This window comes from Mustela nigripes, chromosome 17 (assembly GCF_022355385.1).
Source record: "Mustela nigripes isolate SB6536 chromosome 17, MUSNIG.SB6536, whole genome shotgun sequence".
Lineage (NCBI taxonomy): Eukaryota > Metazoa > Chordata > Mammalia > Carnivora > Mustelidae > Mustela > Mustela nigripes.
This window is the reverse complement of record NC_081573.1, coordinates 17,503,947-17,642,687: the sequence shown is the minus strand read 5'-3', so window position 1 is coordinate 17,642,687 and position 138,741 is coordinate 17,503,947. Positions and strand designations below refer to the sequence as shown.

The 138,741-nt window shown below is 49.5% G+C and overlaps 7 protein-coding genes, 1 long non-coding RNA gene and 1 pseudogene across 17 annotated transcripts; 3 read left to right on the top strand and 6 right to left on the bottom strand.

Moving 5' to 3' along the window:
* Positions 1–17,885: 17,885 nt before the first annotated feature.
* Positions 17,886–20,723, top strand: FFAR2 (free fatty acid receptor 2). Of its 4 annotated transcripts, none has more exons than XM_059382427.1 (2): positions 17,886–18,017; positions 18,986–20,723. In XM_059382427.1, exon 2 carries the CDS (start codon positions 18,993–18,995, stop codon positions 19,980–19,982), a length of 990 nt encoding a protein of 329 aa, XP_059238410.1. In that variant the 5' UTR covers positions 17,886–18,017; positions 18,986–18,992; the 3' UTR covers positions 19,983–20,723. The 4 variants fall into 4 exon arrangements, with proteins under 4 accessions (XP_059238410.1, XP_059238409.1, XP_059238411.1 ...); XM_059382426.1 differs by having other exon boundaries at positions 17,887–18,022; XM_059382428.1 differs by lacking the exon at positions 17,886–18,017 and adding an exon at positions 18,418–18,495.
* A 29,134-nt stretch (positions 20,724–49,857) lies between these two features.
* Positions 49,858–52,775, bottom strand: KRTDAP (keratinocyte differentiation associated protein). The gene is made up of 5 exons (XM_059381833.1): positions 52,689–52,775; positions 51,212–51,250; positions 50,859–50,903; positions 50,164–50,211; positions 49,858–49,896 (listed from the first exon to the last, which is right to left on the bottom strand). Exons 1-5 carry the CDS (start codon positions 52,773–52,775, stop codon positions 49,858–49,860), a joined length of 258 nt encoding a protein of 85 aa, XP_059237816.1.
* Positions 52,776–53,955: 1,180 nt separating this feature from the next.
* Positions 53,956–62,075, bottom strand: LOC132004950 (tigger transposable element-derived protein 1-like; annotated as a pseudogene).
* DMKN (dermokine) lies at positions 61,496–75,739 on the bottom strand. 5 transcript variants are annotated; one of them, XM_059381182.1, is made up of 21 exons: positions 75,247–75,739; positions 74,769–74,984; positions 74,597–74,653; positions 74,256–74,306; positions 73,886–74,095; positions 73,231–73,284; positions 72,783–72,848; positions 72,480–72,530; positions 70,638–70,682; positions 69,968–70,021; positions 68,974–69,024; positions 68,779–68,826; positions 68,518–68,565; positions 66,273–66,329; positions 65,939–65,986; positions 64,269–64,313; positions 64,108–64,149; positions 63,721–63,789; positions 62,660–62,683; positions 62,269–62,316; positions 61,496–61,770 (listed from the first exon to the last, which is right to left on the bottom strand). In XM_059381182.1, exons 1-20 carry the CDS (start codon positions 75,622–75,624, stop codon positions 62,269–62,271), a joined length of 1,662 nt encoding a protein of 553 aa, XP_059237165.1. In that variant the 5' UTR covers positions 75,625–75,739; the 3' UTR covers positions 61,496–61,770. The 5 variants fall into 5 exon arrangements, with proteins under 5 accessions (XP_059237165.1, XP_059237166.1, XP_059237167.1 ...); XM_059381183.1 differs by lacking the exon at positions 62,660–62,683; XM_059381184.1 differs by lacking the exon at positions 68,974–69,024.
* Positions 75,740–81,823: 6,084 nt separating this feature from the next.
* Positions 81,824–86,084, bottom strand: SBSN (suprabasin). 2 transcript variants are annotated; one of them, XM_059381576.1, is made up of 4 exons: positions 85,689–86,084; positions 82,882–82,947; positions 82,734–82,778; positions 81,824–81,923 (listed from the first exon to the last, which is right to left on the bottom strand). In XM_059381576.1, exons 1-4 carry the CDS (start codon positions 86,061–86,063, stop codon positions 81,900–81,902), a joined length of 510 nt encoding a protein of 169 aa, XP_059237559.1. In that variant the 5' UTR covers positions 86,064–86,084; the 3' UTR covers positions 81,824–81,899. The 2 variants fall into 2 exon arrangements, with proteins under 2 accessions (XP_059237559.1, XP_059237560.1); XM_059381577.1 differs by having other exon boundaries at positions 85,776–86,084.
* A 4,080-nt stretch (positions 86,085–90,164) lies between these two features.
* GAPDHS (glyceraldehyde-3-phosphate dehydrogenase, spermatogenic) lies at positions 90,165–99,667 on the top strand. Its single transcript, XM_059381574.1, has 11 exons — positions 90,165–90,231; positions 92,650–92,824; positions 93,529–93,625; positions 93,799–93,905; positions 96,618–96,708; positions 96,805–96,923; positions 97,260–97,341; positions 97,861–98,012; positions 98,173–98,335; positions 99,354–99,451; positions 99,535–99,667. Exons 1-11 carry the CDS (start codon positions 90,165–90,167, stop codon positions 99,605–99,607), a joined length of 1,224 nt encoding a protein of 407 aa, XP_059237557.1. The 3' UTR covers positions 99,608–99,667.
* On the bottom strand, positions 95,986–99,707 carry LOC132004930 (uncharacterized). 2 transcript variants are annotated; one of them, XR_009400689.1, is made up of 3 exons: positions 99,661–99,707; positions 97,393–97,645; positions 95,986–96,687 (listed from the first exon to the last, which is right to left on the bottom strand). It is a non-coding gene; the product is annotated as an uncharacterized LOC132004930 (long non-coding RNA). The 2 variants fall into 2 exon arrangements; XR_009400690.1 differs by lacking the exon at positions 99,661–99,707 and adding an exon at positions 97,839–97,941.
* A 239-nt stretch (positions 99,708–99,946) lies between these two features.
* On the top strand, positions 99,947–101,699 carry TMEM147 (transmembrane protein 147). Its single transcript, XM_059381575.1, has 7 exons — positions 99,947–100,118; positions 100,187–100,256; positions 100,698–100,757; positions 100,843–100,979; positions 101,126–101,210; positions 101,298–101,419; positions 101,500–101,699. Exons 1-7 carry the CDS (start codon positions 100,042–100,044, stop codon positions 101,621–101,623), a joined length of 675 nt encoding a protein of 224 aa, XP_059237558.1. The 5' UTR covers positions 99,947–100,041; the 3' UTR covers positions 101,624–101,699.
* A 2,220-nt stretch (positions 101,700–103,919) lies between these two features.
* ATP4A (ATPase H+/K+ transporting subunit alpha) lies at positions 103,920–116,358 on the bottom strand. The gene is made up of 22 exons (XM_059383703.1): positions 116,347–116,358; positions 116,111–116,251; positions 115,966–116,025; positions 115,348–115,551; positions 113,943–114,056; positions 113,451–113,703; positions 112,997–113,265; positions 112,164–112,362; positions 111,703–111,812; positions 111,489–111,623; positions 110,838–111,030; positions 109,906–110,081; positions 108,659–108,795; positions 108,428–108,578; positions 108,174–108,342; positions 107,908–108,062; positions 106,729–106,852; positions 106,216–106,361; positions 104,831–104,964; positions 104,478–104,579; positions 104,295–104,386; positions 103,920–104,123 (listed from the first exon to the last, which is right to left on the bottom strand). Exons 1-22 carry the CDS (start codon positions 116,356–116,358, stop codon positions 104,095–104,097), a joined length of 3,105 nt encoding a protein of 1,034 aa, XP_059239686.1. The 3' UTR covers positions 103,920–104,094.
* Positions 116,359–138,741: the final 22,383 nt, after the last annotated feature.

The window sequence follows — 138,741 nt, the reverse complement described above, 5'->3', positions numbered from 1 at the left end:
ACATTTTGAGGACCATGGAGTGGGAATGTGAAAGGCATCTTCCCCTCCTGGAGGGGAGAGCGGTTATGGGACTCTGGAGTCCGCATGGGGTGATTCTTCCTCAGGTGGAGAAGTAGAATGATGAGAGGGTCAGGTGGACGATTCAACAGAGATCTAGGGAGCTGGTCGGCCGTGAGGCACAGGATAGAAAACTCAGTGAATAGAGCAAATAGCAAATTAGATCAGAGGAAGTCAGGAGGAGCCTGTAAGATACAGAGCAGAGGACAGAACGCCAGGAACCAGGTTAGCATTCACTGAAATTATCGAAGAGCTCTACTGCAACATCCACACTGGCCACAGACCACCTGTGGTAGGATTTACTTACGGGTTTTCTACAAATCAACATGGTTCTCACATATTTAGCCTTATCCTAAAAAAAAGTAAAATAATAATAGTAACAGCAGCCAACACACGTGCTTGCGAGGTACCAGATGTTCATGTACATACATGCAGTATGTTTACACACAGATGCACACACACACACATACTTAAGTGCATACATGCGCACAGTCCTTTCAATCCTCATGGCAAGACTCCGAGGTCAGCCCTGTATCATTAGCCCCGTTCTACAAGTAAAGAAACGGATGTCTGGGAAAGCAACCCTACCCAAGGTTACACACACAACAAGCACGTGGCTGGGTCCAGAGTCCATGCTCTTAGCCCCCGAAATTAGGGCTTTAGTGGCCTAACTGTGGGTTAGGTAGTTCACCAAAGAACACAGAGCTAGCAACAGGACGGGAACAAGATGTGAGTGTGAATACGACTTAAACACCACAGTGTTAACTGCTGACACATCCCCACATGGGCTGTGGCTGGCGATGGTAATGAGGGGGTGCTGGGCTGGGCTGGCATCGTGGACCTTGGCCAGAATAAATCCTAGAGACGGCTCCCTCCTTTGAGTTGGGCTTGAGAGGCCCACCTGTCTCCTCAGTACCTCTCAACCTTTAGTAGAAATAACCCCAAAGCTGACTTTCACTCGTCTGTAGCATGAATCAACTTTTTCAATTTTGTTTTTCAAACCTGGAAGTATACACGATATGTTTTTTCAAAGTACTTAATCCAGTATTTAATCCAGCCCAACCCACACTCTCTCTCCCCAAACACCCGCCCCCCAAAACCTATGCTCTTCTAAGTCTAAGGGGGAAGTTCAGCCTCCCACACAGTGTCAGATGGACAGCTGGAACAGGCAGAAGGGAGACCAGCTGGGGGAAAGCAGGGCGTACTCAGCTTTGCCCCATTTGGTTCCTTCCAGACCAGAAACTCTCCCTCCTCTTCCGGCTTAACAAGACTTAACACCCCTCCCCATCCCCAGCAACCCTGGGGCAGCAAAGAGGTCTCAGCAGGGGGGTCTGAGGCTCATGGGAGTCCTGTGGCTTGACGTTTGTTCCAGAATGGAGATTCCTCAGTGACACTCAGAGGCTGCTGCCTCTGCTGTGGGGGCCAGGGCTGGCAGGAATGAAGGAGAGACAAGACTCAGGAGAAAAAAAGCGGGGCTCTCCCTTCCCAATGCCTCCGATGAGTTTGTGTCATTCACTCAAATCCAGAACATCATGAATATCTATGTAAAATGATGCAAAGGACGCTGGGCAAGAGACAACCGCAAGTGGTCTTGTCCCTTCTGCTCCTGCTAGTCTGGAAAGTGGGCTGGTATGGGAGAACAGCAAAGCCTGGACAGAGAGAATGGAGGGTTAAGAGGCAGATGCTAGGTCCCTGCAGAGACTCCTGAATCAAGAGACCTCCCTCACCTCCCCAAAAACCTGGGGAAGAAGGAAGCTCTGCCAGACAGAAACAAGACTCCCTTGTCCTCCAATAGGTAACCAGAGGGGTCCTCACATACCATAAATCAGATTTCACTTCTCTGTCCAAAACCCTTCCACAGTGTCCTATTACTTTGAACACAAAATCTGAATCTGCCCTTTGGGCTGCAGAGCCCTACATCAGGAGCTTTCCCTACTCAGTCACCTCTCTGACCTCATTTCCCATCACTCTCCCTCACACTCATTCTACCCCAGCCACACTGGCCTCCTTTTAGTTCTCCCACCACACCATGCTCTGTGCAGCCACGGGGCCTTTGCACAAACTGCCTTGCCTGCCCAAGTGCTCTTCCCTCAGCTCTTCACAGGGAGAGCTCCTTCAGGGCTCTGCTCCATGTCACCCCTCCAGGGAACCCTTCCCTGCCACTCAGAGTACCTCCCTCACACCCCAGGTGACTGTTACAGCATCCTATTTTGTTTCCTTAAAGGAATGTGCTATGACAATAAATTATCTTCTATATTCATGTAGATACTGTTCTATTCTCCTAGCATGTAAATTCCATGAAGGCAAAAGCCCTGTCTGTCTTGTTTGATGCTCTGTCCCCATTCATTCACAGAGAGATGAAATGCATGATCTGGTTGTCACCCTGCCCTCAGCTGCCTCATCCAAGAGACTTCCAGGAGTACCCGAGGACCCTACAGCTGTCCTGGGCCTGGAGAGCTCAGAGAGAGGTCACTGGAGAGGAGAGAGGAGGTTGCAGAGAACTCGGGGAAGAGAGATGTGTGGGAGCAACAGTGGAGCCTGATTCCTCAAACGGCCATGGACTTGTGAGGCCACGTAGCCTCAGACACACTTCCGGGCAACCTTGGGACCCCTGGAACTGAAAGCCAGGAGTGCCCCATTTCTACAAAATGTGCTCGCTGGCTAGGGAATGCCAAATGATGCAAAACCGGAGATGAATCTGCTTTGGCTGGACTCTGCCAGGAAGGGAACAGGAACTTGACAAACTTGACATTGTCCAGGGTGGGGGTGGAGAGGAAGAAAATGAAGACAGACAAGAAAGAAAGGGTGAAAAGCAGCTAACAACCGAAAGAAGCCTCCAAAAGAGAAAGTGTGGGCTGTATGATTGTGATTGGAAAGAGAGGCCTGGGAGAGCAGTCAGAACTTGAATTTGGAGACAGATGAATTAGATTTGCAGGGACAGAGACGTGGGGAGAAGCAGAGAGGGCCTGACTGACTCAGCAGCATTCAGTGAGGGCACTTCCCCTCTTGGATGTGACTCCTTGGACAGGAGAACTCTGTGGCCCTAGGAGAGAACAGCCACGAAGGTGGCTTACAGGCCTGTGTCCTCTCCCCGAAGACCTGAAACCTTCTCGGGGAGCACCATGGGAGCCATTCCCCCACCACTATTTGTGTCTGGGGAGGAGGGTGCTGGAGCACGTGCCACAGAAGGCCTGGGACTGTTGGGGGGCTAAGCTGAGGGTGCCACTCTTGGAAACAATGCGATACTGTCAGGGGTGATGAGGTCCGAAGGTGAACAAGGGCAGGTGTTTACCTGCACCGCTGCCCCGTCTTACTTCAGGAGCCCAGGTGTGCTGGTCCATCGCCAGCCAGGCCTGGAGCATCTCAGCTCATCCGGTTCTCTAACTCAACAGTTCTCCAAAGATGTGTTGAGACACACTGGTGTGTGGCAACCAGAGGCAAGAAATGCAGGTCAGTGGTTCATGGTAATACTGAAAGGACCAGAGTTTGTGAAGTTAAGTAAACAAAGAAATGATCAGATACAAGGGAAGCCCTTCAAATGTCACTGTCAGTTGTGAGCGTTCCATCAACCTTTCTAGAGCGAACAGAGAACAGAGAAAGGGGAACATCCCAGTGCAGACCAGAAATTGCTCTGGACATGGGCACAGCAGATCCTGACGCAGAACTGCTTCCCCGGGGGGCTTTGGGAATGTGCCTTTCCCCCCTCGCTTTCTGAGGTTTGAGCAGGGAGGACCTGAACCCTGGGACCTCTGGATGAGAGACGCTATCCATGCTGCCTGGTACCCTACGCCGGGCAGAATCATCTCACTGAGGAAAGAGTCTCCAAGCTCCTCCCTTCCCTTAAGCCACGTCCGCCCTTCTCAGAAGAGTTCGAGGGGCCTCTGGGGGAGTGACACAGAACAGGACACAGTTCGAAGGCGGTGATGCCTGTCACCTCTGCGTGCTCACGTGACGGGAGGGCACTTCTGAAACTTCAAACTCCTGTAAGAACACATCTTGTCCAGTGGGGGTAGAGGAGAAAAGTCTGAGGTGTCGAGGAGAGAAAGTGAAGAGTCAACCCTTCCTGAGACCCAGGATGGGGAATCTTTACCCATCCAGGACTCCCAGAACACTTCTATTAAGGGAGCGTGAATGGAGGCACCAACAGACGTTCCAAAAAAGCCAATGGCAGACAAATAAGCAAACAAAAAGCAGAAAGAGATGCATAAATACAGAGAACTAACAAACAAATGGCTGCCAGAGGGCAGGGGGAGGGGGAGGTACAGGTTTCCAGTTCTGGGACGAATGAGTCATGGGGATAAAAGGTACAGCCTGGGGAATCCGGTCAACAGTACTGTAACAGCGCTGTGTGGTGACAGAAGGGAGCCGTATTTGTGGGAAGCGGAGCATAACATACAGACTTGCCCAACCACTACACTGTATACCCAAAACTACTGTAACATTGTGTCAACCACCTTTCCATTATAAATAAATCGATAAGCACATGGTAGAAGCTCAGTCAGTTAAGCATGGGGAAAAGGAAAACAAAATCTGGAGGTGATGTATCCTAATTTTTCTTAACTCACTAAGAACATCCCAGACAGCCTCACCTGATTCCACACTTCTCTTCATCTGTGACAAGTCTAGCAACTTCCTTCCCGTCGCTGCCAGACAGCCGCTTCCACCCTTTCAAGGCAGCTGAGGCCATGGCCCCTGGGCCCTTTCAGCTGCCTCTGCACAAAGGAGAGCTTTGCCATCCGCTAGTCTCGCCTCTGCTTCCACAGCAGACTCTCTGGGACCCACAGCTCACAGCTGCTCAGGCACTGAGGGTTATGGCAGTACAGCTTTCCTGGCCAGCGGGTGCTCCCCCTCTGTCCTCCATGTGGGTGGCTGGGCTTCTGGCTCCTACCCCACAGCGCTGTGGCTGATTCTTTCACTGGGAGACAAATGGCGCTTGTGTCAAAGGAAACACAAATACAAGTAATCTAGAGCTGGCCCAGCCACAGCTGGCTGGGATGTTCATAGAATGCTCATGTCTGATTTTGTGTTCCTAACACAAAACTGACCTCCGCAACCAGGCTGAATTCTATTCATCCAACCCCAGGACCCACAGAACCAGACAAGTATGGCTGATGGCAACACTCCCCATGGTACCTTCTCCCCCACGTGCTGAGGTTTTCCCTAAGATGTGCTCTTCCCTGGGCATATGCCAGGCCTTTGGGGACTGGAGGACAGAGGGCTCATCCATACAAGTTGTACAAGTGCAATTTGGAAAAGACTACCAGTTTCTTCATTGAGTAAAAAAGTCTGTTTTTCGGGGCTCTTTAGAGAGACAGAGTGTGTGTGCGAGCAGGGAGGAGTAGAAGGGAGGAGGAAAGAGAGAATTTCGAGCAGGCTCCATGCCCAGCACGGAGCCTGACACAGGACCTAATCCAACAATCCTGAGATCAAGACCCGAGCCAAAACCAAGAGCCAGACACTCAACTGATTGAGCCACCTGATTGAGTCCCTCCAAAGTCTGATTTTTAATAATACACTGAACCCAGCTAAAAGGCTGTTTCCCAGCCTTCTTTACAGTTAGGTGTGGTCCTTTGCCTAAGTTCTTGCCACTGAGTTATTAGAAGCGTTGTGTGGAACTTCTAAGAAGTCTATTAAATTGAGAAGGGGTGAGCACTTCTTTTTCCTTTACTCTTATTCTGCTGACAGGAACACAGATGTGATGGCTGGTGCTTCAGCTTTTATACTGGGCCATGAGGACAAGGGCTACTCTAGGATTGGTACTAGAAGAGGATGGGTCTCTTAAGTCTTTCTGCAGCTGACAAAGACAATCCTGGCTACCTTGGACTACAAACCTTCAGGCTGCTCTTAGGCGACAGAGAAAGAGAATTCTGTCCTATTTATACAACTACTACCTAGAGTTGTTCTATTACACACAGTAGAATCCAGTCCTGACTAACTGGAGTTTCAGCTTGTATCAACTTTATAGCAAACTAAAATTTCTATTTTCAGTTTTTGATGACATTTTAAGAGGAAGTTTTTCAAACTGTAATTAGAGTAATTTAAGAGGCAAAGGAGAACAGCAATATTACAAAAGCAACCATTAATTTGGCCTTCTTCTTCCCTTTTGTTCCTCTCTATCCATCATGTTCTCCTTCCAAGATTTATGATGGTCAATATCCCTCTTCTAGTGGTAGAAGTTGGAATAGTGGTCATCTCAGAGGTGAAAAGTTTGCTCTCTGAGCAGGGGCATAGACAGTTCTTGCAGGACATTGAAAATGGTCTATATCTTGACCCATATGGTGGTTACACAAATACACATGTTAATAGTCATTAAGTTGTACCTCTAAGATTAGTATTCTTCATTGTATGGAAGTTACACTTCAATAAAAACAATTTATTAAAAAAATACTTTCTAAAGTCCCACATCTTTTTTTGGAGTTTTTAAAAAAATATTTATTTTTTATAAGTATTAACACAGTTGACAAACAGTGTCATATTAGTTTCAGGAGTATAACATAGTGATCTGACAATTCTATATATATTACTTAGTACTCACCACGGTAAGGATAGTCACCATCTGTCACCGTACAACATTATTACAATATTAACTATATTCCCTGTGCTGTACTTTTCATCTCTATGACTTGTTTATTTTATAACTGGAAGTTTGTACCTCTTAATCCATTTTACCTATTTTGTCCATTGGCCCCCCCACCCACCTCCCCTCTGGCAATAATCAGTTTGTTCTGAGTCTGTTTCTGTTTGCTTTTGTTTTTTAGATTCCATATATAAATGAAATCATATAATATTTTTCTCTGTCTGACTTATTTCACTTAGCATAATGCTTTCTAGGTTCATTCTTTTTGAATGCCTGAGTAACATTTCATTGTACACATATACCACACCTTTATCCATTCATCGTGACACTTGGGTTGCTTCCATATCTTGACTAGGGTAAATAATGCCTCAGTAAACATCAGCGTGCATGTATCTTTTTCAATTAGTGTTTTCAATTTTGGGGGGTAACTACCCAGAAAGGGAAATGCTGGATCATATGGTATTTCTATTCTTCATTTTTTTGGAGGAAACTCCATACTGTTTTCCATAGTGGTGGCTCCAATTTACACTCCCACCAATAGTGGATAAGGGCTCCCTTTTCTCCATATCCTCGCCAGTGCTTGTTTTTTTAATACCAGCCATTCTGACTGGTGTGAGGTGATATTTCATTGTGGTTTTGACTTGAATTTCTCTAATGATGAGTGATGTTGAGCATCTTTTCTTGTACCTCCTGGCCAGCTATATATCTTCTTTGGAAACCTGTCTGATCAGGTCTCTGCCCATTTTTTAATTGGATTCTTTGTTTTGTTTCTTTATGTATTTTGAAAATTAACCTTTTACCAAATATATCACTGCAAATATCTTCACCCATGCACTAAGTTGCCTTTTTGTTTTGTTGATGGTTTCCTTTGTTGTGCAAAAGTTTTTTATTTTGGTGTGGTCCCCACAGTTTATTTTTTTATTTTATTTATTTGACAGAGACAGAGATCACAAGTAGGCAGAGAGGCAGGCAGAGAGAGAGGGGGAAGAAGGCTCCCTGCCAAGCAGAAAGTGGCTTGATCCCAGGACCCTAAGATCATGACCTGAGCCAAAGGCAGAGGCTTAACCCACTGAGCCACCCAGGTGCCCCTCTAATAGTTATTTTTTTCTCTCTTCCCTGGCCCAGAGGGACATATCCACAAATGCTGTGAAGCGTCATGTCCAAGAGATTACTGCCTATGTTTTATTTTAGGAGTTTTATGGTTTCAGGTCTCACAGTCAAGTCTTTCAACCCATTTTGAATTTATTTTTGTGTATGGTGTAAGAAAGTGGTCCAGTTTCATTCTTCTGCATGTAGCTGTCTGTTTTCCCAGAACCATTTGTTGAAGAGACTGTCTTTTCCCCTTTGTATATTCTTGCCTCCTTTGTTCTAGGTTAACGAAGCATGTAAGTATGGATTTCTTTCTGGACTCTCCTGTTCCATTGATCCATTTGTCTTTTTTTGTGCCAGTGTCATACTATTCTGATTAGTACACCTTTGTAGCAGTCATGAAATATGGGATTGTGATACCTCCAACTTTTTCTTTTCTCAAGGTTACCTTAGTTATTCAGAGTCTTTTGCGGTTCCATACAAATTTTAGGACTATTTATTCTGTTCTGTGAAAAAATACTGTTGGTATTTTGATAGGGATTGCACTGAATCTGTAGATTGCTTTGTAAAATCTTACCCCTTTTTGTGGTCATCATAGATATTTTAGTTTTAGAATTACTTTTCCTCCATATGTGCTCTTCAAGATTTCTATAATTTTGGCATTCTCCCCTCCCTCCTTACCCAATTTTGTCAGGTTGGGAAAATGCCTGGTTAATAATCACTTTCCCAGACAGCCTTGTAGCCAGGAGTTGTCATGAGATACAAGACTAGTCAATAAGAAATGAGAAGTCTGCTGAATAGGGCTTCTAGAAAAGCTGTCATTATCTTGATTTATAAAGGGATAGATGTGGCTGATAATGATGTGTCAATTTCAGTTCATAGATAGTAACGAACATATCATTCTGGATGACGCAGGAGGCTATGTGTGCATGGGGTGTAAGAGAAATCTCTGTGCCTTCTGTGTAATCTTGCTGTGAACCTAAACCTGCTCTAAAAGCCTCTCAAGGTTTAGATTCAGCTCACATGCCGCTTTGCTCTTTCCACTCTCCACCCCATATTTTTCTGCTTAGAATGTAAATGCTTTGTAAGATCATGAAGCAGCAAGTCAAATCTAGGGATGGTGGAGAAGATAGCTAAAAGCCAGGGCTGCTGAGAGCTCCTTCTGAGAAGCTTCCCTGGCCCTGTCTCCTTCATGTGATGGACGAAAAGAAACCCGTGTATGTTTAAGCCCCTGTGGTTTGGGATTCTAGGCTCAGGTGAGATACAAGGCTTTTAGTTTTATATATGACAAAGACTTCTTGAGACACAAGGGGAGGCTAAGGTGTTAATTCACTGTGGCTTCCTATCATAGCAGAGCAAGGGCCCAGGGGAGAAGAGGGAAACCCCGAAAACCAAGACCCCATCTGCATGCTCCCAACCCGTTCTCTTCCCAACAGCCTCACTGCTTACTGAGGGACCTGAATTCCTCTGGAGAGGAATGGAAGGAGCTTAGGGTGGGTAGAGGGAGGGTGCTCAACATGCAGAAGATCTCAGTTCAAATAAACTTCTCTGAGAGCTAATAGTAAAGGATTACATCAACTGCATCACTGTTTCTCAATCTATTTTTAACCAATTTCCTCTTTTGATAAACAGAAATTCCACTTTCTACAGTTTGCATTAAGAAAACCAGGGCTTTCCCTTCTCCTGGGAAATTCCAACTATTAAACCACATGTACTACTGCTTTCCCCACCCAAGAGTTTCTGACACTTTCCCCCAAGCCTCTGGAGGATCAGTGGTGTAATCAGAGTTTTCCCGAGATTCTTCAAACTGGACGGAAACCCGGGCAGCTCCTGTGATGCCACATCTAGTAGGGGAAAGAGGAGTGGCCTATGTGACAGAGGCAGGCAAAGGGGAGGAAAGCAGAGGGAAGGCTGGGCTGGGAAAAGGAACATGGAGCATCCGTTTGGCCCCGAGTCAGCATAGGTTCTGCAAGATCAGCTACCACCAGATTGCAACCACATCCAGTTTTACAGAGGAAATCTGTACGACTTTCATTTCTGAAGACTCTCTGCTCTTCCTCCTTTGCTCAGGGCTAACACTGAAAGGCAGTCTGAGCCAGCTGCCTTCTGCTGTTTCGAAGGAGGCCTGTGCCCCTGAATGCTACCTGGTGTCTTGGCTAGAAGCTGTGTGGAGCCAAGGGGACAGAGGGTGGGGGGATTTTCAGTCCTGCTCTGGGTCTGAAGGTCAGTTTTGTAGGGACAGAGGATAGAGAAGGGGGCAGGGGGTCAGAACACCTCGTCAAGATTCCAGGAATAAAGGAACAGTCTCTTCCCAAGTTCTGAGTCCTATTTCACCATCAAATCCAGATCTTTATTAGTATTCATGCTCATAAGTGCTAGATGACACAGAAAATTAAGTAGAGAGCAACAGAAGATGCTCCCTCCCCTGTATTCTACTGCGTTTCCAAAGTGGTTAAAGGCAGGGAAGGAGGAATGGATGAAAGACGACCACATCTGACAGGGGCGCCTGGGTGGCTCAGTTGCTTGAGCATCTGACTTGCGACTTCCGCTCAGGTATGATCTCAGGGTCCTGGGACAGAGCCCCACATCAGGTTCTGTGCTCAGCAGGGGAATCTGACCCTCTATCCTGCTTTTGCTTTCTCTCTCTCAAATAAACAAATAAAATCTTGGGGGGAAAAAAAAGAGAGAGAGAGAGATGACAGCATCCAGGATCCGGGGTGAGAGCATGAACTAGATCATGTGACAGGTTGAGAGTTGCCAGGATCCTAGGAAACTGGTGTGGAAGGTCATTTCCTCATGGGTTCAGGCAAAGAGTGAAGGCCAAAAGCAAGAAGCCTGGAAACCATGCAGACATTCCTTGCAGGAAGCAGATGACATGATCTTACACCCTTGCCTATGTCCTTGTATCCTCCTGTGTGGGATCTATAGGACTTTCAGGGGTTGTTGGGGGAGCCATTTCTCACTTGGAACTCCCTCCCCTGGCACAAGGCAGAGCAGAGTCCAGTGGTGAAGATGGTCTGGCTCCCAATTTCATATTTCAGCTCTTCCATTTACCAGCTGACTTTAGGCAAATTATTTAACTCCATCACACCTCAGTTTTCTCATCTACAGAATGGGGATGAGTGTGCCAAACTCACAGAATTCTCTTTATTACCTATATTCCCTATGCTGCACCTTTCATCCCCGTGACTTATTTATTTTATAACCGCATGCTCCTACCCCTTAATCCCCTTCACCCATTTCATCCATCCCCACACATCCTCTCCCCTCCGGCAACCACTAGTTTGTTCTCTGTGTTCATGAGTCTGTTTCATAGAACGTCTTCAGGATTAAATGAGTTCATCTTTGTAAACCTCTTAGCACAGTACCTGATACACAGACTCACAGAATGAGCATAAAATGTTGGCTGGTGTGCCCATTTCCTATGTCCATTATAACACTTTATCACCAATGCAGTGGCTCAGCACAACATAAACTGAGCCTCTCATCGTTCTGGAGGCCAGATGTCCAAAACCAGTATCACTGGTCTGAGGAAGACCCATTCCTTGCCTCGTCCAACTCCTGGTGGCTGCTGACATTCCTTGCCTTGTGGCCACCTCATACCAGTCTCTGTCTGTTGATCATACCATCTTCCCCTCTGCTGTCCGAAATCCCCCTCTGCCTCCTTCTGGCAGAATATCTGTGATCACCTTTAAGGCCCACACAGATTATCCAGGAAAACCTCCCCATCAAAAGCTTCTTCATCACACTCAACAGATCTTTTTCACCATAAAGAGTGACAGTCACAGGTTCCAGAGATTAGGACGTGGATATCTTCTGGAGGGGGGGGGGGACAATTACCCAGCCACCACAGCTGGCATTATTGACCAGAAGTGGGATCTGGTGAACAGCAAACGGCTGGACAGAGTGAAAGAAGGAGAGGCCTCTGCAGAGGGAGGTTGGGGCACGTTACAAGCAGTGAGCCGCAAAACCCACGCTGCCCACTGAGAAGGCCAACAGGGATAGGCCTGAAGAACATTCCCAAGGAGCTAGGCCTGGGCTACTCCTCCTTGTTCCTCCTCCTCAGTGGTGCAACAACGCTGGGGATGCAGGTGGCAAGGGTGTAGAACTGGAGGCCACTACTGTTGACTGGAACTGTGGGCAAGGCTGGGCCAGTGGCAACTAAAAGAGGACACACAAGGGGGTGGTGGTCATCAGCTGTCACCTCCACACCTTCATTAGGCCACTGAAGGAGCTCAAAAAGGGTAACACACAAATGGAAGGACAGTGAACTCTGCTGGCCCAGGAGAGTAGAGACATCCGAGTCCACCTGGATGCAGACTACTGGTCTACAACCATCTCTCTCACTCCCCAGAAGAGTTCCCTGTCTCTCTGGCATCCTGTGCTCTTCATGCAGTGGCATTTATTTAAAGTTACAGATCCCAAATCCCAGCCGATCTTCTCTGCCTACATTGCCACATTCTCCTGAATCCATGCCATCATCAGTCCTCCCCTGGATGGTCGCAATGCATTTCTATTCTCTCTCTCTCTGCTTTCAACTTCTGGAGACCAGTCCTTCTGGAGACCACTCCCCACATCGTCCCAGTCTTCTCATATCATAAATCTCATCACGTCACTCTCCTCTTATGGCCCAGAAGGGGATTCTCATTGCTTACAGATGGAATCCCAAGTCCCTACTGAAACCCACCTAGTCTTCATGGTCACAGCCCTGGTTTACCACACTCCGGTCATACCTGCCTTTCTGTCCCCTTCCCCTCCCCCTCCAGAGGTGCTTTCTGCCTTCTTGCACACCTGCCAGCTCCACAGGCCAGATGACTCCTCTGCAGGAACTTCACAGTGGCCAGCCCCAGAATTCAGCCCAACCTCTCAGACGTCAGCTAACAGTAACCACCAAGATGACTTCTCCGATGCCTCTGGCCAAAGAAATCCCTGCCATGCGGTGACCACTCTCCCTGCCATTGCCTGGCTTCATTTCCTTCAATGTCTCTCTCTGCAAAATGACTCCCATCTGTGTATTTGCTCGCTTTTGCCCATCTTTCTCCATCAGCATATGCTGGTGAGTGTGAGACCATGTTTGTCTTTGTGACCCTGATATCCTGGTGCTTGGCACAGATCCCACCACTTTCAAGGGAATAGACACATATTTGTTGAACGAATGAATGAAACAATAGCTCTTTATTTACCATTAGTGCCACTACTGCTGAAGTCCTGCATTCCCCTTCACTTACGAATATTTTTTTATCCACAATGCCCTTGTACCTGCCAAGCAGGATCTAGGTCATAAAGGTATATTATCCTGATTTATCAATACTGGCGATGAGGGAAGATCCTGGCAGCTTCCTGCAAAAGTAGGAGTGTCTTAATCTACGAAAGAGCTCTCAAGTGATTCCTGCCTGGGTTTTCTTAGGACAGTCCCAAAAGACAATAAAATGAGGCAGCTGGAAACCAAGATCTCCGAGCTTTTGAAAATCGATTTCTCTCCATTACAATTCTTCCACTTATCCATCCACACATCATCCAGGAAATAATTATCAGGTGTCTAGTATGTGCCAGGCTCTCTGCCAGACCCTGGGAATACAATGGTGAGCAAAACAGCCATTTCCTCTGCCACCTTTGTGGAGAGCCTCCAAGGGAGATGCACATTAAGCAAATCCTCACACAATAAATGGATTATAACACTGCGATATGTGCTGTGAAGGAATTGTAAAAGATGCTACAATATAATAATTAGAAAACAAAATTTAAAAAAAAAAACTAAATCTGCAAGAGCACCAAAAATAAATTATTTAGGAATCAATGTAAGAAAAGATGTGTAAAAGCTCTCTCCTGCTGAGAGAAATTTAACACCTAAATCATGGAGCTATGTCATGTTCCCAGTCAGGAAGGCTCACTGTGATCCTGATGTCAACAGTTCCAAATTGATCTATGGATACAACACAATCCCAATCAAAATCCTAGCAGGCTTCTCTATAGAAACTGCTTTCTATGGCAATGCAAACGACCTGGAAGAGCCAAAGCAATCTTAGAAAAGAACAAAGCTAGAGAACTTACACCTTCTGATTTTGAGACATAAAACTACAGCTGTCAAGATGTGTGGAAATGAGGAAAGGAAAGACAAAGGATTGCTAGAACAGAACAGAAATTCAAGAAACAGTCCCACTAAGGGCACCTGGATGGCTCAGTTGATTAAGCGTCTGTCTTTAAGAGTTTGGGTCATGATCTCAGGGTCCTGGGATCAAGTCCTGCATCAGGCTCCTTGCTTGGTGGGGAGCCTGCTTCTCCCTCTCCTTCTGCCTGCCTGCCTGCCACTCCTCCTTCTTGTGCTCTCTTTCTCTGTCTCTCTGTGAAAAATAAATAAATAAATAAAATCTCTTAAAAAAAAAAAAAAAAGAAGAAGAAGAAGAAACAGATCCACTCAGATAAAATCAATTCATTTGTAGTAAACATATGAAGGTAATTCAGAAAGGAAAATAAAATCTGGAACTGGATAGGTAGGTAAAGATTTCTTAGGACATAAAAGCACAAAACATAAAAGGAAAACTAAATGAATTAGACTCTATCAAAGTTAGACTTCACCAAAATTCAAAATTTTTTTGTTCTTCAAGAAATAATTGAGAAAATGGAAACATAAGTCTTATAGTGGGAGAAAATAGAATACATATATCTAACAGATGAGCAGTACTCAGAACATAATAATGAACTTTCAGAGCTCAGTACTATGAAAATAATCTCATTTTTTAAAAATGGACAAAAGACTCAGTTCACAAAAGACACAGAGATGGCCAATAAGTACTTGAAAATACATTTAACATCAACAGTCATCAGGGAAATGCTAATGAAAACCACAATGAGGTACCATGCCACATGATAAGAATGCCAAAAACTCTAGACTAACAAATACCAAGCGTTGGCGACACTGTGGAGCAACTAGAAAGCTCATACACTGACGGAGGAATAAAAATGGCACAGCCACCTTGGAAAACAGGCAGTTTCTTTTAAAAAATAAGCAAAAAGATGACCATAGAGCCCAGCTAATATAGGTATTTTCCCAAGAGAACTGAATACAGCTATCTTCACAAAGACCTAAACAACAATGTATGTAGCAGCTTTGTTCACACTAGACAAAAACTGAAAAACAAAAACAAAAACAAAACCCCAAAAACCAACTGTCTATTAACAGGTGAATGGATAAATAAACTATAAAATGGCTATGGAACAGAAAACTATTCAGCAACAGTGCTCTGAGAACATCCAAGAAGAGAATCTAAGTGAACCTAGGAGGTCAGGGACAGCTTTCTTAAGGAGAAGGTGGGTATCTGAAGAAAGGCTGGGGCCTGCCCAGGGAGGTGGAGTAGGTAATGAGAAATAAAGAGCACTGCAGGCAGCGGCTTGGTCAGGAGTCCCTGGCAGAGGGAAGGTGGCACATTCACGGAAGCAAGAGATGGTCTAGCTTAGAGAGCAAGGAGAGAGAAGAGAGATAGGAGTTGAGGCATGGAAGGGCCATGCCAGGAAGCCCTTATAGGCCTTGTTAAGAGTTTTGATGTTTATCCACAAGGCTATAAGAAACATCAGAAAGGGTTCTAAACAAGAGGGTGATATAACTGGCTTGACATTTTTAAGCCCACTAGCTACAGTATGGAGAATTAGCTGTCAGGGTGTGAGTGGCTGGGAAGGAGACAGTCACGGCCCCTGACAACCTCCTGGTAACAGACTGTGGCTTATATTGGGATAGGTGAGCTAGGATGATGGAGATGGGCAGGAATGGATGCCTTCAATGGGCTCTGAGAACTATGTGGGACTGTACTGAGGGGATAAGGCAGAAGACAGTATTGGCACTGACTCCAAGGTTATGGCTCAGGGGATGGAATGGGAATAGTCCATGGCCCAACACACAGAATGCTAGAAGGAGACCTCATTTGATGGAGGTCTTAAGTCAGCTCTGAACGCGCTGAATTTCATGTGCCTGGCAGACATCCGAATGACAATGTCTACGAGGCATTTGGACACATGAATGTTCAAGTTCACAGGAGCCCAGAATAGATTCAAAACTGCGCTTTATGAAGATGGTAATTAACACAGCAGGAATGCATAAAACAGATTAGAGAGAACATAGGACCAGAATAAGAGACAACATGGAGCCAAGTCTTAAGGGACTCAAGCATTTAGAGAATGACCAGGGAAATGTGGGCTAGTGAAGGTCACTAAGAAGTGACTTGGGAAAAGGCTAGGAAACCAGAAGAACATAATATAGGAGAACTCATGGAAGAAGAGTGTTTTCAAGAAGGCTATGGAAACTGTGTTGAAGGCTAATAAGAGAGGAAGAAAATGTCCACTGAATTTAGGAGCATAGAGATCACTGCTAATCTTAGGAGGAAGAGATCCTATGGAAAAATAGGGATATAACCCAGATTAGAGTGGGCAGGGGACAAGAGCGTGAATAAGGAAGTAGAGAAAGTGATCATATATAATTTTAAATAATGGGCCCAACTTCCTATTTTAAAGCTGGGTTGTAATGATGATGATGAAAGAAAACAACTTGGACGAGATTGTGAAAGACATCGCCTTTGTGAAAGCTCAGCCCTTGAATTCAGCCCGAGAGGTTGCGTTTCCTTTTCCTGTGACATAGGTGGGTGTTGTGAGTCATGAGTTCAAAGTTTCCTTTATTATGTTACCTTCATAACTACCCCAAATGTGGAGGACGGGGTTCACTGGCCCCTTCAACACAGGTGACATGCCAGTGACAGGAGGAAGGCACAGAGCAGGGGAAGGACATACAGAAATAAAACAGTGGTCCTACTCCTCAGCACCTGTGTGCCAGAAGTTTCTGCTGGGCCATTCAATCCAGATCCTCAAGAATAGTTGCAGAAAATCATAAAGGCAAAATGACACAAATATTTTTGGTAGCAAGCAACAGAGAACGGTCTCTTCCTTAGTTCCCATTTATCTGGGAAGTGCACGTGTGTGCCGGGAGAAGGAGATAAATGCAAAGATCAAACTCCTTGGTTCTAGAGGAGGGTAGAGCTGAAGAGAAACAAAAGCTAAATATTAAGATCTCTGGACCCCAGGGTTCTAGGCTACAAAACTAATGACTGACTGAGGAAATGACTGAACAAACAACAGGGGCGAGTATAAGTGCTGGGGAAAGAATTCTGAGAGCAGGGGTCAAGCCACAGATGGCAAAACAGACAGCCATTCCCTAAATCAAGAGGAAAACGTGTTCTGACTTGGTTTCCTCAGATGTGTGTATTTGGACAGGAATTGAGGAGCTTCTAACCTGGATCTCCACAGAGGGGGAAAAGTAAGGAAGGAGCAAGGGTGGCTCAGAGGCTGGACCCAGCCTACAGGGAGAGGGAACACCTGGGGGAAAGACACGGGAGCCTGAGTCCAACTCCCCTGTAGAAAGCCACACAGGCACATCCCGCCTCCTGAATCCTTGACACTCCCCCAAGTCAGACAGCACATCAGTGCCCTCAACCTCTGGATATTTTAGCAAGTGGCTCATTCTCTCTAAGGCTGCCAGCAGGCTTCCAGTTACCGGCACCCACTAAGCACTCAGCGCTGGCCCATATGCTTCATACATGCTATCTCATCTACGCCTCACTGAAACCCTGGGAGGTAAGTATTCCCATCCTCACTTGACCGAAAAGGAAGCTAAAATTCAGAAAAGTCCTCTGCCCCAAGGCCCCAGGAAAGGGACTTGGATTTGAGCCCACACCTGCATGACTCTAAAACCCATGCTATTTCCACCAGAACAAGACTCAGGCTAGGCGAAACCCATCTGTCTCAATCAGGAGAGCAAAAGAAACCTGTTGGGGAGCAGAGGATAAGAGACCACATAAAAAAGAAAAAAACTGAAGACTAAAAGGGAAAGAGGAGACTTCTTTTCTGAAAATGAGAAGAATTACAAAAGATATTGCCTAGAAAAGAGAATATAAGATCATCTGACTTGAGAAATAGGAAAAATGCCTGGGAATGAAAAAATAGTTCAGGACCCAGAGACAGAGAAGCTGGGTTTGGAAGTCAGAGCGAGGATCTCTAGGGGGAGACTGAAGATGCTGGCGGGTGCCCCATCCTTCAGGTTTGAGAGAAGACAGCGTTCAATTACTGACCTTCCTCTCTCTGGTCACATGACTTGTGCTAGTATAAAAGCTTTCTACCAGCAGGTTCCTTACAATTTTTTCCTGTGTGAAATGGGCAGTAGCAGTGGCTAGAGCGCTATTCCTCTTTCCCAGAAGATTTCAGACTTCCCTTCAGGACTAACCCCAAGAAGCCATCTCTCTGGACTGAAGACAAGGCAAGGTGGCTGGCTCAGTGCTTGTGCTCTGGGAAGTGATGCTAGGATCTGGAGTGGAGGGGGAGGTACTGGGGGGGCTGCTGGAAGCCTGTGAGAAACTGGATGTGAGGCTCATACCTAGAGACAGGAGCCAGTGTAGGTGGGGTTGAGGAAACAGACGGGGACCTCAAGCCCAGAGAGAGGATGGAGGGGCCGGGCTGTGTTTGGGCAGCAAGGGTTACAAGCCAAGTGGAACCTGAGTGACCCTGTTAAGAGTTCTTCTGTTGAGAGTCAAAACACTGGACTTTCATGAATATGCTCTAAAGTCTCTGAGGGGACAAGCCCCAAAAGATAACACAGGTTCACCCTTCCTTCCCTCTGCCCCTCCCTTACACCTCCTTAGCTTCCTCTTTTCAGTACTAGTCCCAGAGTCTGGCATTGGTCAGGGGAGAAAAAGGCGGAGGAGAATCTGTGTTCTGCAAAAGGAGAGGAAGAGGAGGTAGGGGGATGGGTTGGGGGGGGCAAGGCACCTGCTTCCTGGGCATGTGGCAGGATCCGGTGGAGAGCTGGCACTGGGTCTCACAGCCTGGATTCTCCCGAGAGGTAGCTCACGGCCCTCCCCTCGTGAGATGAGGCTTGCCTTTTCTCTCTGCAGATCTCTAGTAAAGAACTTAAGGAAAGGTGGAAGCTGATAACTGTAGCTTCCTGTATCTGTGAGGAGAGGAGAAAGCCAAGGGTTGGTCCCCCCCAGAGACACATGATGGCAAACGTAATAACTACTGCTTAATATCCCGCCCCAGGCAAAGTCAATAATTGCTCTGGGCTGTTCTGGCAGGTGGTGTGAGCAAGCGGTGGTGGCAGCAGAAAGCTTTGGTCTGGGAAGGGAGAGCACCAGGGAGGATGTCTCCATCCTGAACCAGAGCTGGGAGAGGGGGACCGCAGGCTGGGAGTGGGACCTCCTGACCCTGCCCTTTTCCAACCTCTTCCAGAGCCATCATGACCTCCTGGCGCAACCCCCTCATCCTCACGGCCTACATCGTCATCTTCCTCACCGGTCTCCCGGCCAACCTTCTGGCCCTGCGGGCCTTCATTGGACGCGTCCGCCAGCCCCACCCTGCCCCCATCCACATCCTCCTGCTCAGCCTGACACTGGCGGACCTCCTGCTGCTGCTGCTGCTGCCCTTCAAGATGACTGAGGCCGCGTATAACTTCCGCTGGTATCTGCCCGAGTTGCTCTGTGCCCTCACGGGCTTCGGCTTCTACAGCAGCATCTACTGCAGCACATGGCTCCTGGCGGGCATTAGCATCGAGCGCTACCTGGGAGTGGCTTTCCCTGTGCAGTACAAGCTGTCCCGCAAGCCTGTGTATGGAGTGATTGCTGCCCTGGTGGCCTGGATCATGTCCTTTGGTCACTGTACCATTGTGATCATCGGTCAGTACTGGAACTCAACCCGGAATAGCACGAATGAGGACGGCATCACTTGCTACGAGGACTTCAACAGCTCTCAGCTGAATCTGGTGCTCCCAGTGCGGCTGGAGCTGTGCCTCTTCCTCTTCTTCGTCCCCATGGTGATCACCATCTTCTGCTACTGGCGCTTCGTGTGGATCATGCTCACCCAGCCGCATGTGGGGGCCCAGAGGCGGCGCAGAGCTGTAGGGCTGGCTGTCGTGACGCTCCTCAATTTCCTGGTGTGCTTCGGGCCTTACAACATATCTCACCTGGTGGGGTTTTTCACGAAGAAGAGCCCCCTGTGGAGGGCTGAAGCCGTGGTGCTCAGTTCCCTCAATGCCAGTCTGGACCCGCTGCTTTTCTATTTCTCTTCGTCAGCTGTGCGCAGAGCCTTTGGAAAGGGGCTGCAGATCCTGCGGCATCGGGGCTCTTCCCTGCTGGGACGCAGAGGCCAAGAGACAGCAGAGGGGACAAATGTGGACAGGGGTGTGAGTCAAGCAGAGGGAGCTCCGAGTTCTGACTTCACCACAGACTAAGGGTGCTCTAGACCTTTGGAGGCACTCTGGGTGACACAGGCATTGAACAGGCTAGGAGAGGGGGAAACAGCAGGGTTCCCGTCCCAGAGTCAGAAATCCACAGACCAAGCCACTGCTGGGGCTATAAAAAAAATCTCTCTCTGAGGCTTGGTATCCTTTTCTGACTGAAGTTTTCTTCCCAAAGGAGCACAGCTCCAGGACAAGAGGAGAAATGGTTGGGCCTAGAAGCACTCTCAGATTGGGGTTTCGGAAGCAATGTAGCTAACACAAAGGCAGTCCTTGTGAGATAGCTGGGAACTGAGGATGATCAGGCTGAAGCAGAGTCCTAAAGGAATCTTGCTACACACCTTGAAACACCACCCAGACACTGGTCTAGCTGTGGATAGTAGAAAGGAGACAACAGGGACGAGATGGATGAGAACACCAAATGAGGTCAAGGAAGACTCAGGAAGACTATGAGTCAAGAGGACTAAGCGGGAGGACTGAGGACTGTGCCTGCTAACGATCTAGGTTTGCACTGTATTGCTTTGACCTGCCGCTTTGTAAGTATGCTCCAGTCATCATGTGTATAGCTTGTCTCCCCGTATTAAACCTGCCTGAAGTCTGGGTCTCGTCTTCTCCCTCTGTGGCACCTCCACACAGGTCAGGACCCAGCCTGGCCAGTCAGAGGTCAACACAGACTAGCACAGGAGTAGACAAGCTGGACTGGCAGATTGAAAATAAAGATGGCAAAACGCTGAAGCAAGTGTTCACAATTTCTGTGCTTTTCTACAGGTTTGGGGAGGGTGAACATGCAAAGAAGAAGCCGACTCAGCAGCACAGGGGGAGGGTGATGCATGTGAAACCACAGAAGTATTTTAAGGTCAGGGTGTAATGAGTGGAGTTGGGGGGGGGGGGTGGAAGCCGGTTGCAGTGGGGGAAGAGGGGGGGGGTTTGGGGGGGGGGGGGGGGGGGGGTGGTGAATCCTAACTTAACATTATCAGGTGGACAGGGGCCTAACCACGTGATTCTCCCACTTAGAAACCTGCAATGTTTTCCTATTGTCCAAAGTTTTGGTCCCAGGAACTCTTATCCTATCATTCCATTGCCTACTTCTATCCAGTCTCCCCGCCCAATCCCATCTTCCATTTCTCCACAATAAGGACCCCTCGGACACTCTCTTGTTAACTGCCCCTAGCCCCAGTCTAGTGGTCTGCAAGAGAGGTCATACAGCAGAATTGCATGCAGACCTACAAAAATAGTAAAAAATAGTACACATGGCCCCCTACAATCTACTGGCTCTTTAAGGGTGGGACAGCAGATGAGCTTTGAAAAGCTTCCCAGTGAGTATGCTAGACAGCTCAGGAAAGGAATCACTGGCCCAGCTCGGAGGCCCAATCTGTCCAAGAAAGCATCCTTCAGAGAGACCCTTCCTGCTTCTAAGTCCCTCCCAGTGCAACCCCATACTCCCTCAACTTCTGCTTACTTTTTCCACTTTCATAAAACCCCACTCAATAGTCATTTTCTCCAGAAGGATTTTCTTTATTATTCCCACCCAACAGAGAGCTCACTTTCGCTGTTTTCCTTCCTCAAACACCACTGGACTTGTGCAAGAGCCCTGACTTCACTGTTGGTCCTGCTTCCTAGCTGGATGGCCTTGAGCAAGTCCCGACCTCCAGCCTCTATTTCCAAACCATAATCACGAGGATGACGGACGCCTCTCAGGGTTACTCTGCAGTGCCAGTCAGACTGTGTATTTAAAATTGCTGAAAAACTTTATAGTAACACTTAGCTTTAAGATAGCGACCCAAGTGAAATACAGTTATACCCCTGCTTAGAAAAAATATAGTAAGTAGAAATTTATTTTTTTAAGATTTATTTATTTGACAGAAAGAGATTGATCACAAGTAGGCAGAGAGGCAGGCAGAGAGAGGGGGAAGCAGGCTCCCCCTCTCTGAGCAAGAGAGCCCGATGTGGGGCTCGATCCCAGGACCCTGAGACCATGATCTGGGCCAAAGGCAGAGGCTTGAACAACTGAGCCACCCAGGCACCCCTATAGTAAGTAGAAATTAAAAATGATGGAAATCACATATTAGAGAGCCAACTATATAGGCTGCTTTAACTTAAAAATGTGTGAGAAAGAAATCTGGGATTTCCTGCTGACTATACATCTGGGATGTATTACACCTTCCAAAAAAGATAATTTGATTTTGGATGCCATTAAAAGAAATAGAGTCTAAACAAGTTGAAGATAATCCCACTTCACTAAGGTCTTAAATCAGTAGCATGTTCAGCATCTGAGCAGCACATTTTTAAAGAAGATTTATTTATTTATTTGGGGGGGCAAGTGGAGGTAGGGGCAAAGGGAGAGAATCTTTCAAGCAGACTCCTCACTGAGTGAGGAGTCCGAGGACCCCACATCCAATGAAATCACAACCTGGCTGAAACCAAGAGTCAGGCACCCAACCGACTGAGCCACTCAGGTGCCCCATGAGCAGCACATTTTTAAAAGACATTAACTCAGGGGTGCCTGGCCTGCTCAGTCAGTACAGCATGTGACTCTTGATCTCAGAGTTGTGAGTTTGAGCCCCATGTTGGGTGCAGACATAACTTAAAAATAAAATCTTTAAAAAAGAAAAAAGGACATTAATGCAAGGAATCAAGCCCAGAAGAATTAACCAAAATGTTTCGGATTTAAAACCATATAATGACAATGACGACTGATGACAGTGACATGTAATAAAAGCCAGACACTGTTCCAGAGAAGTAGCCTGAGATGATTAAGGGAGCTTCTCAAGGTCAGCAAGTGAGAAGAAGCATGAATCCAGGTCTGCCTTTCTCCAAAGTGCCTGCAATTTCCATTGACTCATGAGAAGCAAGTAAGAGAATTCTGGATATGTGGCTGAACCAAGATGAGGTCCATCACACGGAAGACATGTTCTAAGTAGCTCCATGGGGAAGAACAACAACCACCGGCAAAAGAAGCATGGAGCTGCCTCTCAAACAGTCAGGGCTGTTTAAAAGATTTTATTTATTTATTTGACAGAGAGAGAGAGAGATCACAAGTAGACAGACAGGCAGGCAGAGAGAGAGGGGGAAGCAGGCTCCCCGCTGAGCAGAGAGCCCAATGCAGGGCTTGATCCCAGGACCCTGGGACCATGACCTGAGCGGAAGGCAGAGGCTTAACCCACTGAGCCACCCAGGTGCACCCCCCTGCCCCTCCCCCCCCGTCAGGGCTGTTTAAATGGAACTGAGCTAACTCAACAAGGAAGTCATCCCCCAGTTCCAGCAATACTGAAATGGAAGATAGAAAACACCCATCTTGGGACATTGAGGAAACACACATCTGGTAAGAGTAGAACCAGTTAACTGCTAACCCCCTTCCAGCTCAGCAATTCCCAGGGTTTCAGAGACACAGCTGCTCTTCCCAATCATAAAAGTGAAAGAAAATTTCCTGACCTGGTTTGAGATTTTCTGGATTAAGTTTTTGCTACTCACTAACAAGTAGTTGGTCTGTAAAAAAGTCACTTGATATACAGCCCATTTCTGGTAAATTAATAATTCATTTGTTCGACAAATATATATTGGTACCTACTATGAGCCAGATACTTTTCCAAGGGCTAGGGATACAGTACATAACAGACAAGGGACCTGCCCTCTTGGGGCTTCCATTCCAGTATGAAAAAATTGTTAATAAGCAAGTAAAAAATAAGGTAATTTCAGAATATGCCAAATGGTATTTACAACTGGACTAAAATAGGAACATGGGAGAAAGTCTAACGAGAGGTTAAGGGAGTTTAGCAGATTCTCCTGAGTCAGTGATGTTCAGCAGAGAGCTGAATGATGAGAAGTTGCCATACAAAGGCCCACGGAAAGAGCATTCCAGAAACAGGAACTGCTGATGCAAAGGGAAGGAGGAGGGAGAAAACCGTAGCTTCCTAAAGGCTGACAGAAGGCTAGTGTGGGGCTCAAGCCATGGTCTACAAACTTGGGCATATATGAGGATCATGTGGAGAGTTCACATCCCTACAGTTTCAGAATGAGTAGGTCTGGGAAGGGACCCAAGAGACTATAGTTCCAACCATCCTAGGTGATACTGATGCTGGTGGCCATGACCACACTTAGAGAACCAGTGCGCTGGAACACAGTGACTTAGGCAGAGAGCTATGGAAGATGAGGTCAAGGAGGTCAGCACGGACCAGACCATGCAAACCTTTTAGGCCATATATAGAAGTCTGAATTTATTCTAAGAGCTTTGGAAGCCATTTAAAAGTTTTTAAGCAAGAAAGCAGAATGATCTAATTTCTGTCTTAAGTCAGTCACTCTGGTATCTGTGCCCACCACTGAATGGAGATGTTTATTAGGATCAAGGAGAGAATGTGCATGCCAGAGCTAAGAACCATACCACATCACAGCGAGCATGCAGGCTTTGCATCAGAGTGGTAGCTCCCTGACAGTAGGGACTGTTTCTCCTTCACTAGAATTGGCTGTCCAAGGACGAAACGGCCAAGAGGAGGCCCTTCTAAGTTATTATAAATCTATTTGATAAACAGATGTCCCTAGCGTGTGCTAGAAAATGTTTAACAACTAGGTTTCAGGATTGGTGGGGAGGGGTTTGGTAGAATGGGTAACAGCAGGGTGGGGGGTGGTGAAGCCCTGATTTGTAGCACTTGCCAATTTCCGTGGTCTATATACTCCCCTGAGGGCTGGTTTCTACCAACATCGAGATGCTGAATGTGGGTCTGGCAAGTGAGGTTTATTATCAGTTCTTGCAAGCCAGCATCACTGGACGTACCTCCCGGCACGTATGCTCAAGTGGCAGACGGAACACATCCTGTTTGAGAACATTTTCTCTCTCCCTGGCTACCTATAGTACAAGGCTCTGGCATAGGACTTTTGAGATAATAAACACTGGCTAAATGTGGCTCGCTGGGCCTGATCCAAGAGGATCTGGGTGGCTGTGTGATTGTGAGACTTCTCTGAATCCGCTGTAGGATGACAGATGGGTAAACAGAAATATTAGTGCCTGGTTAATGAATAACACAGACGGCAGCCTAGAGCCGCTACCAGGAAACAGGAGTGTAGGGAGCTGGCTTAGCCTGACTTGGGGGCCTGACCAGCAGGAAAGGGGAACCTGGCATTGACTATTTCACTTCCTCTTTCTGGAAAAGATGCTGTTGTGCCCCTTCCTCAGAAAGTCTCATCTGACCACACAGCCAGAGCTCTCCTATAGTAGTGTTGTGTGTGGCGATCGCTGTGGTTCAAGAAGGTGGGGGTGGGCAGGCTGGAGAGTGTCTGAAGGAAAACATACAGCCAAGATTCTAATCACTCCCTTAGACTTCCCTGCCCTTTACCTCCAGGTTTTTGTCAGTTCTCCCTCCCCTTTTTCTTTTTTCAGCTTTCTCTACCTTCTGCGGTTAAATACTTTGGCCCCATTTTTTTTTTTTCATTTTTTTTCTCTAGTCACAGGAAATGAGGACATTTCTCATCTACAAATTGCACATTCGACCAGGAAATTGGGCCAAAGATCTCTAAGTCCTCAGTACTGGCAGTCCAGTAACCTACTTGGCAAAGGTTTCAATGTCTAGTAAAGATGAAGATGGGAGGTCAGAGAGGGAAGGGGGTGTGGCGTGGGCAGCTGGCCACCAGCAGCTAACCCAAGGAGGGGCTGCCCCAAGCTCCAGTAAAATCTCAGGCTCCCTCTCCCCATAAGTTGTCCATTGCCATCTGGGAGGCCGCATTAGGATCAGCCTCAAAGAGACAGGGTTAGGAAAGTTAATATACTGCTCTCGGATCTAGATTTTTTTAAAAATATTTATTTATTTATTTATTTATTTGACAGAGATCACAAGTAGGCAGAGAGGCAGGCAGGGGCGGGGTGGCAGGGGGTAGGGGGAGTAGACTCTCTGTTGAGCAGAGAGCCTGATGCAGGGCTGGATCCCAGGACCCTGAGATCATGACCTGAGCCGAAAGCAGAGGCTTAACCCACTGAGCCACCCAGGCGCCCCTCAAATCTAGATGTTTTCAATAAAAAGCCAGTAAGCACGTACTGTAGTCTAGAGTCTCTAGTGTCACAGCAGACATTACATTGTTACATTACACTGTTCAATTCAACCTTCCACAGGTGTAAGCATTTGTTAACCCACAAAAGTTTGCTGAGACCTACTATGTGTCAGGCCCTGCTCCGGGTGCTAAAAACACAGCAGTGAAGAAGAAGATTCCTGCTCTCATGCAGCTCACACTCCAGTGGGAAAGTGGAACAGGAAGACTAATACAAAGATACTCTGAGGCAGGGCTAAGAGCTGTGAAGACACTAAGACAGATTCAGGGATAGAGAATGACCTCAGGAAAGGGAAGAGGTGGCTACTTTTGAATGAATGGCTTGGAAAGTCCTCTCCAAAGTGACCATCTGAATGCAACCAGAATGCCAAGAAGGGATCATGTATGCCAAGCACTGGCGTGGGAAGGTTGGGGAGGGGGGATGACGAATGCTCCAAAGTGTTCAACACAGTGCAAGGCTTGAATAAGCTGAACGTGCACAAAGAACACAAAGGCCAGGGTGACTGGGGCTTAGTGACTGCTAGAAGAGCCAGCAAGGGTCAGATCACAGGGATTCACAAAGGTTTTTGATTAAGCAGCGCCACAGGGGACCACGTGGGTGGCTCCGTCAGTTAAGCATCTGCTTTCGGCTCAGGTCATAATCTCGGGGTCCTGGGATGGAGCCCCGCATCGGGCTCCCTGCTCAGTGGGGAGCCTGCTTCTCCCTCTCCCTCTGCTTGTGCACTTTCTCTCTGTCAAATAAATAAAATCTTTAAGCAGCAGCAGCACAGCAGATGCCTTCTCCCTACTTCACAACAAGAAATGCTGAGGGCCAGAGGGGCTAAGTGTCATGTGTCAACCCCCATCGAGATGGGTGTTCTGACCCCAGCTCTAGGACCCCAGAAATGAGAAGCACACACTCTCTTTCATTCTCTCAATCTGTTACCCTACTGCGGAAGAGAAAGGTGGGCAGGACACACGATCCATGCCGTGGGCTTTTTGGGAGGAATAGAAAGTTGTGGAGGGAGGGAAAGACTGATTGGCAAGATTCTGAGCAAAGATAGGAAGCGGAGGCAGAACAGACACCTAAGTGTGAGAGCAGAGACCGGCATGGAGAGCCAGCTTCTGGGATGGAGCAGTGGCCAAGGAGAGGTGGGATCCCTGGGCTCTGAGGAAGAGATAGAGGTAAAGAGACATCCCATGCTGTCCTCATGTCTGCTGGCCTGGAACAGAAACAGCAGTGGGAGGACAGAATCATGACACCTTGGGGAATCGTAGAAAGCCTCCAGTCCAGTGATTTTCAACCCAGGCTGCACACTGGAGCCACCTGAGGAACATCTAAAAATGCCAGTGCATTTGGGTGTTTTATTTAGTTAAAGGTCCCCAGGTGCTCAGGAAGCTCAGAGGGTCACGAATCACCGTATCTGGCCCTGATGTTCTGCTGGACAAGCCAGCCGGCTTTCCAGGAAGGCAGCAGGGCACGTGACGGGGTCTGAATTCAGGCTTACACTGTGCACCTCAGCTTCTCCAGGCTGTAGTTTTCTAACTGAGAAGAGTGGGGCTCATAAGTTATTGCAATACCGCAAGGACTGAATGAGTTTAATGTTGTACATACAAAACAGTTTGAAAAGCGTCTGACAGATGTTCCCACAGTAGGTGTCCACACACGTTTATCTAAGGCCATCTTTTTAAAAGGTTAAGGCCATGTTTCTGCAGAGAAGGATGCTTCTGCCTCCAAATGCTTCTCCTGGCTCGAAGAATCAATCTCCAGCTCTCTCTACGGCCGGCAAGGCCCTGCAGGATGTGATACTCATCCATCTGCCCAAGCTCTTCTCCCTCTCCCATGCCCCCTCCCTCCCACTTCAGCTTTCTGGCTTCAGAGCCTTTGCAGGGATGTTCCCTTTTCCTGAGGTCCCCTTCCCCCAGTTCTCACAGTGGCAGAAACTTCATCTTTCAGGCTACCTGGGACTTACACTTCATTTACTCGCTGGATTTTTTCCCCAACCCACTCCAAAGGTGCCTCCCTCTGATAGATACCCTCACTCACATTATCCTGAGTTCCTGATTTTACTGCCTTTACCACAATCTAAGATCATCTATTTTTGTCTTACCCGCTACTTTCATGAAAGACACATGTACACTTACTTTAATGAGTCAAATGGTTTGCTATGAAAAACAGTATCCCTCACCCTCTTGCCTCTCCCAGGGCATCTACCCCTTCCTGGAGGCAAGGGCTTTCACCTCTTTTCAGCTAAAGACCTATCCTTTGTGTCTCTAAGAAAAACTTGCTTATGTTACTATACTTCTTCATTTTTTTCGTATCAGGTTTTATCTGTGAACTTCCCCTGATGGCAGATAAGGATTAGCACCTTTTAGCACATGCACATTTCTACTCGGTATCTCAGTTACGTCATAACTGTGTTAGAACAGGGCACCTGGGTGGCTCAGTCGGCTAAGTGTCCACCTCGTGATTTTGGCTAGGTCACGATCTCAGGGTCATGAGATTGAGCTCTGCATCAGGCTCCAGGCAAAGTCTGCTTGTTCCTTTCCCTCTGTTCCTTCCCCCGACCCCCACACTTGCTCTTTCTCAAATAAATAAATAAATTCTTTAAAAATAAACAACAACAAAGTAACTGCGTTAGAATATTCAATGCTTCTATTATTGTGACTACATAAATAGTGGAGCTCTACAAGACACCGGGATTACTCTTCTACCCCACACAACTTTTTCCCAACCCCTATAATTAATAATTACCTCATTTTTCATTTGCTTCCTTTTCTACATGCATATCACTAATTCTAACCAAATTCTTTGCCAAAACCTTCAGAGGTATTAGCAAGATATGGATTTCATTTTCCTGAAGAAATCTTTTCCAGAACTTTCTGACCTGCTCCTATGCAGACTGGCGGCTGTTTATGTCAGGTATACAGCTGGTCCCTGGATACTCTTGGAAAGGCTTTTTGCTTTACTGCTCTTCTTTCTCTTCCTTGGTTTATGCTCTCTAACAGCTTCTTTAAATAGTAAATGTTTTAGGGCTCTGCATGTCAGAAATTATTCTACCTTCATGCTTAATTGGTAAAGGCTACGTAAGGAATTCTAGATTGGAAATATTTTTGTTCAGAATTTTCAAGGCATCACGATATTGCCTTCTAGCTTCCGGTCCTGTGGATAATTCCCCAAACACTTTTGATTCCTTGTTTCTGTCCTTTTTCTCATTGGAAGCCTGTAGGTGCCTTATGTTTCTGACAACTATTTGAAAATTTCATCTTTTTGTGCTAGGCATTCAATGGGCTCTTTCCATCTGTAAAATAATACCCCTCAGTTTGGGGAATTTCTCTCAAAACATGTTGTCATTTTTTCCTTTCTTTCATTTTCTTTCTTCTCGCTTTCTGGAAGACCCATTATTTGGGGCATATTGGACCTCCTAGGCTGGCCTGCTAATTTTCCCTTCTCTCCTATTTTCCACCTCTCCACTTTTTTCTAGAGACAGAGTGAGTGTGTGTGAGAGGGCTGCAGATGGATAAAGAGAGACTCTCTTTCTCGGGCAGACTCCCTGTTGAGTGTGGAGCCCACTATAGGACTTGATCTCATGACCTGAGCCAAAATGAAAAGTCGGACACTTAAGTGGAGCCACCCAGGCACCCCAATCTCTCCACTTCTTTGCCCCACTTTCTGTGGGGGATGTCAAGTCTATCTTCCAAGCCGTTCCATATAATTTTTTCCTTTTTGCTACCCCTTTTCATTTCCAAGCACTCTCCTTTATTCTTGACCTTGTTTCATGGTTGTAATATCCACTCTGATCTTCCTGAGGAATTTTCATCTCCCTGCTCCAAGCTGCTTTTTTGGCATGGGTCTCTATTCCTTTATGTTAGAAGTTTTCATCAGGTATCTGGTAATTCTTGTTTGTCTATTCATCTTAAAGGGAAAGAAATCTTTTTTTAAGATTATTTATTTATTTGACAGAGAGAGAGAGATCACAAGGAGGCAGAGAGGCAGGCAGAGAGAGAGGGGGAAGCAGGCTCCCCACTGAGCAGAGAGCCTGATGCGGGGCTTGATCCCAGGACCCTGGGATCATGACCTGAGCCGAAGACAGAGGCTTAACCCACCGAGCCACCCAGGTGTCCCTAGGGAACTAATTTCTTTGAGGTATATAAAAAGCATAAAAAGGTAATAGGACATGATTCCATGGTTTACTTTAAAAGCAGAGAAAAAGAGAAGGAAAGAAAGGAAGTGAAGAAGCCAATATAGTAAAATCTCAATGACTCCTGAATCCAGGTGATGGATAAATTAGGTTCTATAGTATTATTCCCTGTACTTTCGATCATCTTTGAAAATATTCAAAGTAACAATGTGATTGTTGACAGGATTCAGTTCCTTGAAGGCTATTAAACTGAGGGCCTTAGTTCCTTACTGGCTGTGGCCTGGAGGCCTCCCTCAGTTCCATACCACGTGGGCCTCTCCACAGAGCTGACTTCCACCGTAGCAAATAAGCAAGAGTGGACAAGACAGAAAGCAGCCTTCTTATAAACCTAATCATCAGCATGCTCTTCCACCATTTTTTCTCAGCCCTTTCTGAAAGGGAGAAAGAATTACACAAGAGTGTGAATACTAGAAGGTGAGATCACTGGGGCCATCTTGGAGGCTGCCTTCCATAGATACAAAAAAATGAATGAAAGCTATGAGCACATGAATTAGGCTTCACCATAGGGTGATTCTACCGGGTCATCTAGGTGGGGAACCTCCAACATCAACACTAAGGGTTTTTACTCTTGGGCTGATCAAATTTCCCAGAAAAACAAAAAAATTAACAAATGAGTCTTCTAATCTCCGGCCTGGAGGATGAAAGTTGCACTACCAGTCAGTTAGGAGCAAGAGGAGAAGAGGGCTGGGGGTGTCAACATCCAGCATTCCTTTAATTTCCTTTTTACCTGCTGATCCCTCTTTCAATTGTCTGGTGTCCCATGTTCCAAAGACGCTCTGTGTTATCCTCTCCAGAGAATAAAATGTAGGTCTTTTCCTGGGTGAGGAGAACTGAGGAAGAAATCTGGGGATTTTTAAAAAATAAATTTTCAATGAATCTTTATGTTAGTTTTCAAGGTTTTGTTGCCATCCATTCATGAGCTTTATGTGGACCGTGTGGTAAAAATTTGGTTGAGTCCTGGCTTTTCCTGCCATTGGCTTAGGATTCCACTTCCATGGGTCTACTAAATCAGTTTCCACTTACCACTCATTCATCATCTTTCCAGCTTCCAAAATTTTGTTGGCATTGCATCCTATATTATTCTCCCTGTCCTTGTGGCTCTAGGGCCTTTTTTTTTTTTAATTTTTTAATTAGCATATAATGTATTATTTGCCCCAGGGGTACAGGTCTGTGAGTCATCAGGCTTACACATTTTATAGCATTCACCATAGCACATACCCTCACCAATGTCCATCACCCAACCACCTTCCCCATACCCCCTCCCCCTGGCAACCCTCAGTTTGTTTTGTGAGATTAAGAGTCTTTTATGGTTTGTCTCCCTCCCGATCCCATCTTGTTTCATTTTTTTCCTTCCCTACCCCCCAAACCCCAACTCTGCCTCTCAGATTCCTCATATCAGGGAGATCATGTGATAATTGTCTTTCTCTGATTGACTTATTTCACTCAGCATAATACTCTCTAGTTCCATCCACATCATTGCAAATGGCAAGATTTCATTTCTTTTGATGGCTGCATAGTTTTCCAGTGTGTGTGTATGTGTGTGTGTGTGTGTGTGTGTATCCCACATCTTCTTTATCCATTCATCTGTTGATGGACATCTAGGTTCTTTCCATAGTTTGGCTATTGTGGACATTGCTGCTATAAACATTCGGGTGCACGTGCCCCTTCAGATCACTCCATTTGTATCTTTAGGGTGAATACCCAGTACTGCAGTTGCTGGGTCATAGGGTAGCTCTATTTTCAACTCTTTGAGGAACCTCCATGCTGTTTTCCAGAATGGCTGCACCAGCTTGCACTCCCACCAACAACGTAGGAAGGCTCCCCTTTCTTCGCATCCTTGCCAGCATCTGCCGTTTCCTGACTTGTTAATTTTAGCCATTCTGACTGGTGTGAGGTGGTATCTCATTGTGGTTTTGATTTGTATTCTCTAGGGCCTTTCTAAAAAATATCTTTACTGTCATTGTAGTGTGATTTCAGGAGAGAGCCAAAGGACATGGATATGTTCAATCCACCATCATTAGCCTCAAGTATTTCTTCTTTATTATTATTTATCCACTTGTTTGTTGTCTGTCTCCCCTCTTGAATGTAAGTTCCAGGATACCTTATCTATTTCATTCACCTCTGCATCCCAAGAACCATTCATAACACAGGTAGATGTTCAACAAATGACTGAGCCAATTTGCCGAAGACAGAACCCTGCTACTCTCTATCAAAAAGCTGGCAGCAGACCCATGGCTCCTGCCTTCTGTCCAGTGCATTTCCTGCCACAGCATGTGTGGGATGTAGGTAATTTTGCTAACTAATGATACCTAACAGGTTATAAAGTGCTTTACATGTTACAAAGTGGTTTCAGAATGTTATCTCACTTGTTCTGGACAATAGCCCAAGAGCCAGATAGGAAAAGGATTATTACTGGCCCTAATATAGTTATAATCCTTGCCAAGAACTACCCTATGTCAAAGAAATCACCAACCTTGTTCCTTACTTTTAACCTCAGGCTTGTTGCCATTTGGCTTGGTCTCTCCCATAACTACCTCTGCAAATGGAAACTTTAAGGCCTGTCATCTCTCAAGGAAATAGTCCTCAAGGACCAGAACCAGCTCTCTCATAAAGAAGGAAACAGGTGCACACATGGGTAAATAATCCAAGGGCCTTGGGCAAAAAAGATGTCTGAGTTTTGTGACATGATTGGAGCAGGAAAAAAAAGAAAAGTGGGTCTCTCTCCATTTTAGTAGAGCATAGAGAAGAGGTTGGTCCTCCTTAGGTCCTGAAAGGAACGGGAATAAGTCCCAGAATTAATGAGCAGTATATGTACAGTGGGGAGAGAAGGGGAAGGAAATAACCATCTACCATAACCAGAGGACTCCCTTTTTAAAAAAAAGTAATGACAGGGGCGCCTGGGTGGCTCAGTGGGTTGGGCCTCTGCCTTCGGCTCAGATCATGATCCCAGGGTCCTGGGATGGAGCCCCGAATAGGGCTTTCTGCTCAGCGGGGAGCCTGCTCGCTCTCTCTCGCTCTCTCTCTCTCTCTGCCTTCTTGTGATCTCTGTCTGTCAAATAAATAAATAAATAAATAATCTTTTTTTAAAAAAGGCAATGACAAACTATAATATAACATAAAGCCATCAAAAAACACTCAAAGACAGCAGGTTTTATAAAACGATGACATGAAGATCTTGGGTTCTAAGACTAGCTTGGACTCTGGGGAATCTGAACTCTGTCTGAGGACCCCCAGGGAAAAGTAAAAGCAGGGTACAGGGACCCTTGATGGAAACAAGACGCAACCTCAGAAGTCACACTAAATCCCAAGGAAGGGCACAGGTCTCAAACCCCACACCTTCCCTGTTGTCCTCTCTTGGAATCTGCCTGCCACCTCCTGGGTAGATAATGTTATTACCTGCCTCCAGAGCCTGGTAGGCCCAGGCAGAACAGAGGGCGTGACCCCTGTTACTCATGTGCCGCCAGGAATCTCTCAGAAGGGATGAAGAATTGGAAGTCTGTACCAAATCAAGTCTTGAGTGGAAAGAGGTTCAAGACATCTTATTAAGCTACAAGAGCAGTTGCAGACGGGTGTAAAGAAAACAGTGTTATCTATAATATTAAAATAAATACAGAGGTATACCTCAGAGATGTTTTGGCCTTCGTTCCAGACCACTGCAATAAAGGAAGTCAATTGAATTTTTTGGCTTCCCAGCAGATATAGAAAGAATATTGTAGTTTATTAAGTGTGCAATAGCATTATGTTTAAAAAAGAAAAGCAGCAGCAATGTACATATCTTCATTCAAAAATACTGCATTGTTAACAAATGCTAATCATCATCTGAGCTTCCGGTGAGTCATAATCACTAATAACAGATTGCCATAACAAATATAATTATAAAAAGTTAACGAACCATGAGAAACTATGGATCCCAGGAAACAAACTGCGGGTTTCAGAGCGGAGGGGCGTCGGGGGATGGGGTTAACGGGGTGATGGGTACTAAGGACGGCCCATGTTGTAATGAGCACTGGATGTTATACACAACTCATGAATCATTGAACACTACATCAAAAACTAATGATGTACTAACACAATGGCTAACTGAACATAATAAAAAAAAAAGAAAAAGTTACAAATATTACAAGAATGACCAAAATGTGACACAGAGACACAAAGTGAGCAAATGGTGTTGGAAAATGGCGCTGAGAGATCTGCTTGACACAAGGTAGCCATAAACCTTGAATGTGTAAAAATAAATGCAGTTTATCTCCATGGCACAATAAAAAAGCAAAGAACAGATGAAGTATATGCCTGTATAGAGTAACAGCACCTACGTGTTCAGAGACCTTCATCCATGCGGACAGTGCTTCCACACACACCATTCAGCTACTCCTTACCAAAGCACAACACTGGTACTGCCTGACTTTTCCACTTACAGAAAGGGAAATTGAGACTTAAGAGTGAACATTAAATCACTTGCCCAGTATCTCACAGCAACTAAGTGGCATGGGTAAGACTAGAACCTGGGCCTGTGTGACTCGGGAATCTGAACTCTCAGCCATTATCTTACACCACCTCCTCAAACAGAGCGTGACCATACACACACATATGCGTGTGTATGTGGAATTCTGAAAGGTTCTGCAACAGTCAACAGTGGTTACTTAAAAAGTTAGGGGAAGAAGAAGTAGGTCAACTTGCATCTGCTACTTAACATAATTCTGCACTGTTTATATTTTTTCAGGGGACAGGCATTATTTTGTGATTAAAAATACAAAGACTTATTTTAAGTGATATTTCTTCTCCCCAAAAACACACAGAGAAGAAAATTCAAATTAGTCTAGCATTTAGGCCCTGTTTACTGAGCAGTTATCATGTCCTACACTGAGGGTTAAGGACTCCACATTTAAGACTTCACTGAATTCTCACAACTGTGTCTGCAAGGAGGTTATTATCGTTCACCCGCTTTACAGAAAAGGAACCTAAGGCTCAGGCATGTGAATTGACCTCACCAAGGTCACGTAACAACGCAGGGACTCAACTCAAGTCCGACTGGTTTTAGAGTCCATGCTTTCACCTACTAAGTATGCTAGTCTTGCAGGAATGATCACGATGAAAATAATAACACTTTAAGTGCTTACCATGGGCCAGACCCATGTTCTTCATGCATAATGTCATCAACCCTCCATGGTGGGGCACCTGGGTGGCACAGTTGGTTAGGCAGCTGAATCCTGGTTTCAGCTTAGGTCGTGATCTCAGAGTTGTGAGCTCAAGCCCCGAGTTAGGCTCCTTGCTTAGCTTGGAGTCTGCTTAGGGTTTTTTCTCCCTCTCCCTCTAACACCCGCCCCCCAATTCTCTCTCTCTCTCAAATAAATAAACCTTTAAAAAATCTCCATGGCAATCCCAATTTTATAGATGAGGAAACTGAGGCTCAACAGAGAAGAAGGCACCTATTTGCGCATGGCCACCCAACAGAATTGGGACCGGAATCCATATCACTGTACACATATCCACCAAGAAAAGAGAGAGTGCAAAAATAAAACAAATCACTTAGGGGTGCCTGGGTGACTCAGTCAGTTAAGCACCTATCTCTTGATTTCCACTCAGACCACGATCTCAGGGTCATGAGACAGAGACCCACAGCAGGCTCTGCACTCAGTTTGTTTGTTTGGGATTCTCTCTCTCCCTTGCCCCTCTCCCACCTTGTAGGCACGCATGTGCACACTCTCTCTCTTTCTGAAACAAACAAAAAACCAAAAACAACAAAAAAGCACTTATTTGCAATTCAGGGATCACAGATTTGGATAGCAACCAAAATTGTGTCCCTCTCCAGGGAACAAAAGTCAAGGGACTAATATATACAAGCATATATTGTTTACAAAAAATTTTGATTGGTTTTCATGACAAAAAACTAGCTGAACTGAATGTAATTGCTTGGTAAGGCTATCATTAAGCAAAGCCTCTTACTGTTGCAGGTGTTCAGGCTGTGTCCTTGCAATATTCGCTGTTTGACCCAATTCAGAATTTCACGGGTTTCACCAGTGGGAGTGCATAAGGCCCATCCATTTAATGGCTTCCCAGCTCCATCTTAAAGCCCCTTGACACAAGTGACCCCATGTCACTTCACCTTTCACACATGACACTGGTACCCACCCAGTTGCTCAGGCCCAAAACTCAGTAGTTATCCTTGACTCCTTCCTTTCCTTCCTTTCCCTCCCCATGTCCAATCCTCTACCTCCAGTTGGTTCTAGCTGCCAAGGTACAAGCTCACTTCTCACTATCCAGCTATTTCAGCCCCAGTGGAAGACACGACCAGCAATCATCTGGGCCACTGTGAAGACTCCCCACTGATCTCCATGCTTCCATTCCTTCCTCTCGGTCCCTATCCCATTTACCATCTATACTATGGTCAACATGGTCTTTTTCAACTCTCTTGATAAATATCCTCTCACGCAGCCTTTCTCAGGGTCTTAGAAGAGAATTAAGCCCCCCAGAGAATGGTATGAGTGACTGTTTTCTCAATTTTCCTAAGGATGATACTAGCTAATAGCCTTTTCTCTCTAATCTAATAGATGACCTACTTCATTGTGTGTAATGGATTCCTCAGAGTGTCAGGGTTTGATTCTCTGCAAGAACTGGGTGGAGAAGGCTGCAAAAGTTTCCTGTCACGTTTCAAATACCAATGGCTAGAGCCTACTGGGCCTTGATGACCTACAGGACACCACATTCCCACCTCTGCAGGCTCATCCTACTACTTTTTTCCTGCGAACGAGAGCTGTTTTCCATTTCTCACTTACAGAAGCCTCATTCCTGCTTCAGGGCTTTTGGAGATTCGGCTCCTTCTGGCTGGAGATCCTATGCCCCTGGTCTTCCAGGGTCAGCTCCTTCTGTTAGTCATTTAGGTCTCCGCTCAACTATTACCAGCTCAGAGAAGCCCTCCCTGACACCTTAAAGAGACACTGTCAGTCCTGGCTATTCCACTGCCCTTGTTTTCTTTCTTTTACAGCACTTAATTAATCATGATCAGAAAGTGCCTTCTTTCTGTAATCACTTTCCAATTGTGTGTCTCCCCAGTTAGAGCTGAGTGCCACAGGGCAGTTCTGTTTTCCTCAGGGCTGCATCCTCAATGACCACCAGAAAGCTTTTTCACAGGGGAGCAATCTGCAAAAAAAAAAAAAAAAAAATGCTCAGAGAATTTGTCAGACTTTCATTATGTGCCAGTCACTGGTCTAGGCGCTTTGCAATGTGTCCTATCAACCCAGCACTATCCAATGAAAATATAACGTAAGCTATTTTTAATTTTCTAGTAACCACCTTAAAAGAGAAAAGAAACAGAATTAATAATAACATATTTAATTTAATCTAACATGTTCAAAGTACAACCTGTAACAGACTACAAGAGAGAAAACATTTTTGGTACTCCTCCATCCCTCCTCTCTGCCTTTGGGGTCATGAGGAGTTCTGCGCTGTCTCAAAGTATGGGGACTCATAGGCTCCCTCTTCAGGACCGAACCCCCAGTGGCCCGCAGCCAAAAAACGGGGGCTCAGCTTTCCCGCCATTTTTGTACTTTTCCGTGTGCACTCACCCTTCAGGGCCTATATCCCGAGAAAGAGGGCAGGCAGTCCTCAAGTGAAGTCTGAAGACGCCTTCCCGTGGCAGATGCTAAACCCAGACCGGTACAAAACCCGGCCAGTGGAGAGCTCTGGGCCAGCAGCACTCTTAACCGGAAGTGGGCCTGAAGGACTGGGAGCAGGGACTCCAGAACCAGGGAGCATGCGCAGGATAGCTCCAACCGGAAGTGCACCAGGAAAGAAGGGAAGCATCCAGTGAGCTGACTGAAAGCTGTGGTGTTCCTCCCGACAAGAAGCGAATGGGCCCGCATGGCAAAGCTCAAGGCCCAGGCCAGCTAGCAGGGCGAGTGGAAGAGAAGGTAGTGGTGGTGTCCGAAGCCAAGTTGAAACGGGAAATTGACTTCTCCACAGGGGATAGAAGAACTGTAAGTTTGGGTCTTAATGGGAGGGAGCTGGACCTCAGGGATTCTCCGAGGTCGCGAGAGACCGGGGGTGGGGGGGGGGCATTTATATGGAGAAATGAAGCAATACCAAAGCAAAGTTTGTTAAAACATTGCGCCGTGTTTTAAAAGTTTACATGGAACGAATTACACAAAAGTGTATCTAGGGCAATACGATTGTGAAGTCGATTTTAGTTGTAAGAATTAACAAGGTGGCTTGGTGATGGGACATAGTTTTTATTTTTATTTTTTTAAATAATTTTTTAAAGATTTTATTTATTTATTTGAGAGAGACAGTGAGAGAGAGCATGAGCGAGGAGAAGGTCAGAGAGAGAAGCGGAATCCCCGTGCAGCTGGGAGCCCGATGCGGGGCTCGATTCCGGGACTCCGGGATCATGACCTGAGCCGAAGGCAGTTGTCCAACCAACTGAGCCACCCAGGCGTCCTGGGACATAGTTTTTAAGTAGTACAGTGATGAGATCCCGATCTCTCAATATGGTCAGCCTGCCTCTCAAAATAATCTCATCTGGAGATAATATAAGGCGTCAAAAGTTAGTCTTCCTGTCACTTGTTTGCTTCCAAAGGGGCGGGACCCCAGGTGTCCTGTTAGGAGTTCGTGAGGAGGTCTTTCCTGAGAATAAGATGTAAAGGGGAATCTGTGGCTGGTTGGAGCCCCTGAAGGGTCTTCTCATCAGGTTGCCAGGGCTGGACGGACATTGATCCCTGATGTTATGTTAGGAATGAGTGATGAGCACTGTGTGTGGAAGTGAGGTATGTCATGGTGAGAGAGGGTCTCCAAGACTGTCACAGTGACTCCGTGACCACATATCCTATCAGGAGTTTGGGACATCATGGGGGAGAGACACTCTGGAATTTTAAGGTAGAGATCCTTGCCTATTGGAGAGGGAGTGAGAGAATCATATGAAGGGAGGTTCTTGCTGTGGGAGATGTTTGAGCCCTTATTGTAGGGGCCAGGGTTGAGTGGTACCTTGGAGAGGGGCTCTCCGCAGGAACAGGTGAAGGGAAGTTACTGTTTGGCAGTCTGTTTGACAGAGGCTAGATTGCGTGTGCCCAGATATGGGCATAGGCTTGGACAATAGAGCCAGTCCATTCAATCCACAAGTGTTTTTGAGTGCCTGCTCTCCGCCAGGCACTATGTGCTGGGCATACAATGGGAAAGAATAGAGTTCCCATGAACTTCATGGGACTGATCTACTGGATCAGTAGATTTCCAGACTGATTTCCAGCTCTACTGGAAATGTAATGTGTGCCACATCAGTAATTTAAAATTTTCCTATAGCCAAATTTTGGAAAAGTAAGAAGAAACAGGTGAAATTAATTTGAAGTTTAATATATTTTATTGAACCTAATAGATCCGAAATATTATTTCAGTATATAATGCAAAAAATATTAGTGAGATACTTACATTCTTTCTTCTTTTTGTAATGTCTAGAATTTGGTGTGTGCATATTATACTCACACATATCTCAGTTATGGTTAGTCACATTTCAGGTGCTTAGTAGCCACATGTGGCTTGTTGCTGCTGCATTAGACAGTGAAACTCTAGAGTAATATAAAAATAACAAACTGTAGATGTTGTTAGTAATGGTAAATGTGCTGAAGGGGTAGCCTGAGGAGTGCTCTGTCAGCCACAGAATCCCCTCATGGCTGAAATGGCTTTGGGCAGGTTGAAATTAAAGTGTCTTTACTGTCATTGCTTTAAAATAATTGATTATGAGATACTTCATACATAGTAAAAATATGATAAACTGTACTGACAAAGCCTGGTGTACACATTACCTTTATCCATCATAACATTTTGCATAACCTATTTGCTTCAGATTGTTTTAAGAATTCAAACATTGCAGGGGTTCCTATCTGGCTCAGTGGGTAGGGCATCTGACTCTTGATCTTGGGGTTGTGAGTTTGAGCCCTGAGTTGGGCATAGAGATTACTTAAAAAATAAAATAAAATAAAATAAAATAAAATATTTAAGATTTTATTTATTTATTTAACTGACAGTGAGAGAGAGGGAACACAAACAGGGGAAGTGGGAGAGTGAGAAGCAGGCTTCCCACGGAGTAGGCAGCCCAATGCGGGGCTCCATCCCAGAACCCTGAGATCATGACCTGAGCCGAAGGCAGACACTTAATGACAGAGCCACCCAGGCACCCCTAAAATAAAACTTTTCCCAAAGATTTATTTATTTATATTGGGGAGAGAGAATATGCATGGAAGAGAGAAGCAGAGGAAGAGGGAGAATCCCAAGCACACTCTCCCTGCTGAGTACAAAGCCAGACACAGGGCTCCATCCCATGACCCTGAGATCATGACCTAAACCAAAATCAAGAGTCAGATGCCCAACTGACTGAACTATCCAGGTGCCCCAACTGTATCTCATTTTTACCTCTGAATACCTACCATCCCACTGGATGGATGTACCATATTTTAGTTTTCCATTCTCTTCTTGATGAACATTTAGGTGGTTTCCAACTTTAAGCTCCTATAAGCATTGCTACTGTGAGAATCATTATACCTACTTCTTTGTGTATACATGCAAGAGTTTCTAGCATATCACTAGGAGGATACTGGCGGCACATATCCACAACTTTGTGCCTCAGTCTTGGTTTCCTCATTCAGGACTCTGATGAGAAACTTCAGTGACAGCAAAGTAAACCCAGCCATGCTTTGCCCTTTGTTTTACTTTCCTTTGTGTAAAATGAACAAGATAATAGTACTTACTTCATAAAGTTGTAAGAATTAAATAAGAGCAAGAGGTAAAGTCCCTAACACAGTAGCTTACACTTGGTGGGCCCTCAATACCTGGGAGCTATTTATGTCTTATGGAGACAGGGGGTTAAAATGGTTAAAGGTCTGTGGCTTTGGAGTCTAACAACCTGGGTATAAAACTTGGCTCTGCTATGTCCTCCCAGGCTGTCCTGGGAAAGGCACTTCATTTTTCTGAGCTTCCTTTTCTTTATCTGTTGGAAGAAAGCAAATGAATATAGACATGAATATCAGTTCTGCAAGTATGAATCTGTCTGGGTCCTGATCTGACTGGAGATGTATAGCATAATAAGAATAGCTGCCGGGGTGCCTGAGTGGCTCAGTGGGTTAAAGCCTCTGCCTTCGGCTCAGGTCATGATCCCAGGGTCCTGGGATCAAGCCCCGCTTCTCCCTTCAGTTCTCTCTGCCTGCCTCCCTGCCTACTTGTGATCTCTGTCTGTCAAATAAATAAATAAAATCTTTGAAAAAAAAAAAAGAACAGCTGCCATTCGCTAATATGAATAAAGAATGAGTGTTTCTTAACTCCTATAAAGTATTATTCCCACATTACAAATGAAGAAACTGAGGGCCTTGACAGCATGGCCACACGGAAGTCACATAGCTAATAAAGTGGTAGGAATGGAATTTGAACCAGGTCTGACTGATTTTTTAAAAAGCAAACAAAATAAAAACAAAACAACAACAATGAAAAAAACCCAAACCCTGTAATTTAATCACTAGACAGTATTGCCTTAATGTTTTCAGCAGCTGCCTATCATTCATAGTGGCGATTTCCAAATCTTTTTTTAGGGATTGGAAGCATTTTGTCCAATAAATCTTATATGGAACCCTAGTAGGTAGAGCAAATGAAGTTAGAACTAGTGCAGTTAAAGTAGGGGTGATATTCTAGGCATGGGCGAGTTTAATCCTGACTCTGCCAGGTACTGCTGTGTGAGCCTAAGCAAATCATTTTATCTCTCTGAGATTCAGTTTCTTCATTTGTAAAATGGGGAAGTGATGCCAACCTACCAGCGTTGTTATGTGGATCAACTGAGATAATATATGCAAAACACTGGCATACAGTGCGGCTCATGATAATAGCCAAATAAGGGTGGCTATTGCAGTTGTGGCTGTGGCCATGACCACCTTCACTGACCACAGGATGGAGTGGAAATTTCTCAGCCTTGCATTCATGCCCTTCATCATCTGACCCAACCTGCATTTCTAGCCTTCAACACCTACACCATAGCCAAGCTGAATTACAACATCCCAGGCCAGGATCCTGTACTACCAGTTCTGTGTGTATAGCTTTGCCCATGAAGGGGGACCATCTTTTGTCTTTTGTCCTCTCCCTTGCTCCTAAAGTATGAAGATATGCTTTTTGTTTTAAATTTTTTTAAACTGTTATAAGGGAAATTTTCAAAATATTCAAAAGTTAGAAAAGCTAGTATAATGAACCCCCATGTATCCATCACTTAGCTTTAGTAGTTACCAACTTTATTTCCTGTATGTACCCCAGCCTACTCATCCCATCCAGATTAAATCCCAGTTTATCACTGTATCTGTAAATTCATCATTATGTTTCTCTAAGGTAAAGATTCTTTTTTAAAAATATAACTACAATACCATTTCACATCAGAGAATGATGAGTAATTTCTCAGTATCAACCCTATCAATGTTCAGTTTATCATTTCATAAATTTTTTGTAGTTGATTTGTTTAAATCAGGATACAAAATTTATACATTGCATTTACATGATTTCTCCTTAAATTTGTTTTTATTTTTAAGGTCCTTCCCCCTTTTCTCTTTTTTACTTACAATGTTTTTTGTTTTTGTTTTTTTTTAAGATTTTATTTATTTGCTAGAGATAGAGAGAGAGAGAGTACACACAGGCAGGCAGAGACGCAGGCAGAGGCAGTGAGAGAAGCACACTCCCTGCTGAGCAAGGAGCCCGATGCGGGACTTGATCCCAGGACCTTGGGATCATGACCTGAGCTGAAGGCAGCAGCTTAACCAACTGAGCCACCCAGGTGTCCCTACCTACAGTGTTTTTGTTAAGGAAACAGAGTTAGTAGGCCTCTAGAATTTCCCTTAGGAAATGCAGGCCTTGGGAGAGGAGAGGGTTTGCTAATTTCTCCCCAGAACCCTTTACCAGGTTCCTCTGTACCCTTTTCCCCCCTGCAAACCGGTGGTTAGATCTAGATTCCAGAGGTTTAATCAGTTTTGGGGTTGACTTGTGGCCAGAATACTTCACAATGGTAATCCATCCCTGCTCTTGTATCAGATCTGCAGAGACAGGTCTCCTCCTAAGTCTTAGTGTTGGGTGGCTCCATGGGTTCACAGAGGGTCAGCCTGACCCACCACTCTAAATGTCCCTGTCAGCCTTGTCAGCCTTGCCTCAGTCCATTATTTTATTAAGTCTTGCAGAAAATGATAGTATTATAATTCTGTTATTCCATCAGCATTTATTAGCTACAAATCCTTGTATAAAGAAAACTTGTTAGTTTGCCCTGAGGCACATTTACATAAGAAAGAGAATAAATGCTTGAGCCATTCCCTTTATTTATCAGTTCTCAAAATCATGAATTGGTTCCTGGCAACCTCTGAAGTTAACCAAAGAGGTTGTTGTTGTTATCATTTTTTAAAGTTTTTGTTAAATTCCAGTTTGTCAACATACTGGGTAGTATTAGTTGCAGGTGTACAATTAAGTGATTCAACACTTCCATGCAACACCTTTGCTTGTCACAAGTGCCCTCCTTAATCCCTGTCACCCATCCCACCCACCTCTATTCTCACTACCCTCAGTGTGTTCACTATAGCTAAGTCTGTTTCTTGGTTTGATTCTCTCTTTTTTTCCCCTATGATCATTTGTTTTGTTTCTTAAATTCCACAGATCATGAAATCATTGTTTTTTAGTCCTATTTTGAATACCTGGCTCAAAAGTTACTTCTCCTGGTGCTCTTACCCTGACTCAAGAGGGATTTCTCCCTTCTGCTGAAATTAAACACATCTTTTCTAGTGGCATCCACCACTCTCCATCTGTGTACTTCCTTTATCTTCAGCTGGATCATAAGCTCTTAGAAAGCATTTCTACACAGCACCAAACATAATGCCTCAGGCAGTGCTTCTCAAACTTCTCTGTGCATCTGAACCGTGGGAGGGGGCAAGTCTTGTTAAAATGCGCATTCTGATTCCTTAGCTCTGGTGTGGGCTGAATTTCTCCCTTGCCAGGTAATGTTAATACTACTGGTCTAAGGACTGCACTTAAAAAAAAAAAAAAAAAAAGGGGCAGGGTGCCTGGGTGGCTCAGTGGGTTAAAGCCTCTGCCTTCAGCTCAGGTCCTGATCCCAGGGTCCTGGGATCGAGTCTCACATTGGGCTCTCTGTTCAGCAGGGAGCCTGCTTCCCTCTCTCTCTGCCTGCTTCTCTGCCTACTTGTGAACTCTGTCTGTCAAATGAATAAATAAAATCTTTTTTAAAAAAAATCATTTGGTTACCATACAGTGTAATATTAGTTTCAGAGGTAGAATTTAGTGATTCGTCGTTTGCATGTAACACCCGGGCTCATTACGTCAAGTGCCCTCCTTAATGCCCATCACCCAGTTTCCCCATCCTCCCACCCACCGCCCCTCCAGAAACCCTCAGTTTGTTTCCTGGAATTTAGTAGCTCTTATGGTTTGTCTCCCTCTCTGAATTCATCTTATTTTATATTTCCTTCCCTTCCTTTATGTTCATCTGTTTTGTTTCTTAAATCCCACATATGAATGGAATCATATAATGTTTGTCTTTCTCTGACTGATTTATTTCACTAAGCATAATGCCCTCTAGTTCCATCCACATCATTGCAAATGGCAAGATGGCATTTTTTTCATGGCTGAGTAATATTCCACTGCCTATATCTATATTTTTATATGTACATGTACACACCCCACATCTTCTTTATCTGTTCATTTGTCAATGGACATCTGGGTTCTTTCCATAGTTGGGCTACCGTGGACATTGCTGCTATAAATATTGGGGTGCAGGTACCCCTTCGGATCACTACATTTATATCTTTGGGGAAGATACCTAGTAGTGCAATTGCTGGATCATAGGGCAGCTCTATTTTCAACTTTTTGAGGAACCTCCATACTGTTTCCACAGTGGCTGCACCAGTTTGGATTCCCACCAATAGTGTAAGAGGGTTTCCTTTTCTTCACATCCTCACCACCATCTGTTGTTTCCTGAGTTTTTAATTTTAGACACTCTGACTGGTGTGAGGTGGTATCTCATTGCGGTGTAGACCCCACCAATAAGGACCACACTTTAAGTAGCAAAGAGGGGGGTGCCTTGGTTGCTCAGTTGGTTAAGCATCTGCCTTCGGCTTGAGTCATGATCACAGGGTCCTGGGATTGAGCCCTGTGTCAGTCTACCTCCTCAACCAGGAGCATGTTTCTCCCTTTGCCTGTCACTCCTGCTGTTTGTGCACATGCTTGTGCTCTCTCTCTGTATGTCAAATAAATAAATAAAATCCTTTTAAAAAAAGTAGCAAAGAAGTATAGTGAATATATGGGAAATTGATTTCATTCATTCAGTAAGAAGTACCCAATCTGGGGTGCCTGGGTGACCCAGTTGGTTAAGCATCTGCCTTTAGCTCAGGTCATGATCTCAGGCTCCTGGGGTCAAGTCCCGCATTCGGCTTCCTGCTCAGTGAAGAGCCGGCTTCTCCCTTTCCTTCTGTCCCCCCACTCATGCTCTCTCGCTCTCTCCCACTCTCTATTTCAAATAAATAAATCTTTTTTTTTAAAAGATTTTATTTATTTATTTTTCAGAGGGAGAGCGAGAGCGAGCACAGGCAGACAGAGTGGAAGGCAGAGTCAGAGGGAAAAGCAGACTCCCCGTGGAGCAAGGAGCCTGATGTGGGACTCGATCCCAGGACGCTGGGATCATGACCTGAGCCGAAGGCAGCTGCTTAACCAACTGAGCCACCCAGGCGTCCCTCAAATAAATAAATCTTTAATAAAAAAAAAAAAAAGTGCACAGTCTCAGCTAGTTCATGGGCTCTGCCCTATTACCTTAAAATGCAAAGTGTTGTTTTACGTTTGTTTGTCTTATTAGAGAGTTTTAGTTTTTTAACAAATTCTTTTGAATATGTAAGAGTGCACAGAATGAAAAAAAATTTTTCATAAAATCCAGAAAGACTCACAATGAAAGTGCATCAGTCCCTAGAGGTAAAAGCTGTTACTCCTTGAGTTTTATTCTAGAGTTGTTCTATGCGTGTCAGAACATCTATTTGTATCATCTCTCTCTTTTTTTTTTTTCAACATATTGTTCACACTGCTCCGCTGCTTCTTTTTTCATTTTACTATATCTTAGAGACTTTGTTCCATATCTCAACATATATCTCTACATCCCATTTATTGGGTGGCATAGTATCTGCCCAAGATGCATTTGTGGCTTGTGTGAAGTATCCAGTGAAGTGTGACTCCATCCTGACTTCTTCCTCATCCAACACATTTCACAGGGAATAGGGAGTCTCGTCTTCCATTCTTTGAATCCTCTGAATTACCTGGCCCATGTTGGTATGTTTCTGTCAGTTTTATTTGATCTTAAGTATATCCATCACTCACTTACACAAACATATCTATACTTCTTTTTTCCCACAGGATTCCCGTCTTCATAAACTCAAATTATTACTTTTCTCTGTAATTCCCTTATTACTCACAAGTTACTCAAAGATATTCTCTTGTTTTAGTAATATCTTATTGTGAAATGTTACATACATAAGTGTGTATAAAACATATTGACAGAGTTCAGGACATGCTACCCCGTAATATGGTGCCTAGGCATACTCAATATTTCAAGCTGAAGGAATTTGAGAAAACAGGTACAGGAGGGACTCTTTGACCTTCTCCTGAAGCAGGTCCTAAGACCTTCCTGTGAGAAATGCCATCCCTATACACTGAGGAAACGATCATTTTTATCTCCAGGAGGGAGGACACCCCCTCCCAAGAGGAATTTGAATGAACAGGTCTTGCTGAATTTCCCCGTTTACCACACTGAGTTTTTACCTGCCTTGTCCTATCACATTTCTCCATGACTTTCCACTCTTCGTCAAACCCAGCACAAGAACACACAGTTTTAACTGCTTCTTCAGGTCTTCATTTCCTTATGAAGGCTCTCGTGTCATATAAAATTTGTATTAAATAAATTTGTATACCTTTCTCTTGTTAATCTGTCTTTTGTTACATAGACCTATCCAAAACCTAGGATAGAAGAAGACATTTTTTCCTACACTATGATATATTTAAGGAAAAAATTAAAACATAAACACTAGAAGCCTTCTGTTACCACTCCCCTCCAGGGGCCCTTCCCCTATCACATGATGGTCTCTCCCCCAGAAGTAACTGTGGTCCCAAATTTTACAGTAATCATTAGCTGGCTTTCCTTTTGTCAGTGGTTCTGAAGCTGTAGTGCATCCAAATCATCTAGAGAGCCTGTTAAAATACAGATTGCTGTGCCCACCCCCAGCTTCTGATTTAATAGATGTGGGCTAGTGCCCAAGGATTTGTGCTTCTTACAAATTCCCATGTAATGCTGATGCTGCTGACCTCAGTTCTACACTTCAAGAACTATTGCTTTGAGATAAAAAATGCTCCTGACTTGTGTATGCTGACTCTTGGCTTCCCCTAGAACCTAGGCACTCAATACATACATCTTAAGCATCTCCCTACCTTCTTCCTCTACTCTAGTTCCTATACCAAAATTATGAGCATTCAATCTTTGCTAAATATTTTAATTGATTATGGTACATGGGCACCCTCCATTTTTTTCTTTTCTGTCAGTGATCCCATTTATAAGTTGCTTCTCATTAGTGTTGTGTGTCTATGATTTTTAGTTACCAAAAGGAAGGGATATAAGCAGCATGTACATGTCTTATTTGTCTAGTCTGGAAGCTCTTTGGAAGCAGAAGCCAAGTGAAGGTTCCGAGCATGCCACCCCAAAATACACTGCTTTTTGCATATTCATTATTTTAAGTTGAAGGCAGTTGAGAAATAGAAGATGCAGGAAGGATTCTGTGACATTGCCCTTTCTACCTAAAAGCAAGTCATAGAATTTTCCTTGAGAAAGGTGCCCTCCCTGTACCAGGAAGAGAAGACCGTTCTTATCAGCAGAGCCTGGGAGTCAACTCCATTCTGTACAAACAAGCATACTAAAACAACCCTTATCTCCCATTAGTTTCCCCCATGTATGTCCTAATCACTCCCACAGCTTCTTGTCCCCAGTCCAAGCCCTTTTGTCTTGTCAGATCTCTACAATCTGTCATTCGTTGCGTAAAAAGGTGTATTAGCTTTGGCGCCTAATAGCCCCTTTGAGTCTTCCTTTTCCCTCTGAAGACTCCTGTGTATGTGTAAAAATATATTAAATAACTTTGTATGTTTTTCTCCTGTTAATCTGTCTTATTATGTCAGTTTAATTCTTAGGCCAGCCACAGAATTTCAGAGGGTAGAAGGAAGTTTTTGCTTCCCTACACAAGTTTAATTTCCCTTTGTAGTCCACTTCCTCAAGTAAGCTACGGGCCACAGTTTGCACACTCAGCCACTGATAGAGGCCACAAGGCAGTGTAAATAAGTGAAACTTGCCGAGGGAAATTTTACTGATCTGGAGACCACATCCTGTAAAAAGGGCAGCTGTTGCTTGGATTTAAGCCAATCTCAAGTTCATTGCTCTCCAATTTTCCCAGTTTCCCAGTTGAGAAACCAGAAATAATCTTAACTAAGTCAACATTTTAAGTACCCAGAATAAACACAGAGATTCCGTATAGAGCATACATATAGAACCAAGATGGAATCCATTCCATGTTTCAAGACCTTTGCAGTGGGTGGACGGATGGATGGATGGATGGATGGATGGATTGGTGATGATGTGAGATGGATTAATAATGTGGGTATTGGGGCAGCTCTCTGGGGGAATGAAGGGAACATATCATTGCTGAGCATACCTACTGTATGCCCAGCCCTGTGCAAGGGGCTTTACCTACCTTATCTTATTTGACTTTCATAACAATACCACAGAGTAATAACAGGGTAGTTATTATCATTCTTGTTTATTTCCACTCTCCTCACACAGATAAAGAATCGGAGGTTGAGAAAGGCCCAGGATTACATCACTAGTTTTCTTTATTTATAACCTACCTAATTCTTTTTTTTTAAGATTTTATTTATTTACCAGATAGAGATCACAAGTATGCAGAGAGGCAGACAGAGAGAAGGGGGGAAGCAGGCTCCCTACTAAGCAGAGAGCCTGATGCAGGGCTCGATCCCAGGACCCTGAGATCATGACCAGAGCCGAAGGCAGAGGCTTTAACCCACTGAGCCACCCAGGTGCCCCTAACCTACCTAATTCTTAAAAAAAAAGGATTTTAGATGAGCTCATATGATTTCAGGTAGCTTGTGAGCCTTGAATTCCAGATAGCTCTCTTATACCAAATTGCCCCCACCAAGGGAATCAGGTTCTCAGAAGGCAGGTGGGGAAGGCACCAGTAGTTCAGGGAAGAGGTCTGATTCCTTGAATATCTTAGTAAACAACTCACAGCATTGTGCCCTTCAAGTATGTCAGCCAGTACCGAGGAATTAAGACACACTGCCATCTTGATAAGCTCTCCCCACTTCCTCCTACGTCACTGCTTACTACCCTCTTAGAATTCAAGATTTCTGCCTACCAGCCTTGGAACCTACTTCATCCTAATTCCCTTCTAGAGCCCAGTGGGATAAGGACAGACACAGATACAGGAGCTGGTAGGTTGGAAAACATTTTATTGGTGTTACTGAGCCCCAAGAGAGTGCTTATAGAATGGTGACCAGAGAGCACACTAGCCCCTCTTCCAGTGGGTGTCAGCAGTACTTGGTCTTGAAGGGAACAGTCACTGGGCATCAGGAGTTGCACTCCTCAAACCCTTCAGCTGGAGGGAGAGAGGATGTGGTCAGATGGGGGACCCTTGGGTGCAGGGAGCTGGAGTCTCCCATGAGTAAGCCCAGGACAGCATGGGGCAGAGATAGGAATCCCTGCCTTGCTCTGAGTTCTCATTCTCTAAATACAGTAGCTGATACTTCCCGTAGCTCTAGTGAGAGGACAGCTTATCCTCTGTTACCCATCCTCACCCTTCCTCCCACATCATTGGCTTCTTCCCTCCTCACCAACTTCTGTCCTATTGCCTGTCGTCTCTTACCTTAGGAAAGGCATCCCAGTTGAGGAAAGGAAGTTTCCTTTTGATAGACTAAAAGAGGAAAAAAGAACGAGAGTGATGTGATAGCGGGCAGGTGAGTGCAGATCAGTGAGTGAGCTCTCCGGAGTGGCAATGGTGTTATCATTTATAATTAGAGGAAGGACGAGTATTTCCTGAGCCTTTACTCTCTGTCTGCCTTATACTAACTGCTCCATAGGCATGCTTTCATTTGGTCTGCACAGCTACCTTTTGAGGTAGGTCCTGTCAAGCCCACATCAAAGACGAGGAAGCTGAGGCTCAGAGGCAGTTGTGTGAAGACACGTAGCGAGCATGTGCTGAGTCATGTGACACAGGCTCCAATGCCCATGCCCATGTCTGACTTCGCCTTCTAAGTGTGACCAAGACACCCAGCCTAGGACCTCAGTTTCTTCATAGATGATAAAAGGACTCAACTAAACTCCTGTCTGGTTAGCTTCTGTCTTTTCTGGAATTGTCTTTGTGGCTCTGCTCCCCCACTGCTGCATTAGGAAAATAGGTGTGGCCATGTCAGTGTTCGGAAGGAACTTTTCTTCTGTCAAGCAGGGCAGTTACTACCTCCTAGAACTTGGGAAAGAACCGAAAGGGCTAGAACTAGAAGATGTTGACCGTCCATTGGAGAGACCGCAGTCAAGGAGAAGAAGGGGTGCCCACACGCTTACCTCAAAGAGGGCATGCCAGTTCAGGAATTCATCGGGCTTAAAAGCCTGTGGAGACAGGGAGACAAGAAGAGGGTCAGTGCCAGGGGAGGGCAGAGCTCATCCCCCAGGCCCTGGAAAAGGTGAGGGGTCCAGGCAGCTTTGCAAGCTATCTACTAAGGCATTGGTCTCCTTTATGGTGTGGCTGTTGGGGTCGGGGCAGCCCTGGAGAATGGTACTTACAGAGCGCAACTTGTCGATGTTCAGGAAGTTCGCGTTAAAGGCCTAGGCAAAAACACGGGGTGTTAAGAAAATGGTGAAGGAGCACAGAAAGGAGCACAGACATAGGCTGGAGTGTGGGAAAACAGGTTGTTTACCTCAGGGCCTGCTGCATAATTACCAATGGTGGTTTCTTCCTGGAAAGTGAAGGGGAAAAAAAGGATCACATAATGGCAAGTCCTTGTCCCAGACCCTCTCTGCCAGCCCTGCCTTCCTCCCCAGGCCAGTCCCCAAGATTGTAGCCCATTCTCCACTATAGGGCCTCAGATAGCCTGCTCTGTTCCAGTAAGACAGATGGTGGACAGCAAGGCAAAGAGGAGGGATGGCATGTGTGAGACAGAGAAGCTAAAAGTCCAGGCCTGCATCCTTGGTAGGCAGCAGGTACATGGGGTGGGGAAGAGAAGACTCCTCCCAAGAAAATCAGGCTAGTGTTGCTGTGCAGTTGACTTGGGGTGTTCTTGAGACTCCTACGCTTAGCGCATAGAGCTGGGTGGGGGAGATTGGCATGCATGTAGGAGCCAGGCGCTGAGGTGCCCTGCCTGCCTTTAATTGATTGAGGTTGGCTTGCTTTGTGACTTTATTGCCACCAAAATCAGAGTCACCATTTCCCTCTCCTGTATAGTCACTGCCCTGGACCTCAGTGCCCTGGACCTCAGTGCACCCCATCTTGTCCCTCTCCCTGCTTTAGTTGCCCAGTTTCATTGTCCCTTATTTCTTCCTTTCCACAACAAAGTTCACAATAGGCTATCCTATAGGCTAGACCCAAGTTTTTAACTCTCAGTAGTTTGGCTTGTTTTTAAGTTTGAGTGAAACATTTTTAATTAGTATTAAATTAATATTAGTATTTAAATTAGAATTTATGTATTCTATAAATCAGATTTCTGGTTTCTCCCAAAAACTTAAAAAATTTATAAATTAAATAACTAAAAAATTCTGGCCACACTGGGTACATTTTCTGCTTAGCAGCGTCCGATGTACACAGACTGTCCCTTTTTAGATCAGGCAGGTTCGCTCCACCAGCCCTCCTGCTCATTGACTTCATTTGTTTGGATCCCAAGCAATTGTGTATGTGACCCCATCTCAGACTTTTAAATCTAGCACGGATGCTCTCCCCCAACCTTGGGAGAAGATGGGGTCTCCAGCTTCCTCCTGACTGGAGACTGCCTCCTAAGGGTCCTTGCTAAGGGTCCTTGCTATGGCCTAGGGTCCAGAGACAGTAGGGAGCTCCCAGTCACCTGGAAGCCATTTCCTGGGAGACAGACGAAACACAGGTGAAGCTGAGCCCAGATGACGACCTCAGCCCCTCTTGTCTCCTCCCTGGATTCAGTAGTCTAGCCTCCGCCTATACACTCATCAACCCCTCCAGAAATAAAGCATCTCCGTCTACATGTCTTCCTGGGAATGCTTTATTTCCTTCCTCCTTTCTTCCTTTCCTCAGAGCCCCTGCTTTTTTGTTCAGCCTCTTATAATCTCCAAAAATAGGAGCCATGCATCCAGTAATGCATTGAAGGTAAAGAAATGGAGGACTCAGCGAGGTAATAAGTAAGAGAAAGAGAATTTAGGTGATGTGCTCACCTCGGGACTACCCAGGGAAGCCCCCTGAGCAGAGTGGAGCGCCAGAAGAGAGAGAAGAACCACAGCAGGAAGAACTGGGATCTTCATGGTGTCAAGTTTGGGGTGCTCTGAGGCGGGGCCTCACTACTTGCCCTTTATATTCCCAAGGAGGTGGATGTGAGCAGAAGTGGGGTCCCCACCCCACTGACTCACCCCCAGATCCCATCGCCCACCCCCGGGGCTCTGGGAAGGGGAGGTGGAGACTGTTCCCCACTTACTTTGGATTTCTCAATTCACATTCTGCCCCAGGCACTAGGAAGGTGAGATGGCAATGGGGTGCTTCATGCCAATGGAGCTGGGATGGAGACAGGTCGAACCTGTCCCTCCAAAGGGTTGGCAGTGACACCCAAGCAACCTCTCCTTTTCCCTTTGTCTCTTTCCCTTATATCCTTCAATCTGCTGTTATAATTTGGACTTTTTCCCCACCCTACCCAATTCTGTATAAACTTCTTAGACTGGCATCGAAGGCTTTCCATGCTCTGGCCTTGACCTGCCTTTCTGACTTATTTTACTCCTTTGCACGTGACACTGCATTCTAGCCAAACTGGACTCCCTACCAAATAAACCCTTCTTGGTCCTCCAAGCATCTTCCCGTGCCCTTGCTTATTCCTAAAATGCCCTTCTGTCATCTCCTGTTTTCAGAACCCAACATCCATCTTGGATGAATCTTCCCTAATTTTTCCCATCATCCCTCACCACCACCCCCACTCCCCATACTGTTCCCTTCTTGGAGTTGCCATGACAATTCATTTGTTTATCTCTGGAGTTGTACCTGGGATAACTTATGCTCTTATTTCTCTCTTAGAATAGTAAGTTCTTTGAAGCCGAGAACTCTCTCTCTCTCTCTTTTTTTTTTTTTTTAAGATTTTATTTATTTATTTATTTATTTATTTGACAGAGAGAAATCACAAGTAGATGGAGAGGCAGGCAGAGAGAGAGGGAAGCAGGCTCCCTGCTGAGCAGAGAGCCCGATGCGGGACTCAATCCCAGGATCCCGGGATCATGACCCGAGCCAAAGGCAGTGGCCTAACCCACTGAGCCACCCAGGCGCCCCCCAAGAACTCTCTCTTAATCACCTTTATATGCCCCTACACTTTGCCTTAGACAGAGTGCAGGTGGAGCGAGCATTTTTTTGATTGGGTAAGTTAGGGTTTGAACATCCTTCCACCAAGTTGTACACTTTCCTCCTTTGGGGCTGGACCTCTCCCGTTTTCCAGCTGCCTGTCTTTTACTCTTGGGTCTTCAGAGAGATGATTGTCTTGAACTACAAAGACAAGGAATAGAGCACATGAGGGTGGAGGGGGAAACTACACAAAAAACACAAAGCAGGTCTTAGAGATGCCCGGGTGGAGATAGGATCTAGGTCCTGAACTTCGAGTGCCTTCTCCATTTCATGGAGTTTATCCCACCCTCTGCCCCATCCCCCAACTCATGAGTTGGTTCACCTCAAAGTGACAAAATATTCTAATCAAGTCACCTTCCCCACCATGAGGTTCAGGTGGCCCAGCCGGTTCCTGGTGTCATAGGGAGGGGCCGGGACGTAGACTGGAGCAGCCAGGACAAAGCAAGACCTTACTTGAGAGCAGGCCTCTTTACCCCGACCTGATGCGGTGCACACAGGTGGCAGGCGTGGGGTGGAGGGGCTAGATGGCACTCATGAACAATCTTCGGGAACTTCAGAAGTTTGTGCTTCCGTTCAGTTCCCCATGCTACCCTCACACCCTACATGTGGCCCCTCTGTTGGCTCAGGAAGCCTCCTCTGTCTTTGTAACAGCACCTCCCACTTGGCAGGGCTACCTGAGGAGACAGAGCTCGAGGAACACTCACTAGCACAAATGGCCAGGTGGCAGGGGCTATCGTGCAGTCATGCTGCTGGAGGGGATGAGCGACAAAATGCCCGAGGTATGTGGAGTGCCTCTCAAAAGGTTTTCTGGAGGAATGTTTTTATGTGTAATGGATTCTAACTGATTAATGAGCAGTGGCTGAAGGAGCTCATTAGCCACCATTCTGTCAGCATAGGGTCAGCTCTGGGAGCAGAAGGAGAGGAGAATGGACAAAGGAGAACGGATACTGTATAATCACTCCACTTAGGCATGCTAATGGGGGAGCACTTTGGCCTGGAGGATCCAAAGCACCAGATGAGCCAAACACCATCATCTGATTTGCTCTAGAGTTCTTTTGTAACAAATTGACTTCCCAGTGTTTTCCTCTCCACCAAATGCTAATGCTGCTGATAATGTTAGCCAATTTATTGATATGTTATTATGTGGCAGGCGTTGTGCTAAGTGCTCTACATGAACGATCTCATTGAAATAGCACAATGATTCTATGAGGTAGATATTATAATTATCCACATTCTGTAGGCAGGGGAACCGCAGCATGTAGAAAGGTTAAGTGACTCACCCAAGGTCACACAGCCTGTGTGTGGCAAGGCCAGCATGAGAACCCTGGGATTCTAGGGCCTGCACCTGGATTGCACCCATGCTGTACTGTGGCGTCGTGTCCTCCAAAGGACCTCGCCAGCCCACGTAGCACATTGCATGAGTCAGGCCCACGCCCTGAGAGTTGGGGGACAGGCTGCACTTAGCCCCCATTCGTCCCGTGGCTCAGGTATCCCTTCACAGCATGCCGCCTGCATAGCCAGAGGTGGCAGCTCCCTGCATACATGCATTAATTTCAGTAAGTTAACCTTTACATGTTGGGCAGAATGAACACAGAAAATTAAGAGATTAATGGCCCTCCACGAGCATATGCCCCAGAATGAACCTGCAATTGTCTCGGACTCCAGGTGTTTCTTGGAGTAGGAGCACCTTGGTGCACCAAGTGTGTGTTTAAAGACCGCCGACCCATTCCAGTTCTGGATTTACAGTTCGGGTGTTTAAAAATAAGTACTTCTGTATAATGCCTCTGAATACAATGTGCACAACTGAAGAAATCCATTCTCCCTCTGGAGAAGAGAACTGGCCGTGCTCGACAGCTTTGTTTCCATTTGGTACCTTCCTGATGGACCCTCAAGGGCAATCTTGGCTTTACAAGATTTATGCTTAAAGTGCTAACTTTAGAATGTAGCATCTCTGTGCTGCCTCAGTGGATTGGTTTCCCGAGTGCCTGGTCCCGTGGTTGGGCAAGTAGGGGAAGAAAAGGAGAGGGGAGTCTCACCATCCCAGCAGTTTGGGTAACGGGTGGCAGGAGAATCACTGGATTTCAGCAATGCGTTGGATGCATCACATAGGGTTAATGGTGTCAGGCAGAGTCACACGGCCTGGCTCTGCATCAACCCATCTCCAAGCCCAGTTGATCTTCTAGTCCCTCCTCGGAGACTACCAGTAAACCCCTGTTTTCCCACAGGCCTGCCCCCACCCCACCCCATATTTGCCAGAACTTGAGTGTGGGTAGGAGACAAGGCCCAGCCCTGATTGCTACATTACAGACACACCTAGGGGCTAGGAGCCAGACTCTTGGGTTCAGAAAGGGAATGTGGGATTTGAAGGGATGCACACCAGGGCCTTGGGACCTTGGTGAACACGTAGGTGAAAAGCCTAAAATCTTTGAAGAGAAAAGGTGCTGGGGTGTGGGGTATTGGGAGGCAGAATTCGGGACATCCTGTCCCTTCCTTTCCTGTGCCTCTCCCAATGTTGCTATCACACCCAAAAAAGCAGCCATGTTGTCCAGCAGGTCTGGTTTCTTCCTTTGCCACCCACTTTTTGTCCCTATGTACCCTTTGCTTATTGAACTTCGCCCAGGAAGACTTCCTGGATCAATCCCACTGAATTCTGATCCCTCCTCCCATTTTCTCATTCACAAATATTGAGCAGCCACTTTGGCTCTTGGTGCTAGGCATTCAAGATTGATAAGGTACCTGTCCTGTGGAACTTGTGTTCCAGTGGAGAAGACAGATCATAGTCTAAATAAAAAAAAAAAAAAAAAATAGGGAACACTGTAACTTCAGAGAAGGGCAAGTTGTGGGGAGAAAATAAAACAGGTGCAATATGATTGCAATCAGGTAGGTATCCTTGGTTCCACTGGCTGTTGGGGGGACATTTTAATGTAGACTGAAAGCAGTTAAAGCTCCTGTCTTCTGAAGACCTTGAGTTGCGGGGACAGGAAGCAGCAGCATTCCTTGAGAGCGTCTCCCAACAGGTCTGAGTTGACAGGAAGAGGGAGGCCAGAGCCGTATCATCCCCAAGCCACAGTGAGGAGTTGGACTTGATTCTAGGGCTACTAAAAAACTTATGGAGAATTCTGAGCATGGATCCTTCCTGGGTGGCATGGGAGAATGGATTTTAGGGAAAAGTGAAAGTCAGAGGCTGCTTCAGAAGTCCAGGAAGGAGAAAGGGAGATCCTACCCTTTTATTAAATAGTCCTTTACACCAGAGGGCCTTTGCCTGCATCAAGTGGCACTTTGAACTTTAAAGGGCTGGTTCGAGCCCTTTGGACCAGGAATACCCTGAGAGTCTAGAACCATGTTGACCATCTCAGCTTCTCCCACCGTCCCTCAGGGACAGGCTGCAGGAGACCTGAGTTCCAGCTCTTTTTGATTCATCACCCACACTCTTGGCAACCGGCTGTCAGTCAGCCATAGAATTGACGGACTACCCTGGGAGAGCTTGGTTCTCCTCCCTGTGGCTTCCAGGAGGTACTGCAAGGCCCTCCCTACACAGCTGAAACCCAGGACAAGGAGGAGCACACCTTGGAGATACGGCAGGTTGGGTTCCAGACCACCACAATAAAGCAAGTCCAGTGAATTTTTTAGTTTATTTTTTAAATAATTTTTAAAGATTTACTTATTTGTTTTAAAGAGAGAAAGAGAAAGCACAAGCATGGGGAGGGGCAGAAGGAGAGGAAGACAGAATCCTCAAGCAGACTCCCTGCTCAGGGGGGAGCCTGTCATGAGACTCAGTCCCTGAGATCATGACCTGAGCCAGAAACCAAGAATCGGATGCTCAACCAGGCACTCCATTGAGGCAAATGAATTTTTCGTTTCCCAGTGCACATAAAAATTATGTTTATTACTATCCTGTTGTCTAGTAAGTGTGCAATAGCACTATGCCTTAAAAAAAAAAAAGTACAACACTTTATTGGGCGTCTGGGTGGCTCAGTCGGTTAAGCATCTACCTTCGGCTCAAGTCGGGATCCTAGAGTCCTGGGATTGAGCCGCATAACGGGCTCCCTACTCAATGGGAAGCCTGCTTTTCCCCCCTTCTCTGCCGCTCCCCCTGCTTGTGCTCTGTCTCTGTCAACTAAATAAATAAAATATTTTTTAAAAATATGTTTAAAAAACCACTTTATTGCTAAAGAATGCTCACCATCAAGTGAGCTTTCGGCAAAGTGTAATCTTTTTGCTGGTGGACGGTCTCACCTCAATGTCCATGGCTGCTCACTGATCAGGATGGTAGTTGCTGAAGGCTGGGGTGACTGTGGCAGTTTCTTAAGACAAGCTGAAGTTTGCCACATCAGTTGACTCTTCCTTTCATGAACAGTTTCTCTGTAATATGTGATGCTGTCAGGTAGCATTTTACCCACAGTAGAACTTCCTTCAGAACTGGAGTCAGGCCTCTCAGATTCTGTTGCTGCTTTATCAACTATAAGTCTAAATATTTTGTTGTCATTTCAACAGTCTTCACAGCATCTTCACCAGGAGTAGATTCCATCCCAAGAAACCGCTTTCTTTGCTCATTCATGAGAAGCAGCCCCTTATCCCTTCAGTTCAATCATAAAGTCACAGCAATTCAGCCCAATGCTCAGGCTCCACTTCTAATTCGAGTTCTCTTGCTATTTCCCCCACATCTGCAGTGACTTCCTCCACTGAAGTCCTGAACCCCTCAAAGTTATCCTTGAGGGCTGGAATCACAGTCTTCCTAACTCCTGCACATGTTCATATTTTGACCTCCTCCCATGAATCACAAATATTCTTAATGGTATGTAGAGCAGGGCATCTCTTCAAAAAGTTTTCAATTTATTTTGCCCAGCTCCATCAGAGGAACCATTATCTATGGCAGCCATTGCCTTACAAAATGGATTTCTTAAATAATAAGCCTTGAAAGTCACAATGACTCCTTGATCCTTGGGCTGCAGAATGGGTGTTGTGTCAGCAGGCAGGAAACCCTAATCTCACTGTCCACCTCCATCAGAGATCTTGGGTGACCAGGTGCCTTGTACATGAGCAGTAATATTTTGAATCTTTTTTTTTTTTTTCTGGGCAGCAGGTCTCAGCAGTGGTCTTAAAACATTCTGCAGACCGTGCTGTAAACAGATGTGCTGCCATCCAGGCTTTGTGATTCCAGGTATAGAGCACAAGCAGAGTAAATGGAGCATAATTCTTTTGAGCCCTAGGATTTTCAGAATGGTCAGTGAACAGTGGCTTCAACTCAGTTACCAGCTAACAAGAGGGTCAGCCTGTGCTTTGAAGCTGAGAAGTCAGGCATTGACTTGTCGCCATCTTTCCAAGTCCCAGACAGCATCCCCTTCCAATAGATGGCTGTTTCATCTGTACTGAAAATCTGTTGCTTAAGTCCTACAGGAACGGCCTTGACTTGATCTTCTGGGTCACTGGCTACAGCTTCTACATTAGCACTTGCTACTTTACTTTACGATTTTGTTATGTCATGGTGATGGCTTCTCTCCTTAAACCTCATGAACCCCCACTCTGCTAGCAGCTTTTCTTCTGCACCTTCCTTACCTCTCTCAGCCTTCACAGAATTGAAGAGAGCCAGGGCCTAACTCTGGATCAGGCTTTGGCTGAAGGGAATGTTGCAGCTGGTTTGAACTTCCATCCAGACCACTGAAATGTTTTCCCTATCAGCATCAAGGCTGTTTGCTTTCTGATCAATCATGTGCTTACTAAAGTAGCACTTTTCATTTCCTTCATTTACTTTTCTTTTGCATTCTCAAATGGCCAGGGAGCAAGAGGCCTAGCTGTCGGCCTGTCTCAGCTTTCCACATGTTTTCCTCACCAAGCTTAGTCATTTATAGCTCTTGATTTAGAGTGAGAGACACATAAATCTTCCTTTCCCTTAAACACTTAGAGGGCCAGTGTAGGTTTATTAATTAGCCTAATGTCCTTTCTTAAAAAAAAAAAAAAATTAGAGGTGGGAGGAACAGAGGGAGAGGGAGAGAGAATCCTTAGCAGACTCCCTGCTGAGCATGGAAGCCGACAGGGGGCTCCATCTCCCGACGCTGAGATGGGGATCCAAGCCAAAACCAAGAGTCGGATGCTTAAGCAGCTGCATCACCCAGACACCCCAATTTCAATTTGGCCTAATTTCAATATTGTTGTCTCAGGGACTAGAGAGGCCCAAGGAGAGGAGAAAGATGGGAGAACATCCAGTCAGTGGAATAGTCAACACACACAACATCTATGGATGAAGTTTGCTATCTTATATGGATGGCATATAAGGCCGTCCTTATATGGATATATAAGGTGGTGCCCCACAATAATTACAATAGTAACATCAAAGATCAGGGACCGCAGACCACCGTAACAGATATAATAATAATAAAGTTTGAAATATTGAGACAATTACCAAAATGTAACACAGAGACACGAAGCAAGCAAATACTATTGGAAAACTGGTGCTAATAGACTTGCCTGTTGCAGGGTTGCCACAAACCTTCAGTTTGTAAAAGACGTTAATATCCACAAAATGCAATAGAGCAAAGCACAATAAAATGGAGGTATGTCCATGAAGTGGTAGCCCCAATTTAAGGACAAAACTGAGAGGGGGATGCAGGGCAAAGGAATGGTCTTCATCTTTCTCTCGCCCAGATGGGTTTAATCAAGACAGTTTCCCCAAGTCCATTTTGGACCAGGTTTTTTTTCATTTATTCACCAACTATTTGAGGCCCACCCTTTGTCAGGTACTGTGGTCAGAGCTGAGGATGGAGCGATGATGACCAAGGCAGACAGGAGCTGTGCCCTCGGGGAACCTGCAATCTCAGAGAGAATCGCCTAGGCTGGCAGGGTGCTTCCTGCCCTCCTTTTTCTTCCTGGGTCCCTGCAGGGATGTCGGGGATGAGTGATGGGGACTCCCTAATTTGGAGACATTATATGGCCTTGACGGGATTTTGACTCGGAGACTCTCAGTGCGGACTCTCCAGCCCTGTCTGCAGCGTTGCTAGGCTTGGGATAAGCCTGGGCTCAGCCTGTGCCAAGAACCTCTGCCTGTTTCCTTGGCACATTCATAGAGTAGAAGTCTCCGCCACCCCCTCTGTATTCCAGAGACGCAGAGCCACTGCATACAACAAGGCACTGGGCTGGTTATGAGCCGCTTGCCCACATCTTCCTAAGCACACAGTCTCATCCACGCCTCCATGTGTTTACAAGGCTGGGGCATGTGCTGTGCTAGCCCCTGGCCCCTGTTCTTGCACCTTCCTGACCCTCTGGGACTGGCCTCCTCGCTTGAAAACCCTCTTTACTTCCACTTCCTGATGTGGATGACTCCCCTCTTGCCTTTTCAGGCTAGCAGAACACCTTTGAACGCCTCAGCGGGGGGGCATGGCATTCAGATGTAGGCTGGGCCGAGATGATGTCTTACAATGAAGAAACTGAGGCACAGGGAGAGCAGCTAACTACTGCTTGTCAGGACCACCCAGGTCTTACCTCTCTCAATTCCCCCCTTTGGTTTACCACTCTCAGCAGGAAGGCAAATTATCTGCCCCCAGATCACTTCCATCCTCCCTGATCAGGCCATCAGCCTAACATTAAAGAACACAGTGTGGGAAATTGTAAGGAAACAAGATGCATATTTTATTTCCACAAAGAAACTCAAAAGTAGGAAGCTTCTCCTGAAGAATTGTTACAGTGACTTGAGGTCACAAAACGGAGTAGGTGAACAAAGTGGCAGGTTTATCCGATGAGGTTGCTGGACAAGGAGACCTCACAGTTAGAAGAAACGAGGGACAGACAGACCAAGTCCCCAACCTAGAAAAAGCAGGTGTCAGCACCCAGGCCAGGTCTGGCACAGGGAGAGAGTTGGGGGCAGGGCACAGATGGTCTCCTTGACAGCTGATGTTCAGGGCATCGGTCCTGATTGGAAGTAATTTTCTAGAAGAAAAGACAAGACCGAATGGTAGAATTCAGCTATTCCTGAACGTGCTGAAACCAGGTATCCTTTCATCCAGCCTCTGCTCTCCCAGTTTTTTGGTGTCCTATCTGTTTCACCTGCGTGTCCCCTTACTCTTGCTTCTCCCTGAAACAGATTTTGTGGTTCTGCCAAGCTAATCTATTGCCCTTCCCCATTGGCTACTCACTTCCTCCTGCAGTTCTCCCAGAACCTTCTGTCCTGTCCCTCCCCTCCACCTTCCCCCTGGCTGTCCCTGCACGGCAGGGGCCTCTGGCGGGCCTTCCATCGGTACTCAGAGAGTGCTTTCCGAGTGTCCTCACTGGTTTCCTAATGAGTCTTTCTCCATTGGGGTCTCCTTCTCCATGCCTTTAGAGCATCCACCCAAAGCAAAGCAAATGCCAAGACCCCAGCCCTGCCCCCTGGGGTGGCTGCTTCTCAGCTCCTGGATGGAGGCCTGCACCACTTGCTCTGACACTCACCTACCAGAACTTCACCCACTGCAGCAGGCCAGGGCGCACCCGGGAAGCCTGTGGGACATAGAGAACATTTGAGTGGTCATGGCCCTGACCCTGGCCCTGCATGCCCTCTGGACCCAGATCCCTTCTCTCAGGAGCCCGATTTTCTTTTTTTCTTTTCTTTTTTTTTTTTTTTTAAAGATTTTATTTGTTTATCTGACAGACAGAGATCACAGTAGACAGAGAGGCAGGCAGAGAGAGAGAGAGAGGGAAGCAGGCTCCCTGCTGAGCAGAAAGCCCAATGCGGGACTCGATCCCAGGACCCTGAGATCACAACCTGAGCTGAAGGCAGCGGCTCAACCCACTGAGCCACCCAGGCGCCCAGGAGCCCGATTTTCTCGGCCTCACTACTCACCGAGGAAGAAGGCGTGGTTATCCCCTGGAAAGAGATCAGAGGAGGTGATGTGGGGCTCCAGTGACCTCTGCCTTGTTCTCGGGGCCCAGGAGGGACCCGATGGCAGGGGCAGGCTCAGACCCAGTTTATCTCGGAGGCCCTTGGGTCTGACTGTGGACATTCAGCCCATGGACTTCTTTTCAAAGCAGATTTATCATCCTAAGTACATTTACCCAAGATGAGCACACACTGGCCAAGCAGAGTGAACAGAAGGTAGATAGGGAGATAGATGGATGGAAATTAGCGAGTGGATATCCACGGACAGCATTAACTACTACTTCACCCATTCCCAGTCAGGAGGTGACTCCTGATCTCTCAGTATAAGTCCCGTCCCTGAGGCCAGGGGCTTCCTTGTTCTCCTTGTTCTGAGAGATGGCGGGAAATAGCACCTGTTTTTTCTTCACCAGTCTAATTAGTATTTAGCATGTTCATTTATTGAATATATAAGGTTGCTTTCTTTGCATCTGAATGAAACAAAATTCTCAGGGTTGGGTTTTTTTTCCCCCCCCCGTTATTCCCTTTGTGGAACAAAACGTTAATTTTCCCACCAACCACAAGTTTCTGGGCAAGCCTCCCCTAAGTGTTAGCGTGCCCTCCTCTCGCCTTCCACGCATCCCATGAACAAATGTCAGCAGTTACAGAGGCAGAGGGAGCAGACTCTACTACATGGGAAGGCTACTTGTTTTGCTGTGTGTCATGTGAGGGTTTTTTTAGAGCTGTATATCCCTCTTTGAGAGGATGCTGGTTCCCAGTTTTCTCCAGGGCATGCGACACAGCTGCTGCCCCCTTGTAACCTTTTCTGAGTGGGTGGGAGTGAAGAACATTGAACCTCCCACCCTCCACTTCCAAATGGCTCTCAAGGAGCCTGAGTCTCCCTACGCAGGGGCGGAGAGACATGACTGTCAAAATGAACAGGATTCTGCCTCGGCCTCAGCTCAGCCTGGCCATGAAAGCCCCTCAATGCCCCCCCCCCACCCCATGCAGAGACCCCAGTGGGGAAATAAGGCAGTTGGGAGTCTTACCTTAGAGGGGATCTTGGCTGAGTACTGCCCACCAGAAGAAGTAGGGTATGCCTGCTGGTTATAGGTATTCTGTGGAAGAAAGCACGGGGGTAGAGAGAGAAGGGATGAGGGCATTTTGCTGTGGAATAAACACACCGGTTCCTGGTCTGGACCAGACCTGTTTCCAAACCCTGCCTTCCTTCTTTTTGTCATGCATTTTTTTTTCTATAGAATCTCCTTCAGCCAGCCAGAGCCCATAGCCTCACCTCCCTTATAGTGTGAGTGGCCCTGCCTCCTCCTTCCCTGGTACCTCTCGCATCTCCTCAAGTATCACTTTGGGAAGTGAAGGCAGGAGACCAGGGAAATGAGCGTGGTTTGAATCAGGTGGTCCGGTGGCAGATGTCTTACCTTAGAAGTCACAGCGGCCACTTCTTGCCATCCTCCGCCAGACTGAAAAAACAACAGCATGAGGGTGTGGAGGAGAGAGAATTTCAGATTGGCCAGCCCCGAGAACCAGACCGAGAGGGACCTGGGACCGTCAACGTCAGTCTGAGGGCAGAGAGACTCACCTGCCTGGCACCGCCCGACCTCTTCTGGAGCGATGCATCAGCACCCTTGAAGGGAGAGAGTCTCCGTGAAGGGGTCTTTGTCCAAGGTCCCTGGAGCCCTGCCGGACTCACAGGGCTCCAGCAGCCTGTCACCTAGGCCCTGTCCTCCCGCGCAAGCACCAAGCACCAGCACTCACGCATCCCGCTGCACCCCTCTCCATGGTCCAGGATCAGCAGTGCTTCCGGAGAAGCCAGTGAGCCTGAGGACACTGATGACCCCAATAGATACAGGACAGATTTCTACACTCAGTGTGGGGGAGCGAGGCAATTGCCCCCACCCACACACTTGGAGCTCTGGCAGGCCAGCCTCGGACGGATCAGGAATGGCAAGTGAGCTGTGCCTACATAGGCACCTTTGGGGCAGACACGGCCCCTCAGCCCCAACCCACCTTCTACGGACACCAAACCCTGCTCCCTTCTTAGCCCTGTAATTCCTATTCACAAACACTGTTCCCACAGGGCTTCTGGAAGAATGGGATGCTATCCTCAGCAAACAGAGGTAGAGTGAGGTGATTAGATTCACACTGAGCCAAAGGAGAGCGAAAGGGGAGAAATGCAAGAAAACCCATGAGGCCACGTGAGACACAGCGCAGGTGCATGGGCCCTTCCCCTCTGCAGTCGAGGCAAGAGGAAAATTCTCAGCAGCAGGAGAGAAGTTTAGCTTCTGTGATTACCACCTCTCCACTTGGAACCCCCTCTCCCACCCTCCCCCCCCCTCAGAGTTAGGGTGTTCCTCCTAACTCCAACTTAACTCCTACTGAATTGTAGCCCCACTCTTAGCCCTAACACCGAGGTCTTGACCACAAACGGCTTGACCACAGGCCTCCAGAGATTTTTTGCGTGGTCTGCATTTTTAAATAGTTGTGAACACCTAAATTCAGATTTCCCTCAGACAACAAGGCACACTGGTCATTCATGAGTGCATGACAACACGCACCTGGAGGGCCCTGACCTCCCCCTTTGCATGGCCCCACCTGTCCAGCCTCGGGTACCTGGCCCACACGGATGAGTGAGTGGGCAACCTTAACCTCTGTGCCCAAAGGCCACTGGCCAGGAAGAATCAAGATGCGGCCTTCTGCAGGACCCCTCCTTCCCAGAACCCAGATATTCAGACCTTCTGCACCTGCTCACACTTGACCACTGCCTGACCTGCTCCCCTCATGCCTCCTGTTTCCTTTCAGCTTTCCTCCTTAACACCCCTTTTCCAGTCCTGAGAGTTGGCCCCAGCTCCAGGCCCCTCTCTCTTCCCCACCTCACGTCCCCTCCCCTGCTCACCCTGCAGTACCCACCCAGCTGTGGCTCCCCCTGAGCCAGGCCACGCCCAGCAGGAACAGCAGCAGAGCAGAGAGGGTGGCGGGCTTCATGTTCCTGCGCCTGTGAAGGCCCCTGTCCTTGGCTTCAGTTTTTATCCCAAGGAGGACCGCCCACCCTACTCCTTCAGTAGTGACTCACTGGCTTCTCTCTCCTACCCCACCCCCACTTAGCAGAAAGGGAGGAGAGTGGGAAGAGAGGGAGGAGCTCCCTCAGCAGGGAAGGTAAGCCAAAGGGACTGAATGCAAGCCATTGCCAAGAGCCCAGGTCCCATGTCCCCAGAGCTGGGCTTCCAGAACGAGCAGTTCTGCCACCCTTACCTCAATAATGGCTTTCCAGTTCAGGAAAGGGGTGTTGTGTTTGAAATCCTAGAGGGAGGAGAAGAGGTGAGTGGGGCTCAGAGCGAGGAGTATGGCAGCTTGTTGGAAAGGTACAAGAATGGGTTTTGGCACCTGGGTGTGGTTTGGGGTTAGATGAAGATAAGCATACCGGAGCTTGAGGGTGTTAGCACTTCTGATGGTATTTGGGCGCGTTTGCCCATCTCACAAGGAAAAAAGGGCAAATTTTGTGACAGGTGGGCTGGAGCTTGAGGGAGGTAGGGAAAGGGACAGATGACCAGATCCCCAGTTCTCTGAAAAGTGAGAGATCTCCTACCTCCCAGAGTCGGCTGAAGTAGAGCAGGGCGCGTGTGCTGGGGCGTGGGACTTGGCCCTGTGGAGGAAAGGTGGGGTAGGGGTGAGCAGGGAGCTTGGCCTCCTGCTCACCTATACCCCTATTCCCGCTACCACCATCACTCAGCCTTCAGGATTTCATCATGACTAAGGTTTGGAGGGAAGCTGGGGTGTCTTAGGAACACTAGTAAATTGCTTTTGGAAGCAGAGGGGGAAAGAGAGACTAGATCTCGGGAGCCGCTAACCAGCCCCCCTCCCCCCTACACACACCACGCTCTTCACTCTCCCTGCTTCCCCGGCCTCTGACAGAACCTCACTGCAGCCAAACCTCAGGACAGGACCAGGACCCCCAGCCCATTGCCCAAAGCTGCAGGGCTGTGGATGACCCTTCCAACCCCCCTGGAATGACAATGGAGACGTAAGAAAGGAGCAGAGACCAGGAGTGTGGGGCAACTACGGTTTATTTCAAGGATAAGGGTTGAGATTAGTGGTGGAGTAGTGGGGTTTTAAGAAGGGCTTGGGGGCTTCCATCCATCTGGTAGCTCCTTGTCTGGAAGTCATGGGGTGCGAAAGCTCTCATCCTGGGCAAAGAAATAAGTTCTAAGAGGAAGCTCAAGGAGTAAGAATTCAGGACCTAATGGGCCAAGTCGGGTGGATCAGGCCTCTGCTCCTGAAATCGGCAAGGATCTTTTTGCCCAGGGTGGCTATCATCCAGCCAAATCCAGAAATTCCAGTTTGGGATGGAACAACTCTTACTTGCCAAGAACTGTTACGTATAGTCTCCCTGTTGTCACTGCTCAGTCTGGCCCCAGTGCTCAGCTCCCTCCCTGTTAAGGAGATGGGACTTCTGTTCTCCTCTCTGCCAATCTCTGTCCTGCTCCCCTTCTTAGATCTGCTTCTGGGGAAGCTGCCCCAAATGGATCCTGCCTAACTGTGAGCACTCCCTTTACTGCCCACCTTACCCCCCGATGTTCACTGCCTTTCTGGCCCCTGGGGAAGTATCCATCTGTGCCTCTGACCCTAAGCTCCTCATGTTTGGGGGCCTGGTCTCCCCGTGATCCACAGTAAGGAGTCTCGCCCCTCTCAGACACCGTTTCCTTTAAAACAGAAAAGTCCATTTGGCTCTTTTAGTTCATCCAAAACTGCACTGCCCTGCACCTGGGAACTTCTGCCTCCCACATCTTTCGCTCTCCCATCTTCTTCCCCAAGGCGCAGACTTGACCTTGCCTGAGTTTGGGGTTTTCTCTTCACCTCCCTGCATACCACCACCAGTATCCCCCACGAGTTTTAGAGGGCAGGGATCCTTGTCTTCCTTCTTCTACTGTAAGGGTCAGAAGCTCAGCTGCTGGGGTGACTGCTGGGCAGCAGGCATGTGGCTGCAGGAGAGAAACAGCCGCTATTCATTAGAGCAGCTGTCCATTAGAGCTCGAGGAAAGAGGGGCCCAGTGTTGCCTCATTTTCCAAGAGAAGTCAGAATTTCAAGTCACTTTGTAGAACCTCTCAATTTTTAAACTTTGGCAACTAATTCATAGTGTTTTTAAAATTAAAAAAAAAAAAAAAAACAGAACAGTGGCTCAAACAAAGCACATCCGTTGGCTGTCACTTGCAACTTCTGCCTTTGGAGTTTGTTCGGATTATCGGCCTGCCTCTGCTCTGGAGGCATGTCTGCTATTTAGGCATCAGATCAGCCTGGCCAAGGGATCCCTGAATGTGGAAGGGGTGGGCAGGGGGGAAGGAGAAGAGGGTTCTGGGCTCCAAGTGCCTCTTCAACCTATGCACACCCAGGGCCCAGAATACCTGGCACCCAGCAGGCACTGGGCACATAATCATTTTCCTTCCCTTCTTTCTCAGTGTCATTCCTCCTGGGGCCTCTAGCTCCTCCGGACTGTTAAGTCCTTCCCCTGCAAGGACTAGGCCTCCTCACTCTCCCCTTAACCTTCCAGGTCTCAAAGGAGAAACTGAGGTTGACACCTGTTCAGTTTGTGTGTTGAGACATAAAAGAGGCCCATTCCTTCCTCTTCCCGGACTCCTAGCTGTTTCCAAACTACCCTCTTCTTGCCTCTGCCTCCTTCCTCTTTGTTTTTGTCCTTTTTTTAAGCCCTGGACAGAACGCCCCTTCCACTGCCATCGTCACTTCCCCAGCTCCCCAGGTTAGGGGGTAGCAGTTCGCTTTCTTCTCTCTTTCCCTCTCCCACAAAGATCGAATGACACGGCCTTCTAGCCCTTACCTTGTTTATGGCATCCCAGTTAATGAAACCCAGCTTGGATTTAAAATTCTGCAGAGATAAAAAAAAAAAAAAAAAAAAAGAGGAAAATGGCAAATTGAGTTGTAATGTGATGTAATGTTGTCTCAGGACCTCAGGGCAAGAGGTCAAGGACCACCACTGACAGTCGGTCTTTCTGGAAAGAGGGCTTCAAGCCCACAGGGCAGAGGGACAGAACTTCGATTTTCCACGAGAGAGTGGCTAGAGAGATCTTGTTGAACTCACCTTCCAGAAAGTGTCAAAATTGAAGATCCCAGGAGATGTCTGAGAGTTCTAAGGAACCAAAGAGAAAGGGGATAAGAGTAGGAACCCACCCTGTGAGCAAGAGGCAGGGGCGGGTGCTCTGAGGGTCCGGAGGGGAGGCAAGGGATCACTTGATGCCATGGTCCCGGCCAAAGGTGGGGTTATGCCTCCACTCACCAAGGTATTGATCCCACTGACAGCTTCACCTCTTCCGCTGGGCCCTTGCCACTGGGTAGGAAGGGGGGACTACTGTTCAAGGCCTGTGCCTCCTGTCACGCATGCCCGCTATTAGCCTGCTCCGGGCCCACCAGCTCTGCCTTTGCTCAGGCTCTGTGTACTCTGGGTAAAGTCACCTCCTCTCTTTTCTCACACAGCAATAGGAATTCCCACCTTCTTGGAATGTTCTGCCACTTATTTCTAGAATAGCCCTGCCCATTCCTTTGAATCATATTCTTATTCTGCCTCCCCCCAAAGCCTGTCCCAAAAAGACTGCTGGGAGCTCATGTGTAGTCCCATCACGTGCCTAGCACAGTGCCTTATCCTGCCGTATTCCTGTGTGGAGACGTCTCCACTTAACAGAGGAGCGAAGCAAACTCAGAGCTGTCCAGCCACATGCCTCAGGTTCTTTTTCCTTGTCGGACTCCCGTGTCCAGATCCTGAATCACTTTGCTCTGGTCACGATGCAGAAAGCTCTGCAGTAACTGTGGCGTGGAGCTAGTTAGGTTTTGCCATCCCCATTTTACCCGAGAGGAAGCCCAGGCTCAGAGAGGCCAACTGCCCTGCCTGAAGATGCACAGACGACAGACAGGTGGGACAGCTGTCCTCTGAAGCCCCGTCTTCTAACTGAGAGGTCACTGCTTTCTAACTCAGAGGTTAACACTTCTAAAGTATGGTTTCCAAAAATAGCCCCTTGACCATTCTCCTGTTACTTTTGGCTGTGTTTCCCTCTCAGTGATAATACACAGTGATGATTGTAGTTTGTAGAAGGGAGAGGAATGGATGAACCAAGGAGACGGGGATCACAGACCCCTGTCTAGTCTCCTGGTGGTCACTCAACACAGAGTCAGGGCAGCTTGCAAGAAGGTACTGATGTTTCTCTTTCTTTTCCCCATCCCTTAGTGTTCTGTCCCCACACTTTACCAGCCCTTCTCCTAAAACCATCTGTGCTCACCTGATAATTGTCTTGGGGACCCCCAACTAGACGACTGCCCTCTTTGCTTATTTCCTACAGAGAGAAAATGGAAGAGTCTGTGGAGGGCTCATGTAGGATGAGAGGGCAAGATAGCAGGATGTGGGCAAGGGACTCCTGAATCAGGGCACAAACCCAGCAGATTTCCCAGATCCCCAAGAGAGGCTCTTCTCCCTGGCAAATCTTGCTTCAACTTCCTGTGGATTGGGTTATTACTCAATTGGCAACATAACCATCTCTTTATATTCACTTCCGCAACTTCCCAAAATCTAACGGGAAGGGCCTTTGCCACCAAAGTATCTGAACTGTCCCCTGGTTTTGAGGCAGAAGCCAGCCAGACTGTTGGACTAAACTGATGCAAACTGTAAGCCATGGTCTGGGCAGATGTGTCACATTGGTCAGAAATGGGCCACTGGCTGGAGAGTCAGTGGGAGCCTAGTGGCACTGAAGTCCTCTAGCTCCTCTCCTCCTAAGTTAGAGGGAGGCACTTCTTCAGTCCCACTTTCCCGGTGCTGAGATGAATTCCCTGAGCTAAGATCAAGACCAGCTTGGGTGCAAGACTATCAGCTCTGTTAGCATTGCTGTTGCAAAGGAGACCTCCATCCCATCTCCCGCCACCGGTCTCTACTCTCAGTGCCGGTCATCTCCTTACCCTGAGGTCGCCATAGCCGCCGGAACCTCCCTGTCCTCCAAAGCCCTGAGGGATGAGACAGTGCAACAGAGATCATTGTTTTAGATCTTAGGTCCCTCCCTGCACCTTTCTGTATTGATTTAGTACAGTTCCTCTAATAGTCCTCATGGAGTTCTCTTTTGGAATTGGCCAAAATAATCTTGGAATTCATCTGGAAGAATAAATGTTTAAGAATAGGTGAGGGTGCCTGGGTGGCTCAGTGGGTTAAGCCTCTGCCTCGGGCTCAGGTCATGATCTCAGGGTCCTGGGATCAAGCCCCACATCGGGCTCACTGCTCAGCAGGGAGCTTGCTTCCCCCTCTATCTGCCTGCCTCTCTGCCTACTTGTGATCTTTCTCTCTTTGTGTGTCAAATAAATAAATAAAATGTTTTTAAAATGTTTAAAAAAATGATAGGTGAAAAAACACTGGAAAAGATAGGCAACAAAGGATGACCTGTACTGGCGGATATTAATGTACCATAAAGAAAGCCTTGTCACGGAACAGATGGAGTCAGTTTGACCAGATAGAACCCAAAGTATGAAGGTATTTACAAGTGACATTTTACATCAATGGTGTAAATAATTCAATGTGTGTGGCTGGCAACACCAGGTAAATATTTGGAGGGTTCAAGGGGCACAAGTTATACCTAGCTGGTACCCCCCTTCTGTTTTTATCTGGTTTTCCCTTCATAAGAGAGCACGCAGCTCTGATCCAAAATGTGGGGCAAGTCTAGCCGAACTGAGGAATGGGACTAGATTGTATATAGCAAAGTAAAGCCCTGGTAGATTAAAGGGTTAAATATAAAAAATGAAAGTATAGATGTATTAGTAGTTCTAGAAGAAAATCGCGGCCTTTTTCTTTTCAAGAGCAGAAACCATAGAAGAGACTGGTATATTTGACTACATATTTAAGACTTTGGTATGCAAAGAGCTAGAAACAGTTACAAGCCAGGAAGTTAGTTAGTTAGGAAATCATTAGTTAAGAATCGTTAGTTAAGAAACTAACACCTAGGGGCGCCTGGGTGGCTCAATGGGTTAAGCCGCTGCCTTCGGCTCAGGTCATGATCTCAGGGTCCTGGGATCGAGTCCTGCATTGGGCTCTCTGCTTGGCAGGGAGCCTGCTTTCTCCTCTCTCTCTCTCTGCCTGCCTCTCCATCTACTTGTGATTTCTCTCTGTCAAATAAATAAATAAAATCTTAAAAAAAAAAAAAGAAACTAACACCTACCTACCCATATTAGTATCCTTAAATATCCGAGGAGCCTAATATTCAGGGAGCCTTCTCCCCATCGGCTGTGCTCACACCAGTGCACATCGGCCTTGCCAGAACCTGGTAGAAACCAAAATCTCAGCCCCACCCCAGGCCTGCTGACTCAGAACCTGTGTTTTCACAAGACCTCTAGGCTCTTCGTGGGGATCTTAGCACAACACTTCCTCTTGTCAGTGCTGTAGATGCTGACAGAAAGCCCAAATTTCCAGAATAACTAGGAGGAAAGTCTGTGCATTCCAAACCCAGTTTCCAGATGCTGTCGAAGAGGTCATGGCATTCTGTTCAGGCCTTCTGTTTACTGGCCGGGTGGGTGTAGGTCACTTGAAGTGATTATGTTTCTAGAAGGACTGGTTTCTATGTGATTTTTCATAGCCTCCTCCATGGTATAAAGTGAGGCATATCATGTAAGGATTTGCAATTAATTATTACTTTGGAGATTTTTAATATTTGTAGGAGTATGCGTTTGGTTTCTTTCCCACGGACAGGGCTGGGATGAAGGTTAGCCTTAGGAGTGGCGCCAAGCAGGAGTGGGCACAGTCCCAAGTTTGGCTCTCACCTGACCCCCAGATCCTCCGGATATGCGGACTTCATTCCCTGGGTTGTCACACTGTGAGAGAGAGAGAGACAGCTTTCCCTCTGCTTCGGCCTAGACACCAGGGGCAGCCCCCACACTGCAGCACACATGAATCTGTTAACCCTGAGGCTAGCCAGCAGCCACCCCACCTCGGCCCCATTCTCAGCTCTGGCCAGCGCTCTCCCAGCTCTCCCATCATCCAAGGAGCCTCAGCACCTGTTATCTCCCCTCCCCTCCAGGAAGAGGAGGCAGATCTGTGCACGAGTGCACTCAGCAGACACTCACCCCAGGTTTATTTCCACTGCCACTTCCGCCACCACTGCTACCCCAGGAAGAGCCGGTATTGTATCCCTACGAGGGGAACATGAGTCCACACAGGGTCTTAAAAGGATTCAGTGGGAACCAGATCGTTGTCTGGACATTATAATTTGTTTTACTCCCCTATGCCAACCTCCGTCTCTTCCCATCTTGAGCCAGCTGGCCAGTGAAGGAAGTTTTTCAGAACACAAAGGACAGGTATGACCAGGTGTATTCGGAAATGCAGGACAGTTTGGGGATTTTGAGCTGTCGTCCTCTCGCCCTACCACATGCCAGAAGCCAAAAAGCCTTTGGAGCCTAACATCTTAAGAGCCTTGATCCTGGCACCTAAGGGCTTGTCTGTCCTCCCCCTTCTTCTCCTTACCCCTCCCTCTCCTGGAACATAGGCAGAGGAAGGGACCCCAAGAGTCCTTACCTGTGAACCCGAGGAGCCGCTTTGAAAATTCCTAGAATTTTCTAAGGGACGGTCCTAGATTGGGAGGGAAAACAGATAGTATATGGAGCAGTAAGTTAAAGCAGCTTATGTGACCTGGCTTGTTCTCTTTACTTACCCCTTCTTGCCTCAGACCTTTCCCAGATACCCGGGGGAGCCAACTGTGCTCCCGCTGTTGCAGGACTCCTCTGGGAGAGTCACCCTAAGCCAGCTGCCAGGCTATAGTCCGCTCTTCCCCCAGTCCCCTCAGCCCTTTGGGAGGGGCCTCCTGGGCCCTGTATTTATCACCCCAGCTCTGTACGTGTCCTTGTCTCCGTGTGTGCGACGGGCCTGCCACCGTTCTCTTGGGAGCTTCCCAAGCCCGTTTCCTGCATCCACCTCTCTTCTCCCCTCTGCCACCCCCAGCTCTAGACCTATCCACCAAGCGGGCGCGGCCGCAGGAGTGGGTTAGACAGGAGGCAGGGCATCCCCACCCGCGCTGGGCAGAAGGGAACCGAGTGAGCAGATGCAGCAGCGGGGGCACCTCTGCTGAGGCCCCAGAGAGCCGGCTGTGTAAGGAAGCCTGCCTGGGAGGCTGCAAAGGTGGGGAGCAGGAGCTGAGGAGACCTGGGATGGTGAGCAGCAGAGTAGAACTCACCCAGCTGGGTCCATAACTGCTGCCGCCGCTGTTGCTGCCACCGCTGCTGCCGCCACCGCTGTTGCTGCCACCGCTGCCGCCACTGTTGCTGCCACCGCTGCTACCACTGCCGCTGCTACCACTGCCACTGCTGCCACCATGGCCATTGCCTCCACCACTGCCACCGCTGCCGCTGCCACTGTCACTGCCACTGCTGCCACCACTGCCTCCCTAAGGGGCAGGAAGGGACCAGAGTGAGAATATCAGGAGTGTTTGCTGCCCTCCCTCCCCTCCCTCTCTGGCTCTAGCATATTCCCCACAGCACGGTCTGAGGGGAGCCGATGTTCTGTCTACTCCCTGCACAACATGCTCCGACGGCCCATCCCCTTACCCCGAAGTTGCTAGAGCTTCCGCCTGAGCCGGATGGTGGGGGGTTGGTGCACTGCAGAGGAAAGTTTCCAGGGACAGGTGAGTTTCCAGACTTCAGTGAAAGCCATGGCCACAGGCCGGGCTCTCCTGTTTCCTGTGGCTTGGCCTTCTTTCCCCACCTGTTTCTGCCCCACACCCATCCCACTTCCCTCCCCCTCTTCCTGGCCCCCTCATCTAGCCCATCTCTTTCCTGTCCAATCTGCCTTGTACCTTGACCCCCCAGCCTTTCTTTCCTCTTCGTCTCTCCTGCTTTCTGGCACACGCACCTGGACACCCTCTTCCTCCCCATACTCTTTCCCTTACCTCTGTATGTGAGTTGCTGCCTCTCACTGACCCGTAACCAGGTTGGACCACAGTCCCCTGCAGAGAGGAGGAGGCTGAGTGTGGGTACCGACAGTAAGATGAGGGAGGCGTGGAGAGCACGGGCTTGAAGGGCAGGAGGTGGAAAGCCTCAGGGCTCGGGTGGTTACTGTACCTGAGCGTTGGTGCCTGAGCTGAAAGACCCTCCGTTGCCTCCTTGGCCCCAGGAGCCTCCCTGAGAGTGGGTTCCAAAGCTGCCATCTGGACCTCTGGGATACCCCTGGCCCCAGGGAGTCCCTGGACCTCCAGAATTGCCTTGGCTGTGGACTCCAGAGCCACCCTGGGAGCCAAAGATGCCATGGCCTCCGGATGGAGGCTGGCCGCCGGTTCCCTGCAAGAACAACACACACCTGCACTGAGTGTGTGTGCCCTTCCCCCTCCGTGACAGGGGAGGGCAGGCACAGCAGGACATAGGCAGAGGCAGGTAGAGGGAGACCCCAGCATGGTGGAAGAAGGAGGCATCATCCCATGGAGGGAAAACACCCCAGACAGCCACAAATAAGAGACCCAGTCATCCTTCCAACTGATTTCCAAGATTCTCAACCCAACTGCCCACAGCCTTCCATTTCCACACCCAGCTGCCCGCTACTCACCCAAGCACCGTTGCTGCCGGGCATCCCCTGCCAGGAGCTGTGGAGAGCATCTTCTCCACGTCGAATGATGTTCTCAGCCTGTCTGCCAGCCTCGCCCCCAGTATTTCCAAGGGCACGGGCTGCCTCCCCCATGCCATGACCCATGACTTCTCTGGCTACAGAGCCAGCTGCCTCTCCAGCCCCTTGGCCAACAGCCTCTTCGACTCCATGGCTAATAGCATCTCCCACCCCTTGTCCAATGGCATGTCCTACCCCATGTCCCAAGGCATCCCCAGCACCTGCTGCAGCCCTCTCCCCTCCTCGCAGCAGTGGGCCAGCCTCCCCACTGCCCAGGCACAGGGCCAGCAGGAGGCAGGCCAGGGAGCCCTGTGACTTCATCTCTGCCTCACTCCTTTCCCTCCTATTTTCTTCTGACCCAAGTTTTCTTCTCTTTGTCCTTCCTCTACCCCCGTGTCTGCGTGTGCCTTTCTCTGTGTTCTTCCTCCTGACTCACTCCCCGTTCCTCTAAGTCCGCAGCCTTCTCTCTCCTTTCCCAGACTCCCCTGCCTTCCCAGAGTCCTCCTCCCTGCCGCTACTCCTTATACTGTGGCCTGGGAGAAGGTGACGGGGCTAGGGAGCCCAGAGTCCCTCCCTCATGACTCAGGGCCAGCCACCGATAGGGTAATGAGCTGTAATTGTGAGTCTGAGAGTCTGTGTTGAAACAGAGAGGGAGCCCGAGCATCAGGGAGGAAGAAATGGGATGAGGCAGGTGCAAAGGTGTTCTGATTTCCCAACCCCAGGAATTTGGGGCGCAGGGTGGGGATGGGGGCATCTGAGGAGATAGGTGGTTGATGTCTCCTAGAGGTGGTAGGTGGAGGGGACTCAAGAGAAAGGAACCACAGGCAGGACCCAACCAGGAGGCAAGCATAGGGAACCCGATAGGGCGAGACCCACCCAAGGTGTAACCCAGCCTGGATCAGGGGCACTGGGATGAGAGGCAGCTGCTTTCTCGGCCTTACTCTCTCAGTTTTGGTGACCTTTTCCTCTTCCATCTCTCTTCCCTCCCATGCTGCCCCCTAAAGGTGACTGTCCTCACACTCTTTCATGCTTTCCACTCCACAGAAACTCTGGGAGTTGTGAGACTGCCCTCAGTGGGGACCCCAGGTATGGAGGTAGGAAGTAGCCAGAGTGGTCATCAGGGCGTCTCAGCACTCGGGCTGCTCTTGGCTGAGAAAGCTGGGTGCGGAGCAGGGAACTGGGCGGGCCAGCCACCCCCAGGGAATGAGTGGGAGGGAGCAGCTGACCCAGGCACCCATCCTGTTTACCTGGCCCACAGGGGCACGTGTGTGAGCTCAGAGCCTCCTGAGAGGACTGGGACTGCCGCTTGCCCCACCCCACCCCCAGTCTCCCCAGGACCTGGCGGCAGGGGAGGAGGAGACAGCACAAGCCCCCCACCCTGCCCCCTCCCAGGGCCCTCGGTCAGCAGCGTGGCCCTCTCCCTGTCCCAGCTCAGGACACAGAGCTCAGTCATCTAACCCATCTCACCCCTGTCCAGCACCCGTCCACTTCTCTGCTCCCAGGGCCTTGGGGCCTCCCACTTGTCGCCAGCCTTGTATCACTGGAACTCATCACCGACTTAGGAGGGGCTGGTTTCCATCCGCCTTTCTCAATGTCTTTCAGTCAGTCTCTCTCCACCCCAGCATCCGCACCCCAGCTTGTAATATCCAGCACCTCTCACCGCGTAAACACAATCCCTGTCTGTCCTGGGCGCCTCCCACCTCCCTGTTATTCCATCTCCCTTTAATGAGAGTGATAATGGTGGTAGTGGTAATCATCATTGTAATTTTCACCACGGCTCCAGTCTATCCATGGCTCTGGGTGCCCAGTGCCGGACTAAGCACTTTAAGGCTCTCACAGCCCTGGGAGATAGTCTTAGAATTACCCCATTTAGAGACAGAGAATTTGGGGCTCAGAGGGGAATGGTGGTGTGTGGTAGAGCCAAAGCCAAGCCCAGGCCTGCCCCACTCCTAAACTCTGCTCCCAGCACATTCTGTCATCCTCCGTCTCAGACCTCCCGCTGCTTGTCAAAACCTTCATTCTTCTCTGGATGGAATTGGTGGCAGTTTTGCCCTGGGGCCTAATGGAAGGCAGGGGGCAGGAGTAAATCTGAGGCCTCCGGATTGCTGATGGACACCTAAGCCCCTGAGCCAGCTGCTTCCACGTCCGAGGACAGGACCACGGGGCTGGGGGTAGAACACTCCCTGCCTCAGAGACTCCTTCCCACACTTCCCTCATGGGCCACCGCCTTCACCGTGGTGTATATCTGCCTCCTGACCATCTCTGTTATTAATATTTTTCTTTAAGCCAGCTTACTTTCTTAAGTATATTTTACGTTGCTACTGTAAAAAGAAAGCCAGGATCACTTGTCCACAAATAGAAAGTAACATAAAACATAGTGAGAAGTACACAGCGGTGTTACATGAGAGCTGGCCGTGGCTCCTGTGTTAAAAAAGGAGACTGGCAAGTCTGAGGGAGGTAGTCAAGGCACGGGAGCACAGAACTTGAGTCTTCCTCTCTAACATAAACAGAAAGCTTGAGGGAAAATTGAGAAAAGGGCAGGGCTCTCACTGAGTAATTCAGGCTTACTCAAAGCCATGTTCCTGAACCAGCTGGATTCTCCCCTGTGCTCCCATGTTCTGCCTTCTGGGGGAAACTGCCCTCAGGCATCTCTGGACCCAAGAGGTCAACTCACAAGGTCTGCAGGCATATTTATGAAATGCCTGTTGTGAACCAAATAGAAGGCTAAGTGCTTCCATATGCATGATCTCATTCAATCCTTTCAACAGCCTCGGGGCAGGGGAAGTAGACATTCCCATTTTGCAGGTGAGGTAACTGAGGCCCAGGGCTGGTCAATACACATATATCAGAGGTATTTTGAAAATATGGTGGTAAAATGGTGGTGTCCAAATATGACCCAGGTCTGTCTGACTCCAACCAGCTTTTCCTACCTCATCCCCATGACTCCTTTGTGCCTGTACCGAATGGCATCCACAAATCTGACCTACACGACCTCACATCCAAGACCCTCTGATTTCAGCTTTCCTAAGTCACTAATTCATTCATTCTGCTAAGTATTTATTGAGTACCTTCTGTGTGTCAGACCTGTTCTAGGCACAGAGGATACAGCGTGGGAGATCATCTAAATCTCTCCCCTTAGGGAGCTCACATTCATTGTGAGGATGTTGGACAATTAACATAGCAGGTGGTGAGCACTAATGAAAAATACAGTGAGTATTTTAAATCGGGCAATCAGGAAAGGCTTTTTGAGATGTGACTTATGAATTGACACCCAAAGGAAGTGAGAGAGTGAGCCATAAGGATGTCTGGGGATAGAGTATCCCAAGCAGAGGGACGGCAGTGCAAAGGCCCTGGAGCAGGGACCTACTTACTCTACTTGAGGACCACTGACAGGAGCAGGGGGAAAAATGGGAAGTGTTGAAGTCAAAGAGAAATGGACCCAGACAGGAGGACTTGGGGCCATTGTGAGGACTCAGACCCTTACTCTGAATGAGGTAGAAAGAGTGGTGGGTTTTGATGGAGGAGGGCTGTTGTCTGACTCAATGTTAACAGGGTCCCTCTGAGGAACAGACTGGGGGGCAAGGGGCAGGAGGTGGGTACAGAGACCAGGGAGGAGGGTTCAGTGGGGGGAGGAGAGAGGCTGGACTCAAGCAGAGAAAGGAGATGAGGCTTTGGGTCTGGGTGCTGTCTCTGCTCCCCTCCATGGTGTCCTGAGCTTCCAGCTGGCATCTGCTGATCCACCTGTGCGCAGTACCTGTCCTGGAGCCCAGCTTCAGATCCTGATACCCCCCGTTACTAGCTGTGATCTTAACCTGTGCAGCAGTTTCCTTGACTGTCAGAGGCAGGAATGCGAGGGTGAAGGGAGGGAGTCCTGGTGGGGTGCCCAGAATGGTGTCTGGCACACTCGCATGCACGCGCTCTGTATTCTTGCTAGTGGTGGGCATGTTGGGATTGTTGGAGTGGTTTTTTGGCAGTTTAACTGTGAGACACATACACAGGCATGCACGTACCTCCTGAAGGCAGAAACTTAATTTTAAAGAGGACTTATTTTGAAGTAGCTCCTTCTCACTCCCCCAAGGGTCCCCGGGAGGCAGGCCCCCTCAGCAGCAGAGACCAGCAGCAGGGAAATGCTCGTGACTAGGAGGAGCCAGGGCCATCACCACTCACTAGCTGGGCGTCCTCAGTCTGGGAGGGGGACCATCATGGTGCCTGCCTCACCGGGAGCTCGGGCGGGTAGAATGAATCATGTCTGAAAGTGCTCGGCACAGACGTAGTCAGCCCCAATAAAAGAGGGCTGTGAGGGTCCCGCCCCAACTCCCCTCCCTGTTCTTCCACTTCTGCACAAACTGGCCCCTCCTCTCCTCACCCCTAGCCTGCCTCTGCCTGTCTGTCTCAGATGCCTGCTTCCTGCTCCCACTTACTCCATGCCAATGGGAAAACCAAGTCCGCACAAGGCAGCAGACTCCCCCCCTGTTAGCTGCCGGCCATCTGTGCCTGGCCTCAACCTCTCCTCTTGAACATGTTATTCTAGGGTGTAAATAGATGTTAAATGAGTAAATACCTAATTACACATCATCATAAGTGCCGTGAAGGAAAAGATCAGTGTGCCAGGCCAGAGAGTAGCAAAGGCAGCCCTCTGTTCAGGTGGTGTGGTCAAGGTTAAGATCACAGCTAGTAAAGGGAGAAGTCAGGATTTGAAGCTCAGCTCCAGGACAGGTACTACCAACACCTGCAGGGTCAGGAGGCAACAGCGCAGGGCCCAAGAGGGACATGGGGGAATATTCCTGGCAGAGGGAGGGACACACCAGACCTCAAGGCAGAAGTGATCCATGCCTCTTTCCACACTTGAAAACGGGCAAATAAACAGGTGATTGCCATTTACTTTAAAACACATTAAAAATATATTGATGCATGGTTTGATGTATAGATATGTGACAGACGGATGTGTGATAAAGCAAGGAGAGTAAAATGTTAATGGAAGACTGTGAGTGGTGGCTACATAGGTATTCACTATGAAACTCATCTTTATGATGCATTTGCAACATTTTCAAATTAAAATATCGTAAGGGAAGGAAAGGACCGCAGGTCATAAAATGATGATAGTCTACAAATCAGGAAAAAGGCAGTGACCATGAAGTGGCAGGGATGTCACCTTTATTGTACACACACAGCACACACCCCCCCCAGACCGTTCCTGGTGGCATCTGGTTCTTACTGATGCATTGCTTCGTATTTGTTTTCATATTCTGTTTATGTGCCTTGTATCCACAGGAAGCCTGTAAATTCCCCAAGGGCAATTTTTGGTCTTTTATTTTTGACCCCACAATTGATGGGATTTTGGTGCTGGAAGTCGTGTTTGTTGTCCCTTCTCTGCAGACACAACCCCCCCCCCCAATAAATAGAAGGAAATTGTGGCCCCCAGAAGGGAAGGGAGCTGCCCACAGGTACATGGTCCTACTAGGAAGGCACGTCTCCCCACACCCAGGCCAGTACATGGCAAACCTTCTAGAGACTTTTTAGGCAACTCTGAATGGTCAGTTTCTGGCAGTGGACAGCCAGGACCCTGACCCCTCTAAGCCTGTTTCCCCATCCATACAATGGGGATCACAAGAGGACTTCTGCCTTTGGGTTATGGGAGGCTTAAATGGTTTTAGCTCTTCACACAGTCCTGGAAGCTAGCTAGTGCATAGTGAACAGTCTCAGCTATCACACATCTGAAAACTAGGACTTCTGTGTCCCCATTCTTGTCGTTGTAAAGAGGCCCACCCTCCTGTCACCAGGGTGCCTTCCCCCTGAGCCTTTGGTGCTTCTCCCGTGCAAGGACCTCCCACACGCATCCCTTTCCTCTCCTCTGCATGACTTCCCACTACTTGATACCAAACAGGAAAAGACTGTATTTTCAGAATGTTTTGTAGCTCTTAAGTCGCTTATCCTCCACTTCCTGACTATGTGACCTTGGTCATGTTTCTTAACCTGCGGGAACCTCCATGTGCTTCTCTATAAAAGGGGTGATACCTAACCAGGGGGTTGGGAGGATTCAGTGATGTCATGCATGGAAAGCACCCAGCAGGGAGCCCAGCATTGCACAATAAATACAAGTTACCATTGTTATTCCTTTCATGCCACACACCCCCCAACGAGGATGCTACCCCATTGGGCTCCACCTAGGTAGGTTCTGGCCATTCTCTTCACTAGTGCTTTGCCCCGACTGCTGGCCTGAGTGGCCTTCTCTGCACAGTGCTGAGCACGCATGGATTTTGACTGCTAGCGAAGCCTGACTTGTCCCCCTGAACGCCCTCTTACATCTGACCTGCCTGAAGTCTCCAGCTCAGCACCTCTGTGCATCAGCTCCCAGCTCCTTCTGCAAAATAGCAAGGAAAGAGTAGCCTCCCCCCACCCACCCCTCCTCGGGGAGCACAGGTGATCATGATGAGAGTATAATATGTCATATTTATTCACAAATCCCAGTACAGCCCACTTCCGGGACTTAGGAAATCTGCCCACCCACCCACCCCCCCGCCCCCAGCTCCTCCGGGTCATTTCAGCTAGTATGATAACAGGAATGGCTGTCTGCTGAGTGAGGCCAGTGTGTCAGTTTAGGGAATGATGTTGGCGACGCTCTGGAAGAGAGGAAAGAGGGAATGAATGCAGGAGACACAGCCCTGAGGGGACCCAGACCTCTGCCCTCACGTCCGCGAGAGAAATGAGGGGGACATTGACATGAGCTTCTCAGACCTAGAAATTGCTTATGTTCTGCGGAATGTCTTAGGAGAGTGTCAGGGGCCTGTGGAGGAGCCAAGAAGCCTTGTCTGTTTTGCCTCCGAGGGTCCCCTGGCATGCCCATTGCCCAGGAATAAACAAGGCTGTGCCTTTGGGTTCAGGGCACAGTCCACGGGGCTGTTCCACACCCTCATCCTCTGCCATATGCTACATGCAAAGAGATAAATGCAAAACTAGGACTTTGCTTTGGGCCCAGAGTAGGGACCAGGGTTCCCCAGGAGGCTTTCTACTGCGGGCTCCTGTGAGCCAGGAGAAGCCCAGAGCCTCAGGTTCCTACCCCAGCGCACTGCTGTAAGGCAGAAGAGGGCCTCGTAGTGGGTTGAGGTAGGGAGAGACTCGGGGCGGGGGGAGGGGGGGGGGGTGATGAGACATGATGAGCACACAGAGGGATGGGTTCAGCAGCGCCTCTCTCTCTCTGGCCCCTGGGGGTCTGTTCGCCAGCTTACATTTGCCTCAGCAGGAACGGAAAGCAGGCAGAAGAGGAAAGCAGGGTGTCAGGGACAAAGAACAGGGAAGGCCAGAGCTGGGAAACAGGTTGGAGGGTTTGAGTCTGTCCCCAACGAAGTTGTCCATGAACACGCAGCGGGAAGGGAGTGTGAGACCATCTCCAGAGACAGGAAGCAGAAAGTTAAAACCTCCTGGGCACTCACCTTCCACAGAGCTGGAAAGTTGATGAAGGGCTTGTTGACCGAGGCCTGGAATTCAAGAACAAGAGGGTCGGTCACCAGCATCCATCCCCGCAATCCTAGGAGGGCTCCCCTCCCCCCACCGAGTCCTGGCTGCGCTCCGGAGACTTACTCCAGATGTTGCTGTTGTGGTTGCGCCCCCTCCGTGCTGGCCGGTGGAAACGCCTGGATGAGCGCCCTGCGGACGAAGCCCAGACTGTCATTATAACCGGCCCCCCCCCCCCCCGGCCCTTGAGGGTCTCTTTCCCCTCTTAAATCCCTCGAAAGTTCCTCTTCCCAGGTGACCTGCCATCCTCTAGGGTGGCTGGGGCCGGGGTGGAGGCAGAGGCTAACCCTCTACCCCCTCATTATGCAGAAAGAAACCCAAAGCCCATGTCGCTGTGGGAATTCTGTGAGATGGACGGAAAATCCTGGAAGGAAGGATGTCTGCCCCTACTGACTAATCTTCCCCCAATTCCCTTTTATGTCAGTGAATGAAATGCCCTCAGTCGCTGAAAAGGGCCTGACTGGAAACTGGAAAGGGAACCCAGGGGACCCAAGCAAATCCTAGGACCACAGTTTAACCTCAGCCCCGACCTCAGCTCTACCCCTCCTGTACCCCCTCTGGCCTGGTCCCTAACATCCATCCGTTGATCCCTGTCCTCGTTTTACGCCCAGATACTCAGCCATGCCTCTGCTCCTGCTGTGGCCAGCTCTGAATCCCATAACAAACCTCCCCCTCCTGACCCCTTCCCAGTGAAGACTGTCCACTCCTCTACTGGGTACACTTTCTGTGGAGTCCCTGCCTCCGCACTCACCCATCCCTGGGTCCCTGCCTGCAGCCCATGTGGCTATCAGCTTCCAGGTCTGGGCTGGTCTTCAAGATGGTGTCCCAAAGACTCCTCATGGAGATTGGAGAGTGGGGACTGAGGCAGGCAGAGGTCAGCCTTTTCCTATTCCCCAAGCCCCCAGCCCGGTCTGCTGTGACCCTTGCTTCCCCCTGGCCTCCAGTATTTGTTCCCTTTAGAAAGATGTTTTCTCTACAGAAATCCTCCAGGAGACCTCCCCCGAAGGGGCAGTATAGAGTAAGAGAAAGAACCCTGACTTATGATTCGCCAGACCTGCGCACTAGCCACCTGACCTTGGCAAATCCCCTTAAAACCTCACTGAGCTTCTGTCTCCTTATCTGAGAATCAGGGAGTCAGCCTCCTCACCCTGACTACCTCAGAGGCTTGTTATGAAAATTAAACCAAACAGGGCTTATCTCCCAGAGCCATTCCTCATGCTTACTCTGATGCTCTGGATTTTCTCAACACTCACTCTGTTTGCACTGCGCAAGATCTTGACTCAGTAATCGTTTCCTGTTCCCCAAGAGAGGCTTCATGTTCCTCTCTTTACACCTCCTCAACTAGGAGGGCAGCGCCTTGAAGTGTGAAGGTTCTTGCTGTCTGATCTAGGGCTTTGCGGACGAGATGGTTTGATCCATCTGACCGGCTGAGCACCAGCTCCTTTGTGAGGAGATGGAGAGGAAAAAAGAGAATGTGGTCATAGAGCTCCCCAAGCTTCTTTCACGGAATGAAGCCTACATGGACAACCCAAATGTCCCAGGGGCTTAACCTCTCCCTCCCCCCGCCCCCTCTCCCCATTTCCCCACCTCTGTTCACCTACATTCAGCAGCTGGTTGGCCTCCTTGCCGGCTTGGTTGACCCCATTATGAACATTCTGCTGCAACCTTTCCACCTCCTTCCCGGCCTGGCCAGCAGCATGGTGGACACCTTGGCCAAGTTTCTCCGCTTCCTTTCCAGCCTGGCCAGCAGCGTGGTTGACCCCTTGGCCAAACTTCTCTGCCTCCTTCCCGGCCTGGTTGACCCCATCATGGACCCCTTGGACCACCTTGTCTGCCTCCTTTCCAGCCTGTTCAACGGCATGGTGAACTCCCTGGCCAATGTGCTCCACCTCCTTCCCAGCCTGGTTGACCCCAGGATGGATCCCCTGGACTATTTTGTCTCCCTCTGCCCCAGCCTGCCCTGCAGCATAATTAACATCATGGCCAAACTTCTCTGCCTCCTTCCCAGCCTGGTTAACTGCATGGTGGACTCCTTGGACTATTTTGTCTCCCTCCTTCCCAGCCTGCCCAGCAGCATGGTGGATCCCCTGGCCAAATTTCTCCACCTCTTTCCCAGCTTGGTTAACCCCATGATGGACCCCTTGGATTATTTTTTCTCCCTCTTTCCCAACCTGCCCACCAGCATGGTGGATCCCCTGACCAAACTTCTCTGCCTCCTTCCCAGCCTGGCTCACCCCATGATGGACCCCCTGACCAAACTTCTCTGCCTCCTTCCCAGCCTGGCTCACCCCATGATGGACCCCCTGACCAAACTTCTCTGCCTCCTTCCCAGCCTGGTTCACCCCATGATGGACCCCCTGACCAAACTTCTCTGCCTCCTTCCCAGCCTGGTTCACTCCATGATGGATCCCATGGCCAAACTTCTCTGCCTCCTTCCCAGCCTGGCTCACCCCATGATGGACCCCCTGACCAAACTTCTCTGCCTCCTTCCCAGCCTGGTTCACCCCATGATGGATCCCATGGCCAAACTTCTCTGCCTCATTCCCAGCCTGGTTCACTCCATGATGGATCCCATGGCCAAACTTCTCTGCCTCCTTCCCAGCCTGGTTCACCCCATGATGGATCCCATGGCCAAACTTCTCTGCCTCGTTCCCAGCCTGGTTCACCCCGTGGTGGATCCCATGGCCAAACTTCTCTGCCTCGTTCCCAGCCTGGTTCACCCCATGATGGACCCCCTGACCAAACTTCTCTGCCCCATTCCCAGCCTGCCCAGCAGCATGGTGGACCCCTTGGCCAAACCTCCCTGCTTCACTTCCCGCCTGGTTCACCCCATGATGGACCCCCTGGATCACTTTGTCTGCCTCCTTCCCAACCTGTCCAGCAGCGTGGTTGACCCCATGGGCAAACTTCTCTGCCTCCTTTCCTGCTTGTCCGACGCCATTGTTGATCCCATGGGCTACCTTGTCCAAGCCGTTGTTGAGCCCCTGGACGCCTTTGTCCAGTTCCTTGCCGGCCTGGCTCCCCATGTGGCTAAGTCCATTAAAAACTTTCTCCACTTCCCTTCCAGCGTGAGTGATTCCATTATTGATGCCTTCCAGGGCCTTGCCCACCTCTCTCTCTGCATTGCTCAGCCCTCGGTTGATTCCTTCAATGACCTTCTCAATGGGGTCATCATTGGCTGCCCATCCAGGAAGGGCCCCCAATAGCAGTAGGAGGGAGCAGGAGCTGACCAAACTGGCAAGGTGCATGTTGTTGGCAGGGTGGGGAGGATGCAGAGAGGTGCAAGGGAAGCAAAGCTGCTATTTATACTCTAACTCCCTCCCATCTCCACCCCTCATGACTCAATTACCCCTGTGAGGCACTGACTTGGTCCCCAGTCAGGGAGGTATTTCCCAGGGAGCTTTGAGTTGAGCAACGAAGAGGAGGAGGAAGTGAAGGTGAGTCATGAATGGAGAACACTCACGTGGCATCTTTGCTCCTTGCCCAGCTCAGGCCCTCCACCCCAAAGCCCAGATGTCTGCTCTTCCAATCACCTCCTCTTTTCATTCCCCACCCACTATCCAGGCCTCCTCTCTCCCAACCCCACCTTCAATAACCCCCATCTCCAGGACCCAGGCCTGCTTCTCCACTCCTCTCAGGGGATCGAAGGATCCAGTTTCCCCATCAGCAAGAGTCTTGGAAGATGGGGGTGCTCAGCCAGGGGAGGGAGGGCATTCCTGGGGAGTTGAGGGCATCATCAGACCTTGCTCTTTCTGTTCTCCTTGACTCCCCCCTATGCTTACCACATCCCAGCCCCACAGGTCTTCTTCTCCTTGGTTCTCAGACACACCAGGCTCATTCCTGCCTCATGGTCTTTGCACATGCTATGTGCATGGAAGATAGAACTCACATCTTTACATTGTGGGTTCTTTCTTATTCTGTTCTTGGTTCAAATGTCACCTCAGAAAAACCCTTCCCTGGCCATCCCTCAGTTATACTGGGTGATATCATCCTTTTGTTTTTACAAGCACTTATCACAATCCGAAATTATCTTTTATACCATGTGCCTCACCTATTGGATTGTAAACTTCCAGAGGACAGGGCTTTTGTGTTGGTCACTGCTATATCCCCAATTTTTAGAACATAGCCTGGGGTTCAGTAAATATTTATATATTGAACAAATGGATGGATTAAAAAAAAGGACTCCCAAAAGGTATGCGATGTAAGTGCACATAGTATGATTGCTAAGGGAAGCCCAGGGAAGACCAGTCAAGCCTCAGCCTGAGTCTCAGAGGGTGCTGGAGAGAAGGGTGCCTGGGCCCCCAGAGAAGCCTGGGGCCCCTTGGGGAGGTTTCTAGATTTTGGAGCTGGGACACATTCTCATAACAGAACCTTGGCCTCCCGCTTCCCAGCCCTTGGGCGAGGGCAGAGGACCAGTTGCCATGAGCTGGGACAGGACGCAGTGTCTCCTGAAAAGCCGGTTGAGGCAGCCACGGGGAGGGGCCTAAGACCTGCGGCAGCAGGAGACTGTCAGCCAGAACCTGGGCTGGAGGCCAGGGGCTCATCCTTCCCTCCTCCCCCTGGGACCTCCTCAGTCCCAACCTAAAGCTCCAAGCATTGACATGGTGGCACGGGTTGGAGGGGAACAGCTGGGAGTCTAGCCTGGGCATGAAGAGGGTCATCAGAAGGAAGGGCAGGTGGTAGCTGGGAGATCTGTGGCAGCATAGCAATCTGGGACTAGCTTAGAGGCTGGCCAAGCCCAGAAGGGCAAGAGCCAGTGGGTGGGTAAGTTGGGTGCAGGGGTGCAAGATATTTGGGTTTTGGTGCCAAGGGGAGAGATAGAGAGGGGGTGGAGGTGGGATTGCGGGCGGGCAGGCTGGTGGGAAGGAATGTGTAGGGTGTGAGCTGGTGGGGTGGCAGAGTTATGTGTGTGGGCGCCTGGGTGTGGTGAGAATCTGCACGTGGTTTCAGGCTTTGCTCAAATAAGGGTGACCAGGCCCACTCCCCTTGGAGGACCCACGCTTCCACCCTGGGTCCTGGACACCCAGGCCCAGAGACCCAGGAGCTTCTGCCATTTCTAGGCACTGCCTATAGAGGGTGACTAATCAGGCCGTCTCTCCAAGCTTGAGCTCATTAAATCTGTTTCCCAGTTTCACGCTCCAGGGACAAAGCCAGATCCCTGGGCAACCTCAGGCGTGGCTCTTCTGCCCTTGTCCAGTGCCTAAATGAGGGAGTTTCCCATGCCAGGAGATTGCAGGGTGGGGAAGGGTGGGCGGTGAGCCGCAGAATCCCAGTCCACCCTGAGATGGAGAGGTGGGGTTTCTCCTTTTGAAATGTATTCCCATCTTCTCTTTCCACCCCTCTCTCTGCCCATCCCACCATCTTCCATCAGCCCCAATCCCTGCTGGTCCCATTCCCATTTGCCACTAATTGCTTCAGAACTTTGGCATCTGTCCCCGTAAGAGATTGGCCTGGAGTTGTCCCTTGTTTGCTGCCCTCGGCTGGTTTGGGGAATGTGAGCCTGCTGCTTTGCCAGAGCAAGTGGAGGAGATTTCCATGGCCCATCGTCACAGCCCTCCCGCAGAGCACTGCAGAGCGCTCCAGGGAAGAGTGCGGGCGGGTCTGTGTGGCCCTGGGGCCTGGGGGCCTCAGAGCGCGCGCCTTGCCCAGAGCCTCACCTTGCAGAGCTGCCACCCGACTTCCCTACTCTGGTTGGGATCCGCACCAGTTCCCACTGGCTAGCAGACATTTGTTCCCAATGCTTTTTGGCAAATCCTGCCGATAAAGTCATCTGGATCTGGATCTGAATCAGCCTTGGGGAGAAGAGATCATAGCTCCAATTCTTCTGTTATTTGCCTGCTGAGATTTGCCATTTCTGTTTGAAGCAGGGTTGAGCCTTTATATTTTATAAGAGAAATTTTAATTGCATCTAGCTTCTCATATCTATTATTGTAAAGTTGTACGAAATTGACCCCTTTTCATCCTGTTTTTATTTGTGTGAACTTCCACACCCCGCCTCCACCCAACCTCCATCACGTGTGTTAAATTTGTCCCCTTTGTTTAATTAATACCTGCATTTTGGCCTTGGGTCATTGAAATTCCCCATCTGTACACTGGATTTATTTTCAGTTCCACCTCCCTGGACCATCCAAGGAGGAGAGCCTTGCCCTTACCCTGTCCCACTGCAGGTGCTTGGCGAACTGAGTTCCTGTGAAGACTCAGGGAAGGAAGAGGTTATGTCATTCTGCCCCTTCTTGCTTCCACACCTCTATCTGGGATGATGACTCCTTCCTGGCCCAAACCCCCACACCCCCTAAATCTTGGTCACAGCTGTGTCAGCCAGCCCTGCAGGTGAAGGCGCGTATCTGTGAATCACAGGTGTGCAAATGAGTGCCCACCCCCAGGGCGTTAGAGGAAAGCCACCTGTCCTCTTCTTTCCCAGAAGCTGCTTTGTGCCAGGCAGAGTTCTAGGTGGTGGCGGAAGGCCCCATGGTGAACAACAGGACACAGTGAACAAGTAAATCAGTAACTAGATCATGACAAAGCTACATGAAAAGCCCCGAGGAGAAGAACGGGGTGCAGTGAGGGGATCTGGCTTGGAGGTCACTTAAAGATTGAGAGTCAGAAGGAATGGGAGGCAGTGATATTTACATATGCATTCTGGCACCCGCAGGTGCCAACCCTTCTAACCAATGGGATACAAAAGCGAAGGTAGACCAGCAGTCTGCCCTCCGAGAGTGTACAGTCCATTGGGCAGAAAACTGGCAAGAAAACGTATAAACAGGATGATTTTGAGAGAGAGACATATGCTATGAGGAAAACAAAAAATATAGAGAGGGTAGCCGTGGAGTAGCTTTGCACACTGGAGCATCTCTCCCATCAAGCAAAGTCAGAGGAGGCTTCTGGAAGATGAGCGGGTTGAGAGGGTGAGGGCTATGGTGACTGAGGGAGGAGAGAACTTTACATGGGGATTTAGAAGGACCCCTCTTAAAGGGCTGCACCTGAGGGAAACCAGGAGCCGGGAGCAAGGACTGGGCAGGGCTTTCCAGGCAAGAGAAAACAGCTAGGGTAGATAAGTATCAAGAGGAGGGTAAAAGAGCAACACAGAGCCAGGGGGAAGGAAGGTAAGGGGGAGAGAAAAGGGCTTTGAATCCCAGTGTAAAAAGCTGGCTTCTATGCTGGACGCCGGGGGTGGCCTGGGGACCGTGGGGCTCGACATGCGCTCATCACGTGCTTCGCCTCCGCCTCTGTGAAGTCATTGGGCACTGTGACGTCACAGCGAGAAGCTTCTGCCCCACTAGCCCGGGCGCCCCCGCACCGCAGTAACATCGCGGCGGTCCCCAGGCGCCTAGGTCATGAAACCTTAGACCATGTCGAAACGCGACATCGTCCTCACCAATGTCACCGTTGTCCAGCTGCTGCGACAGCCATGCCGGGGTGAGGGAGGCAACGGGGCGGCCTCAGGGAAGGGGAGACAGGGCAGTCGGGAGCCCCTGCGGCGCTCGTGTCCGCCTCGCTGTGTGCAGGAGGGAGCGGGCAGGAGGCCGGCTGCTGCGTCCCTTCCCTCCAGCTCTCCTGCCCCACCCTCCCTACTCCTGCCCTGCCGGTGGAGTGGTTTCTATAGCGATGGTGGCGGGCCAGGAAGAGGGTCCCCACCTGTCTTGGCGCCGCTAGCAAGCGGTGGAAGGGTGGAATCCGGGCCGGAGCCGCGCCTCCCTGCGGGCGTTTCTGGGGATGAACGCTCGCTCCGGTCGCCCAGCGCCAAAGGGTCGCTTGGGGGTTGGTGGGCTTTGTCCTCTTGGGCGCTAGCAACCTGCCGGGGCCGCGCCAAGCACTTTGCACGCGTGCGCGCACTGAAGCCTCGCAACCCCCCGGGGAGGCCAGTGTGTTTACTGTCGCCACTCACGGAGCGACCACAGAGGTAAGAGGGCGCAAGTCGCCTCCCCAGGGCTCTCAGCACCGGAATAGCAAAGTTGACACTCAGAGTCCCCTGCTCGCCCCCACTGGGCAGCCCTACCCATCCAGCCAGAGTTGCACACACACTCCAGCCGGATGAACCCAGGTCGGTCCGCAGGGCAACACGCATTCCCTCGCTGCCTCCGCACTGGCGGGCCGGGCCGGGGTGGGCGGGACGGACGTCAGGGTCAGGGCGGTGGGAGGGACCCCCCAAGAAGCAGCGCCCGCCGGGACAGGTTCTCTGCTGCAGGCTTCGAACCTCCTCCCTTGCTCAGCACTCGCTCTGTGACCTCGGGCCTCGGTTTCCCCTCCATAAAGTAGTTTATAGCGCACGCCTTACAGCGCTCAGTGAGCTGGTGCGCGCAAGGGCTCAGCACATTGCCTAGCCCGTGGCAGCGCCCAGGAAGTGCGAGCGTCATCCTAATTAGGAGAGCGCGCGCCCTTGTCCTTGTTTCACCTACCAGGTGACGCTTCATCACTGAAGCTCCTTCAGGCTCTTCCTTCCTAGTGCAGCAGCTTTCCTCCCACCCAAGCACCCCACCCCTGGAGAGGAGAGGAGGAGAGGAAACCTGGGGGAAGATGGGAGAGGAGAACCACCCAAATTTTCTTTTGAAAGGTCTAGAGGAGTGGGCTCGGATTCCCACTCAATCCCATGGACAGATCTTCCCCTTTAGTGATTGTGGAAGCAGAACCCCTAGGAATGCAAACATCCTAGGGTCACCAAAACCACAGGGTCATTGCTGCAAATAAACACTCATAATACCTTTAGGAACTGGTATTGCCATAGGAAACCCACAGCGCAGGCTCAGACCACATGGTCTGCAGCAGCCCCTAGAGGTCAGGGGGCCCCACAGGCCAGCTGGCCCGTGGTTTCCAGCCCACCTTCTCCCAGTGCCTTTGACTCTGGTGCCAAGAACAAGGGCCACCTTCCTCTTCCAGTCCCACTCCAACCTCTTCTCACTTCCTTTCCTCACAAATACCCTTAGTAGCAATTTCCTCCCTCTGTTGACGCCAGCATCTACCGGGTGGTGAGATCTGAGTCCTCACAGTAGCCCCCAGGCAGAAGGTCAGATGTGGCCCCAGCAAACAGGCAAGAGAGGTCATTAACTTGCTCAAGACTACACAGCTGGCAGGCGGCTGGGCAGGGCATGAGAGTCAGGCCTGACTCCCAGCTGGAAACCTCTGCCGACCCGACTGCTGCCTCCACATCTGCCCACCTCTCCTCCTTCTCAGCAGCCAGGCTCACACACATCTGAGCACGGGGATTTTCAAACGCAGTATAGGAATGGGGAGGGAGGGGGTGTGCATTTGCAGAGGTGGACGCTGCGTGTGTTTCCAGCCGTTTCACCTCTTATTTCCTACTCTGAGGATAAGAATCATCTGGAGTGCTTTTAGAGCCAGGATTGCTGGACCTCTGAGTCAGATTTCCCTGGGAAGAGGTCTACCCTGGGGTTCTTATCATAACAACTTGTGCTCTGCTGAATTGGAGCAATTATCAGATGAGTTTGGGAAACAATCTTTGAAATACTCATGTAAGTGGACTCTTTCCTAGACACTCTGATAAGCATTACATCACCTCCCTTCATCATCAGAGTGACACTCAGAAGTACCATCATCTTCCTTTTACAGAGGAGGAAACTGAGGCACAGACAATATCACCCCAAGTAATTGTTAAAAAGACATGTGCACTGAGTTAGACTCTCCGGGGAAGGGGCCCTGGCATTGGTATTTTAAAGCAAGCCCAGCCCCTGCTCATTGTTTGGATCAGGTATTTGGGGAAACAGCTAGATGGTTAGCTGCCAGGGGCCAGGAGCCAGCAATGGGTTCTGGTTGGTCAAAATGGTTCATTCTCTCCCACCGTGATGGCGCAGCTCATTCCCCCCATCCAACCCCCAACAGTGACCAGAGAACCACCCCCTCCAGAGCCCAAGGTTGAAGCCGAGCCAGAGCCCCAGCCTGAGGCTGAGCCAGAGCCCCAGCCTGAGCCAGAGCCTGAGCCAGTCAAGGAGGAACCCCCACCTCCTCAATCTAAGAAGCCTTCTGTGGTTCAGAAGCTGACAGTGGGCATCAATGGGTAAGTTGGCCCCCGCCCGAGCCATGCCTGAAGTCTTAGGGCCCAGTCTTTCCTCTGGTTGCTGCCTGGGACATTTCCCCATTTCTCACCGTCAGTGCCTTCCTTCTGCCCACCCTTAGGAAACACAGGGGAAAGGTCTCCACCCTCAGAGAGTTCACATTCCAGAGGAAAGACAGCAATGAAAGAAGGAACACGACAGTTCAGTGACGCATGTTGTGAACAGTGTGGAAGTCGGTTACATTGAGACTGGGGAGTGCAGCGACAGCCAGATCTGGGCTCAGTGCACTAAGAAGTCGGTGTGTGGAGCAAGCAAGGAAGGGGAAGGGAGGTGGGAAGCTGGCAGGGGCCTGGCAGCCACGGTAAGCAGTCCGGATCTGGTTTTACTGATTGAGAGCCATAGAGGTGTTCAGGCCAAGTGATACACCCTGACCTGAAGTTCTAGAGGCTCCATCCAGCTACAAGGTCAGGAATGCGAGGGAGCGATGGATGACTAGAGGAAGCAGGAAAAGCAGTTAAGAGCCTGGAGAGGACATCTGGGCAAGAGAGGACAGTGCCCACACTTTGCCTTCTTTCCCCAGACTGAGGAGTCCCACCCAGCCCCCTAGAGCGCACCTCCTCTATCATCCCTTTCTCTCCCATCCCCTCCTCTGCCTGCTGGTGGGTAGGATTCTGAGCACAACCCCACCAGCCTTGTCCCTGAACAGATTCGGACGCATCGGTCGCCTGGTGCTCCGCGCCTGCATGGAGAAGGATGTGAAGGTGGTGGCGGTGAATGATCCGTTCATTGACCCGGAATACATGGTGAGCAGCAGGCAAGGCGGAGACCCGGGAAAGGTGGGACACGGGTGGGGAGGAGAGCTTCCTGGAAGGCTCCCAGATGCCATGTGGAACCTTCACCAAGGTAGGGACTCCCTTGGGATGCTCGCACCTCCACCCTTGCCACCCAAGACTGGGAACCGTCCTGTCCCCCGCAGGTGTACATGTTTAAATATGACTCCACCCATGGTCAGTACAAGGGGAGTGTGGAGTACAGGAATGGAAAGCTGGTGGTAGACAAGCAGGAGATCAGCGTCTTCCAGTGGTAAGCACAGCTGGCTGGCGCCTACCCGTAGCATATTAATACCGGGGCTGTGGGGGGCCTGGAATAGGATTCCAACCTCTCAGTTGGGCTCCAAAACCTCCCAAAATGTGTGTGTGCATGCCTCTGGGTCCTGGGTCAGAGAGGGGTCTCAGAGAAGTCCCTGACCCCTAAAATGGTTAAAAAGCACTAATCTAGAAAGGTGTCCCACTCTACTCAAAATACTTTTTATTTAACACACATCTACATGTTTCCTCACAGGCGTGTCAGCTCAGTAAGTATAACACTCAACTTCTGATTCTCCTTCAACCCCCAAACCTAGTCACCTCCCTCCCCAGGAAATGGCACGGCCATCTAGCCAACCCTTTCCACTCGGTTCCTGCTCAGCAGCCACAGAGGTCTTTTACAAACGTCAAAGGACCCGGTAATTCCCACACTCAAACCCTCCAATGGCTTCCCATCCCCCCATGAATAAAATCCCAGCTCCTACGGGAGGGCCCCAACACTATGCACTGCCCCACTGCCTTTTCTCATCATCCCAACTGCTCCAGCTGTCCACAGAACCATATGCTGTCTTTTTTTTTTTTAATTTTATTTGTTTATTTGATAGACAGAGATTACAAGTAGTCAGAGACGCAGGCAGAGAGAGAGGAGGAAGCAGGTTCCCCGCTGAGCAGAGAGCACGATGCAGGGCTCCATCCCAGAACCCTGACACCATAACCTGAGCCAAAGGCAGAGCCTTTAACCCACTGAGCCACCCAGGTGCTCCCATACCCTGTCTTTCTACTGTGAATTAGCAGCCTCCGTGGGCCGCTCCAAGGCATGAGATTTTCCCTTTGCTCTGGCTTCGTGCACCGGCCCTGGGGTGCAGCCTCTCCCAGCCTCGGGGCTTGTACCTGTGGGTAGGAGAGCTTGTGCTGAGGTGCTCGGCCTCTGGGTGTGGGAGTAGGAGGGTGGGTGGAGGTGGGGACTGGAGACTTGGTGCCGATGAGAAGCTGCCTGACCCAACTTTGAAATCTTAACACCAAACACAGTTCCAGCAGAGGAGTCGCTGTCCAGCCATCCGGTGTCCTTTCCTTACTCGGCCTGGCACTGCTGCCATGCAGGGCACTCTCCCTGTCTTCCTGGTCCCCACACAGCTGTCCCCTCAACAGCACCAGGTGCTGCCCTCTCTGGTGACTCCAGCAGCGTTTCCCATCTGCCCCACTCCACCCCTAGGCCGTGTTCTCTGGGCACTTGGCACAAGGCAGGTTGCTTGCATACTTTACTCCCACCTCACCCCTTCCTATTTGGGTGACTTTGGGCAAGAGATTGAACTTGCCCTAGCCTGTTTCATAGGGCATCTGATGGGCATGATGATCATAGCCCCCAGAGCGGGAGCGGGGAGCACAGTCGGAGGTAAAAGGTGTGTGGGGACACCAGGAAGGGCATCTCCCCGCAAAGCCACAGCTTCATCGTTGGAGGGCCCCCGCTTGCTTCACGTCTCCATCACAGACACAGGCCGTGACTCTGGGTAGACTCTGTACTTCCTTAAGAATGAATGAACACAATCTTCAAACCAGCCAGCCCTCTGGGCAGAAGGGCAGGGCCCAGGACAATCTAGACAAGGGGCCGGGGTCTTCTGGGGCTCCAGCTTCTCCCCTTCTCCCTGCCCTGGGGCTGGCTGGCTCTGAGAAATGCCAGGATTGGTATTTACTCCCCAGGTCACCAGGGTTCACGGGGTCAATACAGGTAAGAGCACTTAAAACATGAGCACGTGGCAGGTAATCAATAAACGTGTAGAATGGTTAACAAAACCCACATTGATTGAACCCCGCCAGGCTCAGTGGTGTAGAGTGGTCTAGAGGACAAGACAGATGTTAACAAATCATCACAGAAGAAAACACCACCGTTGGGATAAGCCCTGTGAGGGGGAGAAACCAGTATATGGTTTCTTTATTCATCGCTTGTTGGCTAAAGCCAACTAGTAGATGTTTAATGTTTCAAATATAAACATTTGATATCAAGTAGAAATGTGATCTTCTCAAACAGGAAACAAAATCTTTTCTTTTTTTTAATATTTGAGAGAGAGAAAGAGAGCAGGAGGTAGGGAGAAAGAAATCCAAGTAGACTCTAGGCTGAGAGGGAGCCCGACACAGGGTTCCATCCATGATCCCGAGATCTGAGATCCCAACCAAGAATTGACCACCCAGGGGGCCCTCCTTTCCCTTTCTAATGTAAACCACTAGCCACTGCTGGCCCCGGGGCTGCCTCAGGCTTCAGTCCTCCCCCCCCCCAACCCCAGAGCTGCTCTCTGGGATGCAGTGTGTCTTCAGAGAGCTACCCAGCCTCTGGCAGCGGGAGCCATGTGGTAAGGAGGGGCCATGGGGAGGTTGCCAGGGCCCGGTATCAGAAGCAGCCAGCCGGCCTCACCTTCCTGGGGTGCATTCTGGGCAGCACAGGAGGAATGGGCCTGAGCTGGCTGGGAGCAGTCCGGATGGTTCCCCCTGAGGGGTCAAGAAAACTGGCCTGCAAGGTGGAGTCAGTGATGGAAGGGGAGCCCAGCAGGGTGGACCGCATCCGGACAGTGAGGATGTTGGGCTTGGGAAGAGATGGTTGCAGGCCAGGCAGGAAGGCGTCCGGCACAGCGAAGGCCTCTGGCACAGTGAAGGCCACAACTGCAAAGGCCAGGGCATGCAGAAAGAGACTGACTTGGGCGCCGCCACCCCTCCACAGCATGCAGCCCCGAGACATTCCCTGGAAGTCCGTCGGGAACCCCTTTGTGGTGGAGTCCACAGGCGTGTACCTGTCCTTAGAGGAAGCTTCAGTAAGTGGGGGACAGGTGCCTAGGGCTGGGCAGTGGGAGGGGGTGTGGAGGTGGTGCTCAAAGGGCCCCCCCCTGACACCTGTGCTGCTCCTCTAGGACCACATCGAGGCAGGTGCCACACGTGTGGTCATCTCTGCGCCCTCACCCAATGCGCCCACATTTGTCATGGGGGTAAATGAGAAGGACTATGATCCTGGCTCCATGAAAGTTGTCAGGTAACAGGCAGCCAACATTCTCAAGAGCGTGGTCGGCACCCAGAGGACATGCCAGCCTCACCCTCCTCACCCCCACCCACAGTAGACCCCTGGGGCTGTCTTCACACCTCCCTTCCCAAAGCCTTAATGCCTGGCTGTTAGAACAGCAGGACTCCTGGAGAACATGCCTGGGGAGCTTCCCAAACCATACCTCTGGGCACCCCCATTGACCCCTCTCATCTCTATCCTGACTTTCACAAAACCAGGCCCCTGTGCATCAGCCAGGAGGGAGGGGAAGGTGCCGGGCTGGCTCTGTGACTCCCCTCACGGTGCTCTCTCACACCCATGCCCTTTCAGCAATGCCTCCTGCACCACCAACTGCCTGGCCCCCCTTGCCAAGGTCATCCATGAGCAATTCGGGATCGTGGAAGGGCTGATGGTGAGTTGGGGAGAGGGCCTGAGGCAGGAGGGGTGGCAGAAAAACTCTTACCTCTTCTTCCCAGTATTGCTTAGTGTGTGGGGTGAACAGGGAGAGATAGTTTTGGTTGGAAGTGGTGAAGTCTCTTAAAACATCGGGCAACTTGGGACGCCTGGGTGGCTCAGTTGGTTAAGCAGCTGCCTTCAGCTCGGGTCATGATCCCAGCGTCCTGGGATCGAGTCCCACATCCAGCTCCTTGCTCGGCAGGGAGCCTGCTTCTCCCTCTGCCTCCCTCTGCCAGTGCTCACACTCTCTCTCTCTCTCTCTGACAAATAAATAAATAAATAAAATCTTTAAAAAAAAAAAAAAAACACTGGGTAACTTGCAGACAAGTCTGGACCCTGGCCTGCACATGGTCCCCTTGTGGTCTGTGGGGATGGTCCCACCAGCCTCCACACATGGGTCACCACCTCAGGCCTGAGAAAAAGAGGCAGGGGAGCTTAGGAGGAAGGGCTCACCTCAGCCTTCTTCTTCCCCAAGACCACAGTTCATTCCTACACTGCCACCCAGAAGACGGTGGACGGGCCATCAAAGAAGTCCTGGCGAGATGGGCGGGGTGCCCATCAGAACATCATCCCAGCCTCCACAGGGGCTGCCAAGGCTGTTGGAAAAGTCATCCCAGACCTCAAAGGGTATGAGGGCAGAAAGCTGCAACCAGGGTTGGGGATACACCCCAGGAGGACTGGACTGGCTCCCAATCCCTGAAGTGTCTGTTGAGGGGAAAGTAGAGACGATGTGGGATGGATGGAAAGATCCTGGGTTGACTCCCATCTCTAATGTGGGATTCTCCAGGAAGCTGACAGGAATGGCGTTCCGAGTGCCAACCCCAGATGTATCTGTAGTGGACCTGACTTGCCGCCTGGCCCAGCCTACCTCGTATGAGGCCATCAAAGACACCATAAAAGCAGCAGCCAAGGGGCCTATGGTGGGCATCCTCGCCTACACTGAGGATGAGGTAGGGGCTGAGGAGAGGGACCCTGGGAGGAGCCCTCTGGGGAGAAAAATGTGATTTTCCACTTGCCAAAGAGCTATTACAATGTATCAAGACAGGGACTGTAGGGCTGGGAAGGTCTGCTCTTGCTGCCTCAGGGTCTTTGCACTTGCTGTTGCTTTGGACTAGGTAGCTTTTCTTCCAGGTGGCCACATAGTCTGCCCTCACCTTCCCTGTCCTCAGTAAGATAGTCTCTTTCTGGCCCTTTCCCTTACCTGAAATTTCATTTTATAGTCACTGTTGGCCCTGCTAGCAAGTGCACAAGAAAGCAGGGACTTTGGGACTCCATGGCTCTAGCCATCGTCCCAGGGCCGGCCACCCCAGCAGGTGCTCAATGTGAGCTTAGTGAACAAGACAGTGGCTCCTCTTTTTCAACACTTGTTCAGGGCAGGCCATGGCCAGGGGCCTTCCCTGTGAAGAAAGGATGTCACCGTGCATTTGCTGGCAGCCGTGCCCTCCCTGGACCTCCTACAGCTCCCCTCTCACACAGCCACCAGGATCTCTGGTTTTAAAGGTTTTTAAGGAAAGCAGATCACATCCTCCCACAGCTGACAACTTTCCTCTGGGGCCTTACACTACATCACTAGGGCCAAACCCTCAGGGCCTCTGTGCTGTAGCTCCTTCCACCTCAGCCACTGCGGAGGGCCTGAGGTGACTAGATCCTCCTAGATATCCAGACCCAGCCTCCCCGTGTGCCCTCAGAGAGGGCCTCTATCCTGGCCCCCTATAATGGTGAAGGCCTGCATCACTGCCAGAAGTGATGTGTACTGGTGCAGCATCAAGGGGTCTGTGGTCTTCGTCCTCTGGCTGCAGACAAAGCCTCTGCGTGCCTTCCTCTCGCCGTCCCCAGAACCTGGGCACAACAGGGCTCCACCAGATTTTGTAGGTGAAGGGATGGCCCATGTAACTAAGAGTCAGAGCCTGGGCTCCTGGAAGGCCTTGCTCCACGACCCACACTTATCTTTGAAATTCGGACGCCCAGGTCGTCTCCACGGACTTTGTGGGCAACACCCACTCGTCCATCTTCGACGCTAAGGCTGGCATCGCGCTCAACGACAACTTCGTGAAGCTAATTTCCTGGTGAGGGGAAAGGAATCCCCGGGCGTGGGGGGCGGACCAGGAGCGGTCGGGAGGGATGACCAACCCGCCGCCTCCCTCCCCAGGTACGACAACGAATACGGGTACAGCCACCGGGTGGTGGATCTCCTCCGCTATATGTTCAGCCGCAACAAGTGAAGCAGGATGGCCCCTCCTCCGCTTCCCCGGGTTCCGGGCCCTGGAACCCTTACCTCCCGTTCCCGCTCTCGCCTCCCTGGGGAAAGGAGGGCGCCCCGCTGTAGAAATAAAAACACAGAGTGTCACAGCCGCACCCCTGTCTCTGCGCCGGTCACTACGGGGTCACGGCACGCCCGGCACTTAACCGCGCTCTACCTGCGCCCGCCAGCCACCGCGCCCCACCTCCGAGCCTACCTCCGCGCGGGCGCACTGGGGCTCCTCAGGCTCCGGGGGCCGGCCGAGGGCCGTGACGTCAGTGCGCCGCGCCACCGGCCTCGGGTTCCCAGAAGGCCGCGCGGGTCGCGGCGGAGGCAGGTGGGCGGCGGGCCCGGGCTCGGGCGCCAGGCAGGCCGAGGCAGAGACCCGCGCTCCGGCGGGCCCGGGCGGCCGGCGCCATGACCCTGTTCCACTTCGGGAACTGCTTCGCCCTGGCGTACTTCCCCTACTTCATCACCTACAAATGCAGCGGCCTGTGAGTGCGGGGCGTCCTCGGGCGGGAGGGCGCGGGCCCGGGCTAAGCCTCACCGCCCGCTCCTGCAGGTCTGAGTACAACGCCTTCTGGAAGTGCGTGCAGGCCGGGGTCACCTACCTCTTCGTGCAGCTGTGCAAGGTGAGGACGCCTGGGTACCCCCGAAAATACCCTGGAAGACGTGCTCCGGAAGGGGTGGAACTGGGGAGAGGTCCCCGAGCAACTTTTGTATAGCATCTTAGTAAAATGGAGAAAACTCAGTTGTGTGGTGGAGCGTTTTGTACTTTTAGGGAGTGCGAAGGAACCCCAGGGTCCACTCGGTGCTGCTGACACTGCTGGGATAGCTAGCCCTGGCACCTGCATGCCTTACCCGATGGCCTGGGATCACCACAGAACCCAAACTTGAGACCCCTATCCTCTGTCTCCCCGATCCTATAATCTCGTCCCCCCTTCTGATGGTCTCTCTCCACAAGGGTCCCCTAAACCTCAGAGCCTTACCGTCCACATCCACACTGATTTCCTACATATTCCACTTGGTTTATTCTCTTCCCCTGCAGTGATCTCTCTGTTTCCTGTTCTCAGATGCTGTTCCTGGCCACTTTTTTCCCCACCTGGGAAGGCGGCATCTATGACTTCATTGGGGTGAGTGGGGCAAGGGAGGGGGAGGGAGTACAGGAGTGGGGCCCCCTGGCACCTGTGCTCACTCAAACCTCAACCTGACCCACAGGAGTTCATGAAGGCCAGCGTGGATGTGGCAGACCTGATAGGCCTAAACCTTGTCATGTCCCGGAATGCAGGCAAGGGGGAGTACAAGATCATGGTTGCTGCCCTGGGCTGGGCCACCGCCGAGCTCATTATGTCCCGGTGTGTGCAGCATCCTGGAGCCCAGAATCCTGAGAAAAGACACCTGGGTTCTAGGGAGGTGCTGGAGGGCGGGGGCTCAGATTCTGAGTGTATTTGGATCTAAGGGTGTTTGGATGCTGGAGAATCCCTCCCTTTGCCTTCCTCAGCTGCATCCCCCTCTGGGTTGGAGCCCGGGGCATTGAGTTTGATTGGAAGTACATCCAGATGAGCATTGACTCCAACATCAGTCTGGTACGAAGTCTCACTCTCCCACACACCTCCTTGCCAGTGGCTGTGCTCTCCCTCAAGGCCTGGCCCTGACTTCCTGCCTCCCTGCAGGTCCATTATATCGTTGCATCTGCCCAGGTCTGGATGATAACACGCTATGACCTCTACCACACTTTTCGGCCCGCGGTACTCCTACTGATGTTCCTTAGCGTCTACAAGGCCTTTGTCATGGAGTGAGCTGCATGGGGTTTGAGGTTGGGTGCCAGTGGGGGTGGATTATCTGTTCTCCTCTCATGATGATGTTTCCCCACAGGACCTTCGTCCACCTCTGTTCCCTGGGCAGCTGGACAGCACTGCTGGCCCGGGCAGTAGTGACAGGGCTGCTGGCCCTCAGCACCCTGGCCCTCTATGTCGCCGTTGTCAACGTGCACTCCTAGGCTTGGTGCCCCAGGCATTCACATACCCTTTCTCTGCCTCCAGGTTTCAGTGAAGTAAACAGTATTTGGAACATTGTTTCTGCCTTCATCTCTGTCTCTAGAACGATCTACCAGTACCACGCACATTGGGTTCTAGAGGCCCTTGTTCTGGCTTTGAAGCCAGGTAGACAGGCTGGAAACTGGCCAACACTGGTTGGTTCTGTGTTCTGCAGTGGTTCCCCAGCTCCTTGTTTTCCCCGGATAGAAGGGGTTAGAGTAGAGGGATCATCTTTGAGCTGCTGCAGAGACCAGGGCTCTGGGGCAACAGGTGATATAAGGGAGCCAGAATCCAGAAATACAGTTCTTGGAGGCTTTTCCTGTCAGCCTTAATGTGGCCCTTCCCTGGCTGCTTCCCTCTGGGGCTCTCAGTCCTGCTCTCCTCTTCTGACCCACCCTTCATATGGCAGCCAAAGAGATCTGTCTGAAATCCCAGTTTTATTAGTGACCCTCCTTGTCTACAACCATCTGAGACCCCCCATTGCACACTGAACAGTCCAGCCACCTGCACACTCGGGTTCGCTTTTGAGAGCAGACATCCGTGATTCCGAGCTCTTCCATGCTTTGGGTCTGTAGCCCTCCCATCCAGTCCTGGCTGGAGTCTCCTCAGGGTGGGGTACGGACACCACTGCGGCCGACTAGCACGGTAACTGAGCCCACCAACTTGGATATTGTCCCAAATGTTGCCCTCCCTACCTCTTGTTTCACAAACTCTTTGGGAGCTTCTCAGGTGCAATCAGAAACTGCCCCCATTAGGCAGAGGGCAGAGAGGAGAAAGGCAGCCACTCCAGGTTGGTAGGTGGCGGGTTTAAGAAGCAAGGGAACTTTTCAAGGCTTTTCTTTGGGTTGCAAGACACCTAGATCTCTGCACCCACCTTCCAAATTTTAAAAGTTTAGATCAGGGCCTTAACTGGGTTCAGTCATACACACCATCTAATACTGCATCGCTATCTCAAGGCCATGTCCAGCATCTGGGAGGGGCAGGAGAATGCACATTCCCAGGACTAAGGGGGTGAGGAGCCTCCCAGCTCAGGTCAACCTGTCACATTCACAGGCTCTCCAGCTCCAGTATCACCCCAGCCTTTCCCCAGTGGAGCCAGCTGCCTGCCCCATTCCCTCCCCCTCCATGAGGGACATGGGTCAGAAGCAGGGCTTTGAATGTCATGTTTATGATCACCCAGGAAGGAGCGCCCCAGCCCTGATGGATCTCCCAAGGCACCTGCAATAGGGCCAGTGCCCGCTCCCTCCGTCCCTCTGGCTGGCAGGTCCTGCCACACTGTTGCTTAATCCTGGGCTAGGAAGGCACGGAGCACAGCTGTGCTGTGAGTCTTGGTGTGTTCAGAGAGCGTGTTTGCCCTCAGGTGGGGCAGCCACCACTTAGCCCTGCACTCTTACTCTTGTGTCCCAGAGAAGCAGTCCACAGGAGTCCTGGGGGAGGGGTGGGGAGGCGAGCGATTGAATGGTCATGGAGAATACGGGCACTCCCCCAGTCCAGTGGGGTGGACCTGTGATAGGATTGCGCTCCCACACCTCCATCCCATCCCCTGCCTAGCCTCGGACCAGTATAGGGACAAGTGAAGGTTGCAGAAATGATTTCAACTCTTTGCTGAGCAGGGACTCTGATCCGGAGCCCCTGTTGTTGGCTGTGTGCAATAATCCCAGTTTATGTGGGGAGACCAGAGCGGCCGGGGCTGAAGTGGGGGGAGCAAAGGCCATATCAGCGCTGGGCTGGGGGTAGGAGGAGTTCCCTGGAAAAGGAGATGGGAGCTGAGACCTGATGAGCTTTGGGGGCAGGAGGAAAATCCTGGTAGTGGATCCTGTGTAAAGGCCTTGAGGTCAGAGAGCAGGCCTGGCTTTTCCGGTGAAACAAGAATTGGCTAGAATAAGATCAAGGTGGCTTGTGAGCTCACTGTGAACGCTGTCACCCCAGGCAAAGGAATGGGAATTCATTCCCCCAAGGAAGGTGCCGAGTGTCCCTACTCTGCACGAGGCTGTGTTTAGGAACTGAGCTGCAGCTCTGAGCAAACAGCTCCTGAGCTGGAGGACTGTGGGAGACGAAAGGGGATCAGGAAAGACACTTGGACAGGCGCTGGCACCAAATGAAAGTCTGGTTCGTGTGAGCAGGGTTATTACTACGACGCAGCACAAGTGTGTGTGTGTGTGTGAAGAGCCCCAGGCAGGGAGCTCCCACCCTCTGCCCACCGCCCCCCCAGAGCACCGGGCCCGGGACGGCTCTGCCAGGTGGTGCAGGGTGCTCTCTGTGGATGGGGAAAGGGAGTGGGACGGTCTCTCCAAGGTTGGGGTGCTGTGGGCCATGGGAGCAGACACAGGTGGTGCTGGGGCTCTTGATCGCTTAGATGTTTGGGTGGCTGCCCAGAGGGTCCCCCCACCTCTGCTGTCGGGGGTGCAAGGGTGGCTTGAACGCGGCAGTCCCTCTAATAGTACAGCTCCTGATCCCACCAGCCTGGGAGAGAGAGAGAGAGGACTCAGGGCTGCGAGACGCGGGTCAGAGGCACCAAGGGCTCAGAGGTATGGATCAATGGAGAGTCAAGGGCTTGGAGGTCAAAGGTTAAGGGCAGCTGTTCTGAGGCTCTCCCAGCACTCCCAGCCCCAGGCCCTTGGTCTCCACACTCACTTCCTGGGCAACAGCGAACTCCCAGTTTCCGAAGCTCATCATAGACGAAGATGAGGAGGCCAAAGGGCATGGGGACCAGCCACCACTGGTACCTGAAGGTCCAGGCGAGATGACAAGGTGAAGGCTACGCTCAAGTCTGTGTCCCTGTGCCCATCCCCCTACTCGCAGCTCCCAGCCCCTCACCGGATGGGCATGAAGTTGAAGATGTTGGGCATTCCGGGGCAGTAGCAGAGGAAGCAGCCGATGCAGACCTGGAACACGATGGCGATCACCAGGATCTTGTTCCTGTGGGCGGGTGGGGTGGGACAGGCTCAGACCGGGGGGTTCAGGACAAGGACAGGCTGCAAGGAGCGGGGACCACATGTCATCAGCAGCAGGGAAAGTAGGGAGATGCTTCAACAGTGGACTCGGGTCCTGTCCCATCTCCCCCTTGGTGAATAAAAACGGAGGGGCCGGGAGCTGCGGAGGCAGGTGGTGGGAGCTGGAGCAGGGCTGGGATAGGAGTGCCGGGGCGGGAGCGGGCCAGCTGGGGACACCTGAAGAAGCCCTGCTGGAAGGCGGAGAGACGGCGCGTCTTGCGGATGAGGACATCAGCTATCTGGCACATCTCGATGCTGATGAAGAACACGGTGTAACAGGTGTACTGCTGGTACAGGCGCTGCCCGAACGTCTGCAGCCAGAGGGGAGCAGAAACAGCCTGAGCTGGGATGGAGACGGCCTGTAGCCGTGAAGCCCTCCCATCAGAGGCTGGTGTAGGGGAGAGGAGGGAGACGATGTCTCTCCCAGGTTTGCTGGACCCTGGAAGTTGGCGGGCGGAGGGGGGAGGGTGGCTGGAGATCGTGACCTTGCAGAGATTAAACATCACACCTGGGCACATGGGAGCTCAGGCCAGTCGCTCTCACAATGAAGAAGCACTACAGCCTTTCCCGCACACGGGAAGGCACCTGGGAAAATAGTCAGACTCCTATGGCGGAATTTGCAAAGTCCAGTGACTCTGATGCCCAGGCAGATGGCCAAAATGAGTGATGTGGGCCAGAAGGGCCTTTGGGGAACAGGACGCACGCCCCATTTAAAAAGAGCAACCACTACTCCGACCATTTCTTCAATGTAACTGTTTAGAATACCAGCTAATTGTGAGGAACACACACTATTCTTCAGGCCCCACGTGTTACACATGGATTACCGCACTGAATCCCCACCCCGCAAAATCCTACAAGGAAGATCCGGGGGGGGCGGGCAGACTACAGTTTCCTCAGCATTCTTGGAAGGGCTAGCTAAAACACAGCCATCCAGGCCCCATGCCCAGAGGTCTGCGGTGGGAGCTGAGGATTTGCCTTTCAAACAAGTTCCCAGGTGATGCTGTTGCTGCTGGTGTGAGGACCGCACTGCGAGGTCACGGAGGCAGAGAGCATCTCCACTTACAGATGGGAAAACCAAGGCACAGAGAGGCAGATCAACTTGCCCAGGGTCACACAGCTGGTGAAGAATGCTGGCAGGCCATGAATCCAGGCAGCCTGGCTCCCAAGGTCCGCATTCCCAACTGTGATCGTCAATGTTTAAGGGGAACATCCTGAACTGTCACAGCACAGGGCAAACTAACAACCCCTGCTAGCCAGATCTCGACTCTCCGGGCTCCAAACCTTCATTAAAGGCGGCCACGCAGGCGAAGACTCTGTAAGTGATGCCGCAGTCACAGTGACAGCATCAGGATGCTGTCCATCCCAGAGATGACAGGCCACTGCCAGGCGAGGGGCTGCTGTGACCATCAGCAGCAGGAGGGCGGAGCTCAAGACAGTGGTGGGAGAGGCCCCAGGAACCCACACAGAGTCTGGGTACCTGGGATGCCCCGGCTGAGCTCCGTCACGAGTGGACAACTGGAAATGAGGGAGCCATGGGACGGGGATGAGGGGCTGGGGCTCACCCACTCCTGGCCGTAGCTGTCCTGCAGATCTTGTAGGTGGTGGTTCTCCCAGTATGGTCGCAGCCCCACACACAGCAGTGGGAACCAGCCCTCCTGGGCCATGGCCGTGAAGTAGTCAGTGAAGCCAGCAAATGACTGGATGGCACCTGAGGGGCAGGAGAAGTGACATGGGGAGACAGAGATGGAGACCCAGACAGGGACATGGAAAGACAGGGACACAGATGCCACAGAGAGAGGGTCAAGGACACAGGATCACAGACAGACAGTGCCAGACACAGAGAGACACAGAGACAAGGATCCCAAGAGTGATCAACAGGGGATGGAAGAGACAAGGCAGAGAGAGACAGAGAAGGGACATGGGGATCACAGCAGACAGACTCAGGAAACAACAGGGAACCAGGATTGAATGCCAACCCCATGATCCAGAACAAGCCACAGCTCTGGTTAGAGACTCCAGGGCAGGTGAGAAGCCCTGTAGGAAACCCGGGGGTCCCTGGCCCCACGGACACTCACCAATCTGGAAGTAGGAGTAGGCAGCCAGGGGCTCGTTGACCAGCCGGTCGCGCTTTGGGTTCCGGGGACGAAGATGCATGATGTCACTCTCTGCCTTCTCATATGCCAGGGACACGGATGGGAACTGGCCGGGAGCGGAAAGAGTTGGGATTATGGGTTTGCCCATCCCCTATGTGTCCAAGTGCCCTCCACCAGGGCAACCTCCCATCCCAGTGGAGAGAGACAGGACTGAGCTTGGGAAGCAGGTGGCCGTGCAGGCACACCTGCCCAGACAGCACAGACCAGCTGGCCCCCAACAAGTCCATGTTGCCATGTCCCTCCACAGCTTTGTCCACATCTGACCAGCTGTCCATCTCCATCAGAACATCTGCCACTACCCACCCCTTCCTCCCCTACTGTTTTTTTGTCCTTGTCTCTTGTCTCTTTCTCTGTGACTGTCTCTGCTTTTGTATCCGTGTGTCCTGTCTCTCCCCGTCACTCTCTCTGCATCTCTTCCATCTCTGTGCTCCCCCACACTATCCTCCCCACCCACACCCCATCTATCCATCACAGAAGAGTGGCCACAGTGTGGCCTGGTCAAGAGCAGAGTCCCTGGGGCCCCAGACTGCCTGGGCTCCAACCCCAGCATGTAACTTATTTGCTGTGGGACCAGCCACTCAACCTGTCTGTGCCTCATTTCGCTCATTGGTAAAATGGTGATGACAAATTAATAAAGCTGCTCCATAGAGTGTTTCTGAGGACAAAATTAAGGAAATTAATGCCAGCCTGGCCCAGAGAAGACACTAGGTGAGTGCTGCTGAGTAAGAAAGTCAACATGGCCACGTCCCCGGCTGCATTCATGCCTGTATCTATCGTTCTCTGTCTGTCTGTCTGCCCTGGGGCCTGACAGCATCTGTCCACGGCTGTTGAAGGATGTCTGTTGTGATCCAAGTGTCACCAGAGATATGTGTGTGTGTGTGTCTGAGGGTCCTTATCTGAGTCCATAGGTCGGTCTGTGCCGACCTGAGTGTCCACCTGCGCATCCATGTCTGTAATTTTGTCTGGGACCACCCGCCGGCCTGCCTGCATGTCCCCGTCTGGCTGCCTTTGCACACTGCGTCCAAGGGCGTCGTCCATGACGTCTGTGGGCAGTCAGGGGTCCGTGGGCCCCAAGCAGGGTTGGGGGGTCGGGAGACTCACGATGTCGGTGCAGAGTTCTATGAAGAGGATGGTGATGCAGCCAAGGGGCAGGGGCACGCTGACGGTGATATAGATGAGGTACGGGGTCAGCTCAGGGATGTTCTTGGTCAGTGTGTAGGCGATAGACTTTTTCAGGTTATCAAAGATCAGTCGGCCTGTGCGGGGGGGTTGGGGGGAAAGAGCGGGCACCTCAGCCTCCTCGCCACCCACCGCCTCCTGCGCCCACGTCGCCTCCCCTTGGCCCCCATCTCCACCCTGGCACAGACCCTGCTCCACGCCCGTCACAATGGAGGCAAAGTTGTCATCCAGCAGGATCATGTCTGCTGCATTTTTGGCAGCATCCGAGCCAGCAATGCCCATGGCCACACCGATGTCAGCCTTCTTCAGGGCTGGGGAGTCATTCACACCATCCCCCGTCACAGCCACAATGGCACCCTGTGGGGCGGGGGCGGGGAGTCAGGGAGAGGCCCATGGAGGGCCAGCCTAGCCCACTGGGCTGCCTCCCTCTGCAGAGCCGTACCAGGCGCTGGCAGCTCTCCACGATCACCAGCTTCTGCTGGGGACTGGTACGAGCAAACACCATCTCGGGGTGAGTGCGCAGTGCCTCGACCAGCTCTGACGGGTCCATGTCCTTCAGCTGCATGCCATTGATGACACAGGCACGGGCATCCCTGGGAAAGGGGGGTATCACCGGAGTCACCATCTACGCGGGCCGTGGGAAGAACCACGGGGAGGGCAGCAGCGTCCTTACTTCTTATTAACTTGGTCCACGGGCACACGGAGGCGGGCAGCGATGTCCTCCACAGTCTCGCTTCCTTCTGAAATGATACCCACACTGGCCGCGATGGCCTTGGCTGTGATGGGGTGGTCACCCGTCACCATGATCACCTGTTGGGGAGGGGACCATCAGACCCCTGATGCCTTCAGTGCAGCCCACTCCCAGCCCTCCCTGGCGGACCTCTACTGATGACCCATTCGCTCATTCAACCACTGAAAGTCAGGGACAAAAGAGACGAAAATCTCTGTTCTTGTGGAGCTGACCCTCTTGTGCGGGAGACAGAAGAGACACAAATTAAGGGGACAAATGATACAGCATGTTAGGAGAGGAGGAAAGGAAGCTGAGTAAAGGAGATGGTCAATGTTGGGTGGAGAAAGTGGTGTCAATTTTCAGTATGTCCAGGGAAAGCCTCATTGAGAAGGTGACAACTGAGCGGAGGTATGAAAGAGGTGAGAGATTTGGCCACATGACAAATGGAGGGAAGAGTGTTCCTGGCAACAGGAACAGCCAAGGTGAAGGCCTGGGGTGTGAACATGAGTGAACTGTTGGAGCAACAGCGGGAAGGCCAGCACACTGGAGAGCAGTAAATGAGAGGTGGGGGGCTAAGGAATCAGCTTAGAAAGGTAACAGGACCCAACCCTTATACGGCTTAGAGACCATGGGGAGGACGTGGGTGTTGTTTGCCCAATCTTGGCTCCCCAACTCTTGATTTGTCTATCAGGGACCACCCCCTTCCCCCAGGGTTAAAGGTCAGTCTCTGGCCAAGAATGGGCAAGTAAGCCCAGAGCTGGTCAACTAAGGTATCCCCATCCTCTCAGCCACAGTGACTGGGTTCAGAAAGGAACCCGGGCACCAATCTGGGACAACAGCAGAAGAGGTGCTCTTTTCTGTGGAGTGGCTAAATAGGTGGGATATAGGTTGGATCTTCTGGGGGATGATCATCTTTCTCCACCCAAATGAAGGAACTACTTGAGAATAAAGCCACCAGAGAGAAAAGGAGAACCGAGACATGGAGAAAGGCAAATTCCTAATGACACTCAACTCCTAGATCCAGCTATACCTGAAGCTTCAGTCCCCAGAACTTTTCAGTTTTGTGAATCAGTATATCCCTTTTTTGGTTCAAATGACTTTCAGGGAGTTTTCTGTCACAGGGTTCCTTGCCCCCAGATACTGTCATTATCTGTTCTCACCCCTACCCCCTCCTTTCCCTGGTTGCATACCCGGATGCCTGCCGTGCGACACTTGAGCACCGCGTCAGGGACGGTGGCCCGGGGCGGGTCTATCATGGATACAAGTCCCGCAAAGCACAGGCCACTACTTGGAAAGTTCATTGCCTCCACGTCGAAGGCATAGCCAGGCGGGTAGTCCTTCTCACTCAGGTACAGCTGGCAGAAGCCTGACCAGAAAACAGGGAAGTCAAAGAGAAGTCCTGGGCAGACACTTGCCTAGCATGGCCAGGTGATGGGCAGAATCACCAGGCCCCTCACACCAAGCACCTACAGATACCTGACCCTGTCCTGAATCCTTCACATGATCAGTCTGTCCTCACCGCCAGCAAGGGAGGCTATTAGCATGCTCATGTTGCAGATAGGGAAACTGAGGTCTAGAGAGGGAACAATCCTTGCCAGCGGTCCCACAGCAAGTAAGATGAAAGATCCAGAACTGAACCACAGGTTTGCGTCTCCCAGGGTCGAGGCAGTGGTTAGGGAAGTTTAGCAGTCCGGACAAAATGTTCAGGGAGGTCAGAGGTCAGGACAAGGACTGGAGAGTCTTGAGTTGAGGCTGGGACTGGGGAGGAATGAAGGGTCAAGAGGAGGACATTGAAAGGTGGAAGTAAAAGTGATGACAGGTCAAAGCTGGGGCAAGAGCTGGGAAAAATCAAGGGATGTCAGGTCAGGATAAGGAAGGTCCCAGGGAAAGGACAGGTGGGGAGGGCCTGGGTCAAGGTAGAAATTGAGGATGGGAAAGGGTCAGCCCTGAAACAGGGAAAGTCAAATGTGAGTGTGTGCACTTGGACAGGTTAGCTGTCAGGGGACCTCAAAGGTCATGGTCAGGGCTGGGCCAGGAAGGTCGGGCAGGTTCTGTGCTAGCTCCTCCTCACCCACAGGTTTACCATCTACTGTGGGGGCTCACCGAGCCCTGGGGGTCTCACCAAGCACACGTTCACCCAGGCCTCCCAGGCTAAGGTAGGCAGTCTGAAAAGCCTCGCGCCATTGCTCGTCCAGCGGCAGTTCCTGGCCCTTGATGAGGATGGAGCTACAGCGTTCCAGCACGCGCTCGGGGGCGCCCTTCATCACCAGCACGTGCCGGGGGTCCCGCGGGTCCTCCAGTGTGTGGATGGACAGCTGCAGGCGAGGAAGGGACCGGTGGCTAGGAGGCGGGCCGGGGGCGGGGCTTGGTAGAGGGACGGGGCTGACGGCTAGAAAGGTGCCGAGGGTATAGAGGGTGCTGTGTGGCTGGGGTGAGGCGCTAGCGTGCTGAGCATGGCTTTGGTGGGGATTGAGGGTTAGGGGCGCAGTAAGAAGCCTGGGGGCTGGGATTGGGCAGAATTAGGGTCGGAGTTGGGCTGGGGCGGGATGTGGATTGCGAGCCACCCCGCGGAAGGCCTAAGAGCCCCAGCTAAGGGACTGTGAGAGTCCCCTGAGCGCAAGTGGGCAGCGGCTGTGGGAAGAGCCGGAGATGTGGGTGCGTGGAGAGGGAGGAAACAGAGAGAAGACCCGCGATAGGTCAGCCCCGAGTGTGGGTGGGGCCTGCGGTGGGCGGGGCCGCCCCGTGGGCGGGGTGGGGCGCGGTGGGTGCACACCTGGAACTTGTTGGTGGAGTTGAAGGGGATCTCGCAGACTTTGGGGAAGCGCTCGCGGTACCCCATGGCATTGCCCAGCGTCAGCTCGGAGAACTTAAGCAGCGCCGTCTCGGACGCGTCCCCGATCACGATGCGCTGGAAGCGGGGGCTGGTGTCAGGGGTGAGCCTGGCTGCACCATCTCCCAGGTTTCCCCGGAGTCCCCGGGGATCTCACCTTGGGCACCGGCACCGCGTCCTGGCCGGACTTGAAGGCAGCGCGGTTGCACAGGGTGAGCACGCGGCATAGCGCCCGCCAAGTCTCTGAAGACTGGTCAAATGTCTGCCCTGGAGGCCAGGCGTCCAGGCTGGGACCAAGCGAGGTGGGCCCCAAGCCCGGAGCAGCATTCTCCCATACCAAAAGCGAGCCTCTCCCCCTAGACTCATGAGAAGGTCCCCTCCCAGACCTGGTGGGACCCAAACCTCTTCTCACACCCCGGGGCTCTTGTCTCCAGAGCCAGTATTGAATTTCCTAGGACCTCTGATACCATGCTGCTTTGCAGACCTGCAGCTTCATAGACCCTGTCCCTGATCGGGAAGGAGCCCCTCTCCATCCAGGCAGAGCCCTCCCCAGAGTTCCCTTCCCAGTCTGCCCTCTACCAGATCCTGGCCCAGCCCGGTCTCCGCCCACCGCCACACCTGACTGGTCTTCCGTAGTGTCCGCAGTGTGAATGTGGTTGTCAAACCAGAGATGGGACACGGTCATGCGGTTCTGAGTGAGGGTCCCTGTCTTGTCCGAGCAGATCACTGACGTGGAGCCCAGTGTCTCCACGGCTTCCAGGTTCTTGACGACACAGTTCTTGCTGGCCAGCCGCTTGGCTGTCAGGGACAAGCAGACCTGTCAGAAGGGTCGAGTAGCGGTTAGGGGGGCGCAGTCCTTGCTTCTGGTCCTCCTTCCCTTCTCCCACAGTGCAGGGAGCCTTGACCCCAGCCACCATACTATGTACACAGCATCCCTCCGCAAAACCCATGCTTTTCTTGCCTCAGCCTTCTTCCCAGCCTGTGCTTGCCACCTGGGATGCCTCCCCAGTGGGCCCAGATGAAGGTAGCTCACTAGGCCCCTCACTAAGCTGCCGGAGCTGAGGTTCTCTAAGTTCTCTCATCAACACAACCACACTGAGAAAACAAACATCCTCCGAGCCTTCTCTGGGGCTGGTCTTGCCCTGGGTGCTGACTGTGGAGGGCTGCCCGCGTTGGGTCTCAGCCTCCTCTGGTCAAGGACAAGGCCTGTTCACCTGTGAGTCCTCGGCATTCAGTCTAGGGTGCGGCCCAGAGGGGCCTCGGTGAGTGATGGCTGAGTGGGCGAATAGGTGGAGAGCAGGGGAGGGGGGAGGGTGGCTGAGGGAAGGCACAGGCAGGCAGGTGAGTGAGTGGGGACAGCCGGAGATGATGGAGGCAATCCTGGGAGAACACACAGAAGGATGGATGAGCCTTTTGGCTCTCTGCGCCTCTCTTCTGTCTCCCCCACTCACCGTGACAGTGGCCAGCAGCCCCTCGGGCACATAGGCTACCACGATGGCCATGAAGAAGACCATGGCCCTCAGGAATGTGTAGCCAATGCACATGGCCACCACAAAAAATGTGGCGCCGAAGAGGATGGCCAGGCCTGCGATGATGTCCACAAAATGTTCGATTTCAATAGCGATGGGCGTCTTCTCATTTTCCACTCCCGATGCCAGGGACGCAATGCGCCCGATGATGGTGCGGTCACCCGTGTTCACCACCAGGCCTTGTGCTGTGCCTGCAGTGGGGTCGAGAGGGCGCCTCAGGGCCTGGCAGGTGGCAGCAGGGCTGTGTGCATCGTGGGAACTGAAGCCGGGTGGGGGGGGGGGGAAGGCGGGGAGGCGGTGTGGCTCAGTATGGGGCGAAGAGGGGCAGGGCAGACAGCATGGTCAGCTGGGGGAGGCAGGCCGGGGCCTCACGGACCCTCAAGGCACATGGTGGAGAAGAAGGCGATGTTGCGGGTCTCCAGTGGGCTCTCGTGTGTACACTCGGGCGAGCGGGTCTGCGGCTCAGACTCTCCGGTCAGTGAGGAGTTGTCCACCTTGCAGCCCTGCGCCTGGAGGACCCTGATGTCTGCAGGCACTCGGTCCCCGCCTTTCATCTCCACTAGGTCGCCCACCACAAGCTGATCTGCGTTGATCTGGAACTTGTCCCCATCTCGGATCACAGTCGCTTGCTGTGGGGCAGGAGCACAGAGTTGAGCTGGGCAGGGGATGGGGGTGGAGGTTGTGGAGTGCAGGGGGAGGAGGGGAGGGCCAAAGGGGGAGCGTTGAGAACCCAAGGGGCAAGCCAGAGGCCACGGGTGCAGAGCAGCTTGGGCCTGGTGGGAGGGCCCACACAGATGCCAGGAGCCTCACTGTGCCTCCTCCCCCAAGTGCAGACCCACAACTGACGTGACGGGGCTGCAGCACCCACCTGGGGCACCAGGTTCTTGAAGCTGGCAATGATGTTGGTGCTCTTAAACTCCTGGTAGTAGCCAAAGCAGCCGGTGACCACGACCACGGCAATGAGGGCCAGGGCCAGGTACAGCTGGGTAGAGGAGGGAAGGGGACCGGGCGGATGAGAAGGGGCCTGAAGCTCCCCGCACAAGGGCCCCTGCCTGCTCCCTGTCCACTGGTATTCTTGGGCTCACCTGGGGGTTTTCCCTGCTCTGCTAGAAAGTCACATGTGCTGTTCCTGGGGTCTCTTCATGTCCCTTTCTCAGCTTCCCTGTATTCTCAGTGTCCTGTATCCTCGTCCCCTGCATCCCATATTCTTTGCATCCCGGATCCGACCTCCCCTGTGTCCCCATATCCTGTGGCTTTGCGGTGGCACAATTCACCTTTTCCTGTGTCCTCCAAGTCTTGTGCTCCGCATGTCACTATCCTTTGTCTCATATTTCTCATGCCCTGTACCCTGTGCTCCAGCTTTTGTACTCTGTGTAGTCATCATCTGCTCGCTGTCCTCTGGGTGCCTTAGGCCGTGTCCCCATTTCCATGTTTGTGTGCTGTCCATCTTACGGTGCATACCCTGTAGACTCCACGATCATGTTCCACATTCCAAGTCCCTATGTCCAGTGTCTCCCCACGTCTGTGTACCTCTAAGTCTCCATCCTGTGTCATATGTCCTGTCACTTTCTTTTTTTTTAAAGATTTTATTTATTTATTGGACAGACAGAGATCACAAGTAGGCAGAGAGGCAGTCAGAGAGAGAGGAGGAAGCAGGCTCCCTGCTGAGCAGAGAGCCCAATGCGGGGCTGGATCCCAGGACCCTGGACCCAGGACCCAGGACCCTGGGATCATGACCTGAGCCAAAGGCAGAGGCTTTAACCCACTGAGCCACCCAGGTGCCCCTACCCTGTCACTTTCAAATGCCTGTCCAATGCCACATGTCTTTAAGTCCCCATGTCCCTTATTCCGACCTCTTGTCCTGCGTCTCAATATTCTCTGTCTCTGTGCTTCCTTATCTGTGCTCTGTCTCTCCTGAGTCCAATGTCCCCATGCCCTTGTGTCCCATGTCTGAGTCCCATGTCCCCTGTGCCCTTGGTCTGTCACATGTCATCTGTTTCCCAGTCTCCTATCTTAAGGATCACATTTCCATGCCTTTGTATCCCCACCTGTGTCCATCATATCTGAGACACATTCTCCAGGTCCCCCGTGACCTGGGTCATTGGGGCTGCCCCACACCTCAGTGTCCTTCAGCGCCCATGACCCATGTCTTGACTGAATTTCCACATCTCCATATCCCCATCCTGTGTCCCTTGCATCCTGAGTCTATGCCCAGTATCCTCTCTCCTCCAGGTCCCTGTGTCCCATATCAGCCCGCAGCATCTGCCACTCACATTGTCGTCGGTGGTGAGGTCACCCTCGCTGGCCTGGATGCCAAAGGCGATGAGGCAGATGGCGGCAGCCACCCACATGAGGCACTGCAGACCACCTGCCAGCTGCCGCGCAAACTTGACGTACTCAGGGGTGCCCCGCGGCGGCCTCAGAGCATTGGGCCCATCCCGCAACAGCAGCTCAGCGGCCAGGCCAGCAGACAGGCCCTGGGGATGGGGCAGGCGGTCATGGTGGCTGCTAAGGGCTTTCCTTTTACCGCACGCTCCTCCGTGAGGGGAGCTCTTCTGCCTCCTTTCCCCCCTGCTGCCACCCCCACCGTCTGTCTTGTTTCTCTTCTTCATTTCTGTGTCCATCCTCACCTCCGTCCTCTCCCTTCCCCCTGCCCTCCTCTGTGTCTTTCTCATCTTTCTGCCTGGCTCTCTCCTCCTGTTGTCTCCGCTCTGTTTCTCTCTCTTACCTGTCCCTGTCTCTCTGCCTCTTTTTATCTGCTTCTCCTACTCCATCTCTCTCTCTCTCTGTGGTCCTTTCCCTTTCTCTCTAATGCATTTCTCCCTTTTCTCCCTCTCTCTCTCCCTCTCTCCCCTTCTCTGCACGCCCCCCTCCCTCTGCACCCAGCTCACCTTGGTCGCACTGGTCTGATATTTCTGTTCCAACTCTGCCACTGACAGCTGGTGGTCGTTCTGTGGGGAGGGGCAGGACACTCACTGTCCAGCTCTCACCAGCCACGCTCCGGTCCCCCGCCCAGGCCCCCGGCCCCACGCTCACGATCTCCATCTCCTTCTTCATGTTCTCCAGCTTGTCCTTCTTCTTGCCTCCTTCCTTGCCTGCCTTCTTCTTGCTCATCTTGGCGGCCATGTCCCCACCAGGGCCAGGACCCAGCTCTACCGAGTACATCTCGTAATTCTCCTGGGGGATGGGAGGAGGGGGGAGGCATCAGATCCCACTGCAACTCCTGCCTCCAGCCTCCATCCCCCCGACCCCTGACTCTGGGCCCCACTCACTGCCTTCCCCATGGTGCCCGGGGCAGCCACCCTCCTTTGCTCAGACAGAGCCTAGGGTCTGGACCAGCCCTGATATACCCAGGGAGGGAGGGGGTGGAGCAAGACAGGCCCAATTAGAACTGATTGCGGGGCTCCTTGGGGTGACCTCCAGGCCTAAGCAGCTCGGGCATTAACTACTAGGCTGCCCTAACGTGCCCAGACCCATCTCTACCTGCCACTGAGATCAGGGGATCTCTGAGTAGGTCCATGGTAACAACAACAAGAATATCAACAATATGGTGTTTATTGTGTGCCAAGCACTGGGCTGGGGGCTTTCCTGTAGTAACTAATGGAACCTCCCAACAACCCTCTGAGGCGTGTACCATTCTTACCTCCCCCTACCATAGGGATGGGGAAACTGAGGCACAGGGAAATTAAGTCACTCACTGGTTGTCCCTAAGCTAGGATGGGAAAGAGTCAGGACTCAGAACCAGGTAGCGGGACTGCAGTGTCCTCTTCCAGACCACACTGCCCATGTCCGACTCCTGGAGGGGGAAGGTGCTCACAACGGTGGCTGTAGCGGCTGTTCTTTAGGGAGGACTTCCCGTGTCGTGGGTCTGCCCAGGGATGTTTGTGCTTTCAGTTCAGGTCATGTTCTCAGGGTCTTGGAGTCAAGTCCCGCATTGGCCTGCCTGCTCAGCAGCAAGTCTGCTTTTCTCCCTCTCCCTCTGCCCCTCCTCACCCCCGCTTACGCTCTCTCTCAAATAAATAAAATCTTTATTAAAATAATAAATAAATAGGGGCACCTGGGTGGCTCAGTGGGTTGAGCCTCTGCCTTCAGCTCAGGTCATGATCTCAGGATCCTGGGATCAGGCCCCGCATCGGCTCTCGGCTTGGGGGGTGGGGGGAGCCTGCTTCCCCTGCTCTCTCTGCCTGCCTCTCTATTTGTGATCTCTCTCTCTGTGAAATAAATAAATGAAATTTAAAAAATAATAATAATAGTTGTGGTGACTAAGTGTCAGGAGAGGGTTCTAGCCCAGGTCTGACCCCAGAGCCTAGTTCTCCCATGGGGCCACTGACGAGAGAGCCCAGACCTCACAGCAGCCACGGTGATTACGGACCAGGCGCTGCACACTGTGACCCCCAGCGTGTGCCACCACAACTGTGTTGGTGGCACTATCACTCCCATTGCGCACAGAGGGTAACCGAGGCTTGGAGGGGCTCAGGGAGGGTCCCAGCGGTGCCCCACACTTCCAGCTGTAGCCATCACAGCTCTGTCATTCCCATCTCCACCCCAAACTTCCCAGATGGGGAAACAAAGGTGCAAAGTAGGGGAAGAGAGGTGTACAAGGTTCCTGGGCTCGATCTTGGTATTGGTGCCAGGGTTGAGGTCCCCCATGCAGGGAACTCTGTGGGCCGCAGTGAGGGGCTGGACCGCTGGAATGGCAGGTTCTCGGTATCTCCCGTGTGGGCTGCACAGAGTGAATGTGTCCGATAAGATAATTGCTAGGGCGATGTCCTTCTCTCCTGGGGCAGGTCACCTGGGAAAGGCTAAGCTGCTGAGCAGCCCAACCTCCTCCCCAGAGCCACCAAGCTGGTCACCCCAGCCCACTACCGGGGACCCCCAGAGAGGAAGCAGGTGGGGTAAAGTCACACCAACAATGAGTCTGCCTCTCTGAACTGTACATGTGAAACGCCGTGTGTCGCGTCACTCCCCTGCTTACAACCATCCAGAGGTATCCATTCTCACACAGAATAAACTCCACAACCATTCCTGCAAGATCTAGCCCAGTCTCACCACCCCTGGCCCAGTCTCTATGACAATTCCCCTGGCACTGGCCTTCTTGCTGCGCTTCCTACAGGCCAAGGTCATTCCTGCCCCAGGGCCTTTGCACATGTGATCCCTTCTGCCTGATGCTCTCTTCTTTAGATACCTGCACGGCTCTTTCTTGCTGTGAGGCCTCAGTTCAAATGTCATCTCTTCAGAGAGTCCTCACTTCTAATATGGGAACCCCCTCAGGCCCCACCTCCCTTACCCTGTTTTACCTATACCCCTTGTCCCAACCTAACACTGTATTTTATTTTCATTTGTTTGGTATCAACCTTGCCACACTAGAAGGAAGACTGAGACTTGGTTGTATTTGCTGTTGTGTGCACAGCACCCAGACCAGTTCCCTAGACACACTGTCGATGGTCAGTTGACACTGCTGGGTGCCAACTAGTCACTAACAAACCTGGCGCTCTGGCCAGGCCCCCAGGAAGTCTCAGCCGTTGGGAGTTCCTCCAGTGCCTCTGGCTCTCTCTAGCTCTTCCACCATGACCACCATCCCTGAAAGCATCCAGAGCCTGGGGCAACTATGGGACTGTGTCTGCACAGATTCAGGAGCAACCTAAGTCACAGTGGGGAGACCGGGGCACCGTCACCAGCAGCAGGTGACTGACCCTCTACATGGGCAGACGTCTGTCAAAATCGGACTATCCTTCTCTATTCTCTGCCCCATTTGTGGCCCACCCCCGTTTTTTAAATTTCTTAGTTTTATTACGTTAATTTTCAATGGTTTACTTTAAATATTTCAGACCCCCAAGTGACAGGGATAATAAAACCAAGACCTGCCTAACCTTCAGCTAAATTGAATAATTTTCCCATATTGTAGTTTCTACATAGACAAGAGATGAGGGAAAGAAGAGATTCTTTTTTTTTTTTTTTTTTTAAAGCTCAGGCTGGCCCACTTGAGAGTGAGTTTGAGACGGGATGCTTGTTTCCCCATGAACACGTCGGTGTGGGTCTCCCGTGTATAAGGACTCTCTTACATAACCACAGTCCGGTGGTCAAATCCAGGACATTCACATTAAGAAGTAATCTGGAGAATATATTTGAACTTCACATTTTCCAAGTTGTGTCCTTTTCCTGGTCCAAGATCACACTTCGCACCTAGCTGTCATGTCTCCTTGGTCTCCTCCAATCTGTGACATTTCTTTACTCTTTCCTTGTCTTTCATGACCTTGAAATTTTGGAAAAGCATCAGTCAGTTGTGTTGCAGAATTCCCCTCAGTTTGGCTCAGTTCAGGATCAGATTCAGGTCTTGTGCGCTGGGCAGGAAGGCGGCAGTGATGTGCGCCCTTCTCAGACCTTCTCGGCAGGATGGGCCCCATTTTTTTAGTCTTCAGGCTGTCTGGAATGGGGGGCACATTTGGAGGCTTAAGGAATGACTAGAGGGCTATTCAGTGATCTCTTTATTTTCTATTTAAAACGCTGTCACAGGGGCGTCTAGGTGGCTCAGTCAGTTAAGCATCTACCTTCTGCTCAGATCATGATCTCGGGGTCCTGGGATCGAACCCTGCCACCGGCTTCCTGCTCCATGGGGAGTCTGCTTCTCCCTCCCCCCCACTCATGCTCTCTCTTTCCCTCTCTCAAATGAATAAATAAAATCCTAAAAAGAAAATTAATGGTCAGAATTGAGTTTTTCTTTTTCCTGAGAAAGATAGGGCAGAGGACAGACTCTTCAATGGCTGGTGAATATTGAATGGGTTTTGCAGGGGAATCAGAACAAGAGTGTCCTGGAATCATGGCCACACATAACTCAGCCCCCTACAAGGCCTGGCCATGCCTCCTTCTCCATGCCTTCCCCTTTCATGCTTTGGGATGAAGCCCTTGCAGTCCTTCTGTTTATCAAAACTATTATTTCAAGATTTTGGCCCGTGAAGCTTCCTCTGCCTAAAACACTCACCCTGCGCCCTCCCTACCTTCAGCTACTCCCCATCTTTTGCTTTATCCAGGGAACCTCCCGGGACCACCCATGTACCAGCTGGGGCAGGTACCTCCCCTGGGTTCCCAGAGCCCCTAGGCTTCCCTATCCCAGCCCCGACCCCTCTGACCCGTAATTCCTCCATCACAGGCTCTGGGCGGTCACCATGTGATGATGTCTCATTGGACCCCAGGACGCCTGTGGACGGGACCCAGGATGTCTCAGTCGCCCCCGCGTGCCCTGTATCACCCAGTCTGGGGAGTGTTTGCTGACTGAAAGAACTCATTGTGACCATGACTTTTGGTTTGTGTTTGGATTCTCTGATAAGATAGTGCATTCAGCAATGCCCTTCGCCTCCTGGGCAGGTCACCCATCCCCCGCCATCTCCAGGCCCTGGGAAGACTGAAGAGAGGGGCAAAGCCGGAAGGAACCTTGCTTCTCCCTCCCTTTCAGGCTGGTATAGGAGCAAGCAGTGGGTCAACAAGTCAGGGACAAAGTCTGGCCCCAGCCTGGCTAAGCTGGCAGCCAGGTCTCCTGTGTTCTGTTCCTCTACCAGCTTTTTCAGATGTGGAAATGTCAATCACCCTCAAGAGATTTGCATGGCTGTCCTCATCTGGGATCTTAAAATCATATCCAGAACCCAACCATCTCTCCCTTCCCAGCTCCCATGCTGGTTCCACCTCTGTCCCTTTCTGCCTGCACATCAGAGCAGCCTCTGCCCCAGTCTCCCTGCTCCCATCCCTGCCCCACCCGCCCCCCACCCAGAGCCAGAGGCAGCCTGTGAACCCCTGGAGTCTGGGCTCTCCAGGCTGACCCTCCCTTAGCTCCACTGAACTCTTGAAAGAAAGTCTGCACGCTGGTGCCCAGAGCCAACGGTCTGGCCTTGGCCTCCCAGACCTGCCCCCTTCCTCTGCAGCCACACTGGCTCCCTGCTCTGCCTCAGACACCGCAAACAGCCTCCTGCCTCTGCCTGTGCCCTTGTCCTCCTCTTGGAATGCTCTCCTCCCAATGCCTGCATGGCTCCCTCTCCCCCTCCAAGGTCTTTGCACAAATGATGCCGTCCCAGTGTGAGCTCCTTGACAGGCCGAATTCACATTGTGACTTGCAGTTCCCCTGCACCTCTGTCCCCTTTATCTTCTCGTGCACTGGGTCATTGCTCTCATATGTCAGGTTCCTTGTGTGTTTTCTGAATCCCCCTGACAGAATATGAGCTCCACGAGGGCAGGGATTTTTGCCTGTTTTTTTGTTTTTTGTTTTTTTGTTTTTCCGGACTGATGTCAAACGGCAAATAATAGGCACTCAAGAAACTTTGGTTGGAAGAAATAAATCTCAGGGTCCCCGAGACACTCCACAACATGCAGCAGCAATTGTAGCCGCAAATACTGACATGGACACATGGTCCTGCCTTTGGGTGATGCTCTTGGCTCCCCAAAGACACACTGCCCCAACCTAAAGCAGAGGAACAGGCTCAAACAGCCACAATGACAGGAAGCCTGTGATAAGAATGACGCTCACTAAGAACTCACTGCTCTCGGGCCCCGGGTGAGTGTGTCACTTGTGTGAGCCCATTTCATCCTCCCAACAACCTTATAAGGAAGGTACTGAAATTTTACTGTGAAGAAACTGAGGCCCAGAGAGGTTATCCTACTTGCCTAAGGTCACACAGCTAGTAAGGGGCAGAGGCAAGATTTGAACCCAAGCAGCCAGGCTAGAAAGTCTTCCACTGTGGGTACACAGAATCACGCCAGACACCATTTCATAAAGAGACCTCCAATTAAAACTGCACTCTGTTCCATGACTTACGGAATGTTGTTGGAGCATCTGCTATGCGCCAAGCTTTTTGTTGAGCCCCGGGATTTGCAGGGAACAAAACAGTCATGGTCCTGCTTACACTCCACTCTCCTGGAGTAATCAAACCAATGAATCTTCACTGGCAGATTAGAGCACTAAGGCAAATCACAGGGTCCTGGAGGAGAGAGGCAGAGGGGAGAAAGCTGATAGACTAGGGTATCAGGCAAGGGGCTCTGAGGAAGTAACACCTGAGCTGAGGCTTTGAGGATGAGGAGACAGTCAGGAATAAATGATATAGGGAAAGGAACAGAGAGAACACAACCCAACCAGTTGGGAAAAGGGCTGGGAACGGGGTGACAGTAAGAGTCAGCCAGGAGCGGTGGTGGAAAGGCTGGGTGAGGTCAGTGAGGGGAGGGCGGCACAACGTGAGGGCGGGGGTCAGTTTATGTGCGACCTTGTGGACCGGGGGGAGGAGTTCGGATTTTAGTCTAGGAGCAGCAGAAGGCATTTGAGGTTTGATCAGAAGAGGGGCATGGTCAGGACTGAGTCTGAAAGATGTCCCCACTGCCTGCCATGTGGAGGACACTCAAGGGAGGCTGAGATTAGAAGCTTCCTCCTGGGGAGGACGCTGGGCGAGGGAGGCTCAGGAGATCTCCTATGTGGACATGGGCTGGGGCAGGAGGTGTCTGGCCTGGCGTGGGGTGGGGGGGGGGTGCTCCCCTGGGATGGGACCCAGGAGGAGGGGTAGGTTTGAAGAAGGGCTAAAGCCTACATAGGAAATGGGGGACCCGGAAGCTATGGGACAACTGGGTCTTGGAGCTTCTGGAAGAAGATGGAATTCATAACTGTGATGAGGGCCTTGTTAGTGTGGAAAGGGTAGACTGAGGTAGGGGAGGTGGGACAGCCTCTGGCAAGGGTGAGGAGAAGAGCTAGGAGGGGAGCCAGTGCTTATTAAAGAGATAAAAAGCACAATATGAAAAGTAGAGGAAGAACCAGGAAGGGGTGGGTGGTAGGGGGGTCAGGAGGCAAAGGAAAAGGGAGCCTCAAGAAGGAGGATGGGTTCAGCTGTGGCTGGGTTCAGCATTCCTGAGTGACCCCTGTGCCCAGCACAGAGCCTAGCACACAGCAGCTGGTTCACTTTCTGCTGAATGAGGGCACACATGGGCGAGTTGAAGGCAAAACTCACTTAGATACAAACCCTGAGGCCTCCAGGGCCTCATTTTATGCCTAGGGCAGGCCATCTCCCCCACTCCCCATCTCTGTCAGGGAAGCTTGAGAAAAATGGAGTTAGAAAAGGTATCGTTGGGGGGTGCCTGGGTGGCTCAGTGGGTTAAAGCCTCTGCCTTCGGCTCAGGTCATGATCCCAGAGTCCTGGGATCGAGCCCCACATCGGGCTCTCTGCTCGGCAGGGAGCCTGCTTCCTCCTCTCTCTCTGCCTGCCTCTCTGCCTACTTGTGATCTCTGTCTGTCAAATAAATAAATAAACAAAATCTTTTTAAAAAAAAAAAAAAAGAAAAGAAAAGGTATCCTTGGATGGAGACGTATGCAAAAGCTCAAAACAGGGCTCAAAAACCAAGTATGAGGGTATGAAAGGTAATCAAGGGAAACTTCATTTAAAATGGTAGGCCTGGGCGCCTGGGTAGCTCAGTTGGTTGAGCAACTACCTTCAGCTCAGATCATGATCCTGGAGTCCCAGGATCAGCTGGGAGTCGGCTTCTCCCTCTGACCCTCCCCCTTTTCATGTTCTCCCCCTCTCTTATTCTCCATAACATAACATAACACAACATAACATAACATAACACAACACAACATAACATAACACAACCAACACAACATAACATAACATAACACAACATAACATAACGTAACATAACATAACACAACATAACATGGTAGGCCAGAAGGGGGAGCTCTCCTGCTGTACAGCTCCAGGTTAATTACAGGAAGTCCTGTCAAGTTCAGACCCCAAGGAAAGACTTCTTAATAGGAAAGAATCATCAACTACAGGGGTCAAGGGGGAAAGAATGTAGGTTGCATCTCCTACTAGAAATCACCCCCCCTCCCCTGCAACTCAGTCAATGAGAAACCAACATCACCCTGGACTCATGCCTTTTTTCCAGTGGACTCTGGTTCAAAACAACCCCTCCAGGGGTTGAACCACTTGGGTGGCGCTCTGAAGCATGGGACTGACTCTTGGTTTCTGCTCAGGTGTTCATCTCAAGATTGTGAGATCAAGCGCAGCTTTGGGCTCTGGCTTGGGCGAGGAGCCTGCTTAAGATTTTCTCTCTTGGGGTACTTAGGTGGCTGCTTCCTCCTCTCTCTCTCTCTCTCTCTCTCTCTGCTTGCCTCTCTGCCTACTTGTGATCTCTGTCAAATAAATAAATAAAATCTTTTTAAAAAAAAATATTTTCTCTCTCGTTCTCATTCTGCCCCTCCCCCCACCACAGGTGCCCAGTTTCTCTCCCAAAACAAAACACACAACCCCTCCCAGCTTCCTCCCTCTCTATAAAATAAGGTCCTTTCCTTTGATTGCCAGATTTGCCTATTTTTTCCCCAAATCATAATTCTCTGTTATTCCTGAATAACCCATTGGCTTTGGTAAAATAATATTTTATTTTTAAGCTTAACAAGGGGTATAGGCCTCTTGATGTGGTTGGTCATCTAATCTAGGAGCCAAAATTCATAGGTGAGGGGGTGGAGGGGTAATGGTACTTCTTCAGACAAAGTTTATTCCAACTTCCAGCCAATTACAAAGGCAGAATCAAGATTGGACCAACCCAATCAAGAAAGTAAGAAGGTCTCTACCTGCTGTCAGCCAGTTGGTTAAAAGAAGGGATGGGGTTGGGCAGGGAAGCCAACCTAATCAAGATGGTGGAACTAAGCAGGACCCCTGGTCTCTGTCAGCCAATCACAAAAAGAGAACAAAATGAACGGGCTGAACCAGTGGCTTCCACCCAGGTCAAGTTCCTAGGCTAAAGGCCCTTGGTTTCCTCCCTTTCTTTCTCCCTTCCTTTCTATCCTTCCTTTCCTTCCCTCCCTTCCTTCTCTCTCTTTCTTTTTTAAAGATTTTATTTATTTGTTTATTTATTTGTCAGCGAGAGAGAGAGCACACAAGCATGGGAAGAGTCAGGCAGAGGGAGAAGCAGTTCCCCCTGAGCAAGGAGCCTGACTGAATCCGGGGACCCTGGGATTATGATGAGCCAAAGGCAGATGCTTCACCCACTGAGCCACCCAGGCGCCCCAACTCCATTTAAAATGAAGTCTCCTGGGGCGCCTGAGTGCCTGGGTGGCTCAGTGGGTTAAAGCCCCTGCCTTCAGCTCAAGTCATGATCTCAGAGTCCTGGGATCGAGCCCTCCTCCCCCCATCCATCGGGCTCTCCCCTCAGCGGGGAGAGCCTGCTTCCTCCTCTCTGCCTGCCTCTCTGCCTACTTGTGATCTCTGTCTGTCAAATAAATAAATAAAATCTTTAAATAAAATAAAATAAAATGAAGTCTCCTTTTATTAATTTTCACACCACTTAAGCAAGAAGGGTTCCTAAGTTCTGGAATGCAGTTCCTTTAGACTTATATGCATCCCCAGCTGTTTGCTGTCTTTAAAAGATAAGAAGTTTTTGTTTCTCCTTTTCCCTCCTAGCTATTATGGTAGGAGACTGTGATATTATATTGTGATTTACAATAAGGAAAATCTTGGGACACCTGGGTGACTCAGTTGTTAAGCATCTGCCTTTGGCTCAGGTCAAGATCCTGGGGTCCTGGTCGGGGCTCCCTGCTCAATGGGAAGCCTGCTTCTCCCTCTCCCACTCCCCATGCTTGTGTTCCCCCTTTCACTGTGTCTTTCTCGGTCAAATAAATAAAATCTTTTTAAAAAGAAAAGACAAGAAAAATCTTGGGTCTTCCACCCATTCCTGGCTCTGAGCTCCTAAAACCCAAGGAGTTTCCTATGATAAAAGCAATCAAGGTGCCTTTTGCTATGTTCATAAGGTGACTTTTGGCAAGCTCTTAGGTGGCCTAAGGGTGGGGGTTGGTTGCAGGGGAAGCAATTCTGTGATTAGAGTTGGACCTTCAGTACCTCCCCTCAACCTCCAGGGAGGGGAGAGGCTGGAAGTTGAACCAATCACCAAAAGGCAATGTCAAATCACAGCTGTGTCATAAAGCCTCCATAAAACCCCAAAAGGCCAAGGTCAGAGAGCTTCTGGGTTTGTGAATACAGAGAGATTCGGGAAACGTCACATGCTCAGAGAGGGTATGGAAGATCCACCACCTTTCACCACACTTCCCCTATCCACATCGGATAGAATGGCTGAAAGAACATTTCTCCCGGTGCTGAAAGTTCTGTTAGACATCACTGACCTACAACTACCTTGTTGCTTTACATTTGACCTTTTTTCCTGTGTCCTCTTAATATACCATAAGTTTTATAGGCGCAAATATCTCATTTATCCATCAGCACCGAACCACTAAGGTCACACCCGACAGCAGTTGCTCTATAAATGTTCACTGAATATATGGATATGCACTGTGGTACTCAGCAACTGTGGACGCACAAAAGCATTCGAACACATGTGCGTTGAACAGAAAGCAGAAGCCACCTCATAAACTTTACTGCTCTTAACAAATGGTAATGGAGAGGAGAATTCCTCCAGTAGAGGCAGGTTATTAATGTCCAAATTCAAAGGCTCCAGAAAGTGCAGTTTATGACTCTTTGAGGGAGGTGAGCTTTCAATACGATCTCATACTTTACGTTTCAGGACTCCAACTATAATGGAGCAAATGATCCTAGCGCACTAGGATGCTTGAGATGCTGAAGCCCATGGCCAGTCTGGAACTGATCTGTGCTTTCCTCTGATTCCCATGAAAGTGGGCTTGCCTGGTCTGTGGGGATGAAGGCAAGCTGGTGGGAGTGTTTCCAAGGGAAGAGGGAGATAAAGCAAGGACATCCCAGGGGAAGGTGGGGAGTTCAAGACCAGGAATGAGGGTGTGAGGGAGGTAAGGGCAGGGCTCAGTCCCCCAGCGGGAAAAGGAAGAGGAGCAGTGAGGGGGACCCTGGGGAGGAACAAGAGCAGCTAGATGGTGAAGGAGGGAGTAAATTCTCCAGGAGGAACATGAAGAGGTCCCTAGGGAGGAAGAGAAAGGAGTGGGGAGGGAGGGAGGAGGCACATTTGGGAACAACGGGAATTGGTGGTAGCCAAACAGTACCCACCTTGAGGGAGAAGAGGAGGGCCGGGATTGCCAGCAGAATGAAGAAGAAGAAGGAAAGGATGGAGAGAAATAAATAACCTTTTCGGGGGGACTCAAGGATATCAGCACGTCTGGTTGTATTGGTGTGACCTTGAACTCCAGGTTCCTGGGCTCAGTCATAGCCATGGACCTTGGTCTGAGGAGGAGATGCTGGGTGGGCAGAATCTGCAGATGGGAAATGGGTCCCAGACAGGGAACATCTACATTTCCAAGAAATGAAGATCAGCTAAACCATCCCCTCTGCCTAGAAAGACACTGAAAACAGACACTGCCCCAAGCCAGAACCCACTACACCTCCGTGTTCCTGTATAATAGCTTTACTGGCCTATGAAAAATTCAACCCTCCTCTACCCTCTCATAATTCCTCTCTGTACCCTCATTACACCCTCCATGTCTTCCTCCAACTGGTTCACTTTCGTCTTCTAAACTCTCCCCACCCCACTCCATGCACATACACTTAAACTCACCACTCTTTTCTGATTATCCCATCTCAAAACTAGATAACGGCCCTAGGATTTCCCTGGGCTTCTCAGTTCCCGAGAATGTCCAGGTGATTTCTGTCATGGGGCGTGGGCTTCTCTACTGGCCACCACTCATTAAGATGAGGGGCTCAGGTTAGATGTGTCTCAAGCGCTCAGACCCAGCTTCTGATTGGCTCAGTGTGTGTAAGGGGGGGGTTATGTAGCCACTGCCTTTTCTTCTCACCTTCTTAATCAATTCAGTGAACAGGGGGACTGGGTTAAACCTTTTTTGTTGTTGACCCCAGTCTGAACTCCTGACTGGTTCAACATATAGTGTGTGGGTCCCACTTCTAGACTGGATCTAAGTGCAATGGGCAAATTTACTGGTAGTCCCACAAGGAGCCTACTGTATGCATGGCCCATGCGGGGCTTGGAGGACCAGGTGGTGACTACAGTCGACAAGATCACAGCTCTCCTGGAATCCACAGCCAATGAGATAGAAAGAGGGAAAACACCCAAATAGATAAACGAAACAATTTAAGGGAGAACCAAGGGCTCCGGGAATAACTAAAATGAGAAGGAAGAGGGCATGTGTGCTATGCATGAAAGACAAGATAACTGTCACAAATACTTATGTAGTGAGCTACGTATCAGCTACATCGTGAAAATGAAAGAAACAAACAAGAAATTTTCATAAGCCCACTAGAAATACAAGGAGAAATATCTAAAACCACAACCTTAGTGTGAGATCTAAATATGCCTCTTAGAAAATTTGAAAATGAAGTAGAAAAAGAATGCAAAAATACATACAGGATTTGAAGAATTTAACTAGTAAGTATAATTATAGAGTTATTTAGAAAGCTGTGCCCTAATTACCGCACCTTCTTTAGTTATATCAAAGAATATTTTTTTGATATAGAGATAAATAAAGAAATATTTACAAATTCATCAAGAGCCTGGCTGCAAATAGAAATTTCAAAATGTGGAGTTCCTGAAACAAAAACAAAAACAAAAAATATCAGAAGTAAACAAAAAGGAGACTTAGAAATATTCCTATTCACAAACTAAGAGACATTCTCATAAATTACAGTCATAACCCTCAGAGATACTGCAGGTTGGGTTCCAGGCCACTACAATAAAGTCAGTATCACAACAAAGCAAGTCAAATGAATTGTTTGGTTTCCGAGAGCATATGAAAGTTATGATTACCCTATACTGTCGCCTATTTAGTGTGCAACAGCACGATATCTGAAAAAAATGAGGCACACACCTTAACTTTAAGATACTTTATTGCTTAAATTTTAAAAATACTTTATTGCTAAAAGATGCTACCATCATTTGACCTTTCAGTAAGTCATAACTCTTTTGCTGGTGGAGAATCTTGTCTCCATGTCCATGGCTGCTGACTAACCAGGGTGGTGGCTGCTGAAGGTTGACATAACTGGCAATCTCTGAAAGTAAGACAAACTGAAGTGTGCTGTACTTCATGGATGATTTCTCTGCAGCATGTGATGCTGACTGACAGCATTTTAACCAGAGTAGAACTTCCTTCAGAATTGGAGTCAGTTCTTGGGATGCCTGGGTGGCTCAGGTGGTTAAGCTGCTGCCTTTAAAATCTTAAAAAAAAAAAAAAAGAATTACAAGATGGAAACCAACAACACAATTTAAAAATGGGAGAAAAGATTTGAACAGATCCTTCACTAAAGAGACTATAAGAACATCAAATATGCACAGGAAAATTTTTCAAAATCATTAGGTATTAGGGAAATGAATATTAAAACTTTTAGAATAGTTCAAGTCGGGACGCCTAGGTGGCTCAGTTGGTTAAGCAGCTGCCCTCAGCTCAGGTCATGGTCCCAGCGTCCTGGGATCGAGTCCCACATTGGGCTCCTTGCTCGGCGGGGAGCCTGCTTCTCCCTCTGCCTGCCATTCTGTCTGCCTGTGCTCGCTCTCTCCCCCCCCTCTCTCTCTGATAAATAAATAAAATCTTAAAAAAAAAAAAAAAGAATAGTTCAAGTCAAAAAGGGTAACAATATCAAGCGCTTGTGAAGACGTGGAGACCTGGAACCCTCATTCACTGCTGGCAGGAGTGAAAAATGGTATAGTGTTCTGCAAAAACAGATTGGAAGCTTCCTATAAAGTTAAACACACATTTATCCTATGACCCAGCAACCCCACTGCTGGGTATTTACCCTAGATAAATGAAAACATGTTCACATAAAGTTTTATGAGAATATTTACAAATACCCTATTCGCAATCTCCAAAAGTGGAAACAATTCAAAGGTACCTCAATGAGGGGGTGGATAAATAAATTGTACAGACTGATACATTGGAATATTACTCAGAAATTACATGGAACAGACTGGTGATATACTCAACAACTTGGATACATCTCAGAGGCATTAGGCTGAGGGAGAGAAGCCACTTTCAAAAGGTTATATACTAAGAGTGATGTCCATGAGTAAGGAATTTCAAAATCCCATCCCCCCATGAAAGCAGTGAATAAACCAACAAAAACTGTCAAAATCAACTTTATCAGAATCAAGGGCTTATAGCAAGCAGGCAAATGCTTAATTAGGTGAAAATGAAACCCCCAGTGTCCGTAAGGGAGCTTTGTGGTGTTTTACCTTATTCTGGAACCATCTCCCATTCCCCACATCACCTGTAGCCTTGAAGACAACAGCCCTCATTCCCAGTACAAGTTCTTAGTACCTATCCTAGGTACTAGATATAAAATTCATTCTCAAAGAATCATGGTTGTTGCTTTGACCTGTCTGGTGGCCCCCTTAAAGACCAGCTCAAAAGACTCGCCTTTATTTCCTCTAACTGAGAACAATCTTAGGGATGAGGCAGCTGCTAGAGGTGGGGGAGGTATCCAAGGCAAGTTGGACAACTAGGCTAGAGGGAAAACAGTTGGGGCAAACCACAGACAAACCAAAGAGCTTTAGAGGAAAAGCTGGGGAATGAGATGCTTGGGAAACAAGGGGGTAGAAAAGCTCCCACATATTTCTGGGAATATACCAGTCTACATGTTTGTCCACTGGGCGCAGAGCCTGCTTAAGATTCTCTCTCCCTCTGCCCTCTTCCCCACATTGTGCAAGCATCCACACATGCTCTCGGTCTCTTGAAAAAAATTAATAGACACATCCCTGAGGAGATTCAGACATCAGCTGAATCAGATTTATCAGCTAGAGATTTTTAAATCAACTATTTAAAATAGACTCAAAGAACGATAGGAAACCATAAGAATGTGAAATACATAAAATCGATACAGAGAAATCATAAAAAGGAACCAAATAGAAGTTTGGGAGTTAAAAAAGACATTATCTGAAATGAAAAATTCAGTAGAAAGATGCAAACGCAGAATTGAGCAAACAGAAGAAATGATCCGTGAACTTGAAATAGATCACTTGAGATTACCTGGCTGAAAAACAGAAAGAGAAAATTATGAAGAAAAATGAACATCACCTAAGACACCTGTGGGACCCCATCAAATGCATCAATACATGCATAACAGGAGTATCAGAGGGAGAGGAGAGAAAGAAAAGTGAGTGATATGGACATTGGGGAGGGTATGTGCTACGGTGAGTGCTGGGAAGTGTGTAAACCTGGCGATTCACAGACCTGTACCCCTGGGGCTAATAATACATTATATGTTAATAAAAATTTTATAAAATGGAAAAAAAGAAAAGTGCATGAAGAATATTTGAAGAAATAATAGCCAAAAAACTTTCCTAATTTATTAAGTTTTTTTTTTAATAGGTGGTGGGGGAGAAAGAGTGGTGGTGGGGGGGGAGTCTGCTTGAGATTCTCTCACCCTCTGCCCCTCTCCCACTTGCGCTCTGTAAATAAATTAAATAAATAAAATCTTTTTTAAAAAATACTCCAGGGGCACCTGGGTGGCTCAGTGGGTTAAGCCGCTGCCTTCGGCTCAGGTCATGATCTCAGGGTCCTGGGATCGAGTCCCGCATCGGGCTCTCTGCTCAGCGGGGAGCCCGCTTCCCTCTCTCTCTCTGCCTGCCTCTCCATCTACTTGTGATTTCTCTCTGTCAAATAAATAAAATCTTTAAAAAAAAAATACTCCAAAAAAATGCTCCAAATATATACTGTCTACACTTCAGAGCCAAAGACATAAATAGGTTGAAAGTGAAAGGATGGGAAAATATGTTCCATACAAATAGTAAGCAAAAGAGAGCTGAAGTCACTACCCTAATATCAAAAAAATAGACCCCCAGGGTACCTGGGTGGCTCAGTGGGTTAAGCCTCTGCCTTTGGCTCAGGTCATGATCCCAGGGTCCTGGGATCAAGCCCCACATCAGACTCTCTGCTCGGTGGGGAGCCTGCTTCTCCCTCTCTCTCTGCCTACTTGTGATCTCTCTCTCTGTCAAATAAGTAAATAAAATCTTGGAGAAAAAAAAAGAAAAAAGAAAAATAGACCCTAAAACAAAAATTATTATGAGATAAAAAAGGACATTATAGGGATGCCTGGGTGGCTCAGTTGGTTAAGCTGCTGCCTTCGGCTCGGGTCATGATGCCAGAGTCCTGGGATCAAGTCCTGCATCAGGCTCCTTGCTCAGCAGGGAGCCTGCTTCTCTCTCCATTGCTGCCTGCTTGTGAGCTCTTTCTCTCTCTCTCTCTCTGACAAATAAAATCTTAAAAAAAAAAAAAGGACATTATGTAATGATAAAAGAGACAATCCATCAAAGATATACCAGTCATAAACATATATTCCTCTAACACAGAGTTCCACAATATATGAGGCAAAAACAGAAGTGAAGGAAACCAGACAGCCCAACAATTAGGATTGGGCTATGTGAAATAATACTTCAAATAATAATAATAGTAATACTTATATTAATTATGTATATATGTGTGTATATACACACACACACACATACACCACTCAGGGTGCCTGGGTGGCTCAGTGGGTTAAGCCCACTGCCTTCAGCTCAGGTCATGATCTCAGGGTCCTGGGATCGAGCCCTGCATCGAGCCCCGAGTTGGGCTCTCTGCTCAGAAGGGAGCCTGCTTCCCTCTCTCTCTGACTGCCTCTTTGCTTACCTGTGATCTCTCTCTGTCAAATAAACAAATAAAATCTTTTTTTAAAAAATGAAGAGATATTTCAAATCAACAACCTAACCTTCCATCTTAAGGAACTATAAAAACAAGAAAAAACTCAACCAGAAGCAAGCAGAGGGAAAGAAATACTAAAAATTGCAGAGGCAATAAATGAAACCGAGAATAAACAGAGAAAATCAATGAAACTGAAGTAGTTCTTTGAAAAGAACAACAAAATTGGCAAACTTTAAGCTAGACTGGCCAAGAAAAAGAGAAGACCCAAATTACTAAAATCAGAAATACTTTCAAAAGTGAAGACATCACCACCAACCTTAAAGAAATAAAAAGAATTATAAGAAAACACTATGAACAATTATATACCAACAAATTAGATAACCTAAATGAAATGCATAAATTCCTGGAAAGCCATAAACTACCAAAACTGACTCATAAAGAAAACAGACATTCTGAGTTAACCAATAACAAGTAGAGAGTAAATCAGTTTAAAACCAAGCCAAACCAAAGGACAACAACAAAAACTTCCACCAGAGAAAATCCCAGACCCACAAAACTTCACTGGTGAATTCTATCAAATGTGTAAAGAATAAAAATGAATCCTTTTCAAACTCTTGCAAAAAAGAGAAGAGGACAGAATACTTCCTAACTTATTCCATGGGATCAATGGTATCCTGATAGCAAGCCATACAAAGTGGGGCACCTGATGGCTCAGTGGGTTAAGCCTCTGCCTTCCGCTCAAGGTCATGGTCTCAGGGTCCTGGAATCGAGCCCCACAGTTTCCCTCTGCTCAGCTTCCCCCTCTCTCTCTGCCTGCCTCTCTGCCTATTTGTGATCACTGTCAAATAAATACATAAAATCTTAAACAAACAAACAACAAAACCCATACAAAGATATCAGGAGAAAAGAACAGACCAATATCCCTTATGAATACAAAGGCAAAGATCCTCAGCAAAATACTAGCCAACCAAATCCAGCAGCATGGCAAAAGGATTATACCCCATGAGCAAGTGGGATTCAGCCCAGGAATGCAAGGTGGTTTAACATAGAAAACTCAACCAGGTAATACACCACATTAATAGAAAGAAGGGGAAAAAACAGGATTATCTCAACTGGGAAAGAAAAAGTGCTTGACAAAATTGAATATCCCTTCATGATTAAAAAAAAAAAAAACAATCAGAATGTTAGAAATAGAGGGAAACTAGCTCAGCCTGACAAAGGGCATCTAGGGAAATCCCACAGTTAAGATCATATTTAATGATAAAAGACTTGATGCCCTTCCCACTAAAATCAGGAACAAGACAAGGACATCTGCTCCTACCACTACTATTCAACACTGAATAGTTCTAGCTGGGGCAATTTGGCAAGGAAAAGAAATTTAAAAATCACCCAAATTGGAAAGGAGGAATCTTTAACAATTTCTGTTCACAGATGACATGATCCTATGCTTAGAAAAGTTCTGAAGAATCCACACACACACACACACACACACACACAAAACCTGTAATAGTTATTAAATTATTTCAGCGAAGTTGCACAATAACTAAGATCAACATGTAAATATCAATTATATTTTAGTACACTAGCAATGAACAATCTGAAAATGAGATTAAGAAAACCATCCCATTTACAAAACCATCAAAAAGAATACTTAGAAATAAATTTAATCAAAGGAGGTACAAGACTTGCACCCTAAAAACTATAAAACATCTCTTAAAGAAACTGAAGAAGGCCTAAAATAACTCAGATCTCTTGCGTTCATTGATTCCAAGGCTTAGTATTTTTCAGATGCTAATACTCTCCCAATTATTCTACAGGTTCAGTGCAATCTCTACCAAAATTTCAACTTCCTTTTTTTTTTTAACTTTTTAAAAGATTTTATTTATTGAGAAAGAGCATGAGCAGGGGAGAGGGACAGAGGGAGAAAGAGGTTCCCCACTGAGCAGAGAGCTGGATGTGGGACTCTGTCCCAGGACCCCAGGATCATGACCTGAGCCGAATGCACTTAACCCACTGAGCCACTCAGGGGCCCCTCAACTGCCTTCTTCGCAGAAATGGACAAACTAAATCTAAAAATCATACAGAAATGCAGGGGACCACAAATAACAAAAACACTCTTGAAAAAGAAAGTTGGAGGATTCCCATTTCCTGCTTTCAAAGCTTTGATTACAGCTACAGTAATTCCAAAGAGTACTGCACTGGCCTAAGGGTAGACATATTGATCACTGCAGGAGAACTGAGATTGAAATAAACCCATGCATCTATGGTCAGTTTTGGTGTACCAAGGGTACCAAGTTCAGGGATCCAGGGACAAATCACCACCAGGGTTCTGGGGCATGACCTACAGGACCTAAAGGGCAGCAGACTGAGGATGACCATGGCCAGGGAAAGGGTCTCAGCACAATGGCAAGAAGAATGGACAGCAGAGACACCAGTGAATGGAGACCAGGCTGAACCAACTCTGCAGGTCAGAGGAGCCCTGAAAGGAGGGGCAGCCTGGCCCCTACACCATCCCACTGCCCCAGTATGTTTCCTAACTGTCCTCTATCTAGAGTTTCCTGATTTCCCTCCCTTCTTGATTTATCCTTCCTGTCCCCATCAACTCTCCCTGACACCCAAAGGCTCTCTCCCTATCCTCCATAACACTGTTTCTGTCCCAGTGAATGTTCTCTGTTCTCATTTAAATCTTCCTATAATTTTTTCATGTCTCCTTATGACTTTGCCTTTTGCCATTAGGATGACACTGTCTCCTGGTAACACCCCATACACACTCTTTATCCCTCTACAAAAGCTCCCCCATTTACCCTGCAATGTGTCCCCTATAAGCTCTCCCAGTCCTCCTATGACCCTCTCCCATTCCCCCAATCACCCCTTCTCTGTCCTTCCTTAATTTGACCCTGGTCCCCTACCAGTCTCCTTTCTTTATCCTCTAACTAGCTCTCTTTCTTCCTCACCCCCTCTCTGTCCACACACGGTCCTACCCTGGTCTTCAACTTCCCCTCTTTTCCGATAACGCTCCTCTTAATCTCACTAAGGAACTAGGGCCGAGCCTCCAGTCCCTCAGGCCTGGAAGTTGCCACGTTGGGGAGTGACGTCATGGGGCGTGGTCTCCATGCTCACTTCCTTTGCCCTTATTTCCTCGATGCAATTGGCTGTTAAAATAGAAAGGGTGGAGTCCAAAGTGTTCAGTTCGGACCTCTGCTTCTTTCCCTTGAAAGTGAGGCTGACACCTAGGAAAACCTCTTCCGCTGAAAGAATTGGGTGGGGCTTTAGTTATTTGCATTTATCCTCCAGACTGAACTCCTGATTGGTTCAACGTGTAAAATATGTGGGTCTCCCTCACCACCAGGTATATTCGTGATTGAACTTCTGATTGGTTCCATGCATACAGAGGACAGGATTTATTAATTAATTTATTTATTCATTAAACATATTTTAATTAGGAGCCTACTGTGTGTCAGGTCCCGAGCTCAGTCACCAGCGAAGAGTGGTGACCAAAGCAAACAAGGAAAGGCCATGGTTCTTCTGGGGTTAACAATTCATGGGGGAGATGGAAGATAAACAGCCTGATAACTCAGAGAACTTCAGAATAGACCAATGGCTATGATGGTAATAGAAGGAAGGAGGGAGGCCTGACAGAGAGGGAGGGACCATTTGAACTCAGATGGGCAGGATGAGCTAGCCAAGAGCAGATCTGGGGAAATGAGAGTTTCTGGCAGGAGGGCAGCAGGTGCAAAGGTCCTGAGGTGGGAGGGAGTTTTGTGGGTTCCAGAAGCAGGAAAAAAAAAGCCTGTGGTTGGAGTGGGGGGAATCATGAGGGGAGGATGTGAGGGAGAGTAGAAAGTAGACTAGGCAGGGTTTGGACATCTGATTGGGGGTTTGAATTTGATCCTAAGAGCCACAGGAACGTCCTAGAGGCTGTAAATCTGGGAGAGATGAGATATGATTTAGATTGTGAAGAAGCTCTGGCTGCCTTGAACAGAATGAAAAGTGGGAGGCAGTAGGTTCCTCATTTGCCAGGAGCCTCAACCCCTCACAAAGCAGAAGCTGCATCAAGGGGTGAGCAGAGCAGGTGCCAGGAAGGTGCCCTCACTTCCAACCTTCACAAGAGCATTCTCTGAGATAAGGCATGACTGGCTATGGTCTGTCCAATTTCCAGCTAACCTGGGTCCCTTTCCTGCCCTGCTCAACCGACTTTGGTGTAGATCCAGGAAAAGCAAAGTCCTCTCAACTCTTATCCTGGGGTCTTAAGAGTCACCAGGACAGGGGCGCCTGGGTGGCTCAGTGGGTTAAGCCGCTGCCTTCCGCTCGGGTCATGATCTCAGGATCCTGGGATCGAGTCCTGCATCGGGCTCTCTGCTCAGCAGGGAGCCTGCTTCCTCCTCTCTCTCTCTCTGCCTGCCTCTCTGCCTACTTGTGATCTCTCTCTGTCAAATATATAAATAAAATCTTAAAAATTAAAATTTAAATTTAAATTTAAAAAAAAGAGTCACCAGGACACACTTCTTCCCCTACCCTATACAAATCTGTATCACCAGTCCTCTGCAGACCTCACAAACCTCAGCTCTACCCTCTCTTCTCTGACTCACTTTACCCCAAACCAAAGCCCCCTGAAACAGTGTCTTGCCTTGCCATTGGAGCCAGGTGCAAAAGGAAAAATATGCACCCTATTATGTACATGTTTTTAACCAGTTAGTTTTTTTCAGAAAATGAAAGTAGCTAAAAATATATTTAAAGAAAAGCAGTTATATTAAAACATACAGTTGGGGCGCCTGGGTGGCTCAGTGGGTTAAAGCCTCTGCCTTCGGCTCAAGTCATGATCCCAGGGTCTTGGGATCGAGCCTCACATCGAGCTCTCTGCTCAGCAGGGAACCTGCTTCCCTTCCTCTCTCTCTGTCTGCCTCTCTGCCTACTTGTAATCTCTGCTGTCAAATAAATAAATAAGATCTTTAAAAAAAAACAGTTATTTTTAAGTTTACATATTTTACTTATACTCTTATAACTAATTTGTTACAATCTTACTTTCCTAGCTTTAATGAAAGCAAACTCATCAATAATATTTTCAAAATATCTTTATCTTGTTTTTAACTGAGAGAATTGCCATATTGACAATTTCCTTTGAATAAATAAATAATTTTAAAATGACTTCAGCTTACTAAAACATCTTTTTTTTTAAAAAGATTTTGCTTATTTATTTGAGAGACAGAGCAGGTGAGAGAGCACAAGCAGGGGGTGCGGCGAAGGAGAAGCAGGCTTCTCACTGAGCAGGAAGCCCAACGCGGTGCTCGATCCCAGGACCCCAAGATCATGACCTGAGCCAAAGGCAGACTCATAACAGACTGAGCCACCCAGGCATCCCCTGAAACTACTTTTATAAGACATCAGTGTATTGTTAAAAAAAAAAAAAAAACTCTCAAGTTCACTTTCGAATTTGGATAAGATTGTACTAAGCAAAATTTGTGCATGGGGTTTAGAAGATCCAAACCTGACACTGATAAGTCAAGTTATTTATATACCATACTGCTGGGATGCCTGGGTGGCTCAGTTGGTTAAGCAGCTACCTTCAGCTCGGGTCATGATCCCAGCGTCCTGGGATCGAGTCCCACATCGGGCTCCTTGCTCAGCGGGGAGCCTGCTTCTCCCTCTGCCTCTGCCTGCCATTCTGTCCGCCTGTGCTTGCTCTCTCTCCCTCCCTCTCTGACAAATAAATAAATAAAATCTTAAAAAAAAAAATAAAAAATATAACCGTACTGCTTACAACTATTTCAGATTAAATGTCACACTACTTGAAGCACCAGAATATTTAAGATCCAACTTACCAGAAGATTAATTTTTCTGTGGGTAAAAATTTTAAATCTTAAGACACAGTAGGTTCAGCATCTGCCTTCCACTCAGGTCATGATCCCAGGGTCCTAGGACCAAGCCCTGGATTGGGCTTGCCCCCAGAGGGGAGTCTGCTTGTCCCTCTGCCCCTCCTCCTGCTCATGCACACCCTCTCCCTCTCTAATAAAAAATTTTTAAAGAAAAATTAAGACAATTTAATTTTTCATATCTCCATTTCAATGTAAAGCTAGGATGTCTATAATCTACTTAATTTGTATTGATT

Coding starts and splice junctions, on each gene's coding strand:
- FFAR2 (XM_059382427.1), top strand. CDS start 18,993: ATGACCTCCTGGCGCAACCCCCTCATCCTCACGGCCTACATCGTCATC.
- KRTDAP (XM_059381833.1), bottom strand. CDS start 52,775: ATGAAGATCCCAGTTCTTCCTGCTGTGGTTCTTCTCTCTCTTCTGGCG. Junction 51,251..52,688: donor CTTCCCTGGGTAGTCCCGAG/GTGAGCACATCA, acceptor TTCACTTTCCAG/GAAGAAACCACCATTGGTAA. Junction 50,212..50,858: donor ACTGGCATGCCCTCTTTGAG/GTAAGCGTGTGG, acceptor TTCCTCTTTTAG/TCTATCAAAAGGAAACTTCC.
- DMKN (XM_059381182.1), bottom strand. CDS start 75,624: ATGAAGTCACAGGGCTCCCTGGCCTGCCTCCTGCTGGCCCTGTGCCTG. Junction 74,985..75,246: donor CCGGCAGCAACGGTGCTTGG/GTGAGTAGCGGG, acceptor TTGTTCTTGCAG/GGAACCGGCGGCCAGCCTCC. Junction 70,022..70,637: donor GCGGCTATGGCGACCTCAGG/GTAAGGAGATGA, acceptor TTCTCTCTGTAG/GAAATAAGCAAAGAGGGCAG.
- SBSN (XM_059381576.1), bottom strand. CDS start 86,063: ATGCACCTTGCCAGTTTGGTCAGCTCCTGCTCCCTCCTACTGCTATTG. Junction 82,948..85,688: donor TCAACCACGCTGCTGGACAG/GTTGGGAAGGAG, acceptor CTTCGTCCGCAG/GGCGCTCATCCAGGCGTTTC. Junction 81,924..82,733: donor ACTTTCCAGCTCTGTGGAAG/GTGAGTGCCCAG, acceptor CCTCTCTTCCAG/AGCGTCGCCAACATCATTCC.
- GAPDHS (XM_059381574.1), top strand. CDS start 90,165: ATGTCGAAACGCGACATCGTCCTCACCAATGTCACCGTTGTCCAGCTG. Junction 92,825..93,528: donor CTGACAGTGGGCATCAATGG/GTAAGTTGGCCC, acceptor GTCCCTGAACAG/ATTCGGACGCATCGGTCGCC. Junction 93,906..96,617: donor GAGATCAGCGTCTTCCAGTG/GTAAGCACAGCT, acceptor ACCCCTCCACAG/CATGCAGCCCCGAGACATTC.
- TMEM147 (XM_059381575.1), top strand. CDS start 100,042: ATGACCCTGTTCCACTTCGGGAACTGCTTCGCCCTGGCGTACTTCCCC. Junction 101,211..101,297: donor TTGACTCCAACATCAGTCTG/GTACGAAGTCTC, acceptor GCCTCCCTGCAG/GTCCATTATATCGTTGCATC. Junction 101,420..101,499: donor TACAAGGCCTTTGTCATGGA/GTGAGCTGCATG, acceptor GTTTCCCCACAG/GACCTTCGTCCACCTCTGTT.
- ATP4A (XM_059383703.1), bottom strand. Junction 113,704..113,942: donor TCAAGAACCTGGTGCCCCAG/GTGGGTGCTGCA, acceptor CCTGCCCCACAG/CAAGCGACTGTGATCCGAGA. Junction 104,965..106,215: donor ACAGCTACGGCCAGGAGTGG/GTGAGCCCCAGC, acceptor CTCTGGCTGCAG/ACGTTCGGGCAGCGCCTGTA.